General features: G+C 43.8%; 4 protein-coding genes across 12 annotated transcripts; 2 read left to right on the top strand and 2 right to left on the bottom strand.

The window, feature by feature from the left end:
- Positions 1-3,504: 3,504 nt before the first annotated feature.
- CEP20 (centrosomal protein 20) lies at positions 3,505-7,906 on the bottom strand. Of its 5 annotated transcripts, none has more exons than XM_066198383.1 (5): positions 7,826-7,906; positions 7,154-7,351; positions 6,478-6,562; positions 5,467-5,606; positions 3,505-3,941 (listed from the first exon to the last, which is right to left on the bottom strand). In XM_066198383.1, exons 1-5 carry the CDS (start codon positions 7,851-7,853, stop codon positions 3,865-3,867), a joined length of 528 nt encoding a protein of 175 aa, XP_066054480.1. In that variant the 5' UTR covers positions 7,854-7,906; the 3' UTR covers positions 3,505-3,864. The 5 variants fall into 5 exon arrangements, 3 of the variants coding, with proteins under 3 accessions (XP_066054480.1, XP_066054479.1, XP_066054481.1); XM_066198382.1 differs by having other exon boundaries at positions 5,467-5,609; XR_010723256.1 differs by having other exon boundaries at positions 3,854-3,941; positions 5,467-5,556.
- Positions 7,907-11,573: 3,667 nt separating this feature from the next.
- ABCC1 (ATP binding cassette subfamily C member 1 (ABCC1 blood group)) lies at positions 11,574-57,703 on the top strand. Of its 4 annotated transcripts, none has more exons than XM_066198217.1 (31): positions 11,574-11,670; positions 22,127-22,303; positions 23,083-23,208; positions 24,468-24,605; positions 25,738-25,863; positions 26,940-27,001; positions 27,834-27,965; positions 28,991-29,218; positions 29,881-30,058; positions 30,783-30,944; positions 31,570-31,662; positions 32,933-33,136; positions 35,595-35,741; positions 36,094-36,181; positions 36,659-36,728; positions 37,623-37,749; positions 38,839-39,015; positions 39,712-39,879; positions 40,235-40,412; positions 44,526-44,610; positions 45,731-45,869; positions 46,778-46,985; positions 47,791-48,101; positions 48,953-49,152; positions 49,652-49,778; positions 50,150-50,251; positions 51,253-51,399; positions 52,324-52,482; positions 53,689-53,855; positions 54,450-54,644; positions 56,573-57,703. In XM_066198217.1, the coding sequence occupies exons 1-31, from the start codon at positions 11,623-11,625 to the stop codon at positions 56,679-56,681; spliced, it is 4,578 nt and encodes a 1,525-aa protein (XP_066054314.1). In that variant the 5' UTR covers positions 11,574-11,622; the 3' UTR covers positions 56,682-57,703. The 4 variants fall into 4 exon arrangements, with proteins under 4 accessions (XP_066054314.1, XP_066054313.1, XP_066054315.1 ...); XM_066198216.1 differs by lacking the exon at positions 11,574-11,670 and adding an exon at positions 20,738-20,996; XM_066198218.1 differs by lacking the exons at positions 11,574-11,670; positions 38,839-39,015 and adding an exon at positions 20,738-20,996.
- ABCC6 (ATP binding cassette subfamily C member 6) lies at positions 57,030-81,833 on the bottom strand. The gene is made up of 31 exons (XM_066198472.1): positions 81,642-81,833; positions 81,257-81,433; positions 80,784-80,909; positions 80,031-80,168; positions 79,661-79,786; positions 79,044-79,105; positions 78,115-78,246; positions 77,668-77,880; positions 76,659-76,836; positions 76,056-76,217; positions 74,467-74,559; positions 73,866-74,069; positions 73,363-73,509; positions 72,623-72,710; positions 72,256-72,325; positions 71,498-71,624; positions 70,866-71,042; positions 70,197-70,364; positions 69,020-69,203; positions 68,579-68,642; positions 67,977-68,094; positions 67,159-67,366; positions 66,160-66,470; positions 65,282-65,481; positions 65,049-65,175; positions 64,464-64,565; positions 63,595-63,741; positions 62,999-63,157; positions 62,600-62,766; positions 61,938-62,132; positions 57,030-61,416 (listed from the first exon to the last, which is right to left on the bottom strand). The coding sequence occupies exons 1-31, from the start codon at positions 81,831-81,833 to the stop codon at positions 61,308-61,310; spliced, it is 4,671 nt and encodes a 1,556-aa protein (XP_066054569.1). The 3' UTR covers positions 57,030-61,307.
- Positions 81,834-82,145: 312 nt separating this feature from the next.
- Positions 82,146-106,665, top strand: NOMO2 (NODAL modulator 2). 2 transcript variants are annotated; one of them, XM_066198220.1, is made up of 31 exons: positions 82,146-82,420; positions 83,129-83,218; positions 84,495-84,540; positions 84,966-85,066; positions 85,190-85,296; positions 85,490-85,562; positions 86,076-86,228; positions 86,902-87,039; positions 87,565-87,654; positions 88,231-88,336; positions 88,753-88,903; positions 89,347-89,524; positions 89,748-89,889; positions 90,751-90,882; positions 91,592-91,728; positions 92,001-92,088; positions 92,525-92,588; positions 93,327-93,422; positions 95,496-95,705; positions 95,991-96,073; positions 97,053-97,212; positions 97,339-97,465; positions 98,108-98,221; positions 98,864-98,991; positions 99,607-99,748; positions 100,537-100,620; positions 101,510-101,620; positions 102,966-103,067; positions 103,287-103,406; positions 103,983-104,075; positions 104,847-106,665. In XM_066198220.1, the coding sequence occupies exons 1-31, from the start codon at positions 82,265-82,267 to the stop codon at positions 104,976-104,978; spliced, it is 3,654 nt and encodes a 1,217-aa protein (XP_066054317.1). In that variant the 5' UTR covers positions 82,146-82,264; the 3' UTR covers positions 104,979-106,665. The 2 variants fall into 2 exon arrangements, with proteins under 2 accessions (XP_066054317.1, XP_066054318.1); XM_066198221.1 differs by lacking the exon at positions 82,146-82,420 and adding an exon at positions 82,704-82,871.
- Positions 106,666-140,755: the final 34,090 nt, after the last annotated feature.

Raw genomic sequence — 140,755 nt, forward strand, 5'->3', positions numbered from 1 at the left:
GCTGTTTCACAAAACCAGACCCATTATAATAGTAGCTTAAAAAGGAGTGGAAATTATTCTGGCTGGTCTGCAAACCACTGCACACGCAGGCTTGCTGCCCGAGGAGGGAGTTTAACAGCAGCAGTGCTGGAGGGTGATATATGATGTGACATTAAATGGAGCTGGGAAGTCCAAAAAAATGTTACTGCTGGGACCGAAAGAGTTGCACTCTCAAGCCATGTGGGGTAGGAGCTGATAAATGTAAGCATGGCTCCCAAGCTTCACTTAAAAGCTAATGTAAGAATGTATTACTCTGATAGCCTGGTTGGAGTTCTTGAAAGTCGTTTGTTTTAAACCGAAGTTGCCTCAGAATGAAAGCTGTGGATTCCCAGTGGATGATGAGTTTGTGACAAGAAAATAAGCTTTGTTTAAAACCCCCTTGATTTGTTTATTTATTTGCTTTAATTACTTTTCTAGAAAAAAAAAAAAAGTATTGAGCAGCCTACCCTTAAAAATCTCCTCACTGAATTTGCACTGTAAACATTGTACTTGGGGAAAAAAGAAAGAGCACCCAAGAAGGAGAGAAGTGAACTCTTAGCTGCCTTACCATGGTGCAACCTGAACACAAGAGAGGGGAAAAAAGAACAGCAGAGATGGTGATGTTGGTTTGTTAAATAAAGCATCAGGTGAGCAATTTTTGTTTGGTTGAAAAACGCTTTTACTTAAGTTTTACCAACCATGTTTCTCTGTAATGTAATTAGAACAGGTAATCGTACTGGTCAAACTGTGCCCTCGTAACAGGAGGGACAGTCTGTGTGCAATCAATCTTGAGAACACTCCGATGAGGGGAAATACTCCCCAACCGCTTGATGTGTGTGCTTAACGCTGACTGCCGGTGGTCAGGTGGAGCCTGGGAAGTGCACAGAGCAGCTCTGAATCAGCCGCTGCTGAAAGGGTGTCCTTGCAAGTGTGAACAAACCTCTTGGCGTTTCTTTTCCTAAAGGTGATTACCCAAGGATAATCACTCCTCCGGAAAACCGAGCCAGTGACACCGAGATTGGCTGCCTGATGCGAGGGCGCTCAGGAAGGAAAACGTAACCGACTCCTCAGAGGGAGCTGATAAAGCTTTAAAAAATCTCCCCGGTCCAGCACAGAAACGGAAACCTCTGAAACAGCTCGGCTGCCCTGCAGTCTAGAGACGCAGTTCGCTCTCCTTCAAGGGGAGAGCAAAAATTCTGTCTTAAAGAATTTTTCAAACTTGTGGGTTAAGTTCTTCCAAAGGGCTTTCCAGATCTGATATCCACACCAGACTTCTCTGGCTCCTTGTCACCTTCACTTGTGATAACGTGCTTAGACAACAAACAGGCTCTTTTATGGAATTCCCTCCATAATGCTCTTGGTTAATGTTCTGTCTCCAACAAAATTCCCAAATGCATTTTGCTATTTAAAGACCTCAAACTTCTATAGGCTTCCATCTTTTTTAATGTTGTTTTTTTTTTTTCATTTTCTATTGTCAGGAGAAAGAATAAGGGCAGTTAATACAAGACATCCCAGACTGTAATTATGCAACTTCTGAAGTTAAGAAAATAATTTTTGTGTATGCTCACCTAGGTGACAATTTCTTCTAAAACCTGAACCTGTGACTCTAGGACTGTGAAATATTTTGATCTAAATATCGATCTCACCTTAAAATTTTAAGGAATGCTACGTGCTTCCATGTGGCAAAGATTTTGCAATTCCTCTTCACCCAGTAACAAGGCAGGCAGTCTGACAGAGGACATATTACGTATTTCATGTACTGTCAAGATAAATGCTAGATGATTAATAATATTATTAGACCAGTATGTTTTCATAAACATATCTTCATGCTTTGTTGTAAATAAACATCACTGGAGATACGCTTTAATTTGCCTTTAGTTTGCTTGTACAATGACTGTACTTTGAAACAAGAGATTGTTTCTAAGCCCCAGATTTGGGTTGTGAGGGTATTGGGAATTAGATGAAATGCAAGTTGCACCCAGAGCAAACAGGCCAAATTCCACCCACTGTCCCAAGGCAGTGTCTGTACAATGGGTGAGTCCCCAGAGAAAATAGTCCAAAGATTCCCTTCGTTTTAAATGCATTTTGTCTCTGATTTCAGACATACACCTTCACCTCAAAGCTCAGTGAAGTAGCCTCTGCTTTCCTGACTCTGTGCTTGTGAAAGAACAGGTACCAAATCTCCCTTTGCCTTCTTCAGGCTGGGCAAATATTTTTCAAATTTCCACACTAAAAATCCATTTCCCAGGGAGCTCCACGGCACCTGGGCAGCATCTGAAAGATTTGTGGTGAGAAGACAGAAGGCAGAAGCAATGGCTTTGATTACACTGGAACATTTGCATAGCAGAGAAGGTTTGAGCTTCTGTGTTTTCAGAGCCTTTTTCTTTGCCTTTGAAAAGACAATTCAGAATCCAAATACACATAACAAATTGATCCACTGCTCCATGGAAAAACATGGGTCTAGCATTGAACTTCTTGAAAATCAAATTAAAAATTCAGGGATGGCTCTTCAGCTCAGCAGCTGAGGGTGATGGAGGTGTGAGCAGAGAGCACGCAGAGATTCCCTTGCCTGATCCAGTGGTCAGCTGCCACTGCTGCAGAGGACTTACAGACGGACTTGATTGAGGTTTATTTGCAAACACATGTCCTCCCCTCCTGGCAGCAGTCCTGAGACACAAATCAGCCAGCGGGGAGCTGCCAGCACTGCCAGTCACAGAGATGAGCTCACTGCTGAGCCTTCAAATGGATAAAGGCAGCCTCTCTGCAATTCCACATTACACTACAGGCTGCTTGGAGAAATAAAAGTATCCCTGCAATGCTGACTCCAATCAAGATAAAGGCAAAATTTCACAGTGTGCACAACTTGGGGTCCTTTCAACTTCACAAACTGCAGGTTCTCTTCCTCTCTTTCCCCCTCCAATGTACCATTTATCTGACAATAAAGGTTTTTAAAGACCTGACTCTAGAGATTTATTTACACAAAACTGCTCTCAGAACCACTAGATATTTTTAACATTTATGCATTTTGTTAAAATGAGAAGAGAAAAAATAGATGTTATTTTTTATGTACCCCAGTAAGTTTGGCTTTTAAAATAAATTACCATTTAAAAACATGTAAATACCTCAGCTAAAAAAGAGTTCTGGGAATCAGTAATCTACTATCAACTTTATTTTTGGCTTTGCCTGACTTTGAGTTTCATGTTGTTTGGGAAAAAAACCCCAGAAGTTCCTTCCCCTCCCATTTACCCACTGTTACACTGTACAATTTATAGCGACTCCCAATGGAAAAAACTTACTCCCATTTGTTTGCTGGCATGAAGATAAATATAGTCCCCATTTCCAGAGAATTAAAAACCACTATCCCTCTAAATCACTTCCATTTTCTATCAGAATTGCTTTTCCCTTACTTATCTGAAAGGTGCAGGTTCTTTTTAAGAAGAATGATTAAAATGTTTTGTTTGAACACTCTCAAAATACCACACAGAATAAAAGTGAAAAATTTTATTCAGAAACACAGGTAAAACACACAAAGATGTAAGTGCAGAAATTATAAGTTGTTATATAAAAATTTATTGGATAAACCCAGTATATTCAGGTGCAATTCTAGACACAGGATTCACTAATGCGAGTCCCTGTACAGTTTTCCTTCTATCAGCACTGGGGAAAGAGAGCTTTGCTAACACTTTTTAAATTGACAATAACTATGACCTTGCCATCCTGTCTCATGAGTAGATGTTACAAGCTAAAATGGTCCCACTGGATTTATTGGAGAAATTTATGCAATGAAGGAATGTCCTAAATTAAATCTGACAGACTTTGAAATGAGAAACTAGAAAATGAAAGATATCATCTCTTTATACTTTGTAAAATAAGAGGCTCTTCGATGTTCATGCCAGCCATCCTTCCTGGTTCTGGAATTCTGTCTGAAAATGAAACACAGACAAAAATATTCTCATGCATCTGGAGGTCCAAGGTGTTCTTCTACTTGTCAAAGGTTATCTTCTACTATTATCAACTCTGATGCACAATATCATCATAGAGAACCCAAGCAATTTTACAGATAAATGTTTCCAAGCAGCTGTAGAGGATAAAAGCTTTGCATCACTAAGATTAGACTTCAGAGAACTTCCAACTCAGCTGTAGTGAATGAGGCAAAGAAACACCACATTCCACACCTTTTATCAGGATCCCCAGTCTGCTGGAATACTCCCACATCTAAATAAAAAAGATAATTTCTAAAGTGAAAAGCAAGTTAGATGTTAAATAGGAGACTTGGCAGGTTGAGTTTATGAATGGACTTATTACCTGAATATGCAGCCTAAGGAAAAGAGCTGGATAATCAGTATTTTAAACCCCAACACAAGCAGAAAGTGATTTCAGGATATATTTATTTAAAGGTTCAAAGCCTTAAAATTTGTATGCTTTTGTTTACTTCTAAAAGCAATGTGTTGTTGTGTTTTATGATTAATCCTGAGTTCTGTAACTAACTGTAACCAATTAAATCTCCATGTGAAGTTATATTGGAGTCAACAGGGCAGGGTGACCCTGCAGTCAGTAGAAACAAGTGTACTTAAAAAAAAATTCTCCTATACACTCAGTTTGTTTTAAAAATGGAGAAATTTCTGACACAAACAATTGTGGTCTAACAAAGATGTAACTTATAGAAGTTCTGGTATGGAAATTTTGTTTCTTCAGCCCCCTCTTCTGGCAGAAGAAAGCCAGCATTGTCTCAATGAATTAACTATTAAAAAACTGTTAGTATTTCTCGCACTTCTTGGATGTCAGTAAGACGTCAGGCTTCATACTTTTGAAACTTTTGGCTACGAACCAAATAGTTTGTAGTATTAACAGGAGAGTAATGAATTTTCACAGTAAAAAATGAAGCAATATGCCAAGCAGGCTCTTGGACGGCAAAAACTGAACCAATGATCCTTTTCATTCTCTAGCTTAGGTGGTATTAATTGTAACCAGTCCAAAAGCAGAAAAGGCAAATAAGATTTAGCAGTGTTTACTATAGAGCAATGAACTTTGGGCTCAAGCTTTTGTGGCAAATAGGATATGAATTATGTTCTCAGTCAGAAAAGGTTTATGCCCATGTAAAGAACTGACAGGTAAGGAGTTAAGAACTTTCTACAGAATTTAGGTTAGACCAGATAAGAAACAGAGACATGCCCACTATTAAATATATTTTATTGAGAATTTAGGTTAAAATGTTGTATTAAATTCCCAATATAGTGAGACTGTCTCTAGTTGACCCTTTTCAGATTTCTAATAATGTCAGAGAGTACAATTTGGCCAGCTGAACTTTTAGGGAAATGGTGAAGCCAACTGGTGCCAGATGAAAGCATTCCTTGCACAGAGCAGGAGGTATACAGTGTCCAGCTGCATGGTACAAGAAATCTATAAAAGTCACAGATTAAAGTTCTGCAAAAACAACATTGCACCCACCTTTCTGATTTCTCTCTGCAGCTGGTTTGCCAAGGTTCTGCTTTGGATGAGTCAGCAGAGACACTTTAGGAAGGACATTCTGGGCACTTTCTTCTTTACCACCATGTAAGAAATGAGAGAGAATTCCATACAGGAGAGGTCTGCTTAAGGGGGAAATTACAAAAGTAGTCTATAAAGTCTATGAAAAATTGAGCATTAAAAATACACCCTTCCCCCAGGACTTCTCAGATCTTAATATTTACTTCTACAATATGTACAGGCGTCTTTAATGACTTAAAACACATCCAAGTACCAATACATAAATAAGCACAGACCTAAGCTCCCCCTGAACACCAACACTGCCCTGAAAAGCTCAGACTAAGAGACACCCTCCACTGAACTCCAGCTCCCCTGGCAGGTGAAGAACTGGAGTGTGTTTAGCACAGGAGCACAGATCCACATGCTCACCCGTGGATCAGATCTCACAACAGGTCAGACTTTGGTGGGCTACAGGCCACTCCACCACAGCACATCTCAAACTTGGCTCTTCCTGAGCACCTGACAGGCTCAGGCAGCACAAGCTACAGAGAATGCTCAACGTGTCTGAACCTGCCTCAGCCCTCAGGTCATTAACGCAGTTTTATTGGAGCACTCTGATTTTATATCTAATCTCACAGTAATATTTTATTGCTCCACACAGCAACTCACAGATATGAAAAGGGCAGATCTACTTTTTGTAGAAAGCAGACTGTGTTGGTAAGAGAGTTGTGTTTTGGTGCACAAGGGTGCTCTCTGGAGAATGCCACCGTGTTGGCAGAATTCGGGGTTAGTTTGGAGTATGTCTGAAAGTGGTGCCGTGTTTGGCATCGTAAAACAGAATCCAGCATATTAGAACAGGCATGGGATCAGCCACATTTCAATTGGTCAGAACACTTACATGGGATTTATAATGACACTAAAGAGAAAAATATACTGGTTATACAGAATATGGAATATACAGAATATACTGAGCATTCCAAAATTCCTCCTTACACTGATTTTGCACTTGTATCTTCGACTACGTTCAGCTCTTTGGCAAGAAATTGTCTATCCAAGGGCACTTCAGGCTGGCCAGATTCTGAAAAACAAAATCCCTGAATGGTAAGAAAACTGTCAAGGATGAGCAGAAGACTTCAAAAGACCATGAGCGCACACACCTCCCTTCTAGACTATTAATAACTAACAGTGTATTGTAATTCCAAGAGACTCACTTGAGCATTAGTGATTCATACTGATATAATTTACAATAGCACATTACATTTTTTATCTTCACTCTTAAAGAATCTAAGAAAAATATTAAAGAAGTCTTACAGTACAAAGATAAACTCATCAGGCAAACAACTCTTCCTCTAACTACTCTCAGGCATTTCAAGAAATTTGAGCTTGCAGGCTGTTACCAGGTTTTCTTGCTCTTGCATCAACTACTGTGTCAAAAAATTTATCTCAAGGGCAAAGGAGCGAGAGAAAGTTTTCTTGAAAACTAATGGAGTGATTTGGCTTAATGCTGTAAGCAGAGCTGCGGAGAGGTTGTTTGTACCCTGTTCATTCCCAAGGGAAGACAAGATTATGCAGCTTGTCACACTTACTAATTCCACAGTATCAATGGAATTATTCAACCAAACAATCACAGATTACTGTTACAGCGATGACACAAACTCATGGCCAGTACCTGCCGTCAGAACAGACGCTGTGTATTTATACTTGTTGTACTCCAGGTACTCCCGAATGAGCTCATTGATCAGGAGGTTCTCCCGGGACAGCGCCGGCCGCGGCTCGCTCTGGTCGTCCAGGGCATTGAACACTTCAGCTCTGATCCTCGCTTTGATCTGGGCAAGAGCTCCTCTTTTTTCCAGTGTGTCCTTTAAAACTATCACCATAAAAAAAGGCGCGTTAATTTAAAGGCAAACGCGTTTGCAGCAGCACTAATGAGCCCCGATACAGAATGCTGGCCTGTGCCCAGTGCAATAGCGATAAGGTATCTGCACCCGCGCACGTGCCAGTTCCCACCACTCCGGGCAAGTCACAGATAAAAGTTAAGCCTTCAGAGAAGTCACAAATACAAATTTCTTTTTTTAGTCGCAAGCATACGTTCTGGCAATTTAAGAAGCAGACGCTACTGCACCGAGATGCGTTTAATACTGAAGTATACTGAAATACAGCCCACGGTGTACGACGGGGGCAGCTCCGACAGACGGGGGAGCGCCGAGGGACGGCATTAGCGCCCGCGGCAGCTCTGAGACCCATCTGGATGGCCGCGGAAGGCCGGCGGGCCCTCCCGGCGGCCCGACACGACCCCGATCCCGGCTCCGGCCCCGATCCCGGCCCCGATCCCGGGCCCGACCTGCTTTGAGCTCCGCCACCGTCGCCATGGCCGCGCCGGGACCCGGATGGCGCCGCGCGAACTGCGCAGGCGCGGGGCTGGGCGGGAGCGCCCTGAGGGGACAGCGCGGGGCAGGGCGATCCCTGAGGGAACAGCGCGGGGCCGGGAGATCCCTGAGGGAACAGTGCGGGGCAGGGCGGTCCCTGAGGGGACAGTGCAGGGCTGGGCGGGAGCGCCCTGAGGGGACAGCGCGGGGCAGGGCGATCCCTGAGGGGACAGCGCGGGGCAGGGCCATCCCTGAGGGGACAGCGCGGGGCAGGGCGATCCCTGAGGGGACAGCGCGGGGCAGGGCGATCCCTGAGGGAACAGCGCGGGGCAGGGCGGGAGCGCCCTGAGGGGACAGCGCGGGGCAGGGCGATCCCTGAGGGGACAGTGCAGGGCTGGGCGGGAGCGCCCTGAGGGGACAGCGCGGGGCAGGGCGATCCCTGAGGGGACAGTGCAGGGCTGGGCGGGAGCGCCCTGAGGGGACAGCGCGGGGCCGGGAGATCCCTGAGGGGACAGCGCGGGGCAGGGCGATCCCTGAGGGGACAGCGCGGGGCAGGGCGGGAGCGCCCTGAGGGGACAGCGCGGGGCAGGGCGATCCCTGAGGGGACAGTGCAGGGCTGGGCGGGAGCGCCCTGAGGGGACAGCGTGGCTCCCGCCCGGCTGCTGAGGGAGCGGCAGCTCCAGGGGATCCCTCTGCTGGCAGACAGCCCGCGGGCAGGGTCGTGCCGGGCTGCAATAACCAGCATCAGCAGCGGCAGCGTGCTGCCCGTGGAGCTAGCGCTCGGTGTCCCGCTCTGGCCGCCCGCAGTCCGGCCCCGTCAGCTGGGCGGAGTGTCAGGGTTGCCGTGCTTTCTCCCTCCGTGTTTTTAGAGGTTGGCAAAGATCGGGGAAGGAAACGGGGAAAATGAGCGAGAATTTGTCCCATGCGTGTGGCGGAGGAGTTTTGCACCGAGTCCCTGACACATGTATTGTTGATTAAAAGGACTCGCCGAAGCTGAGCTTCTAATGAAAAGGACTTGCCAAAATGTAACTGGATACGGGGTGTTTTGCAAGCCTGAAGATCCCTGGCGTGTCTGGAGACGTGTGTGTGTGCTTCGTGTTGCTCGGATGAGTCAAGAGTGTTTATTTTGTCAATGCATTAAGTATTTCCCAAAGGAAATACAGCCGGTGTGGGTGAACAAACTGGATTTGCTGTTGTCTAGATGGAGCAGCCTGCTGGGGCTTGAAGGAAAATGTGAGGCGTCTTAGGCAATAAAGACGAGACCAAGTGTTGGGGTTGGGGAGGTCGTTAGGATTGTTTAGTTCTGTTTGTTTTTACATTTCCTCTCAAAGCAAATGTTTATATGACAGTCTTCCAAAGCATCTCTGGTAGACGTCAATAAATAAAATTTAGGAAAATCAGAAGTGATGGCGAAGGCAATGTGTTTCCTTAGGCCAGCAGTGGCTGTCAGTGAGTCAGAGCAGTGCTCGCCCCTGGCCACCCTGAGCCCGCTGCTGGATCCCCAGGGCGACTCCGGGGACAAACAGCTGCTTGCGTTCAATGCTGCGGCATTTTCACAGTCTAAACATTTTTCTCTGCATTCTTACAAACTTCTCCGTGACGTTGTGAGCCGCTCTTCTATCACATCTGATTTCCCGTTGATAAGTTGTTGTGGTTTTCCAGGGTGCTTCAATTTCCTGTCCTGCTTGTGTTTGTATCCCACAAAAAAAGGTCATATGGAATTTCGTGCAGTTCTTTTTTCTGCTTGCAAGGGAATCTCCTTTCTAAACAAGATTTCAGTTTCTAGTTCTTGTATTAATCTGTGTTTTAATAGATGCTGTTAAAACAATGGTTTGTGAAATCCACATTCAGTGACTTTCTGGTACTCTGAGGCCTTGGTTCTGTATTTGTGCAAGTTTGGCCTTGTGTGAGCTCTGGTTTTTCTCCTCCACAATAAATAGTTTGAATCTGTTACTTTTTTTTTTTTTTCTGAATTCTCTTGCTTCCTCTCACATTAATTATTTACACTGTGTTTTGACTGTGCTTTGGTTTACAAGGGAATAGAATTAACTGGAAGAGCACTAGTTTGAGGTGGAAATCCGAGAATCATTATTTGAGGACAAACATCATTGACATGGAGCATGACAGTTAGTGACATTGGGACAATCTGGGGCTGAAAGAAAAGTATTTGGAATGTGAAACTTAAATTTTGTTAGTCTTTTAGCTTACAGTAGTATCTTGAGAAAACTGTGGGTAAAAATGTATCTTTCTAGACACTCCTCAATTCATGCTTATTTACTCTCTTCTGCATATAAAAATAAAGGGAATCGAACATTTAGCTGTTCTCTAGCAATACTATAAAGATTTTAACATGATACGGATTAAGGTTTGGGTTAAACTGACAAACTCGTAGAACTCCTGACACCCAATGTGTGTGGTTTGATCTTTCAGGGATGATTCTGCTCCATCCATCAATGCAGATGAGGGCTGGGTTGGGCTGGACTCAGCTGCTGCTGCTCTTCGACCTGACACCCTGAGAATGTGGGATCCAGGGGGACAGGCCAGAAATATTGCAGTCAGATGGACAATCTGGCCACCACGAGCACAGCTCTGAAAGTGCAGCTCTGAAAGTGCAGGTGAATAAAGCAGTCTGGGATATATTTTTTGTATGTGTGATGCCTGCCTTTAAGTGATATGTTAAATAACAAGACCTGTCTCTTTTTAACAACTTTGTCTGTTACCATAATTGCCCTGGATGGACAAGAGCATTTTAAATTGAGGTTTGTGTGATTAAAGATTTCAGATGTTGCTGTAGAGTACCATGTAACCATCCTGCTATTTCCTGCAGCATGTGATGCCATTCCTACATATGTACCACCATACTCCAGCTGCTCTGTTCTGGTGCAGTAGTCAGGCAAGCTGTGGATTTAACTGGTGCATTTTAAATAGGATGTGAAGAGTGCACTGTGAGACACAACCCGCTGCAACCACAGGGCTGTGCAGTTAGCTCACCTACTACATATTTTGATGCAGATCTGGTTGTGGATGAAGTTGTTTTGTTTCTGTTCGTGCTAGTTAACTTGAACTAGTTTCGGGCACTGAAACCAGTACAACTGGTTCATGCTGAGAAGTGAGAAGTGAGCTGTTTGAAGGTGAGCTTAGGCTTTCCCTGGGGCCTTCCCCTAGGACCCTGCCTCGGCTCAGTCCCGCGGGGCCCGGGTGCCAGCGGGGCGCTGCGGTACCTCTCCTCGGATTCCCTGTTCCCAGGGGCCGGAGCAGTGCCACGGAGAGGGAGATGCCCTCATGCCCACCGCTGGCTCGGGTCCAGCCCGGCTGGCAGGTGCGGGTGCGAGGTGCAGGAGCCTGGAGGGGTCCCTGCCGGGTGGGGCAGCTGAGCCGAGCAGGCGAGCGCGCCTGCGGCGCTCCGGGGGCAGCGATTCCGCCCCGGCTTCGCTGCCAGGAGCGCGGGGCATTCCTGCGCTGAACAAAGCCACGCGTCGGGCTCCGGCCGAAGCTCCCGGGCCCGTCGCGGGCCCCGATGCGAGGCGCTGGTGCTCCCGCGGGACAGCCCCGGAGCCCGCCCGCGGCGCGGACCCGCCGCCCCCGCCGAGCCGAGGCCGGGCTGCGCAGCGCGGGCGGCGGCGGCGCCGGGCTCGGCATCCCCGTGACGCGGAGCCAATCAGGGCCCCGGGCTGGCGCTGCCGGCCCGGCCCCGCCCGCCGCCGCTCGGCCGGGAGAGCTGTGCACGGGGGACGCGCTGCCGCGGGGGTCCGCGGTCGCCTCGCCGCGCTCCATGGGGATCGAGAGCTTCTGCAGCGCGGACGCTTCCGAGCCCTTCTGGGTGAGCGGCGGGAAGGGGGCTCGGCGGCCGCCGCCGGTGTCGGCACCGGCGCGGAGGGATGGCGGGGAGCCGGGTGGGGCCGGGGTGGTGACGGAGCCCGAGGGGGCTGGCCCGGCAGCGGGGGAGCGGGAGCCCGCGGGGCAGGCGCTGCCCCGGGCGCAGCGCGGGGGCTGCGGTGCCCCGGCCGTGCGAGGCGTGAGCACCGGCGGAGGGGCCGGGCCGTGCCGTGCCGGCGGCTCGTGGTGTCCGCCCGGGCACGATGCCCCACGGCCGGGTCGCGGAGCGGGCGCCGGCGCGCCTCGTGTGCCGGGCTTCCGGCGGGGAGATGCTTGGAGGGGGGAACTGGCGAGGGGCTGCCTGCCCGGGAGACTGGGAACGAGCTCCCGAGTGGCCGGAGCAGGTCTCTGCCCACGCGTTCGGCCGCTCGGCTGCGTTACTCGGGGCCGTGCGGGAACAACAATAACGGTGTGTGGCGGCTGCCGCCACTCGAGAGCGGTGCCCGCCCTGAAGGAGGCCAAGACGCGCTTTCTGCAGCTTTATCGTGTGTTTGTACGGCAATATTTTCGCTCTTCCTTATCGGAGAGTGGTGAGCGCAGGTGCTGTGCGGGAGCTGAAAGGCAGCTGTGCGCAGGTGAGCGATGTGAGGACGCTGCGGTGGGGTTCGCTCGGCTGAGACACGGGGTCCTGTGCGGGGGCACGCAGGTCCTGGCAGCAGCGAGGCACCTGGGAGAGCAGGACCGCAGTGAAGATTCATCTCGGGAGCAAGCTGGTTGTATGTAGAAGGAGGTTGTGGGGATGAAGGGAAGAGCTGGAAGTTAGGAAAATAAATGTGGAGTGAGAGCTACTGAAGTCAGTGTAAGGAAAAGAACTACTTGTGTATTCATCGGATGTTTGCCAAATAGTTTCGAGCTAATGATCTTCCTTACTAGTGAAAAAATAAGATAGAATCAGATGTCTCAATAAATACCATTGTACTATTTATCTCAAGAACTATTGGGATATTACTTAGTAGATATTTTTAAAATCATCAAGACTAAGACAATTAGTTTTTTCCAGCTGATCGAAAGTGACTCTGCTAACTTGCTTTTATATTGCTTGCACTAATATTTCTTTTCTGCTGTTTGCCAGGTTTTTCAGAACTGGCTAAATTACGAGTTGCCATTATACATATTTTTTTCTCTTCCCTAGACTTTTCATTTGGGAGGCTTAAGAGAATGCGTGTTTCAGAATGAGTTTATGGAAAACCTGACTTGAGAGAGCAGTAGGATTGTGAAAAAGAGCTGCCAGCTCATTCTTTGAGCTGTGGAAGTGTAACATCAGGTAGACACAAGAACTGCATGTAGGATGTTGGAAGCAACTAGTTTATATAGGATTTCTGGCAGCAGATTCTTGTAGTGGGAGAACTGTTCTCATGTATATTACAGCCATTTCTGGTATTTTTGTAAAAACTACTCCATACATTTTTCCACTAGTTGCATTGATTTCCAGCGTTTTGGGATTTGTCATCCTTCTCCAAATCACATGGACTCTGCCTTTCATTTCTTCCAGCTAAAGATCCTATGGGTGTGGTTGTCTGGTTTCTGGGTTCTTCTGATCCTGCAGAAGAATAATTGTGCATTTCAGTGTGGGTTAGATGTGCCTGGAAAAGTCTTCCTTCATGCTGAACTTGTCTTCATAAATAACACTCTGTTTCCACTTTGTTGTTGCATCATTCTCAGTAGGGGAGAGTAGAAATGCCAGTTCGGCTGCTTATGGGTACTCTGGCTGCTGCTTTTTCTGACATTTCCGTTATTGCTGCTATTTAAAGCTGAAGTTGTAGTGGATTTTCAGAAATTGTCTATGTATATGCAGTGTTTACTGGGATTTTAGATTTGTCCTGTGCTAGGGCTGCTGTTCTTCCTGGCTTCTGGACTGCACTCTTGTGCTCCTCAGAGCTGGGTGATAGCTGGATACACCGTGGCACGTGTTCTTGCATTCTTGTGGTGGCTGCATCAGCTATTTTGGTTGGTCCTGAAGCCTTGCTAGTGGAGCAGAGGGATTTCTGGCCACCTCAGCTTCAAGGAGATGATGTGTTTTCTGTCAAAGCTGAGATGTGGTCAGCTCAGTTTTAAATTCTGGGGGAGACTGTGGCTGAAAGGACCTAATGGACCCTTAAAACTGTATGCTAATCTTCTTAGGCTTTGCTGGCCAGGATTTTTCTTGTTTGCACACCCAAGGAATGTTATTGTTGAAAGCTCTTGTCTGAGTCTTAAACAAATTGGTTTTATTTAATACTTACTCTGAAAGGTCAGGAACCCAAGGAAGATTGCCATCTTCTTCACTCTGTTTTTTACTTTTTTCTTTCTCACTGTCTAACCTATCTCTGTGCCCCTCCTCAGTGTGTTAACTTCACTGCAATCAGATTTTACTGCGCATAGTTCTTTTGTAGAACTTCACTGCATCTTGCTTCCTTTGAACTAGACAAGTGCCGTTAACCCTCGCTTGCTTTAGCATCACTGCATGTCTTGAAATGAATATTCCATCCATAATATAAAAAAAGGTACAGCTGTGCAAGATGATGTTTACTGATAGCTGTTGATGACAGTAAAAGCTTGAAAAACCATAGTGGACTTGGGATAATGTTTTGCATTACTTGCATTCAAGTTCAGTGAATTTAAGGGCCTGGTCAAGCTGTAAAACTTTGTTGTGCCCCGACACACACTGAGATAGCTTTGGCCAGTGTCACTGCTGTCTGGGCACAGTCTGTCATGTTTCAGCAGCAGCACACAAAAACGCAGTGGTGAAGCAGGATGAGGAACACTGTGCTGCCAGGTAAGCAGGATAAGTGTCAGAGCAGATGTAGAACTCACTGCGCACTTTGGCCTCCTGACCTGCCTGCCTGGAGATATCTGCACATGCACAGTTGGTGGTCTCAGTCCATGTGCCTTTTGAAATAATCTGCTGGGTTTTCTTTGAATGAAATCTTGGTTTCGTTTTTTTTCAGAGCTTGTAAACTCTGCAGTATCATGTTTAGCGAAGTCTTTTCATGTTTGAAATTGCTAGCGGAAGAGGTTGACAGTTTCTGTGACACTTTGAGATTTCAAAGCTGTCAGTAGGGTTTTATTGAAAAGAAGTGGGAAATATGCATCTGGAACTTTTGAGGTTCTTACTTATACATAAGGGCATGTGAGATAAATGGTTTATATTATATAAGTTCTTATCATGTTGCTCACAGGCAGACACTGTGTTTTTTAAAGTTAATTTAGATAAAAGTTCTTTATTTCAGTGGAAATTTAGCAGAACTTTTCCGTAGTTTTCATTGTTGAGAAATGATTGAAAGCAAGTAATTGCAGTCAGTTCTAGGGGAAAAGCGGGTTTTCAGCTTCTCTGTTTTGTTTTGAAAACTGAAATCCTGTAATGATTCAAGCTGTATCTCTGGCTGTGTAAACCCTGGCCTGTTTCTTCCCTGTTTGTTCAGAAAGCTTTTGTGAAGCCTCTTCACTGTTAGTAAAGAAGGGGTATCCACACACTGTTGCTAGGTTTAGCACTTTGTGTGAAAACAAGCAACAGAAGAAAAACAGACTGGTTGAGTGAAGGTAAGGCAGAACCTCACACAAAATCTTGGGGCTAACTTGGAGGGATTGGGCTTTGCTTCCTTTGCCACTGTGTGGAGTTCTGTTTGAGGCTTTTGGGCATGTTTGTCTGCCTAAATAAATGTATTTTCTTAGTGTTTGTCCAAAGACCTTATGTTTTGTGGTTTGGTTGCCATTGTTGTAGTGGGAGAGATCCATAATGTAGCTTAATAGAATTTTATTAAGGAAGTATTAATATTCTTTAATGCATTGCAGTTATTAACTGACATTTGTGAAGCAATACTGTGTGACACAAACAGCTGCTGTGCTTACGTTGCTTATGAGGACACCGGTAGTTTTACCGAAATAGACTTCTGAACTTCTGAAGGAAAAAACCCCAGTTTTCTTATGTAAGGAGCGGTTTCGTGTTCTGAAGATCTGTGCCGTCACACGTCAGATGGGCAGTGAATTGGCACGTCTCTCGGAGCCCTGCAGCTCTTTGCACTGTGAGATATGTCTTCGGTGCCTTTTCGGTGTGTTTGTGGCAAAGCCAGGGAGGGACTTGGAGGTGCTGTGGGAGGGCACTGGGTGAGCTTGATAAAAGCTGTGGGTTTAGTCTCTGCCCAAGAGTGTGCAGGTCACGAAAGTGCTTCTGTTCACTGACACAGGAAGGTCGTGTGTGCACAGCATTGGGAACAGAGGAGAAGCAGAGTGATAAACAAGGAAACCTTTACACGAAATGGTGTTTTACTGTAATTAACAGCAGATTGCGTGACTCTCGTGCCTTGGCTGTTGTGTATTTTAGTGATAAAAGCCAGCCTTTTGTCAGCTTTGCTTCCATTTATGAACACTTATGAACACGTTTATGAACATTTATGGTCTAAATGTGCGTCGAAAAATTAAACTTAGATTAGAAATCAAACGAGTATCCCTTGATCCAGAGTCGATCAATTTAAGGGAAATACAGGGAAATTAAGCCTGATAATCTGTTGTTGATGGGGATTTTCTGAACAGACGACCTGTCATTCTACAGCTGGCAATTCAGAACTGCTCAGAAAACTTCAGTGAGGGGGAAAAAACTCGGCAAAATGCCTGAATAACTTATGCTGTTTCATGCAATTACAATGCAGTTTACATCGAGACACTGTGCTATACTGGGACCCAGCGAAGGTCAGCCCGGGTCGGCCGGAGTCACTCTGGGTCACATCTCTAAAAAGCCTACTGCCGGGTACTGACCTTTTGCTTACTTTTAATAGAGTCAGAATTCCTTGCATTACTGTTTTCTCACCCTTTGCATCTGTGGTGGCTTCAGATACAGTTTATCCCAACTTAAGCTGTTACCTTGCTCTCTTGGTAAGATTATTACCCAGGTGTGTTCAAACTTCTCAGTGATTTGAACTCAAGGTACAGGCTATTGCATTATTAAGCAGAAACCCTGTGTTTGATGCAAGAAAGAGATGAGATCAGGAACTCTGTTCTTTTATCCTTTTAGGTAATAGTGATTTCAGTGAAAAACACTGCAGAAGAGTAAAAACAATCCTTAGGTTCTGAAACTAGATGTAGTAAATATTTTGTTGTCAAGTGGCCAAATGTTTTGTCATGGTACTTGCAGACACGACAGGGTTTGGAAATACAGGGTCTATAGAGAGAGGCTAAATTTTAGATTTGCAAGTGCTAATATAATCTGTTATATGTTTCTCTGACACAAAAAATAGCCATAGTTTGGTGACTTTTAGCTTCTTAGATTACTAAGCTCAGCTCTTGTAAATGCCACAGCTGCAGGTAATTTGTTAGCGCCTGCTTCTTATTTCAGGCTAAAGGGAAAAAACCACAAAATATGTTTTTTTTTTTTTTTTTTTTTTTTTTTTTTTTTTCTTGGAATTTTACACACAGTTCCAGCTGATGCAGTGCTTTCTATAATAAAGGATCTCAGCTTTTTGTAAACATTAGGAAATACTCACTTGTGGGTTTGGGACAAGGAGGTACAGACACCTGATTTAAGTTCAGGACCAGTTAGTGGAAGGTGGAAGGTGGAGGCTTTTCCTTGTCTGGGTTAACAAGTCAAATCTGTGTTATGTAAGTAATTACTGTTGAGAACGTAAACCATTAAAACCATTTATAACTTGCTAAAACCATTTCTAATGGAAAACATGAGAAATTAAGGGTGTTTTCTTGTCGCTTAGAAACAGTGGTGATTCCCCCCTAAGTCTTCTTTATATCAATGATAAAAATTTTTAGGAGTCGTGTTTATTATGTGATTATTATTTTTTGTATTTTCCACCTCTCGCTCTAACAATCTGCCCTTTGACAATATTAAGATGCTTAGATTTCAGAATTTCAAATGCAGGTAAGGCATGGTGTCTTCCCTTTTCTGAGGTCTCAATCTGCACGTGGTATTTTGGGAAGCTGGAAAACTTCTGTAGGGATTCTGGAGTACTTTTCTTGTACAAATATCTGTTGCTTGTCTTATCAACTTGTCAATCCCTGTGATGCAGCATGAACAGTAAGCACAACAGGGCAATCTGATGCTGGTGAGGACTGTGCCATGATCATGCTTGTTTAGGCTCCATTCTCAATATGCTCTTAGACAAATGGGGAGCCTCAGCGCAGGTTGCATGGTCTGACCCCAAAACCTGAATGGCAGAACGAAGATGGCATATCAGGTATCAGGGACTTCTTCAAAGCAAGGTCAGAGTTCCTTTAAAGCAGCCTTAAAGAGAAGAGGTCCTGTTCTGCACTTCTTTTACCTTGTAGGCTGAGCCAGATCTGCCAAATCTCCTGTCTGGGGAGAGGCAGGAAATTTGCTGTCCTAGATAGATGCCATGAGGCCATTGGCTTTTAGCCTACATTGAGAGTGGTTCAGTCAGCTCGTGGTTTTGTAGGTGCTACACTGAGAAGTTTTTCAATCCTGTATCTAGAGGCGGCAGATGGTAAGACTTCCCATTTCAGTGAGAAAGTGATGGTGCTATTATAATGAAAGTTGTCAGCTGCAATTACACTGTTAGTGCCTGAGAGAGCTAATTACTTTCAGTCAACTAAATGTAAACATTGCATTAAACAGAAAGTCTTTTACTGTTGGGGAGATAAGATTGAGAAACTTTATCTTGGTATTGCAAGGGAGGTAGTTCTTCTGTGGATGAATAGTGGGTACTCAATGTCAGTGTCAAACTCCATTTGAGGGAGGAAGTGTTGACCATGATGTTAAGATTCCAGTGTGATTTTTGTAATTTCATTCTTTCCATAGCTGTGTGGTAGTGTTTTAAGTCATTTTCAGTCACAGTTTGGTTCGTGCAGGTGGATTTAACAGTGTGGCTGGCAGCCTGCATGCATCTCTAGCACACTCGCACACAGCAGGCATGAAACCCAGCAATTTGGGCCTCTCCATTTCTGCCAGTGAGAACTTTAAAATGTGCTGTGGGTCGAGTGGGATTATTGATGTGAGAACAGGCAACCCCTGGCTGCTCACTTGACAGCCTTTCCTGACTGCCAGGAGAGGCAGCCAGCATCAAACACTGTTATTCCTCAGATTAGCCATGCTGGAGGCATGCAACTGTCCTTGGTCTGTCTTCCCTTGGCAAAGGCAGAATAACTGGCCTTTTGTGCTGCAACTCTGTCTTACAGTTCTGCTGCCAATGCTTTTATCTTGCCTGTTCCTGAAATTTTAGACAGGAATTAGTGTAGTTCTTAATTTTCCTAGGTTTTATGCACTGTTAAGTAAGTAAGTGGTTTACCTGTGAATGGATCCACTTGATTCTGAGGAATGCCAAGCATTTTTTGTGCCCTTCTTGTAGACAGAGGGTTTCATTTCAGGTGTGATAGGAAGCTTTTTTGTGCCATGAGAGGGCACATGCTACAGGCCACTCAAACTGTGGACTGGTATTTTTGAACCGTAGTGCTGATGATAGAAATGAAAACTGAGAAACAGGTCAGGGAAAGTTAAAAATACCCATCCGCTATTCTGGGAAACTTTAAAATTGTTAAGAAATTTTTGAAAAGAAAAACCAACCTGAAACTGTTTAACATCTGAGATACGGTTCTTCTGCGCTACTAGAACTAAGCCAACAGTGTATCTCTCCCAGGATCTACCAAGAAAGGAACAAGGATCAGACTGTTTCTTCTCCAGTGGGTTCCTGCAGTCACAGCTTCAAATAAAGGCTGCTTCCAGATTATACAGTCTAATAGCTACAGACTTTACCCCCTTTTTCCTCTTCTTCCTTTATGGCAGGAGGCTGCTAGTTTGTTTAGGCTTTCAGTAGTTGTATGTCTGTCATTTGATGTGACTTTGCAAAGTAGAAGAGTTAGCTGATTGGTCAGAGAGAAAACCATTAGTCTTTGAGCTGAGAAAAAAAAAGGAATAACTTCATATTTTAATAGAACTTGCTAAAACAGGCTGTCTAAAACTTGAGTCAGAAAAAATGTGATTAATTTGCTAATTAATGTCTGTTAAATATAAATTTAAAGGTCTGCTTCAGTGTGTGTTTCTGCATTTTGTTTGTGATGGAAAAAACCAAATCTGAAACTGGGTTTATATAAAGCAAAGGAGAAGCATGTACTTTCCACCAGCAGAACTAGTCTAGACTTGTGTAACTGAACCTGTAATTTAGATGTGAATGCATGCTGGTTTCATGATGAGAGCGACACGTTTTCCAGCTGCAGTGGAATCTCCTAAAGCGGTGGTGTCCTTCATGCAGAACTTAGGGTTTGTCTGCCTTTTGTAATGGATTGAGCTCCTCTTTGTCCACTGAGGGCAATCACAGCTGGGTTCAGACTGAGAGCCTGCTGCTGGATGTGTCCTACAGTCAGGCCCTGCCTGCTTGGTGTGCCGCCCCAGTGGCCCCAGTGCCCTTTGGGCTGGTGTTAACTGGGAGCCTGCCTTTTGCCACCTGATAGAATGTGAAATGGAAGTGGCTTCTGCATCTCACCTGTGTGTTGCCATTGCTGTTGTACAGAGCAGTGTTTTTAAAGCTCAGCATGCTCCTACTTGATAGCAACAGCCTTTGGATGAAATCCTGGAAAAATGAAAGAACTGATGTTGCTGTTACATTCTAGCAGTAGTATTGCCCACTTGTCCCGTTCTTGTGTCCTGAACCCTGAAGCATCATTGTGTATCACTCTTGCCTTTCATGCAGAAACAATCACCTCCAGATACCGTGTAAATATGGAAGTCAAGTGGAAGGTTGCACGTTTTCAGAATATCCTCCAGCCAGCATGCATAGCAATCATGCATCCAGCACTTCTTGCTTTTATTTTGCCACGTGGCAGTGACACGCACTGCCTGCTCTGACCTTGCTGGTGTTTGCCAGATTCATTTTAAAGCAGGCATTTCTAAACAGGGAAAAACAAGTCACCTTCCTAAACAGTGTGTCGATCTCCTAAAGTTTACTCAATAAGTAGCACTGACATGCATTTGTTTGTTTCTTGTAAAGCTGATTTACATCCTGTTGATTTTCTTGTATAATCTTATAACTATCTTAATTTGTGAATTGTAAACTGTTCTGCAGAGTCATGAGACTTTTTCTTGGCTGTTGTGCTGGAGTAGAGCAGCTGGGACTTGGAAAGCCAAAAACATTTGTGTGGTGGCTAAATGTAAGGATGACTCAGCTGAAATTTCTGATGAGTTACGCAGTCAGGAAACTTAATAAGCGTGTGGCTTGCCCACAGCGTCTCACAGCCGCTGCCTTGTCACGAGCAACTTGTGACCCCTCTGCAGACACAGTCAAACATAACTGGGCGTTCTTATCTTCTACCAGTGTTAATTCCCTTGAATTTGCTGTGGTAAGCTCAGAGGTTTTTTAAAAATAATAAAAAATAAAAGGGTACGAAGTGAGAAGAATTTTTAGAATGCTGTGAAATTAGAGGAGAAAAATGACAGCTGAGTGTCCTGTGTATGCTGTCTGTTGTGTCAAGTCCTAGATTCTGATAGAAATTGAGGGAAATGAGGAAGGAAAATGTATCTTCCTCTTTAGATCTATGTTCTCTTTGTAACTGTGTTTGAAGCTGTTTATTCAGTGGAACAAGGGGACAAACAAGGATCAAAGTGCGGTGATTCTGGGCAGTGGGATCTGCTTTTGGCTTTGATGTTAGAATAGAGGAAACAGGCGCTACAGCTCCTTTTGGTTCTGTTTCCTCATCTATAAAATGTGGATAATGGCACCTGTTTCAGTGACCACCTCAGGCTTTTACAAAGGAGTGGGATTACTGACATTATGTCCCAGTAGTGGTACTGGTGTTTTGTGTAAGTGTAAGCTGTGCAACTGCCTGAAAAAAATGCTTTGCCAGTGAAAAGTTAACACTATAATCAACAAGCCTTTGGGCATGGGACTGCTGCTCTTGGCTCAGTGACTTTTAAATAGAAGCCTGGGAGCAATGCTTTGCCTGTTGAATAGTTGCAGTCCATCTACAGCTGCAGTATTGTGCGTTGCATTATTCTGTTGGAGGGTCAAAAATTTACCGCGCTTGAGAGAAAGTGTTGCGTGTGATAATTTTTCATCAAGGTCAATGACTTAAAGGTAAAATTTGCTGCAAGAGATTTTCCTAACTCAGAGCAATCGTAAATATGGTATGAAAGCTCATCTTACTACTAAATAGTCTGTCCTTGTGAATAGGCCTTGTGCCTGTAAATTAAAATGGTCATGTTTTTATTACTGTGAGCATCAGTTTTGGTTTGATTGTACGGTGATTTACCTTGGGTTTGAAAATTGTGTTGAGAGAAGTAGGAAAACATTGTATTATGTCAATTTACATTCTTGTTGGTGAGTAGGAAATGAGCTGCAAGGGTGAGCCTTTTACTTGGTTCTGTGCCTTGCTGTGGTGGATTTTGTATTCTGACTCCCTATTTCTGATTTTCAAATACTGAAGTTCAGTGTTGGCTTTTTCTGTAACTTAGCCTGTTTTCTTTGCCCCAGGATTGGAACCTGACATGGCACACAGAAGATCCAGACTTCACCCTGTGCTTTCAGAACACAGTCCTGGTCTGGATTCCCTGCATTTACCTGTGGCTCTGCTTCCCAGTGTACTCCCTGTACCTTCGCCATCATGACAGGGGCTACATCCAAGTGTCAAACCTTAACAAAGCCAAAACGGTATGTGGCTCTTTGAGATCAGAACTCACCAGCCTTGTTTGGAAATTGGAATCTCTGTTCAGCTGTGTTTTTTAGCACTGTATTGTTTTGAGCATCAGTCTTGACCTGTGTGCACACTTTGGGTACAACTTATTTGTTCTGCTTGTGTGTGATTTCCTAGCCCTTCCTGTTTCCATTGCCCTGTTATCAGGCTTTCTGAAATTTGCCCTGGCATAGCAACAAACAGGCAAATCCTTTTCAAGATCAGTTGGAGAAGACTATTTTAAGGCAACTCAATCTCAAGGCCCTTATTTCTATCATAAAAAAATTGTTATCCTGTCAGCTTCTTAAGTTACACATAACTGTAATTAGAAATGTAAGCATACATTTCTCGAGCTGCTGCAGGTGTTCTATTCCACTTCTGCTGTGAAATAGGTACTCAATGGTTTTAGTTTTTTTCTTCCCTGTAGAAAAAGTGCAAAGTTTTAAGAAGGGCTGTAATAACATGGTGTATTGGAGAGGGTTTTTTCTTCTGCAATCTGTTATTCAAGAGACCAGATTTCTGCTTCATATTAGACTGAATTACATGGTATTAAAAATCAGTAAACTCTTTTTTTCTAGTAGGAATTCAGTAATTAAAACCAAATTGCTTTTGTATTGTGCATGTGGTAGAATTGCCCAAGTGATATGATCTGATTATGACTCCTGCTAACACCTAATATCCAGTGTTCATCTATACATTGTGCTGCATTATCTTTGTGAATTGATGTATTAAAGACACTTTTTTTTTTTTATTGCAGGCTTTGGGCTTAATACTGTGGATAGTCTGCTGGGCAGACCTTTTCTACTCTTTCTGGGAAAGAAGTCAAAATATTTTTCGAGCTCCATTTTTTCTTGTTAGCCCTACAGTACTGGGTATAACAATGGTAAGTTCTTCTGCATGGCCATTGTCCATGCAAAGCTGTAAGCAATAACAACATCTTGGCATTATTCACAGTGCTGTAATCCTTTAAGCTGCAGCCTTTATTTACAGACTGATTCTGTAGCTGAGCTGTGAAATACTGACTCTGAAATACCTGCGTTTTTTTAACTGAAACATGAGAGCAAACAGTCTCTCACCTGTCTGTGCTCAGTGTGTTGTACATGAGCACACAAATGCAGTTTCAGTTGTCTTGTCTTACTTTGGTAGGCCTGAGCTAAGCATCCATTTAATGGTTTGGCTCAGGCATGGGGTAGAGAAATCAACTGAAGAGGGCTGATTCAACCTAGATAGTACAAACCACTGAAGTTGGGGCGAGACTGTTGAAGTATCTCACTACAAACTCTCATGTAACGTTCTTGAGTGTGTGTGATCTTTGTTACACTTGATAGCACAGTGGAAAGTCTTGAAAGCCACAAGTCACAGAGGTGTCCCCAGCGCCTCCTTTCACCTGGATGTGCTAGGGTTTTCTGCTTTCACACCAATATCTCTGCAACCTGCATTTCAAGAAGGATGCCTTGCTAGTCATTTGCTGTCAGTTGCCTTAGGTTTATCTCAGAGTGACTAAACATGATGCTCACGGGGGCACCACAACTCCAACAACAACCAAACAAAAACCCCAAACAGCCCTCAAACATACTGACAAATGCAAGAGCTGTTAAGTAGTTTGTGTTCATTTAATAATGCACCTGTCAAGCTTTTGTCAGGCTGTTTGAAAATGCACGTTGCGGTAGATAAGTGAGATGTACCAGCTTACTAAAGGACTCTGAAAACACACAAAATGCAGAAATAGACTATGACTTGGTCAGTGTTGTTTGGTGTTGTGGCTTGTAGGGAAAGAAATCTATTTATTTTAGAAAGAACTAGTCAGGAAATGGCATAATTCCATATTGATTTGTGATATAGAACCAGAAAAGCAAAGAAGGTTGGCAGCTTTTGACAGTACTTTTGTGTATGTGATTGTTAATTTCTGTGTCACACGCATTCCTTTTTCCTTTTTTGTCCGTTCCTTATCTCCACTGATACAGAGAATTTCCTATTTAAATGTATTTTTGAATTACTCTTAAAATTTCAGGGCTTGAAAGGTCTGGGAGATACTGGGTTAGAAATGTTAAATAAGCAGACTTTAGCACAGTACCTTTTACATGTGCATAACATACTGTAAAACTTAATTTTTGAATATGTTTTCATCTTATTTATCTACAGTTGCTGGCCACATTTTTAATACAATATGAAAGAATAAAAGGAGTCCAGTCTTCAGGTGTAATGACAATCTTCTGGTTCATCTCATTGTTATGTGCCACAGTGATTTTTATATCCAAAATAAAACATGCCTTAAATATGGTAAGTGATTTTTAGCCTGATTCAGTTGAAAATAATCCCAAATGCTGCAGTGGTAGAGTAGTTGCTTGGTAATTGTGCCAGTCAAATCAGTTAATGATTCATTTAGTGTGCCTTCATTCCTTGGATTGTAACAGCAAAGGAGGCAAGAATTAATATCTTCTGTTTTGAAATGCTCATGAAATTCTCGGTGACTTTAAGTGTAGCAGCAGTTGCCAAGAAAATTGGGTTGGCTGTTGGAGAAAGCGGATGTGTTTGCTCGAGTACACTCAAATTCTTTGTAATCTTTGATATCAAACTGCTCTGGCTGGGAGTTCACGTCATCTTCCTGTTGACTCTGCAGTGGATTTCCTGAAACACTTTGTTCAGTGCTGCTGTGGTCTCACCTGCTTGGACAAAATCTTAAGTGAAATATTTTTATGCCAATGTGCTCTGTGGTAAGACCACCTCAACTATCAGACTAATTGTGGAGCTGCCTGAAAATGGCACTTCCGTTTCTTGAAACCTTTAAGCTGCATTGAGAACTTTTTTGAGAGGCAGTTTTGAGAACTTTCAGTCAGCTTTTGTCTTCAGCTGTTGGGAATGAGATTTTACTGGGATTGTGTGTCCATCTATCCCTGTGCTTTGATTTCTGTGGTTTATGTATTATGCATCAGTCCCAGTCTAAAAAAGTGAAAGAACCTCTGAATTTTGCACACAGTGGAACAAAGCGTAATGGAAATTCTGCTCCTCTAAATCTTAATCTTCTGTGTGCATCCTAATTAAAAAATTTGCTTTCAATACTCTTTGCTGCCTAGTGCATAAATGTCTTACTCCTGTAAGGAATACACTTGACTCCAAATCTGGGCTGTGTTGGCACAGACCATGTGTTAAAGAGAACTTTTTACATAAGAAATTCATGCTTGTATTTTAATGGTAGTGACCGAATAAAAATAAATGTGTCTTTCGCATTCTCTCCCCTCTCATTACCTTCCCTTTACCAAGATAGACATTGACTTTAATTTGCATGGGGTTGAGTGGTGTAGCATTTAGTTTGCAGAATTTACAGTAAGGAGCTGTTTTGTGTTTAATCATAACGTGTTATTTCAAATAAATTCCTCAAGCCTTCTAATTGGAGTATTACCTTCCTTTGCAGGGTGCTGATGAGGATGCATTTCGTTATAGCACCTTTTGCATCTACTTCGTCCTGGTATTAGTAGAACTCATCCTGTGTTGTTTTCCAGAGCAACCACCTTTGTTTTCTGAAACAGTAAATGATCCTGTGAGTGAGTTTGTACACAGTGCCAAGTATCATATGTGCAGCATTCTGTGTAATAAGCTACAGGGCCATAGTCTACCAGATGACAAATAATTAAAATCCATCTTTTTATTTGGTGATGCAAAAGAATCCCATAACATGTAAAACTGGGGGAAGGGAGGTAAGAAAAAGCACAAAAGTACTGTTGCACTTGTTGCTGAATAGCATTCCTGAAGGATAAGTTGTATGTATTTATATTCAGTAGTGCCACTGGCAGTCAGTGGGAAATAGTGATCTGAAATGCTGTGCTCCTGGTTATCTGATATGTTCAGTAGGCAGTAGCATGTGGATTCACTTTCATTTGAACATGGGGAAGCATTTAGACCTGGAAAGCTTTTGAGGCTGGGCAGATGTGTTTGATTTCTGTTTTTATCTCTCGTGTCAGGTGAAGATTTAATCAGCTCAGGTGCAAGAGCAGCTAATGTTAGAGGGTGGTTTGGATGTAGACACTTAATTTTACCTAGACAGGATCTTTCTTGCAAGTGTTCTTAATTATATGTAGCAGCTCTATGGCATGGATCTAAAGTGATCCCAGGGATGCTGGATCATCCTTGCACCACCTCTGGGTTAGATGTTCACAGTCACAGGGGGATGATGCTGGTCACTGCCTGGAGCTTGGATGTGCCAAGTTTAGGAGTTCCAGCTTTATACGAGGTCTAATTCTGGGAGTTTTTACCTTCGTGATTAACTACCCAATTAACATATTTGTGCCCTCATATGGTAGCATACCTTGCATTGACATGGGCACTGGAGACACTGTCTGGCCTCCACTGGCCTCTAAAATTCCTTCAGCTGTTTGTTGTGTTGTTGATATGGAGCACTGCTATTCCTGTGTCCCAGTGGTGGAGCCTGCTGACAGCCCTGAAGCTGTGCTTGTGTTTTCTGAACAAGCCCTCAGCAGCATAAATGGCAAGTTTTAGTAATGTGAAAAAAAATATTGTAAACAAAAGAAATTTGAAACGCGTCTTTTCTGCTTTGCTGGTTTCTTTTGGCCCTGCAGTCGTTCTGTGTGTGGATTGATTTCTTCTTCTCTCCTTTAGAATCCATGTCCAGAGTTCAGTGCTTCTTTCCTCTCCAGAATCACATTCTGGTGGATCTCTGGGTAAGATCAAGCTGTTGCATAAAGCACCTGTTCAAGTTAGATGACACTTTAGCTTCCTGCTTTAAGAGTTAAATTAGGAATAATAATGCAACAATAATTTTGGTTGTTTTGGTTGTTTGTTTTGTAGATAGCTTAAATTATTTTTTAAAAAAATTTAATATATTTTTTACTTCCTTTTGTAGGATCTTGGAAATTTTGTCAGCCTGTATTTAATATGTTTGATGAAGGAATAAAATAATAAAAAAAAATCTTTGGGAAATATAAGAAAGTTTCTAAATATAGCAGACAATTTCTCCTAAGACATTAAAAACTATACCCTCTCTTTGTCCAAGAGACTCTTTTTTTTTCCCCCTTAATTTTACTTATGCCAGATGATTTGTGAGCTAAAACAGAAGCATGTAAAATAATATTGGTGTACAGTTGTGGCTGGTACTTGGCCAGAGTTCCAACAGAAAGCTAGATGAAAGGATTTGCTTTGTGAAATTAAAGGCTAATAAAGATTTTGAAACTTGCTAGGCATGGGAATATTAATTGCCTGGCTGATTTTCAAATGAGATCACTTTATCCTTTCTTTTATTTTCCCTGGAATTTGAATTCAGTGGCATATCCTGGATCCTTAGATGTTTTGGTGTCTAGTTCTCCCAGTAAAGACAGGAGGATGTATGTTTTAGCATTTGGACCTGTGGTGCTGCAGGCAGTAATGCTTGCTTGCATCTTTGAGAGCTGGCTCTGTTCTGGGACTGGATACAGCTGTATCTGTATATCTATCTCTATATATACACAAACATTTCTAGTGCTCTTAACTTTATCTTGCTGATTCCTTCTGATACAGGTTGATGATTCGGGGTTATCGGAGCCCTTTGGAAGCCAAGGATTTGTGGTCATTAAATAAAGAGGACAAATCAGAGGAAGTAGTGCCAGGTTTGGCTAGAAACTGGGCAAAAGAGTGGTCAAAGACCAAGAGGTAAGTTCAGTTATCCTGGCAATTCTGCCAGGATATAGAGGTTTAAAAGCTCAAGTGACTCAGCCTCTACTTAGAGGTGTTTGTCGTTTGTTACCAAACCTGCTTTTGTAAGGCCCCTGTGTTTGTCCCTGAGTGCACAGAGAGCAGGAACCAAGTAGGGCATTGTGTTTCTCCTTTGTGAAGAGCTGCATTGACTTTCCCTTAGTCTTTCACGATCCAAAACTTGTTACTGTGACTTTTGTTGTGTGGTCTCTTCTTTTCCTTGGGGAGGGAACGTTTGGACACAAACTTCTGTTGTGTAATTTAGGAGCTTGGGCTCCCTCTGTAGTTGGAGAAGCCTCGGGAGGGTAATTCAGGGTGTAAAAGTGAACTGCTTATTCCTTTCTTTTGACTATATAGGGAGTCTGAGCATCTAAGCCAGATGACTAAAATTAGAAAGATTGCATGCCTGCAGTCTCCATCCTACTTTCATCATCGTTGGCTGCAGCACATAGGAGCACCTTTTCATTGAAGGAAAATTGTGTGCTTGCTTACACAGTTCATTTTACATACAGCTTGTCCTCAGAAAGTTCACAGCGTGGACGTTAACATAAGCCAGATGTAAGAGAAGAATGCGTTCAGTCCATTGGGGATGTCTTGGCATTAATCTGACTTCAGTTGTTTAACTCCTGTGGTACAGTGAGGCATTGATTTCGATTAAAGTTCAGCATACTTGGTTCTTGAATAGTAATAATAATATCCTCTGCTCATTAAGCTTATGGGTTGCAGCTCTAGTCCTCATTCCCCAGGGCAGGCTTAAGGGAGAGATTTACAGGAATGTTACCTATTGAAGCAAAAAAAGCCATTTCTGAATAGACAGTTCATTCAGTTATGTTGTATGATTAATAATGTTTGACAGTAAAACTCAGTTAAACTGTTAAGAATCACAGTAAGCAGCTCATTTGCATCTCATTTGTATAGTGAACATTTTTCGAGTTGGCTTTATGCTTGAATAAAGGCTACATTCTCTACTAATCTTTTTTCAGGCAACCAGTAAACATGTTATATGCACCCAAAAAGCAGCAAAAGTCAGGTGACTCAAATGGTGATGTGACAGAAGAGGTCGAAGCTTTGATTATAAAACCATCTCAGAAGAGCTCTGAAGCATCTTTATTCAAGGTGTTATACAAAACCTTTGGACCATATTTTCTCATGAGCTTCCTTTTTAAAGCTGCACATGATCTCTTGATGTTTACAGGCCCAGAAATTCTGAGGTAAGACCTATATACTTTATGATTGTATTAAAAGTATGTGAGCAGGATTTAAAACATGCTGATATTTCCCTCCCCAAGCTGCTTTGCCTTCAGCTGATACCATGAGGAAGAAATGTCATGCAAGGGAGAGACCATGGACAAACATGATTTTGGCCCATTGGTTTTCAAATTACAATGTCATGCAATAAATGTTTGACTTCTTTTCCTTTTCAGCAGCCAGGAAGGCAGGGCAGGAACATGATCAGCAATAGCAGGAGAGTTTACTCAATTCTAGTCCGTAATTATTCTGTGCCTACACTTCAGAGTATGTGATGCCACAGACAGCTGAGGGGCTGGGAGGGGTTGTATTGCTTTGAGCTCAGAAGTAAAGGAACTGCAAGGGGTTGTATTTCAGCAGGAGGGGGTATGAGACTTTTCAGTGTAGCTCCAAGAGAATGCTGTGCACGTGAGCTATGTGTTACTTCATGTTTCACACTGGTACGTTGAGGAGGGAGTGATGTGTGCTCATACAAAACGATCTCCAGTTTCTAAGAGGTTTTTGTTTTATCTAAGTTTGGTACTTCAGGTGCTTGCACGACCCGTACAATGTTTGAAATAACCTAAGGCTGCGACCGTGACATTTGTTTTCCACCTATCAAGAGAACTCACTTCTCTCTCCACAGATTGCTGCTCGACTTCGTAGGTAACAAAGCTGCCCCAAAATGGCAAGGCTACTTTTATACAGTACTGCTGTTTGTTTGCTCCTGTCTTCAGACACTGATTCTTCACCAGTATTTTCATATTTGCTTTGTAACTGGAATGAGGCTCAAAACAGCCGTTGTTGGTGTAATTTATCGAAAGGTAGGTGTTTCTTTAAATGTATAACAGTACTGTGACTACAAACATGCAGTATTTGTGACTGTGAGAATGCATCACTGAAGTCTGAATAATAAGGTAGGAGACTCTGGTATGCTGATTCTTAACTCTTAATAGCAATAAGAACATGTCTAATTTAGAAACAAAAGCCTTTAAGCCTGGGCAGTTCTCTAATTTCCTATTTAACATGCTTCTTCTCACTGTCAATTAAGAAAACTTTCCTCATTTAGACTTGGGGTGTGCAGTGCTTCAGTTGGTGCAGAAATCAAAGATGCATCTACATCTTCATTTGGTATTTACCAGCAGTGCCATCTCACCTTAGAATAAGCTGGAACATTTTAGAAAGCTGTGGACTGATAGCTCTGTGTAAGAGAAATGTGTCGCACCAAATGAAGATTCCACTTCTTACACTAAAACAAGAATGTGTAACAAACCAAGTAAATGATACCTCCAAGCAATAAAACACCAGCCCATACCCCAAAGTTTGCCTATTGACTTTAATTCTGTATTAGCTTAAATCCAGCTAATTGATTCAAACTGTACTACTTGCCTTTTGCAAAGGGTACAGGACAAACAGAATATGAAGGAGGAAAATGATTGCTTGAAATTCTAAAGAAGTTCTGTAAAGCACTTGAGTTCTGGGGAGAAAATGCAAATGACTAAATGTGTCCTCATGTTTTAATTGTTTTTTATTTTTATCTACACACAGGCACTTGTTATCACAAATTCTGCTAGGAGGACTTCTACTGTGGGTGAGATTGTGAATCTGATGTCTGTGGATGCTCAGAGATTCATGGACTTGGCTACTTACATAAACATGATTTGGTCTGCCCCTCTCCAGGTGGTGCTGGCACTGTACCTTCTGTGGCGGGTGAGCGCTGTGTGTTTCCTGTTTTGGCTTTGACAATGTGCTGCTTCCACGATTCTGTGACTGCACACACCTGTTGTTCAGGCCACTGGAGGGTTTGCAGCAGTGAGGGGGAAGTTCTGTTTATTAAAAAGCCATTCAGAGCTGCTTTTGTCACTGCTGTCAGCAAGGGAGGCAGGAGGTTCTGAACTTGCACATCTGAGTTCCTATGGGGAGGATGCAGAGGGGGGACTGCAGCACCTAGAGTATCTCATTTGTCCCTCGATCTGAATAAAAGCAGTCTTGGCTCTGTGCTCAGAGTAACCAGGTGAGATTTGCTGTGTCTAGTTTTGCTGACTCTTCTTCAGAAGAACAGTCAAATCAGCAAAAAGTGGAAAGTGTTAAAACATATTTGTGTGTGTATAGAGATGTGTTTGGAGATTGATCTATATGTACTTCTGCATGGGAGCTATATCTTTTTGTTTCAAGAGTCAAAGCATATAGATATCAACCTAAGCCCCTACTTGATTCTTCTCCTCCTAAGCTGAAAACCTATTTCAGAATGATTTTCTGTAATGTAAGCAGTGGTTTGAGCCAAGATTTAAAAAAAACTAGTTTGAATAGATACTTACAATTGCATCCTTTTCAGAACTTAGGTCCTTCCGTGCTGGCAGGCGTGGCTGTCATGGTCCTTCTGGTTCCAATAAACGCTGTGATGGCAATGAAGACAAAAACCTATCAGGTTAGCACCTCTATATAGTGCTTTTAAGAAACATCTATTCTTTGACTTGTTCTCGGAGGTTTTTCCTTTTATTTTTTTTTTCCTCTTTCTATCCCTTAAAAAAAGGGAAGGGAAAGAAAGGTCAGAGGTGTTGCGTATTCAGAATAAACAAACTCGTGTGTTTTTCAGCCTTACAGCTTATCTGTACATAATGGTCTAAAAACCTGCAGTAGTGAAGACCAAGGTAGCACTTTAGGCAGCTTCATGAGATGTCCAGTGATTGAATTATTATGAATTAGTTCAGTTTTTAACTTGCCTAAGAACTGAAGTGCGAAGGTAGACTACTGTCTGCCTAATGAACCTAATGGCCATGAGTATTTCCTGCATATGTGGCTTGTTCCTTTTTGTTTGTTTGTTTGTTTCCTAGAGAGGTGAAGAAGTCTTAGCTGTTGGCTGTTTTTGCCCCTTGTCGATTTTATTTAGTGAGGATCAGTTTGTTACAGAGTGAGCATAAGTGAGTGTAGACTCAAACTCGAGTTTTCTACTGCACTGAAACGACTTCCAACAGCCCCACCATGTGTGTTGTGGTACAGACTTCACTACTAGCTGCATTTAATGAATGTCAGAGGAGATTGATATATCAGAGTGAAACCTTTTAGCTCTAGAAGTTCATTAAAACATTCCCCAGCATTTGGTTCCTGTAGGGGAGAAGTAGGGATAGCTGCCACAGCCCTGCTGTTACTGCTCTGGGCTGGCTGTACCAGTGCCTTCTTTCTCCCGGCTGCCTGTGCTGACTCAACAGCAGTTCAGCTTTGCACTGCCCTCGTTACAATATTGTAGGAAGATGGAGACTTAAGAATGGCTGAATGGAAAGCTTTTTGCCTTAGTACACCAGCAAAAAGAATTGATGAAGATGAAGCAAAATCAGGTTTGGTCTAAGGTTAGATGCAAGCTGCACATCTTAACGCTGGCTTGTTTTTTAACAGCATATTGTACCTGAGTCCCAGGGCTCCCTGTTGCAGGGTTAATCGCACTTAAACCAGTGCCACGCTTGTTTTGATCTTGGATTGGATTTGTAGTTACATGAAGCATTCTTTTAATTGGTTGAAAACGTCTTGTTAATTCTGCATATTTGTTTGTTCAGATAGTATCTCAGATTTCCTGCTTGGGAAGCTAGTAAGCTTTTGATGATAATGAGGTAAATTTGCCATTGCAAAATACAAAGCTAAGAACTTTGAGGTTCTGCCAAGTATTGTGCTCCGTTAATTATTTTTTGCAATGTTGTTTTTAGGTGGCTCAGATGAAGAGCAAAGACAACAGAATTAAGCTGATGAATGAAATTCTCAATGGGATTAAAGTTCTGAAACTTTATGCTTGGGAATTAGCCTTCAGAGAGAAGGTATTAGAGATCAGACAGAAAGAACTCAAAGTCCTAAAAAAATCTGCTTACCTTGCTGCAGTGGCAACCTTCACTTGGGTTTGTGCTCCGTTTTTGGTAAGTGAAACAAATCTAGAAGTCTTTTCTCCTTTTTGGCGTTGTGCTTTCCAAGGCAGCACTTGAGCATGTCTTTTGGTTTTGTGTTTTAATGAGTTGGGCCAAAATGCCCTCTAGAATGGTGGGTCCTTGAACACTTAAGGGGTCCACTTCTCTGTGGAAAGGGACTACTGTTTTCTTTGAAACTCAGTAACATCCAAGTTGGATGTGTTCTAGAAGTTAATGGCCAAAGTATTGGAAAATAAAAACCTCCTCTGCATCCCCTCCTGTTTTTAGTAGAGTACTTGAGGAATCTAAGATGAAATGTATGGTCAGATTTAGGAGACTAAAAAAAAAAAAAATCCCTTATTTCTGCATGTTTCTGGGAGCAGCATGTCCTTACATAAGAGTTCCTGACTGAATGGGATGGTTGTGCTCTAGGAGTGTCTCTGGCTGGGATTCTCCCAGCATCTGTGTATGAACAGTATGGAAGAGGCAAAACCATTGTGTAGCCTGAGATGGCTTCAGATTCTTACTTAAAAAAATAAAAATCCATGGAATGTGAAACATCCCTGCTGTGTTTGTGCTTAGCTTACATTTCAACTAATACAAGGGAGAGAAGAGTGAGATCACATCAAAATTGCTTCAGACCCTATTAGAACAAGGGGCCATTGCTCTTGTCTGCAGAAACAATTAAAAGCCATGACTACATTAGGATAAAATATGTGCTGTTCCAGTTGAAGGTGTTTAAGTGTACTTTCCAGTCTCAGATTCCTTCCCTGCAAACATTTTTAGTGTTTACATTTTGCTCGGGGCATGATGAAAGGCAGAGGAGCAGTGCCCTGGGAAGGAGGCACCAGCTGCATTCTAAAGTGAATGCTTTTCTAAAAGAAGTCTGAGATTGTCCTAATATAAATACGTTATTAAATGAAATTTCTAAATAAAACTCTGCAGGTGGACTCCCTAATGCTGTTGTGTGGAGCCTGAGCAGACAGTGGTGTAATGTGCAGCTCTGTTCCAGCACACACGGGGGATGGATGGCACTGGCTCCACAGGGGCTTTGCCACGGGGGCACAACCAGAAGTGCAAGGCTGCTCTTCAGCATCTTGTTTCTTGGATTTCTGGGTTTTTGGGGTTTTGTTTTTTTTGTATGTTTCGATGAAAAAATTACTGCAAGTGCCTACTTGCAAGCGCTTTTGACATTCAAAACTTTTATTTCCTCTACTCCTTCCCCATTCCAAGGCCAGGGTTTTTAAAAACATTGTCTAGTAGAAGTGTCAGGGCAGCACTGGTTTTGCTGTACCTCCCCTGCTGCTCTGTGTGCTGATAAGGGCGTATGTCAGACTAATTGCTGGTAACACAGGAGTGCAGACATGCTGCTTGTGGGGTTATTCTTCGGGCCCTGTCTTGTTTTTGGTCTCCGTGGGAGGGCTTTCTCCCTGGGATATGGTTGTCCAAACTAAAAGCTGTACAAACAAGCTACTGTACAAGGCACAGCTGAGTCAGCTGCCGCACCAAGAACAACTCGTGTCTTCACAGCAGTCAGATTTTTTAACAGAAATACTGATGTCTTCAATTGATGCTGTGCTTAGATGACACTGTTCCTTAGGTGGACAGCTCATTATTTCAACTCTTTTAGGAGGGGGGGGCATGCCAGAGGTTTATCTACCTTGATTTCTTGTTTTAAGTAGCAGTCTGTGGGAAAAAGCTGCTGGATCTTGTGATATACTGAGGTGTGAGGGTATTATCACAGAAGAAAACACTATGAGGGGGATAGTTGTGAAAGCAAACATCTGCTTTTACTTGATCTGCTTTAATTTTACTGTAATTTATTCAACACTCGTAAAAAAATGAGTGTATGGATTTTTGGAATTGTTTTTATCGCTTATGATTCATGATAACAACAGGTCAGTGTAGTTTTCTTCTTCAGTGTGAAACCGAAACAACAGGAAAGGCTTCATCTTTGCAATGCAATAACGTTTCAAGTTTCTTGTCCTTGATAGAGTGGGCTGTGTTTGGAAATCCAGGGTTGTGGTAGTCTCTACAAAGTATAAAATAGGATAGTATTGGGGTGCTTCTAACGTTTCTGTCAATATATGTTACTGATCCAGCGTCTGATACTTTGAGGAGTGTCTTAAAACTGAAAGAGATCAGGAAAAAATACCAGTGATCATTTCTCTACTTCCCTTCTCCTGCCACGTGACCACAAATAGCCGGGGACGTTTGTGCTTTCACCTTTGCTGTGTGAGGAAAGTGAGCACTTGCCTCTTTTTAAAGAGGAGCCATCGACTTCTTTTTACAACAGCAGATTTTAATCGTATGTTTGTTTTGCAAAAAAATGTTGTCAGGAACAGAAAGTAATCCAAACATTCCTCTTCGTTTGATTTGTAGTCTTCTGATTCCAGCAGTCAGACTGTGTGCTCCTGACTTGGTGGCTTTAAGACATGACCCTCACTGTAGCCTTTTCTCTTGGTTTCAGGTTGCCCTGTCCACGTTTTCTGTGTACGTGTTGGTAGACAAGACGCACGTCTTGGATGCTCAGAAGGCCTTTGTTTCTCTGGCATTATTCAACATCCTCAGGTTTCCACTGAACATGCTTCCTATGGTCATCAGCAACATAGTGGAAGTAAGACTTCAGTCGTAAACAGGTGGTTTTTGTGCAGAAGGAGGCCCTGGGTGGAAAGATTACATTCCCCTGCTTAGAGAATGACCACTGGGGACATGTGGCCACCTCTGGAAGGGACCTTGCAGTTCCTGGTGTGGAATAGTCCCAGTGATGGTGGATAGGTGTTCCTTACATCGCCCCTATTTCCTGTGGGTCGGGAAGTGAAAGTTTGGCTAGCCAAGCAACTATGCAGTGGATTTAAGGAGGGATTAGAGGTGCATAATAATGATATAACGTGTATGTGGCACAAAACAGTGAGCACCAAAATGTAATGAGCAGAGTGTAAATGGTTTTGCATCCTTTTTCCATGCAGGCCAGTGTCTCCTTGAAGCGCCTCAGGGTGTTCCTGTCTCACGAGGAGTTAGATCCAGACAGCATAGTCAGGGGTCCCATCAAACAGGGTGAGTCTCTTTGCCTGTTGCAAATCAGCGTGTGCAGGTTTTGGGTGGTTTCTTTTGCTTTCTTAAACAAATTTACTGCATTTTTGGTGGGTTTTGCTGATAAATTTGAGCCAGACAACAGAGAAGGCAGTTCGTAAAATGAAAAATAGGTAAAGGTTTTTCTTTCTTCTCAGATAGTTTCTTTCCTCTCCACAACTGATTTTGCAGTGCTGGAGATGCAGCTGAATTAGTTGGTATCTCTGTGTAGCTGACGTTCATGTGCCTCCTGGTTCCTCAGTAAGGGTAACCTTGGAACCTTTGCTGTCTTGCTAAATTCAGTAAAAGCCGAACACAAATTTTTGGTAAGCAGTGGGTGGTTGTTCTGAAAAAGTAGCTTTGTACCTCTGCCCGTGTGTGTTCGGATTGACTTGGGATTGTGAGCGCACGATTTAGCTGCTTGCAGTGGTACTTCTATAAATACGAGTTTTCTCTTTGCAGCTGAAGGATGCATTGTTGTGAAGAATGCAACATTTAGCTGGGCCAAGACTGATCCTCCTTTGCTGAACAGGTAAAGATTGGTGCCCTTTGTTCCTCTGCATAATCTTGCTGCATCATAAATGATCTATATTGGGATTATAAAGTACATATGGAGAAGAGCTTGTTGCCATAAAGAGAGACAAAAAACCCCATCAGTTCTATATATATTTTTTTATTATTTTTTATTTGGGGCTTTATGAACTAGAGGGATTTGCAGTTTATTGTATTTAGGGACTGCATAGAGGGAGGTAGCAAGAGATGTAGGGATCAGGGAAGAGAGGGCTGCCCGGGATTCCAGGCCGTGTCTCTCTGCTGCAGATGGGATGAGCTCCATCTAGGGGATGCAGCCAGGGCAGCCCCTCACAGTCAGCTCTGCTCTGCTCCACAGCCTGATTCTCACTGTTCTCTGCTGTCCTTGATCCTGGGCTGCAGAAAGCAAACAGTGATGCAGCTACAACCTGTGTCTTCCCCGTGCCCTGTTCCCTTCCTTAACTTTGGTGGCTTTTTCGTGGGCCTTAAATGGCAAATTCTGTGGGACAAAAATGCTGTATTTACGTTTGTGCTCATAGAACACCTGAGAAAAATCTCGGCGAGATTGAGTCACAGTGCTTTTTTAAATTTCTATTTTCTCTTAATCACATTAATAATGTAAATTTATTTTATACAATACATACAGTATATAAAATATATAAAATACATTGCTAATTACATATTAAGATTTATGTTCTGTGCTCTGAGTATGAGGAGAACTAGGTGCTTTCTGCATGAGAGGTTTCGATTTTCAAACAGTTAGACTCTCAGTGCTGAGTCAGTATTTGCAGTGGGTGTTCACATTGCACCTGGTTTTAGATGGGCAGTTTAATTGACTGTTTAACTACTGGGGTGTGCCAGCAAGCAAGGCTGAATTATGTGCACTTTATTTCAGCATTAATTTCGCTGTTCCTGAAGGCTCCTTGGTGGCTGTTGTTGGTCAGGTTGGCTGTGGAAAGTCTTCACTGCTGTCTGCATTACTGGGGGAGATGGACAAAAAGGAAGGCTACGTGGTTGTCAAGGTGTGACATGTCTGGAGAATTGTTCAGTTTTTTGTGGGTATTGCCAGAAGGATTCTAGGTTTCCGAGTGGTGTGAAGAGGGAAGAGGCAGCCTTTCAAATGGATGCACTTTTTAGGCTGCTTTCCTGGCAAACCATGTGTATGCCTTAGCCTGCATAGCCACGCCTGTTAAGCCTTGACCCAACAGCATCTGAATTGTTGGCGTCAGATTTAGCCAAATGAAACAGTGGAGCACTCAAGGATGAGTGTTCTGGTGAGTCTTGTCAGCAGCTGGCTGTGAGCTGGGGAGACCCTGTTACATATTCTCTGTGGAAGAGCAGTGTTGGGTTCTACCTTCTCAGACATCAGAGAATTACCAGGAGAGAGGGTGCACCCAGATACCAGAGCACGGGAAAAGCTGCTGTTCCAGTTTGTTCTTTCTTTTTAGACATCAGAGCTGCACGGAGCTAACAGAGAAAAAATGACCTGGAAAGAAAATTACTTCAAGAGCAAAACAAATCTGTCACATTTGAAAGTCTGTAGGTTTGGCCAAAATTGTTGTGGAAAAATAAACTAGTTGAGATCTGAATCACTAATTATTAGTGCAGAAAGAGAAGGCAGAACTGATACTCAAAGCAAAATACTCTGCCATTATCTCAGTCTCTTCCTTTGAAGAGACTTTTATATGAAAACCACTTCCTCTGCTTTCTGCAGAAATCTCTTGGCAGGGGTGCATTTGTTAAACACTTGCATTCCAGATGAAACTCTTTGTGTAGAGCATAATTTATAATCATATGAAAGAAGTAATGACTTTTGACATGCAGTAATTGTGCAAACGTTCTCTAAACAAATGTTTCCTCCAGGTTTATGTTAATCGTATTTTGTTTGAAGCCCTTTATTTTCCACCAATGCACTTTGTTACATTCACTTGTAGAGAGGATTATAAAAATAACATTTTGGAGGAGGTGGGGGCCCAAGAACTACTTTGTTTGGAAATGACCGTAGGTAATTTGTGAGGTGATTAACACTGCCTGCCTCACAAAGCCCTGCTGTGCCTTGACACTCTGTGCAGACTTTTAGTCTCAAGTACTGAACTTTATTTTTCTTGCAGGGCTCTGTAGCCTACGTTCCTCAGCAAGCCTGGGTCCAAAATGCAACCCTGGAAGATAACATTATCTTTGGAAGGGAGATGAGTGAGGGTCGGTACAAGCGTGTGATTGAGGCTTGTGCCCTGCTGCCTGATATAGAGATTCTTCCTTCAGGAGACAAAACAGAAATAGGAGAAAAGGTATTTCAGTACCCACTCCACCGTAACAGTGCTATTGCTTGTAGTTAAGGCCGTGTGACTCTTACTTTATCTTTGATTTGTATTGAATTTAAAACATTCGGAGCAGAGGTCCTCTGGAGTAAGAGGCAGATTTGAACAGTGTGTTTTCCTTCTCTTTAAGCCTCATAGGGGTGGAAACTTGTCCTCAGTTACAAATATAAAACCATCTTGTAGTGACACTTTGTTTCTAAGTTGCCACGGTTATAGAGCAGAAAAATATATAGAAACAGGAAGAGAAAAAAAAAATCTTCTGAACATTTCCGTTTCTTTAAAAACAAGAAAACACCCTTCCAACCCTGTCAAAAAATCTGAATGACGGTCCACAAGAACAACCATGACCCCAAACCTGGCCCTTGGTTACCAAAGCAAGTGCGGGGTGGGATTTGGAAACGTGCATGGATGATGCTGTGCTGTGCAAGCAGGACCTGCTGTCCCTGTACCAGAGGCTGGATGGTGTGTGTGTGGCTGCTGGGGGCTGCTCTGTGTGTGTGTGTGTCTGAAATTGTGGTACTGAAATTATTTGTGGAGATCTGTTCCGTGCAATGTTGAAATTCCCCTAATTTAAACAAACCATCTGTGATTTGTGTCTTTCATAAACTGTAGCAAGACATCTTCTTTCAGGTGGAAATAAAGGATCTTGTTTTCTTATTTCCCCAGGGTGTGAATTTGTCTGGAGGACAGAAGCAGCGAGTCAGTCTTGCTCGGGCAGTTTACTGCAATGCAGATGTCTATTTACTTGATGATCCTTTATCAGCTGTTGATGCACATGTTGGGAAACATATTTTTGAAAGAGTTATTGGACCAAAAGGAATCCTGAAAAATAAAGTATGTTGTAATGTCTCTAGAGAATTCTTCTTGGCTGAGTACAAATGATTCCAAGTTTGTCAAGTGGCATATTTAGATTTCTGTTTCTAACATCTGAAAAATGAAAGGATCCTTCTCCAATTTTTAGAGGACTTTTATAAAGCGCTGGCATTTGAAGCGCATGAAAGGTGCTTTGGTTTTTGTAATTCAAAATTATTTGATGGAAAAATCAAGAAAATGTTCTCTTAAAAATGCTGCATGCCTGTCCCTCATTACTATTCTCTTACAGAATTCAAGCAGTAAAGAACAGTAGTTCAACCATGGTATTCACTAATCTGAGATGACAGAAACCCTTTATTATTCTTTTGCCTTTTAGACTCGGGTTTTGGTAACCCATGCAATCAACTATCTGCCTCAGATGGATACAATTCTGGTGATGACTGACGGAGAAATCTCTGAGATGGGCTCTTACCAGGAGTTGCTGGAGCAAGATGGGGCTTTTGCTGAGTTTCTTCGTACATATGCTAATACTGAACAGACCATGGAGAACAGTGGTGAGCTCACAAATAAACTCTCTTGATGTCTGTCTTGTTAATTAGGGAGTCCTGTTACAGGAGAAACACAGTACAGGTAGGAAAGGTAAAAGAAATTCCTTTTTCTTGTGATTGCCTATATAGGTAATGGTGCTTATTTCTTGAGAGTGTTGATGGTTGTGAGGTTAAAAATTCTTTCTTAAAATTAGGAAAACATGTAACAGACATGCAGTAAAATTTCTTCTCAGTGCAAAATTCAGATGGTGTCCAGACTGCATAAAGGCCAGCTGGGGTTTATACACCCTTCCTGTCTCTGTGAAGATGTGTCTTCTTTATGCAACTAATTCCTTTGGGGATGGGGAGGAGGAGGAAGCAGCTCAATGTTCTAGCTGCTGTCCTTGACTCCTGCTTCTGCTTTACAAAACAGCTGTAGAGCCTCACTGGTACAGGAATACACTTCAGATTTATTTTTATTTTATCTACAGACAGTTGCAGTGCTGGATTTTAACAGGGGAACTTAGTCTTTGCCTCCAGCCTGGGTTGGCTGTGTTGATTTCCTGATGCTCCTTTTGAGAAGTGCAAGGGTTGCCTGCACTGGGCTGGCTGGGGTTAAGTCGGTGACGTGAGTCTGGGAGCAAATGCTGAGTGCTGCAGAGAAGGCTTTGGGAACAAAGAGAGGCCTGAGCCTGCTTTTTGCTTTGTCTTCATTTGGAAAACCATTGGTTCCTTCCCGTTCCCTGGAGGGAACACAGAGGTGGTTTTTGGTGTACTCCTCATGCGTCCATCACAGGCAAAGTGGACATGGTGCCACAGTTACCTGCGCTGATGCAACTGGGAAGGGTTAAAGATGTATGGAAGAGCTTCCTTTGGCAAGGATCTGCTCATGGTGATCACGTCAGGGTTGCCTGTGGGAGGTCTGTGATGGTCTGCCTTGCTCTCTGAAGCTCTGTGATCCACGCTGGCACCAGACTGCCCCTGGAGTCTGAGAGTGGGCAGAGTTTGTTCCTGCCTGTGCAAGGTGGCATCTTCTCCTGGCTCCCTCTTCCAAGGAGCTGGATTTGAGGGTGATCTGTCATCTCAGGCTTGGGCTGGCATTCCTCTTGGAAAGGTCTCGTGGTAGTCCCAGTTGTTGCTCTGCAGACTGGGATGCTGGTTGGGGTGGATGCTCTAAGCAGCAAGTACTGCATGGGTGGGTGTCTCACTGTAGAAGGCTCTGTGGGAGGAGAATCAGGTTAACTCCTCTGTGTTTTCTGCAGGTGCTCTGTAGCTGCTTGGGGCACAGTCAGACTTGTTGCAGTCTTCAGCATATGTGAAATTCGTAGGCAAATTAACTTCCTCTGTGCTTCCCTAGGCAGTTAATAAGTTAACTTGAATATGAAGATTTGCCTCATTTAATAGCCTTGTTCTTTTAGTCTTTGTCTCATCCCATTTTCAAATGTGGAAGAGTAGGTTTTGAAATCCTTTTCATTAAACTAAATTACTTTATTTTTCCATTTAATTACTGAATTTTCTTTTGGAAAGTGAGCCAGTGCTTTTGCCGGGGTTCTCTGCAGTTTCCTAATAAGAGGCACTTCTAAGTTCAGTACCACCCTGGTGATCTGGAAGGGATTGCTGTGTCACAGGCTTGGCCTATTGGCAGCAAAATTGTCCATCAGTTCCAGCCAAGTGATCTTCTGCCAGTGGTAAAAAGTGAAAATTAGAGGCGTTGTTTGTCTGATTCATAGAGATAACGTTCATGTTTATTGAGTGTGTAAAAGGTCACTGTTCATGGCAGTCACAGGCTCTTGGATGAGCACAGTAGTCTGTGCTGGGAGTCAGACTGAGTTGGCTGCAGGGTATCTGCACACCCTCTTTCCAAGGGAGGCTCCCTTGTGTCTGAAGCTCCGTGTTGGCAGCCTGGGAATCCAGTGGATTGCTGCTTTCTGGCCGGAATACATCTGCTGCTGCAGGGGTGGGAAAGCCTCTCCTCCTACCCAGCCCCTGAGGTTTGGCTGCAGCTCTGGCCCCTGTTGCCTCCCAGCCTTCCTCTCCCTTTGGAATTCCTGAGGGCTGCCTGCGTGCTGTAGTGCTGCCCTTCCCATCCTCAGCTTCATGGGCTTTCTCTGTCTGGGAACACTGTGTGTGTGCCTTGGGATTAAAAATAGGTCCTTTTCAGCAGATTTGATTCTGCCTTGGGTTTTGTGGTTTAGGTTATTCTACTCGGATGGGAGGTGGTAAAGACTGAAAATGGTAGAGTGTGTTCTGGAAAAAAGTTAATTATATATGCTTTTAGAGTCAGATCCTTCATTAGAAGGAACGATTCAACCTCTGGAAACAGGTAACTGTTTGCCATGTGGCTTTGTATTAGTGCTTGCCTTGGAGTAATATGAGTAGCTGCAGTTTATTTACAAGAGACTGAGTCATTATTAGAAGAATTTATCTGCGCAGTAGAAGGTATTTGCATGATTTGCATGTCCTTAATTGTGTGAGCTGCAGCAGTTGGTGTGTGGCAGCTTGTAGGTAACTCAGCAGCAGCAATTCTGTATCTCAGAGGCTGCCATGAGGAAACTTTCTATTAACTTCATAAGAGACACCCTGGACCTAGAAATGCAGCGAGTGTACGAAGTGTCATTCAGCATTGAGCCCTGAGGGTCCCTTTTGTTCTCAAATGTGTATTCAGTACTCACAGCTGTTCTCTTTTATAATTTCTGGGTACTTTTTTCAGCAGAACCCTCATTAGCGGGTTTTTACCCTAAGTGCAAATGTCAGATTTACTATGGCGGGTCTTGAGCGTTTTTTTGTTCTCAATGCTAAATGCAGTATAAGCAAGAAATCTTTGTAGCCTACAACATGAAATCGAATTTGAGCTTTTAGGGGAGGGTGGTTTATTTGTGGTTTTGTTTTCTTCAGCAATGTTCTAAAGCAGTATCTTGCTGGAATGCTTGCTGGTTTTCATTATGGGAGCTTTTCAAAACAAATGCTGTCAAGTCTTAAAATAACCAGCAGTCCCATCTTGGTTTGGTCTTATTCACATAAATAACAACTAAATTATTGAACTTTTCACATTTTCTGTTTTTTGTCTTTTTAAGACCACACTGAACTTTTTATTTTTGGGTTTTTATTGTAATGAACCAATATTCAGTTTGCAGACACAGAAGGGAAAGTAGCCCACACTTAATGTGTTCCTGATCTGTTCTATGCATATATTTTGGTTTCGTATAAAAACATGAAAATGTCAGACTCTAGATTTACACAAATTTTCCTGAGTATCTTTTGAGTATATTCAGGTCGATACCTTTGCATTCACTATGCATAGGTCCTTCAAAAATTCCAAACTCTGTTGCAAGTTCTGAATTCACTTCCATACATGAAAATAGAGTTCCACGTACTGACAGTTAACTTTTTAGGAGTCAGACATTCGGTTTTTATAAGGGAAATTGACATACCTGAACCTAGAAGTTTTACTCGTGGCGCTGTATTACACTGAATTAAATTGCCCAGAAAAGGTTAGTATTTCAGGCTGACAGGTTTTCTGGAATGTTTTAGACACTTGTCCCGTGTGTGCTGCATCTTGGTACAAGCAGGATGTTGTGGGATAATTAATGGAAAGATCTCTTGCTTAAAATTATCTGATTCCTGCAGTTGCCTAAAAACCCAGGATTTTGCACGTTTCTTCTTGCTTAACTTTGCAGGAAGACACAGAGTTACTAGCACATGCCTGCTGTTCTTACAGCTTCACTCCATCATTTATAGAATGTCTTGTCATTGCATTTTAAAATAAAAAGAATCTATAACTAACTGTGTGTAAACTGTGGTTTGAAAAGGAGTGGCTGGAGTGTTGGGTTTGTTTCCGTGGAGTGGGTCACATGTGACTTGGTATTGCATGCTTGAACATAAAATATGTCCTCATAATTATATTGCATTATTAGTGACCTACCTTTGCTAGAAAAAGAAATGTTCCCTGTCTTGGCAATTTGCCCTGTTGGGAGTTGAACTGAACTGATTGCTTCACCTGGTCAGTTTTCTGTTATCTCTAAACACTTGTGTTCCCTGCTTTGTTTGCATGATAAGACTGCAGCTGGCAGTTAGGATTGAAATGAAATGCTTGCGTCTCTTTGCCTAACCATTTTCATGTTTACTTTTTCACCCTCTCAGATATAAATAGTCCATCTGCAAAGGAAGGCAAGCCTATAGAAAATGGAGTCCTTGCAAATGAAGCCCCTGGGAAGTTGATGCATAGGTGTGTGTTCTCTCTCTTTTTTTTTCTTTTTCTGCTCTTGCCCTCCATCCTTTCAATCCTGTCACTCGGATGTGAATAAACCGTAATTTGATGGTTATGGTATTTGGTAGAGGAAAATATATCATGCTGGATCCAGCAGGCTGAGAAAGGCCAGGCTGCCGCTGCTGCTCTGTGGTCCCAGGTCCAGCAGGCCCCTACCATGCACACACAAACAGCCTCCCCCAGGCCCCTCTGGCTGGGCAGGGGGAGGTTTGCTGCTGGCGGTACACTGCGTGTGTCTGTGCAAGGTGGATCTCTGCAGTGCCTGGGCTCAGTCCCTCACAGGGCCTGGGAGCTGCCCCTGGCTCCAGTTGCTGGCACGTGGCACTGGAACCTCAGCGGCTGCAGCGCCGCTCCAGGCTGGCACAGACTGTTGCACATTCATGTCTGCGCTCACACAACTCTCATGATATTCTTTCCGTGTAGTAGCAAGATATTGTGGGTTTGGCTTGCACAAAAGGGAGAGTGTTTTATTGGCTCATCCAGCTTTTGTGTGTGTTCCTAAGGCTTCAGCATTTTACTGCTGTCAGATGGGATGAAGAGCCAAGTGGACCTTTAGTCTGACCTAATGCAGCTGCTATTCTGCTTGCAATCACTCTGATCACACCTTTCCGAAACCATTTCCTAGTCTGTGCCTTATTCTTGTGGTGCTCTAGAGACACTGTATTTCTGGGAGGGGATGAGTGCCTGGGAGTTAAAGGGCCTGTTTTGAGGGGAGCGTGGGTACCCTTTCTGCACTCCAGCAGCTGCTGTGCTGACCGTGGGCTTTGGAAAGGCTGGTCTGGATGGTCACAGAGCATTTTGTTTCTGGAGTGTGATTGTGCAACCAGGATTCTTTATGTGGTGATTCAGTTGCTTGCACCTGAACATGGGTGCCTGGGACCTGAATGCTGTCAGGGAGGGTTAGGAGAGTGCACTGAGGGGAGGAGGGAGGCTCGAGGAACCTCTGGCCCTGTGATGGCAGATTAGGACATCTCCATAGGAGTGTAGACCACTGACTTGGAGCTGTGGGCTGTCGAAGCCTAGTTGTGAGGTAGCGCTTCTCCTGTGTCGAGATTAAAAAATTAATGTCTTCAAACAGGCAACTCAGTAACTCTTCAACGTACAGCAGAGACACTGGGAAGCCACAGCACCAGAGCAGCACAGCAGAGCTGCAGAAGCCGCTTGCTGAGAAGAATTCCTGGAAAATGATGGAGGCCGACACAGCAAAGACTGGGAGGGTAAGGTCTCCAGTTCCCACTTCCTGTGCCCTCTTTCAATTTTGGAAAAACCCGTTTCAGAAGAAAATAACTTCTGAAGACCCTGTAACTGGTGTGAGAATGGGCTGAGTGAATTCTTGAACTGCTGCTTGTCGTGTAATTCCTGATGGAAGTGTTGTTGTGCCCTCTGCTCCCAAACCTGGGCCCGGTGTTTGCCTGCGGGGAGAATGTCGACACCAAACTCGTGTGTGAGGTGATGGGCCTGACCACATCAAAGTGTTCAAGGAGAAATGAAAACCTTGCAGCTCTTTCTTGGAGAGAGGTTATGACAAATGAAAACTGCCCTTCAGTGTAAGGAGTTGACTCAGATGAATTCAAGCCAAGTTTCCACTGTAGACATAAGTATCTAATCCCAGAATACCCAGGGCTTTTTGAGAAACCTGAGACTGAGGTTCCTGGGAAAGTGGCAGTCACAGCTCCTAGCAGTGTTGCTTGAATCCAAGCTTGGATTGCTTGTTGTTGGTTAAAGATAGGTCATAGGATACGAGCCATGTGGAGCAAGGGTTGGTTTAAAGGCTTTATAGTCTTGTGGTACAGAGAGCCAGAAACTGGAACTCCTCAGTGAAGTGCTTGGCTCTGCTGCTGATGTTCTGTGTTACTTCAGGCAGCTCCCTCCCTACTCCTCCCTTCCCCTGGATGACAAGGGAAGGATGATGTGTGCCCGCCCTGGGGGAATGTTGCATTTGGCATGTCTCCATAGAATGCTTTGCAGCATGTGTTCCCAAGCAGTGGCTCTCTGGAGTGCGGCTGCTGTGTTTTCATGGCCTGATGGGAGGACGCTGACTTTAAATAGGTGTTGGACAAGGGGAAGTTGCTGGTTTTGAAACTCAGCTGCAAAATGAGGATTTCTTTTTGTCTTCTGTCTTCAGGTAAAGGCGTCAGTGTACTGGGACTACATGAAAGCAATTGGACTCTTTATGTCTTTCTTGGCCATTTTCCTCTTTATATGTAATCATGTAGCCTCCTTGTCTTCCAACTACTGGCTGAGTTTATGGACAGATGATCCTGTTATCAATGGGACACAGCAGAACACAACTCTCAGACTGGGAGTATATGGAGCACTGGGAATTTCTCAAGGTTTGCTTGGTCTTGTGTATTTTAAGATTTGCTGATTCAGCGTTTGTAACGCTCCTGGTGCCTGCAGCAGCATTTTGCTAAGGATTTGAGTGTGGGTTTTCACAGAAAAATGAAAAACTTGAATTAGAAAAAAAAAAAAAAAGGCAAGCAAACCAACCTATACAATTATTCAGTTACAAAATGTGTTTTTCCTTTCATTTGTGAATGACATTTCTCAAAGTGAGACGTGTTTTGCTGGCTGGTGAGCCAGAATTGGGACAAAATGTCTGATCTCAGAAGTGTCTCCTTGGCCTGTCAGCAGACTGTGCTGGCCTGGTCTGCAGGGGCAGTTTGTCCCTCCCTGCAGCCCCAGCCTGCCTCAGCTGCCCTGGCTGGGGTTTGCTCTCCATCCAGGGCACTGTGGGGAGGCTGCTTCAGTGATGTTTTGTTTTGTGTCCTCTTTGTGGTTTCGAGTTTATTTGCCATGAAACCCAACACTCCAAGTACCCCGCTTCAGAACTGCCATGAAAATCCCACATTAAGAAACAAACGCCAAGTGCAAATTCAGTGATTTTTGCTCAGGGAAAGTGTTCAAATATTACACAAATTTTTGTAATGGAGAAGCAATGAAAGGAATGTGATGTTTTCACTGGTTTTATTATTTTTTTTTTTTAACTACTTGACATATTTGCTGAGTCTACCTGAAGTGAACCCTAGTTCTCAGGATTATTGTGCTAGAGACATGCTAATGCTAAATGATGACAAAATGAGGAGAATGTTTTTGTGTGAGAGGTGGCAGCACCTAATAATGAGTCTCCTTTTCTAGGTATTGCTGTGTTTGGCTACTCAATGGTTGTGTCAATAGGAGGAATCCTGGCGTCACGACACCTGCACCTCAACCTGCTGCACAACGTGCTCAGGTCTCCCATGAGTTTCTTTGAGCGTACTCCCAGCGGGAACCTGGTGAACCGTTTCTCCAAGGAGATAGACACCATTGACTCTGCCATTCCCCCCATCATCAAGATGTTCATGGGCTCCACGTTTAATGTGATCGGGGCTTGTATCATCATCCTGCTGGCCACACCCATAGGTGCTGTCGTCATTCCACCCCTGGGACTTCTCTACTTCTTCGTGCAGGTAAAGGGTGTTGCCTGGGGGAGCCAGGAGCAGCAGTCACATCCTCTGTTATTTAAGACAGTTCTTACCTTGCACAAGGAAGGATTTTCGTGTGCTGGATTTGAGTCATGCTTGACTGACTGTGCTTTGCACGGTTTACTGATAATCTGACGGTAGCACAGCATTTCCTTCCTTTGTCAAGTGTAAAATGACTTCTGTGCAGAAGCTAATCCTTTAATACCTACTTTATAAAAATGCCATTAGATTTTTGTGGCAAATTTTGCACAGCTCGTTGCTCAGAGCCCAAATTCAGGAAACATGGGCTTCTCCAAGACTTCTTTCCAAACATGAGAGTAGCCTTTAGAGGGGTGTTTGTGTATTGCTCATGTTCCTGTTTCATCAGAATATTGTCTACAGAGCAAGAGAGTGGATGGCAGCCTTTCATTCGTGTCCTGTGTGGGCAGGGTGTGCTTGCCTCACTCTGGCGTTACTCCTACAAACTAGTAGAGCCAGCACAGATTGAAGAGAAGCAGCTGGGGTTTGACTTTGGCTCTTGAATCTGTAAATCCTTTTGGCTCCATTAGTAAACCTTAAAGTGGTGATATGTGTGTTTTATACTGTTGAACTGAACTTGGTGATAGAAAGGAGAAAATGGCTCTGACATGAGATGGGCTGATTGGCAGTTGTTTAAAGGCAGCAGAGTGTACATAATGATCCTTTAGGCCTGCAAGTGTTGGAGAAGGTGTGTATTCCCATGTGTAAGTTGACTATCTGTCACTAACAGCCCAGATGGCAGGGGACTGTTTATGATTCCCCTTGTCCTTCCAGACACAGTGTGGGTGTAACCATAGCTCTCATACTCTGATCTGCAGAGATTTTACGTGGCCACTTCGCGGCAGCTCAAGCGCCTGGAGTCTGTCAGTCGTTCCCCCGTGTATTCCCACTTCAACGAGACTCTGCTGGGAGTCAGTGTCATCCGAGCCTTTGAGGAGCAGAAACGTTTCATCAAGCAGAATGACATGAAGGTGGATGAGAATCAGAAAGCTTATTATCCAAGCATTGTTGCAAACAGGTACCAGTGGGGCTGCAGTATGGAGCAGCAGTTTCCTGGGGATGATGTGGATCTGCTGGCTGTGCTCCGTGTCAGTCACAGCTCTTGGCATGCTTGTCCAGGGCAGGGAAGCCTGTGTGGATAAATCCGTTTCAGAATGTTCTGTTCAAACTTCTGTGATGGAATGAAAATTACTTCTGAATCTCTCACCTTTCTGAGAGTTCCTGCCTTGCTTCTGGGTTATATTCTTTCTAAAGTTTTGATTTATTGATCCCTATGTTCAGAAAGCAGTTGTAGTTAAGACAGGAATTTATGCACCTGAGAGACTTATTAATTTTTGGTGCCTCTAGGTTCACATGCTGCTGAAGCAGAACCTCACAGATCTTGCAGTGCCTGTGTCACTAGCAGGACACACCAGCCATATTATCTTACAAAAAAAAAATGTGTAACAGACCATTTGTTGTCCACATCCCTGGTCTCCGTGGGTGAAGTACTGGAAAGATGTTTTTGTGCCTTGCAGGTGGCTGGCTGTCCGTCTGGAGTTCGTGGGGAACTGCATTGTGCTGTTTGCAGCATTGTTTGCAGTGATTGCACGCACCAAACTCAGCGCGGGGCTGGTTGGCCTCTCGGTGTCCTACTCACTGCAGGTAATTTTGCCTTTGCTGAAAAGAGCCAAACCTCTGAATCATTAGATTGCATCAGAAAGTCAGAACCTCGATATGCCTTTGGATGGAAAACTAATATAAGGAACATAGAAAATAATTGCAAATAGCATCTGAGAAGATGCTGGGAAGTTTCTTCTGTGCTTTCCCTGTGTGAGAGGATGTGGCCAAGGCATCTCGTCCCGTGCATCTTTAAGGCATTTAGGCTTTCCTCTGGTCCAGCACTGATTAGCCAAGATCTTGCCTGTGTTTATGCATTCCATGAAATTGCAATGTTTTGGTTGTTCCATGTTTTTCATTTATTGCAGGTAACCTGTTCAGTGTAAACTGCTCTCTGACTGCTTTCCTCCTTGCAGATTACAGCGTACTTGAACTGGCTGGTTCGCATGTCATCCGACCTGGAAACCAACATTGTTGCTGTTGAAAGAGTCAAAGAGTATGCTGAAATGGAGAAGGAGGTACATGGAGTTGTCCACCACTCTTGGGAAAGCCAGTGCCCGGTTCTGAGGTCTCAGCTGCCCACTGAATGGGTTGGAGGGTGGGCCTGTGCTCTGAGCGGAGGGCTGGGACAGAGCTCAGGGCTTTGAGTGCCTGCCACAGACTGGCTGGGTCTCAGGGGGAAGTTCCTGTTGGTGCTTTTGTGGTGTATCCACTGGTATTTACACAGTGCTATTTAGGAAATGGGTTCTTATGTTCAAGGCTGAGCAGTAGGGCAGCACAAATGTTTTGGTTTCCTAAGACTTTAAACGTGGTGTTTTTATTTGTTTCTCTTTTTGCACTCAGTAGGGGGATTAAAAAGGTTTTTCTTTTCTTTTGTTTTGATTCAAATCACATAACTCATTTAATGCGCAGTTGTTCCCTTTATGGTTACAGAGTTTCCCGGGTCTTCCCTTTGCCTTGCCTGTCACTTCAACCCGACCTGGGTCATTTTTGTAAACAGACATTAGGAAGGTCCTTCCTCGAATTTTTTCTTAAGTTCTGGTTGCAGAGCAGTGTTTATACATGTAAAAACCGTTTTATTTGGCAGTGGCAGCGAATGCAGTGGAGTGTGTTCTTTGCTTTCTCACCTCTGTGGGAGGCTGAGGCAGCAGCTTTTTACCAGCTTGTTAATATTTTAGTGCACAGTCTCAGCTATACTGCTTCTAGTTGCAGTGTGGCTACCCCAGAAGTTTCCTCGCCGTGGTGGGGTGTACAGACAGGTTGTCTGAATGTGTGCTGCCTGCGTGATTCTGCCATTGGCAAGAGGAAAGTCTGTCCAGCAAGTGGGACTTGAGATAGCCAAGCCCTTGGCTACTCACCGTTTCATCTGTCTTGAAACAACTCTCTCCTCCTCTTCTCATCACAGTTCCTTTTGCAAATTATCCCCTTAGAAGGATTTTTCTTAGCTGCAACCCGAGTCCTCTGAGCCCATGTTGGTTGGGGCAGGAGCTGATCAGGGGTGTTTGTGTGGCTCTTTCAGGCTGAGTGGAACATTGAGCTAACAGCCCCAGCCAGCAGCTGGCCCGAGGAAGGGAAGGTGGAGTTCCGAGGGTACGGTTTGCGCTACCGCGAGGACTTGGACCTGGTTCTGAAGAACATCAATGTCACCATCAATGGGGGTGAAAAGGTAAGGGCTGAGTTCATAGTAGAGCGTTGAGCTGGCAGGTCCGCACGCATAAGCAAAAGAGAGATTTAACCCTGTACTGTTACGTGTCTGGGGTTGGTAAGAACTAGAAAAACTTGTGTGGAATCAGCCCAGGTGTAACTGCAGATGTTGTGGGCTCTCAGCCTTTGCAAGGTGTGTTCTGCTTCATGGATAAAGAGACGCTGTTGTGTGAGGCTGCCAAGTATCATTTGGCCTGGTTTCATTGGGAGGTGAGGTTTATCCTGTCTTGTCTCCCCTTCCCAGGGAATTTTGCTACTTTGTTTGCCACAAGCAAAGAGTAGGTTGCAGAGAGATTAAGTTAATTATAATCTCAGGAAAACAGCCTACAGTAGAGGGGGGAAGCCTCATCTAGTGAGCAGAAGCTGCAAGACGAAACTGCAGGAAAAAATGGGAATTCAGAGCAGATTCTCTGGATCTGGCCAAGCCGATCTCTGTGTTTCTCCTCCTGCTTCCTTGCCCATGCACTCACACACGGCCCACCCCAGTCCTGTGGGGATTCTCTGATGTCTCTTAATAGTGTGATCTTGCACAGCAGCTTAAAAGGTAGCTATGACAGATTCCTTATTTGTGGTAGCCGACTGGGCATTTGTTTTTTCCTGAGTGCACACTTTCTACCTACAGATATGGGCAGAATGCTACCTCAGATGGTTAGAACGGGCAGATGGCAAGAGGTGTATCAGCCAACCAAAGTATCAGTCTTTTATATTTGAAAAGTATTGATTGAGACTTCAGTCTAACTGGGAAGTAAAACGTAGTGTGGAACTGAATGCTTTTTGTGTGTGGATAACCACAGAAGTGTGACAATGTGTCCGTTTCAGGCAGAAATGCTTGGAAATGCTTTAGCTCTTTCCCAGCGTAAGTTGTTCTTGTATTTCTTCCCAACAGATTGGAATAGTTGGAAGAACAGGAGCTGGAAAATCCTCACTCACTTTGGGTTTGTTTCGGATTAATGAAGCAGCTGAAGGTGAAATTATTATTGATGGGATTAATATCGCGAAGATTGGACTCCACGATTTGCGGTTCAAGATCACCATCATCCCTCAGGTAGGTGCAAAATCCTGCCACTCCCACAACTCCTTTGCTCTTTGCACTACAGTGCTCTTTCCATAAAGTTCTGAGGAGAAAATTGTTATTCCTCCTCTGATCTGCGCTGTGAAGCTCAGTCACTTCAGCTTGCTCTTTCATGAATTGAAGCCAAGCTTTTTTTTTCCCAGGCTGGTTTCAATTTGCCTGTGCCAGGTAACAAGTAGGAACTTGGCTGTGGCTGAGCCGTGTTGTGGAAGCAAAACCTTGGCCTCTGGATTCAGGAGCTGATCACTTACATACTACAGAAAGCTCAGCCACAGTGGGAAGGGGTGATCCCAGCTGAACACCTGCTTGGGATCCCTTTGTGAACTGGGCACAGTGTGTGCTCTCAGTGCTGTTCTTGCATAGAAACCTGCACATAACCATCCCAGTCTAGCCCAGCAGCTGTGGGTTTGATAGTCCCAAATATTCGGAAATACAGCTTTACAAGCATTGGATTTAGTTTCAAGTGTTTTTGTTCTTACTGTGTCCCCTTTATTGCCTGTTCCGATTCAAAGCAAGACTATAAAATGTGATGTTTTGAATTAACATTGCAGCACGCTGGCAAAAACAAGTGAGCTCACTGTAAAAGGTTTTCTGCAACACCTCTTTAGGAAATCTGGGGGGGGGCACTTTGCTTTCTCCTTTTGATTGTTTTGCATCAGTATTTCCAAAGTAGTATTTCTTCCTGTCTGAGAAAAAAAAAATGGAGTAATTTCATTCATACTGCAGCTGAAGAGTTTGGAAATATTCACAGATGGTTAATTCCCTAAGGAGTGAAAAGTTGACCTGGTAGTCCCTGCTGACAGAAAAAAGGTTGAACAGGGAGCGCCTCTTTTTTAGCCTAGAGGTCCAGTAAAAAGAAAGTTGGCTGGGGTGTGGGTGTTTTGGTTTGTTTGTTTTGTTGGGGTTTTTTTCTGAATTCACGAGTTACTGACTAATGGAAAGGTCTGGACTGCAAGAATCTGCACAGGGAAGACGTCAGGCCCTCACGAAGAATAAGGAATAAGAGTGAGGGAGAATAACTTTTCATTGGGAAAAAACAAGCCCTCACTCGTAAATTCAGTATATTAGCTTGCTTGCAACTGCATCTGTACATGTTGTTTCCCTTTGTTATCTAAGAAGTACTTTTGGAGCACGTGCCATATTCTGTGTACATTGTGAATGACCTCTCTCCATGACCAGGATCCAGTGTTGTTTTCTGGCTCTCTTCGTATGAATCTGGATCCTTTCGACCAACACTCTGATGAAGACATTTGGAGGTCTTTGGAATTGGCTCACCTGAAGAACTTTGTGTCATCCCTTCCTGATAAACTGAATCACGAGTGTGCTGAGGGTGGTGAGAACCTCAGGTAGGTCAAAGAAAGTGTGTGCTGAACTGAATCGTGAGTGTGCTTGTGGAAGTTCTAATGCCCCAGCCCCGTGTGAGAATCTGGGGAGGCAGCTGGAGAATTCTTAATGCACGACCAGGCAATCAACCACTAGGTTTTATTCAACATGTTTTCAGCTCTTGAGTTTGGGAATTTCAAATAATTTAAGAAATACTTTGAATGCTGGGAGGTTTGCCAGCTTGGGCAGCCTTGGAAAGCATTTAAGCAGCAGCAGTTGTTTATTCTAAGGAAGTAGTTCACTTGTTATTTGCACCTTATCAGGGGTTTATATGTTCAGTTTGTAGAAACCATTTAAAATCCAGTCCTCAACACTAAGTCAGTGAATTCACTAAGTCAGTGAATCAGTTATGCTGAAACCACTTGTATTCTCTTACTACACAGGCAGGATTCATTGGAGGGGGATGTAGTTTCAGGTGCTGTTAGATATTCTGCAGGGAAATAGTAAGACCCACCTTATCTTTAGAACAAGGAATTGCCAGGTTTCAAAATGAATACTAATAAATGCTCTGAACTCGTTCTGACTTTCCTTCCCACCCTCCCATCCCATCTGTGCAGTGTGGGACAGCGCCAGCTGGTGTGCCTGGCACGAGCTCTGCTCAGAAAGTCCAAAATCCTGGTTCTGGATGAAGCCACAGCTGCTGTTGATCTTGAGACAGATAAGCTCATACAGTCAACTATAAAGTCTCAATTTGAAGAAAGTACTGTATTAACTATAGCACATCGTCTGAACACGATCATGGACTACACGAGGTAAAGTGATGCTGCTTTTGTCTTGCTGACTGTGTGGCCAGCACTGTGCCCCACTCAAATGGGAATCCTTTTGTTAGTTGGATGTTTCCTGGTTTGTTTTTAGCTGCCTCTGCACAGAGCTGCTGGAATCCCTGTTTGGAGGGGTAGGCTGTATGTGTTGTGGCTTGTGGTGGCTGGTCTTGGCCTGGGGAGCTCCTCTTGTCCCTCTGTCACACTGCTGGTGTGCTGCTCCTGTCTGGGCAAACTGGGAATGGGAGAGAGGCAAGGACAGGAATCTGTTCCTGGGTCTTGCCCTAATTTAGGCACAGACAGCGTAGGGAGTCCAAAGGGGCACATCCCACCCTCTGAAGCTGACTTGGACTTCCCTGTGCCAGTTGCAGAAGCTGTGTAACAACAGTTGGTGTGGAGAGGTGTTAAGGGAAGGCTGTCCCAGCTCTTGCAGGGTCTTACAGGCCCTCACACACCTTGACAAGAAGTGCTGCCAGCTTGCTTCTGCCTGGCTCAGAGAGCAGCCCAGAGTCTCCTCTGCAGGAGGAGATGGATGTGCCGTGTGTGCAGATGGCTGGGTGACCGTGTGCCGTGTGTGCAGATGGCTGGGTGACCGTGTGCCGTGTGTGCACAGGGCTGGGTGACTGTGTGCCGTGTGTGCACGTGGCTGGGTGACCGTGTGCCGTGTGTGCACAGGGCTGGGTGACCGTGTGCTGTGTGTGCACAGGGCTGGGTGACCGTGTGCTGTGTGTGCCCATGGCCGGGTGACCGTGTGCCGTGTGTGCCCATGGCTGGGTGACCGTGTGCCGTGTGTGCCCATGGCTGGGTGACTGTGTGCCGTGTGTGCACAGGGCTGGGTGACCGTGTGCCGTGTGTGCAGATGGCTGGGTGACCGTGTGCCGTGTGTGCACAGGGCTGGGTGACCGTGTGCCGTGTGTGCACAGGGCTGGGTGACCGTGTGCCGTGTGTGCACACGGCTGGGTGACCGTGTGCCGGGTGTGCAGATGGCTGGGTGACCGTGTGCCGTGTGTGCCCATGGCTGGGTGACCGTGTGCCGTGTGTGCACACGGCTGGGTGACCGTGTGCCGTGTGTGCAGATGGCCGGGTGACCGTGTGCCGGGTGTGCACACGGCTGGGTGACCGTGTGCCGTGTGTGCCCATGGCTGGGTGACCGTGTGCCGTGTGTGCAGATGGCTGGGTGACCGTGTGCCGTGTGTGCCCATGGCTGGGTGACCGTGTGCCGTGTGTGCCCATGGCTGGGTGACCGTGTGCCGTGTGTGCAGATGGCTGGGTGACCGTGTGCCGTGTGTGCCCATGGCTGGGTGACCGTGTGCCGTGTGTCCGCACGGCTGGGTGACCGTGTGCCGTGTGTGCACAGGGCTGGGTGACCGTGTGCCGTGTGTGCCCATGGCCGGGTGACCGTGTGCCGTGTGTGCACACGGCTGGGTGACCGTGTGCCGTGTGTGCACAGGGCTGGGTGACCGTGTGCCGTGTGTGCCCATGGCCGGGTGACCGTGTGCCGTGTGTGCCCATGGCTGGGTGACCGTGTGCCGTGTGTGCACAGGGCTGGGTGACCGTGTGCCGTGTGTGCCCATGGCCGGGTGACCGTGTGCCGTGTGTGCCCATGGCTGGGTGACCGTGTGCCGGGTGTGCACACATGGGTGACCGTGTGCCGTGTGTCCGCACGGCTGGGTGACCGTGTGCCGTGTGTGCGCACGGCTGGGTGACCGTGTGCTGTATAAGCAATGCACCACACGGACCATCTGCACAGAGGTGGGCAAGGACAGTGAGAACCTCAGCCTGTTCACACAGTCAGCACTGTCTTCCCTTGCAGAGAATAACTGGATTGCAGTCTCTGTCTGTACACATATATCCATGTTCCCTGACTTTCTGGATCTCATTGTGACCATTTTTTCTTTTTTCATCTCCTTTTTTTACAGAGTTTTAGTCCTGGAGAGAGGAGAAGTGGTGGAGTGTGGCACCCCAGACCAACTACTTCAGGAAAAAGGCATTTTCTATAGCATGGCCAAAGATTCAGGCTTGGTGTAGCATCTGAACTTGGCTGTTTACTGTGGGGAAGAGAGAGGTGGTACGTTTGGAGAACTGTAACTTCCCCTGAGCTGGACTGAACCACACAGCTGAGTTTCAGACACAGTGAAGTTAGCCAGAGCATGGCAATGGAAGTAACAGAAAGATGCAATTTTTTCTTATTTTTTTATTTCTCCTTAGTACTGATTTTAGCCACCTTTAGGAGAAGCTCATACATTGTGCAAGACACTTCAGAGACTCCTATTTTTCACCTGAAATCTGTCATTTTACACTCAAATGTATGGCAGAGTGATTAATCAGAGAAGTTCAGAAAAGCTTTTTCTTCTCATCTGCTCTTATGTTCTGAAGTTCTCTCCCCCCCCCCCCCTTTTCTTTTTTTTTTTTGTTTAAAACATTTCTGCAAAAATTATTTGCTTGTTTGCGGATTCCTCATTTCATGAGCCATCTATTGTGGGATGCACTTGGGACATTTTGTGGCATATAGTACTATAGTCCAAAGATTTTTCTTCTTGTGAAATAAAACGCGTGCCAGACTTTCTCATTACGGCATTTACTGTACGTGGTTAATGCTTTATGCATTGTCCTAAAGGTTTCACGTGTTTACAGCGTAGATCTGCAAGTTCACTGTCACGTCGGTAGCGCTGATGTGAGAAAGCACAGTCAACTTCCAAGCAGTATTTCAGCACGTCTAGAATGACAATCACTCCAGAAGCAAATCGTGCAGCGGCTGGAGCGTTGCTGTGTGCAGTCCCTGATGTTACACCCAGCTCGCTCAGGGGCTGGTGACACCTGTGGGGACGAGGCTGAGCAGTGAGGATTCGCCTGAGCAGAGGCTGCGGGCTCAGGGTGACGTTGATTGTAGCACCCTTGGCTTTGGCAGTTCTGTGCTTTCATAGCAGCTCTGCCACATCAAGGACCATTAGCCTTATATCAAAGAAACACGCCCTCCGTGCTGCTGCTGTTGACTCTTAAATTTTGTGGGAAAATGTTCTGTTACAGTTGCTTTAAAAAAAAAAAGAAAATTAGTGTTTTTAAAGTTGTGTGTTGGAAGGATCTAACACTTAAAATGGCAACAGAGTCTGGTTTTCAAGATCCATGTTGAATTTTCATCTTTTTTGTGGTAAGAAGAAAGTTACTTTTCTAATGTTCTGATTAGTCTTATTTTAAAGGAAAGTGCTGGAAGAAAGCAAACTAAGTCAGATGGATCCAAATACTCAGCACTGAGAGTGTGGACTTCTGTGATTGATATTGCTGACCTTAATACTAGACAATTGTTGTCCTTAGAGTAAAGCTATTTATTTTTTTGTAAATTATGACTCTCTGAAATTGAATAGACTGAAAATTTCTTTGGTATTTTTTGTAATGACAATGCAAATATTTGCAAAGAACTTGCAGTAAAAAAATCGTTTGAAAGGAAACCTGTTATTTCTTGCCTTGTGTTTGACAAAGGGTTTGCTTTGTCAGTTCAGCTTTTTGCCTTGGAAATAGAAATTGTTGTTCCTGCTTAGAGGAATCCTTCTGCTTGGCCTGATGTCTGGGGTTGTTAGGGTGGTGGGTAAGAAGCCATGAGTGTAGGTAACTGTGCTGTGGTAGGGCTGGATTGATTTGTGGTTTGCTGAGAGACCAGCTCACAGTGACGGAGCAGCAGAGCAGGAGTCACAGTGCTGTGGACCTTTGTCACCCCAGTGGTGTCCATGGCCTGGCTGTGCCACATCTCCTGAGCCTGGTGTGAATTATCTCTGTGGAGATGGAATGAGCAGGAGCTGGTTGGGGAGTTTGGGGATGAGCTGTGAGTTTTAGTTTTTCAAATCCCCAAACACTTGTGCAGCACTGTGATGGACAGAAGGGTGGAGAATGGTTGGTGCACATGGTTCATAGGAACAGAGCACAGGGCAGGGCAGGGGGTCTGTGGGTAAGGGCTGTGGCTGGTGATGTCCATGGAGGTGGAGATGGAGCTCCCTGCAGAGACCCAGGGGAGGAACACTGCTGAGACACCTTTCCTGCCTGGGACCCTCCAGGAACACTTCCTGATCCTCCCCTTCCAGCCCATCCTAGCAGAGCCCTGGCAAGCAATGGGGAGAGGAGCTGCTCTACAGCTGAATTCACTGTATCTGATTCCAGTGCAAGTTGGTGCATCTTGGCTGATGTTATTTACTGCAGCAGGGAAGATTTCTCACATCTGGAAAAACCGATTCTGCCAAAAAAACAGCTCAGAATTTTTAGGAGACCTGCAACAACCGCCCTATTTCACGTGTGCGAAGAGAGCTACTTCTGTAAGTGTTCCCAGTCCTGACCCACACGAAGATCCTTTTGTGGTGTGACAACAGGAACATCGTGGCACAGGAAAAACTGTGCTTTGGGTCACTGACACCTTTAACATTTTGGCATTCCTGTGCATCTTGTGACCATCTGGGGAGTGCCACTTGCACAGTACGTGTTTGGCATGAACTTGGTGTAAATCAATGCATGACACCTTTGATTTATTTTTCCGGCTTTGGCAGTTTCAGTATTGCCTTAAACTTGGAATCATGGGACAAGGGTTTTTTTTAAGGTAGCATTTCTCTCCTACACGGTATCTCCAGGTAACTCCTTTATGTATTTTGCTTCAACCAACTTCCAGATAACTTCTGTGAGACTTGAGCTCCAGATTCATCACAGTACTTGGACATTTCCCTGAGGACTCCAGCACACCTGAAACATGGCAGGTTTTTCACATGTAATTTTGGGAATTGCTTTTCTTTTGCCTTTTCAGCACAACTTGATGTGTGAAAGCTGATGGTATTTTTGCTTGATCTTAGTTTGGCTTAGCTGACAGCAAAAATGTGCTCTTTCAAAGGTCACCAGAGCGAAACTGTGTTTTCATTATTGTCTCCTGTTGCCTTCCCTCTTCGTTACCAACTTAGGAAAAGGAGCATTTGAAGATGTTTATATTGGAGATTGCTAAAAGATGTCTGTTTCAGAATTACCCAGCAACATGGGCAATTCTGTTCCTCTTTGGCCTCAGTTAAAAAGGAAAAATACCTTTTATCTCAGTATCTCTAAATGCCCGTTTTTGAGATCCATTGATAAACCTTTGTGGACCACTCATAACTTGTATCTGGTTTTGGAATTGTTTTGTCTGTGCCCTCAAGTATGAGATTTGAAGAAAGGAGAGAGAAAAAAAATTCTTTCCTGGTACCTGAGCACCAGTGTGGCAGCAGGCACTGGACCTCGATATCCTGGGCACTTGTCCAGCAGAAACTGTTCGTGACTTTGGTGCAGAAGCCACTGAGCAGCTGTTGGAGAATGAACTGCTGGGTTTTGCCAGTCTGGGTCGATTTTTGCAGCTGGAACTCCCCCTTGCCCCTTTCTGTGTTGTATTCGCTTTAGTTTACTGAAGAGACCCATTTCAACAGTTGATTCTATTTTTATTTCAGCTCTCTAGAAAAATGGGGTGGTTTAACAAAAGTCACGGTGAAGAGCAGTATCTCACAGTGTGTATTTGTCTGTCACCCTGTGGTTCCTGAGGAGAGACTTGGGGACAGCTCTGGCTGCAGACACTGTGGGAAGCCCAGGAAGCTTTTGCTTCTGTTTTGGTTTGTCAGAGCAACATCTGACAGGTGACCATGCCAGAGGCTCTGCAGCACCAGGGTGGCACATGCAAGAGTCAACTTGCACTCAAGAACAAAAACCAGGAATGAACCATCAGGTCAACAGGTGAGATCCTGCTGCTTTCCTCACGTGCTGCAGGGGCCAGGGAGGAGGGCACTTCCAACCATGCCAATTCCTCGTGGCCAAATTCCATTTGGAAAATGTTGGTGTCAACGACTGGACATGCCCTGCTGTGAGCACCTGGCAGCTGGCAGTGGGAAGGCTCCAAGCCCTGGGCAGAAGGAGTGATGGATGCTCTGCTGCCACTCCCAGCCACGTTCCTGCCCTGCACTGCTGAGCCCCTGCTGGAGCTGGCCCTGCTCCTGCAGAGGGAGGGAGTGGATCTGACCCCCAGCTGTGGCAACAGCAGCCTGTGCTCTCCCTGCTAAGTGGCAGCCTGCCTCCTCTTCCCTCCTCCCCCAGTGTTTGTGCACTTGGGATGAGCTCCAGCTGCTGCCTTGGAGTCCACAGCTGTGTAAGAACAGTGCCTGGGTGAGCAGTCCTTAAGATGTTGACAAAATGCAACATTTGTTCTGCCTGCAGCTTAGGATCAACTGCAAACAGCTAAGTTTCCTTGCTACCATTAAATTCTTCCTTTTTCTCCATAAAATCTTCTTGGCTTTTAAAAATCATCTGTGTAATCTTGAAGTATGATGGATATTTGGGCTCTATTTACAGTATAAATTGGGAATGCTGTGGTCTTTCTCTTTTGGCTTGTTTGCTTTTATAACCAGAAAAGTATTTAAGTCCTGACTGGCTCATTTTCAGCTGTCAAGTGAGGTTTTGGTATCTGGAAACATAATGGAAGTGGAATTGCTGAGTTTCCTATGGAAATAATGTGTATCCCAAGTTACCCCTTTCCATCTACTCACTGCAATTCTGGCTCAAACAAGCTTTGGTTGAGCGTCAGGCATTTTAGAGAGAAACCAAAATAACTCAATTATGAGGTCAATTACTCCTGATGGTGACGGTGCTGTGGGATACTCCATGAGTGAGTCATGCAAGGCCCGATTCTTCCATCAGTCTGTAGAATAGTCCCTTCTGAGCTATTAAATGTTCTGGAGTATCACATTCTGCTATCCGGCCATTTTCCAAGACTAAAATCCTATGAACATTAAAAGAAGGATAAGTTTGGGGATACACCAGCACCTATAATAAACTTAGTAATTTCTACTTAGTTTTAAAATAAGTTTCAGTACTTGGTTATTCAGCGAGGCTTTCCAGCAGCATTTCAGCTGGGAGACAGTGCTGGGATAGAAAGGGTTTCTGATTAGGGACTGTTGAAGTGCCGGGTTTGGGAGGAGGGGTTTTTGGCAGCTGAGACTGGAGTGAGATCTGTGATGGGGTACTGGGTGTCTTAGTTTCCCAGCTCTGAGGTGATGCAAGGAGCTGTAGTCATGGTTTTGCTGTCAGTGGGAGAGGCCTGTGACACAGCATGAAAGGCATCGTGTGGGAGTCGGGGATCTCTGATTAACCTGTTGGTGCCCTGCTGCTTTAAGAGAGATCCTCCAAACCCTACAGCAAAGCTGGGAGGTTTCAACACGACAAGGACAGAGATGAAATTGCTGTTCACCACCACAGTGTGTGCCAGTCACATCAGCTGCCCCTGCTCAGAAATGTCTTTACCTGTCACAGTCCAGGACGGTGTTTACCCGGTGGGCGATTGTTAACACGGTGCTGTCTCTGAACTGAGTCCTCAGCATGGACTGAATGTGGGCATCAGTTTCTAAATCCACTGCTGCTGTGGCCTCATCCAGAATGAGGATTTTGGCTTTCTGCAGGAGTGCTCTGGCCAGGCAAAGCAGCTGTTTCTGACCAGTGCTGTAAAAGAAGGAAGAGGGATGGTAAAGTGAGGCCAGTAGTCACTTTTCCCTGGGGTCACAACAGATGATTCATTTGAAATCAGTAATGAAAAGGTGATTGTTCCCTTTCTCTGAAGGGGTGATTGAGGCTGGTGGCATTGCAGGTAGGTAACAGCATGAAACAGCCTAAGGAAGGGAGGGGAAGGCATTGCTATGGCACCCCAGAAGAGCTGCATTTGGAACAGATTGCAGGGTTTTAAGTACTGCACAAACGCAAACCACCACTGATTAAGTCTGAAAGGTCTTCATTAGTGTCTTATGATTTGATGTCATGCTGCTGAACAGGACAGTAATGCAGCAATTTGCAGTCATTAAAGAATTTTTTTTTTTTTAAAAAAGGAATTAGTCTCCTTATCCAACCAGGTCTGTTCTCCTAGCCCAGGGGCTGACGCTGCCCTGGCACTGTCTTTCTGCAGATAAAGGTACCTTAGGTTTTCCCCTTGGTCAGTGCACTTATATTCCAGCTGCTCTGGCAAATCTGCAACAAAGTTCTTGAGCTGAGTCAGTTCCAAAGCTGTCCAGATGTCTTCATCAGTGTATTGGTTTAAGGGGTCGAGGTTCATTCTTAGGGAGCCAGAAAACAAAACTGGATCCTGAGCACAGAGACAATACAAACAACTCCTGAAATTAATTATAAAAATGAGCTACTGGGTCCTGCCTGCTGGGTGGCAATCTGTGACTAATGTTATACTGAATGGTAGATGAACATGGGAGAGAAGTTATTTCCAACTTGGAAACTGCTAAATGTCCCTCCCCTCACAGCATCTTTATAAACCCTTCCCAGGTGCTCACGACACCCAAGGGTTTTGGAAATGAGTTTCATACCTGGGGAATGACAGTGATCTTGTTTCTGAGGTCGTGGAGACCTAGTTGGGCAATGTCCTGTCCATCAATTAGGATGGCCCCTTCTGCAGCCTCCACCAGTCGCAGCAGCCCCACTGCAAGGCTGGATTTCCCAGCTCCTGTTCTGCCAGTTATGCCAATCTGTAAAGTGCAATGGAAGGGCTTTGGTTTTGATGTTGATTGTTTTTTCACTGTTGGACAAACGTGTCATGTAGTTCCTCTTGGCCTTTCGATGAGAGACACATCTTTAGGGCTGTTTGTGATTCACAGAGTCTGGCAATACTTTCTTAAATGGAAGCATTTATAGTTTGCAATTGTTTTGTATGAAAAGGAATCACAAAAGCCTTTGATGGGAACAATAATTACAAGATTTAGCAGTTCAAACAGGGCCTTGATGTGGAACTAGACTGAGAAAGTGGAATTCCTTTGCTGTAATAAGCTGGACAAGGTGTGCACTGTGGGAGATGGGCTCGTGCTTTCTCACAGCTGCCAGGTTGCCGTTGCTGTGTGCAGGCAGGGGCTGTATCCCCTGGCCAGTGCCCAGCCCTGCTCACACTGCCAAAGGAGTGGGTTTTCACCTTCTCGTGCCCGTTGATGGTCACACTGACACGCCTCAGTGCTAACTCCACACCTGGCCTGTAGCATAGGCTGTAGTTTCTAAATTCAATCCTTCCCTCAGTGGGCCAAACCTGCCCTTGAAGTTTGCCATGCAGAGTCCAGGGTGCCTGAAGAGATGGAAGCAAACAGCAGTGTGAAAGGCTGATTTAAATTACCCAATCAAATGGCAATACTGGAATGGGAAATTCCTGAAGACACCTGTACCAACTGCCCCCCAATCTATTTGCTGTTCCCAAACCAGAAAAAGGCCTCTAACTTTCATACTGCAGATGTTGGCTTTCTACTTCATCCAAAGATGCTGGTCAGATTTTCTTTACTGAAAATGGGGATGAACGTTGCTTGCATGTCAGAGTTCTGACATTGAGTGGTTCAATAAAAAAAAAAATTTATATGCCCCTATAAACAGGACTGTGAAAGCCTCCTCTCTCAGGGCGGCATATGGAGAGATAATTTTAATGATTACAGGACAAAAATTACTGCACTGGAGACTTTAGCAGCTAAAAGGCTATCTAGGAGCCATTAGTTACCAGAGAGTTGCTTCAGAAGCCACATAATAAATACTCCAAATATGGGCAGGAAATGTCTCATTCCATGAGTGTTAACAAGTGAAGCTATTTTAATGGCAATCCAAAGCATAACTGTCTTAAGGAAATAATGATCAGAGGTTATAAAACAAGTCTAGTCAGTTGGATAAAACCCTTTAAAGGAAACATGACCAGCCTTTTAGAAGGGGAAAACTAGAGGTTGTTCAGGTGCAACAGAAAAGTTACTCATCGAGTTTGCAGAGATGTTCAGCCCCTTCTAGTAAGGTCAACAGTGGATTAGTTACCTCCTTAGGAGTCCTCAGGTATTCTCTCACTCTCTCCACAGAAACAATGTTGTTCTCTACGTCTGTCCAGGAGCGAACCATCCAGTTCAGAACACCAGTTATCTGCCACATTGGAAAAAAGAAGCTTTAGGGCAGAGAAAATGAGCTCAAGAGTTACCTGGTACTTTGTCTTAGTGTTTATTTCTAAAGATCTCCTCATCAGTTAATTATATGAGAAATGAGATTACATCAGAAAACCTTAAAATGCTACTGACTTGGATGCTAAAGGATGGTGTAGCTCTTTCTTAGGCTCTGGTGCTACTACTCTACAAGCAGGTAAGACAGGTGCTGAAGACTTTACTTCAGCTGCCCAGGGCTTGCTTTGACTATTATTTTCAGGTGCAGGAGGAAGATGGCCCATACATTTGTTTATGAGGTTCCTTCCCTAAGGGGCCATGTGCTCCAGATGCTCTGGATTTCACCAATGACAGCAGGATTTGGTAGGAAAAGGCATCTAGAAAGGCACAGAAATAGTTCATAATGGAAATTAAAATGAAGTTGCTTTTGATAAAGGCAAGCATGGTTATTATTTCCACACTGGGTTACCTGGAGGGCGTAGGAAAGGGAGAAGCCAGCAGTTCCTGGACTGAGCTGTGTCCTGCCCAGGGCTGCAAACAGGGCTGCAAACAGCACGATGCCATTGCCCAGGAACTCCAGGTTTGCAGCAAGCCACCTGCAGGAGGAGGGGAGCACAGAGCTGTGGCTGGGTGCCCTCTCCCCTTCTCCCAACACACGATTACTTCACAGAACACTCGTGGAGCTGCTGGGCAGATTTGTACCTGTCAGCAACAGCTCCAGGGAAGCAAATTCGCTGGTTCTCATCCACTAGGAAATTGCTCTTTGAGATAAACCTCTGCTGGTCTTTGTGAGCGCGGATCACACTGCTGCCTTGGAAGGTTTCTGAGATGTGGGAGTAGATGGGTGACCTGCTGGCAGCCTCCATGCGCCTCAGCTGGCAGGAGGTGGTGACATAGAAGTGCTGGTACAAGGGGAATGGAAGGGACAGTCATTAGAAGGCTCGTGCCTCTGTGGAGGTACCCCACAGGAAATCTGGGGAGGCCTCAACAAGTGCAATAGTATTATCCTTGTGTTACAAAACCTTACGTGCTGTGGAGATGCCCCTAAAAGATGAGGCAATGTTCCCACCTCTGTTGTGTCCTGTCTTTATCAGGAATAGCCCTGTGGATGGGGCAAGGAAGCCAGGGTTCGGTGAACCCACAAAACCTCTACACACAGTTTCTCCTGCAGCTGAGCCCTTTACTCAGTGGAGAACAGAGATGTATTTGCCCTTTCCCAATGCTCAGTTTTGGCTGGCAAACATGGGTATATTAAAATGTAGTGTAGGAATTCTGCAGGAAAGGAAAAATGCTTTTGGTCTTCATGTGATTTACACTAATGGAGATGAGGGATATAGCCCTAGGTAGGATTTGTTTCAGACATCAGAAAAGCACAAGCCTCTTTGTGAGGGCCCTGGGCTGCTTTGGGAGGCTGAGGTGATGTGGGAAAGGGACTGACATCACTCTTGTTCAGATGCAACTTGAGATGATGAAACTGATTTCTGCATGCCTTCACTCCTAAGAAATGGAAGGAGGCTTTTCTGCAGGGACATGGCTGTGCTGCTTCAGCCTCTCCTGTGTGTGCATCTGTGAGCTCCCACCTGGAATGCTGCATAAAGAACAGTCAGGGGCACTATGGCCATCGCTGCCCATGGTGTAGCCACCACAATCACCAGGTAGATCTCCAGTAAGTTGAACAAGAATCCCAGCACAGACTTCAGCTTGTCAGGGATGACAGAATCAACAGCATCCATGTCCCTGGAGAAGCGGTTCAGCAGGTGTCCAATGGGTGTCTGCTCAAAGAAGAGCATTGGGGATCTCATGACATTGCTCAGCAGCTGCAGGAAGAGCTGGTGTGAGGCCAGGACACCCCCCAGCAGCACTGCTGCTGTGCAGGCAAACCTGCCAAGGGCTGTAAGAGAAAAGAAATCGTTATTACTAGGTCTGAACAAACCCACCTTGGAGTTCTCCTTTGGGAGATGGTGATTTCCACTTGGTCTGTGAATGCTGCACCAGCGTGCATTCAGGAAGGTGCAACAGGAGTTCAGCTGTCTTTGGCAGGAATTAAACCAAGCCTCAGAACTGCAGGGTAAGCTGCCCTTGCTGTAGGCTAGTTACAGAGTGGCCAAAGGCCTTCTAAGCCAGCTTGATGGGGGGGCATGGATTCAGGAACTTAAACATGCAGGACAAATTATTCATTCATCACAAAATAAGCTTGACTGGGATTACTTTAAATTGCTCAGTGTTATTTTTTTCTTTTTAGATCGAGTAACTAAAAGAATTGTGGCTATTTTAAAAGAAAAAAAATAAAGAAATGTAAAAGTCCACAAGTTTCTCTTCTTTTCTCTCTCTTTTATGTTACCCAAGGCAAGATTTCATTCAGCATGGAAAAGAGCCCCCACTTGCACTTTGATATGATTAATTTATGCTGTGAAGATGGAAAGAGATAAAAAAGAAAAACATTTAGGGTTGGGGCCAAAGGCCCAGGAAGCTGAAAGCCCAAGGGTATATACACTTGTTTAAATTCTGAGAAACCATCCTGGATATGGGAAAGGGAGGTGGGAATACAGAGAAAATTCAGGTGAGCGTCTTAAACGAACCTTGAACCACTCCTAAAGCACCAAAGACTCCAACTCTGAGCCCTGTGTGCTGCTGTGTCCCGTTGTGCACAGGGTCATCTGTCCAGAGGCTGAGCCAGTAGCCCCGGGAGAAGGCCACGGCCTGCTGGCACGTGAAGGACAGGACAGTGTACACACACAGCGCCAGGCCTGCTGCCTTCAGGTAGGCTCCATACACCCCAGCACTGACCTGCAGAGAGGCAAGTGGGGAAAAAGAGCAGGAGAGGTTGGGAGGATGGGGGTGGTGAGCAAAAAAAAAAAAAAAAAGCAGCTCTGAAGCAAGGGATGATTTATTCTGGCATTTCTCGGTTATGTGTCAGAGCCATAGCAACCATGTTGATGCTTGTTTTGTTTGCCTCATGGATGAATAATGAAGGCATACTTAAAGAAATCATTAATGAATGATCATTATCAACTGATGGATGTTATGCAATAGGCTCATGTGACTTTTGGAGTGCATGTAAGGCTTTCTTTATGTCAGGCAGTGGTTTTCCTGTGGTGTTGGTGTGAGAGAGAACTGTCACATTCACACTGGGTGCTTGTGCTGATCAGGAGAGGTGAGGAGATCCCAGTCTGGTGAGTGCTGGGGTTCCCTAAAGAAAAAGCTGCCTCTTTCAGGGTTTCTGTCTTCTTGCTCTCATTTATTCTTAGTATATGTCCTTGTCTCAGTTATAGGGCAAACTTGTACAGCTCAGCTGACTCCCCTGGCTCTGGTTTAGCTGAGGCAGGGAGCTGACCTGCCTGCCATCAGTGTGTTATCCCCATGGAACGTGTCCCTGCCTCTGCAGGAAGGTGCTTACCCTGCCATGCTGAGTTGTCTCTGCCTTGGTTAATGCTCCCCTGGTGGTTTCAGCACTGGTACAGTCTTGGCTCACAGGAATGGTTTCCCTTCCCACAGCAGGTTTTAGTGAATCACCACTTCATGAAGAAAACAAAAATCCTTTCAATTTTCAGCCACCCATCCACCCCTAAATCCACGCCTGTTTTGAGGGCTGCAGTGTTCAGGGTCCTCCAGAGTGACCCCAGCCATTGTCCTTGTCTGTCACAGGGACTGGGCTCTGTCAAACCACTGAGGAGCAGAGGCTTCAAGCATTCACTCTCTGGAACTGGTTTGGGATGAGCCTGACCTTACAGCTCCACAAGGAAGTGATCAGCAACCAAATGCAGCAAGGAGCCTCTACCTGAGCTCTGTTCTGCCTCCTTGTGAAATGCAGAAGAAATGTCAGTCACCTTCCACATTCAGGAGCAGCTTTCTACCTATTCTTCCGTTTTGCTGGTTTACTCTTGTTATTAATTTACAGCTCAATCCCAAACCTGTATCGTCCTCAGTAAGAGCCTCCATGTAGGCTTGTGTGGGCTTCTGGAGTAAATTCTTCAGTGTCTGAGACTGCTTTAGGCTTACCTGAGGGGTTTCTCCTGAGCTGGACCATTTCCAGTGGTGACAGTGCCTTTGGTGTCTCCCATAGCTGTGAAATAAATGGAGTTTTTTTCTAAATGCTTTAGAATTCTGCTTTGTCCTATACAGCCTTTGAAAGACAGGTAATATGGAGGAAAGATTAATTTTAAAAATTTCTAAAGGTAGAAATATGACGGTGAGGCTGGAAGAATAGCACATATAGTAGGTAATAGTTTACTGCATGATTATTGTCTACTGATACGGATTCAAGAACCAGTTTTGAGGTGATGAGTCAGCTGATTTGACAGGTATATTTTTCCCCACACAAAGCGACACCTTACTGTGGTTGGATCTCTGCTTTAAATGTCTGTAATAAAACAGATGTGATATGAAGGGAACAACTGACTGAGAGACCGAGGAAGAATGAACCCAGCCCATCTGGGTTACCTGGAAAACCAGCACGTGGCTTCTCCTCTGCAGTAACGTGTGAACGAAGAAATTCTGCAAAGGCCCCATTTCTCTGAAGAAGTTCTTGGTAGGAACCAGTTTCTGAGATCATTCCATCCACCAGAAAAACAATGTTGTCCACTTGAGGCAAAATGTTAATTGTGTGAGTCACCAGCACACGAGTCTGCTTGAATAAAGAAGGAACAGTTACAATTGTTCTGCTGTCAGTGCTGGTATCGGTATTTCAGGATCAAATTTAGGCCTCAAAAATTCATCAGCCTGAATGGAATTAAAGGGCATTTCCATTTATTTACATTTCTGAGCATATTTGCACAGATAATTGGAGGTAAGGACATAAGAAAAGTAATTTTTCCCTAGATAAGTTGGCATATTCTGCATTTCTAACAACAATCAAGCCCTTTGAGTACACCTTAAGTCTGATATATTCTTCTTGGCCAGTCATGGTGTTTCACAACAATAGTTACATTCTGATACTTGCAACCACTCCTCATGGAGAGAAAGGTATTTATAATCAGATATCTTGGTTTTATTGGACTTTCTAATGCAAGAAACTGCCTTTTCCCTGTTTTCCTTCTGTCATGCGAAACTTAATCAAGTGTTTCTAGGCAATTTATAGTATGAATCCAATAAAGCTGCCCTAGCAACCCTTCTGATATAACCATGTTTATCCAGACTGCCTGACAGCAGAGGAATACCAAGGAAAAACAAAACACAACCAATGCAAAAAGAATGGAGGAGAACTGCTTAAGTGATGAAAACTGTAACGGTGCCACTGAACTATTCAAAAGTAATGGGATTAGACATCATGGTGATAGAATTTGGAAAAGAGCAGGCAGCTCTTCTGAATTGTGCTGGAAGTCAACAGAAGAACTGTAAAAAGAACAAAAGAACTGTAAACTCGCTGTGGAAGTAAGCCTGGCACTAGGCACGTGGTTTGCATGAGGATAAAGACAGCCTTCCTCCTCCTGGGTGAGATTTCCTGCAGGACTTGCAGGTGCTGTGTGGCCTGCAGAGGTTCCCCATCCCCTGCTGCCACTGTAAAAAAGCATCTGTGAGCCTTTGACAAACTGAGCAACCCACCCTACTGGAAACATTTCGGGCGCTCTGGCAACTGGAGACATTGTGCAGTTGTTTACTGTTCAGGTTCATGGCACACCTTGTCCTTCAGTAAACCCTTGGGTCCAAGGACACGTTCAAAAATGTGCTGCCCAACGTGGGCATCCACAGCTGACAGGGGATCGTCCAGCAGGTAAATCGAGGCTGCCTGGTACACGGCCCGGGCGAGGCTCACCCTCTGCTTCTGCCCTCCAGACAGATTGATTCCCTGGAAAACAGATGGACTCTGTTTATTCCAAAGCTACAGCATATCTCCCTTTTACACTGAACCTTTATGACTTCCTTGTTTCTAAATCAATGCACTTCCTTCCTTCCCTCCCTCCCTCCCTCCCTCCCTCCCTCCCTCCCTCCCTCCCTCCCTCCCTCCCTCCCTCCCTCCCTTTCAGGCTTTTGCAGAGGCAGAGTCTCTTGAAACAACTCCTCTCTCCTGCAAAAGAGCACCCAAGAATGACCTGCATGTGTTGATTTTTGCCTTAAACATCTCTCATGTCTCTGGTTAATCCGTCAAAAGGGGGGCTTAAATTAAATTACATCATGCCCCAACTTTCCACAAATTCTTGAGCACCTGTCCCTTGGGAGTTTGGTTTTTTTGTGTTTTCATCACAGCTCCCAAAGTTGTAATTACTCAGGGGCAGATGTTTTAAGCAGGTCACCTGAAGTTGTAGCTACTGAGGGAAAAGTTGGCCAAAACATAAACCCAAGGCAGTACCTTTTCTCCTATTTCACTCTTCTGCCCCCCAGGAAAGGTCTCCAAATCAGGGTGCAGTGCACAAGCCTCTGTCACTCTACTGAACCACGTTTCATCCATCTCTTTCCCAAACAGAATATTTTCTTCCACCGAAGCATTTAGAACCCAAGCTTGCTGGGGGACATAAGCTGCAGAGTCCTATAAAAGTGGAAGGATGTTAGCAAACTTTTCCATAAGCTCAACTTGACACTCTGAGAACCCATCTTAGAAGAAAAGCTCCCTCAGTTATGGAAATCTGACAGTTCTTAGAAGGCTTTGCAAAATATGAGTCTGCACTGTTTATTACCTTACAGGGGAGTAAAGAGAGGTGCAAGTACAGGATGCAATTTACCAGGATGACAGTTCAGCTCACCATCAGAGGGGGAAATAGAACTGGATCTTTGCAGTACTATTCCAGCTCCTATTCCCAAAGTTCAGGCTCATCTGAGAGGTCAGCAGCACCTTCGGGTAACTAAACGTGGGCTGATACATACAGCCTGTGCTAAAATTCAGCAGCAAATGGCTTTTTCTCAAGCACCTGAAGCAGTGCTTAACACCTTACAGTTCCTGGAAGCAGCCAAGTGATAGAAGCAAGTGCTGAGGGGAAAATTCACCTTGACAGTCACCGAGCCATCCATGGCCTGCAGCTCGCCCAGCAGAGCCGCCAGCAGGGAGGACTTGCCTGCCCCCACCTGCCCCACCACGGCCAGCAGAGAGCCCCGGGGCACGCTCAGCTCTATGCTGTGGGGAAAAGAGCAGCCTCTTACCACATTTTACATGCACTTCCTGAAAAGAAAATAGTTGTAATAAATGTAATTGTTATCAAAATCCGCGCTATTGTTGGGTATGGATCGAGTAAATCCCCTGATTTCATCCCTTCAGACGTCTCCAGCCACATCCCCATCTGACTTTCATACCCAGATCCCCACTCTGGAGACAGGCTAGCCCAAAGCTCTGGATACAGAACATTCCTGAACACCAGAACTTTTCAAAGCTTTTCTTTTCTAAAAATGTCAATGCCCTTTGAAATAAGCATGAAGTGATGTCATATATAATAGCTGCATTCCATCCCTTCTGCTTTTCTTTTGCCTTAAATCACTGTAATTTCATATTTAGGCATGAAAACTGTATAAATAAAACAGTCTCCATATAATAAAGCAACATCCAGATAGAGGCACCTTCCCATTTATGTGCTCCTCAACATAAAAGCAAGATTATGCCTTATCTGATTTTATAATTTTCAGAATTCAACACTGAATATGAAGCAAACTCAGTCGCCTCTGGATATTCCACCCTGGTTTCACTAAGGCCCTGAGGAATCAGTTCATCCAGCATCCAGCCTGACCTACAGTATTGAGAGATGAGTCTGTACCTTCTAAGACAAGGAGAAGTTTCTTTGCTCCAGCAAAAAGTCCCGTTTCTTATGGTGATACTTGCCTGTACTAAAACATGAAGAGAGGCAGACCACTTGTAAATGCAAAGGTAGCTACAGAAATGTCCCAATTTATGTTATTTTATGTTTCAGTGTGTATTTATATTACAGAAAATCAACCTTTATTATGAAAAGAAGGGGTAAATCACCAGATTTGATTTCACTGTCAGAAAAAATGAGACCAGAGAGATAAAGTGACAGTAAGGGGCAAATATTTTTTTCTTGACTATGGTAGACACCCTGAGTAGAAGCTAAGCAATAGAAATTACTCCTCTTATAAGACAAAAGTGCTAAGATAAAAGCTCACCACAGCCAGAAGTGTTTCTGCTTGAGCTCTCAGGATTCAGTTCTTCCAGACTCAGAAAAGCTGCTAACCTGTTTAAGGAAACTTTGGCCTGAAATGAAGCAGCACACAGAAGAAAATAAGATTTAGAGCAGAAAGAGAGCAAAAACCCAAAGTGAAGACTCAGCTTGAAGACCCACTTAGAATATTGGCTAGTGCTCTGTTGCAGATGCTGTAGGCTTAGATGGCCAAAGGCAGCTCCTCCTTGTTACCTGTCTTTATTTCCACTTAGCTAAGGAAAACCCTGATATCCTTCTCTGTGCTTTTGGTTCAGTGAAACTGGTACTTTTTCTTCCAATTCTTCCTGCAATCTTTCCAGTGATTGCTTCTGTACATGAAAACCTGTGACAGTCTTGGAGTGTAAGAGGGAAATTAATTTCCTAATTTCTTACTGAACAGTGAATTGCTTTTCCCTCTGGCCTGGACTAGCAGGGTCTCCCCTATGGAGATTTTGCTCCACCTATTCTGATTTCTCTCATTAATAACACAGAACTGGAAGCCCCTCTGAGATCTATGGTGCTTGTGCTGAGCTACAAAAGACTTAGGAGTAATTCTTGTTGACTATTTTGTCAATATAAAGGTTTCACAGCGGCAATTAAACAGCTGATGTGCAGAGCCCTGAGAAATCCCTGCCTTTACCTGTTAATGGGGATATGTAAAAACCCCTTATGGCCAAAGGAAGAGACACAGGGCCTGCAGTTCACCTGGACAGCAGCATTGATGGAGAAGGGCAGGAAGGAGTGGGCAGTGTTGAGGATGTTGATCAGAGTTAAGGACACAAAGGCCTTCTCAGCATCCAGCACGTGTGTGTTGTCCACCAGGGTGTACACAGCAAACATGACAAATGTGATCTGAAAGGGAGCAAAGGACAAGCAAACCACTTGCTTCAGAATGGCTCAGGGGTGACAGGCCCTTCAAGACTGTGGGACCCATTTGGTTAAATCCAGGCTATCACCCCTAGGTGCCCCGCCTGTAGGTACCACAGGCAAAGCTCTGGTGTGTTGGTGACACAAGTAAGTTGGATCATTGGATGTTTGTCCTGCTTTAAGGAGGTTTTGGTGCAGCAGCCACAGCAACTCCTGTGACCTCCAGCTCCTCCGGGCAGATATAATCTTTACCTTTCCATAGGAAAAATCTGACCAGGCAGGACTACAATGAAAAATGGAAGTAACAGCAAACGTTTTATGTAGGACGGTGATCCACTCACCAGGAAAGTTGATGAATGGAAAGAAACTAGGGATGCTGAGAAGAGAATCTGAGATCTTTTTAAGGCCTGAAGTTCTTGCTTTCGGATTCCAAGCAGTTTCTCCATGAAGGTTTTCTCCCAGCCATACAGTTTGATTACTTTAATGTTACTGAGAATGGCATTGGTGAGTTTGGCCCTCTCATCCTTATGTTTCATCTGGGTTTCCTGTAATAAATGTTTGAGTTTTATCATTTAATAGGTTGAATGTTTAATGGTGCAATTATTCTGAGGAAAAATACCTTATTCCTGCCTCCAAGTCCTGAATAAATTTCCCTGCAGTTGAGCAGTGTATACTGTTTTGCTTATGAATCTTCCAGGCTGGGAAATATTTTACTTTTCATCTTCAGAGCTTTATTTTTACTGGCAGTACATAAAAACAACAGAAAAGTAGGGCAAACACAGTAAAAGGCTGAACATGGAAGAGCTTACTCTAAATTTCAAGAAACTTTGCAGGCTTGAAATCCTCCTATGTTACTTCAGACAGTCATGGTAAGCATGAATAATAAATATAAGTAATCACATAACTCAGTAAACCACTTCATTTTTATGAAGCAAAATGTACCTGAAACTGACTCCTCTTCTTGGTGATCACAAAATTCAGAGGCAAAAGAAAAAGAAATACAGCAACTGCAGTCAAGGCAGATGGCCCTAGAAGCTGCCAGGAGACAAAAGGAAAGAGATAGAACTTCTGGTGATGACTAGAAAGATTGTTTTTTGTTCCCTTGCTTTTCCTCCCTCTTATTTGAACTTGTGCATAACATCCCTCTGGCTAAGCCTTTATTCTAATCTTGCCTTTGCCTTTCCTGGGAGTTGAGCGCCTAAGCACTGTGAATTGTTAACTCTGCAAGCAGGATAACTCCTGTCATCGGGCTGTGCTGAATTTATTCGCTCCCTTGTTAGGACCTAGACCGGCGCTGAGGGCGATCCAGAGGCACGCCGGCAATCCAAGCCATGCCCGGCTCTTCCCGACTGTCCCTGGACGCGTTCACAAGGACATCTTGTGGCTGCACGGAGTAAGTGACTCCAGACAGCACCAGGTTTTCCTTAACCAACAAACCCAAACCCTCAACAAAGTATTCTTGCAGCATAAATGACCCAGCTCGTCTGCACGAGATGAAATGGTGGCATTATCCTGTGCCATTATCTTGGGACAGCTCTTGGATCCCAGTGTTCATGAGAATTATGTATCAACACTTGTTTCTCCTGGGTTAGTTACCTCTCCCTAGGGACGGCTGGAGAGGGGAGTGCTGGTGGACACAGAGAGTTACAGGTATTGTCTGCACAAATGTCTGGGAACACCAGCAAAGAAAGTGGAATTATGCTCCAACCACATTCAACTTGGCAACGTCATTAGAAAAGGGATGATGACTTCTCACCAGCCTGGACCACGGCTACTGATTTGCACAGTCACAGCATCTTGCCAGGCACGAGGCACAATCCATCCTGGGTAGTAAAGGAAGACCTCAAAGGCCTCTGGAAAGCTCCTGTGAATCACCTGTGTCTATACTGCTCACGATTCCATTTGCAAAAAACAGGGACTAAACAACAGGGCTCTGTACTGCTGAGAAAGTACCATACATTGATTAAAAATGGATCTTTTAGATTATCATCCATTATTTCTAATATAGGTTTTTCTCTTTCCTTGCTAAACTCCTTGATACCTATAAAATTCAAAGCATCCAACACTCTTTCTGAATGACATCTAACTTTGCTTCAAACTCTTTCACTGGTAGTCAGGCTTCAGGATGAAGTATGTCAAGCTGCTTTTTCAGACCATTCCCCATTATGTTCTGGGACTATGCCAAGGAGCTAGAACTGGACTTTGAGCCTACGCTGGGCCACCACCTTTTGGCTGTAAAGAGAGGTGACAGGAAAATCTGAAGCAGAAGTTTATCAGCCAGCTCACAATAACCATACTCAGTCTCCTAAAAGGGACTGAATGCTGAATACACAGGTGAGAAGACGGACTGAAGGATCAGACAAGGATTCTGTATCAATAAAAATGTCTTTCAGAGAGAAAAGTGAGTACACCATGCTACAGAGCTAAGAAAAATACGGCAATTTCATGTAATTCAGACCAGTAAGTAGAATTTTGGAACCACCTTTGATATTTAGAATAGAAAGGGATTGATCAATAGTGTTGTATTTTACCTGCCACAAGAAGACAAAGCAGATGATAATCCGAATGGGAGCCAGCCAGGTCCCATTAAAATAGATAATCAGATCCATTAGCTTCTGCACATCAACAGATACCAGATTAACAATTTCACCTGTGGTTGCTGCTTTCCTCGAGGCATTTGACATAACCAGGATCTAGACAGGGCAGAGAAGAAAGAAAAGACATCATCAAACAACAGCTTTGGTCCAAAAGTCAAACAACGTTCTCTTCCTAATAGAGAACAAAGAGAGAGAAAAATGTCAAGCCCCAGGTGTTGAAACCATGCTGCTACCTGGGCCATGTGACTTCACTTTGAGATGAAGCATTTACTCCTTTTCCCTTTTTCCTTTCCTTTTTCCCATCATCTACAGCATTAGAAAGTTCATGTTGATTTTTGCTCTTTCCTTCTCTTAGCTTTTCCTTCTTAGGAAAACTCTGAAAAATGTACCTGCCACGTACTGCTCAGAGATGAACACAGGACAGCCACATCCTGAAACTAACAACATCTCCCCTGACATTGCTACGAAAAATGTACATTATTTCTGCTGAGGTAGGGCTAGAAAAAAGCAAAGCTAAAAAAAGAGCTGCAGCCTCACCTTCCTGTACACGAGCCCTGTCACTGCAGTTCTCAGCCTCAGCCCCAGAACAAGGCACATGTACATGTAGCGTTGCTCAAACAGAGTCTGCAGACAGCCCAGCAGGAACATGCTGAAGGCATAGAAATAGCCAAGCCAGCTTGGGGCTGCCTCATCTTCAATGAACTTCAGGAAAAGGCTGCAAGACAGGAGCAAAATGTTGCTGAGTCCACACAGAACCAATGAAACACCAGACACGCAAAAATAAACTGGCAGAAATATTGGTGATTTTTCTGTATTCTCTCTGGGTTTGTCACTAAATAGCAGAAGAATTGGAAGATATAACATCCTGATTTTTGAAATCTAGCCACTCGTGGCTTTGAAGCAATCTCTGATCTCATCATCCTCTCTGGGTAGACCTAGTTTTCAGTGTTAAGAATGGCTCCTGATTTTCATGAATTTGTCAGAAATATGCAGAATGGTAGCTGTAATCTAAGGGAGTCATTGATATTTCCAGAACTTCTCCTAGTCTTGATGACTAAGAAAGGATTCTGCCCACGAAAATATAATGTAATGCAGGTTGGTGTTGTACCAACAGAACCCACAAAGCATTTTATCAACTAACAAAGCCATTTAAGATGTGTAGGATGCACAGCCGTGCTCTGTATTAGCCAGAGAACATGGAGCCTTAAAATTACAGCACGTGGCAAATGATGTGATATATAGAACCATCAAGTAACTCCTGTTCTAGTGAAGCTGTCAAATGGCTTGGTGCATCCTGTCCTTCCCACTGCTGGAGCCCAGCAGTGCAGACAGTGTGAACAGCTTCACTCTGTGGCTTTGTTTCTGTTCCTCCTGACTTGACAGTGGGTTTAGCACAAATGACACCTGAGCTCCTTTCATCAGCAAGGGCAAATTTCAGAAGGTCGTTGTTTGTGTGCGTGTGTGGGTGCTGACAGACACATCTCCGAGCTCATGCACACGGCAATCTTGTACATGTGACAGAAATACATCATAAATGTGCACATACCTCAGTACCTTCGGGGTGGAGAACAAGAAGACATCACAGATAACTAAGCAGACAGTGCTGAGAAGGAAGTAAGTTCCAAACATGCTCCAAAACATTCTCAGTAAGGGCCCGCTCTGACTGGGCTTGGATTGCAGTAGAGCCTCTGTCTCTTCAGCTCCTGCTTTGCCACTTTCATTTTTCTGACCCTTTTTAAATGTAGCAGACTCCATTTTTCTGAAGGAAGAAACAACGAGAAAGTTAGCTACAACTGAAGAAAGCTTGGGAATTTTGTACCTTCAAAAAATTCAGTAAATATCTCACACTGGGTCTCATCCCATGTCCAGTGTAAAAGCTCATTAAAAACTGATCCCCTTCACAGAAAGTTAGTTCTGTGCTTCCAAGAGTGGAATAGATCATCTAGAACTGCCCAGCTGAGCCCATGATGTGCTCTCCAGATCAAATACTCACTGCTGGGTTCTGCTCTGACACTTCTTCCACTCTCTTTCTGCCCAGGCAACAATTTCTTCAGAGGAGTCCTGTTTCCTCACTGGCCACAAGTCATCCAGCCCCAAGGCCTGCTGAGAGCCTTTCCAGAGGAGCCTGGAGGACACAGACTGCAGTCAGGGGAGCACAGCAGCATCTGTGGTGTGTGTGACACTGCCAGAACACAGGGGCATCAAGGCAGTGCACCACAGAGAGCACACAGGCACTGACATCACAGCCCTGCTCAAGACTCTCCTGCCCCACAGTAAATATGAATATCCAGGAACAGCAGTTTTGCTTCGAATCCCTGGGTTATCTTCTGTCAGCACAATGGGGGGGTTGCAAGACAGCCTTAATTTCTAGTCCATTCTGACAGTCTTGGGTAGTGGAGAAGAAAGTTCAGTTTAACTTTCTCTGGGCTCCATGAAAAGCAGATGAGACCTGATCACAGTGGAATTATTTTAAGGAACGTAATTGTTTCATTTCTGAATGCTCAGCAGCACACTGGGCCTGTGCCCTCTTCACTGTTTTCCCCTTTCCCAGCATTTGTTACAGCAAGGTCTGGCAGGCAGAGAGGGCTCTGGTTGGTGTACAGTGATTTTTTGAGATTGATGAGATCTATTTCAAGATTGGGAGCGCACTGGAGGGGTATCTGGGAGGCAGAAGAGAATTATCTAGAATCACAAATTTGCATTTAAACTATTTTGAGAAAAGTAAATTAATTTCTTATAATTTGATCTTGTGAGAATACCTCACAAGAGAAATAATTTAAAGAAGTAATTTAAATCCTCACTCCATAAGCTAACTCAGGGGCTGAGATATTTCCTACTGGCTGCCATCTACACCCTCTCTGATCCCTGATGCTGCTGCTTTCTTCTGATATTGTAGCAAAACCACATCTTCTGTTTTCTTACCCAGAGAACCACCAGTATGTGATTTTGGAAAGAAAAGAGCTGCTGGCTTCTGGGCACTGATTCTGATGGGAGAGAAAACACGTGTGATATTTCTACATAGAAAAGGGCATGTGTCAGATGAATATAGCTCCCTTCTGTACTTCCCCAGGAAAAGCAACCAGAGTTATCCCCCCTCCCCATTCAATGAAATAGTGTTGTGGAGGCTCATTGGAATTGGGAGATTTTGGAGATTTTGACTTTGCATAACGTCTCAGATGGAAGAACAGAGAATAAAATTCTTCATATCCAGAGATTTATTTTGTTAAGCACAGAGTTTTCCATACTCATACCACCAACAGAGTACTGCAGCACAGGAGAGCAGCACTAGGGGAGGCAACAGAAGCCCTATCCACTGGTTTCAGTGACAAGAAACATGAGTATGGATAGGTTTTTAGTTTTGAAAAACTTAGAGAGACAGAGCACTGCTATCCCAAATTCTGCTGGTTACCTTTTAAAACTGTCAGCTTTTTTACAGAATGATGCATCTTACATCACTCGTGTGCCTGTGTATACCCATGTATTTAAAATCCTGTTTTAGCAATGAAGCAAAGCATTATGTAAAGCTACCTCATACTTACAGGATTGTTGTCAGCTTTAGAGAAGAAGGGAGGGTGATCAACAAAGCAGAATAACACAAGTTCTCCTAGCACCAGGCCAGCATAAAGGAAAGTTGTAACATGGTGGAAATGGTCTTCCAGGAAGCCCTGAGGAACAGAATACTGGTGAAAATGAGGTTAACAAACTTCATGTTTAACCAGCCAGATAAAGAGCTTCTCATACTCTACCTCTGCAAATAAACATCCACCACAAAGTGTCATGAATCATTTTTCTCAGCACATATTCTAAAAGAGGAATTTGATTCTCCCCCTTGCAGGCAATGAGACAAAACCAGCCCTGTTGTTTAGAGACTTTGTAGTCTGCACATTAAAGGTATGTGATCTCACTTACTCTTTCCAGGGCATGCTGAATTTTGGAATTAAACATCACAAGTGCAGCCACAAATGAGAGCAGCCAGTAAATCAATAGGACCCCTGAAGACTGGATGCCCATCATTCTTTCTGCTTGGGTAAGGAACAAGGCAAGGACCTGTGAGGAAGTACAAATTTGTCCAAATAAATACCTGGTAATGGAATGCCAAACATTGTTACCAAATTAATGATACAACAGAGAAAAATCAGTTAGCTTCTTGCCCAAACATTTCAAGATGTTAAGAATTGCGGTATTGTTCCTAAGAGACTAACACTGAAAAGCTGTATGTGCAATTTTGCACTCAAGAATGTCTACAGAGAAGGCAAGTAATAAAATTACAATTGGGCCAGCAGGCTGGAAGGATTTAGGCTATGAAGATGCAATGACAGAAGGAGAGAATAGGCACTTATTTATTGAACAGAAATCACATTTCATTCTAAACCATACTAAATCACATACTGTGGTTATGAGAAATGAAATCCTGTCTCGTTGTTGTGAGACCTCTTTCTAATCCCTACTGAAACCTCAGCTCCTGCCAGGGGTGCTCTGCCCACCGTGGCCTGCCCCAACCCCCTGGTGTGTCATACAGCCGAGAGGCACAAAGTGCATCCCCAGCCTTCTACTCCCCATCAGCCAAATTTGTGCTTAGAGACAGCAAGAACCACAGGAATACAAGCTCTGTCCCAGGAGGGCTAAGCTTGGCCATGTGCAGACAAGCAAGGGAGGAATTACCATCGTGATTCCCACCACGGCAGGGCTAGTGAAGGATGCTGGGGTCTGTGGGATTCCTTGGCTTCTCTCCCACACCATGAAGAAGACATTAGAAAAACACAGTATTACCAGGATGAATCCAAGGGCCTGGGGCAGAGACAAAAAAACACACACTGGAATGAACTGAAATGCTGGGACAACCTACCAAACTGAATGATCCAAGCTGCCTGGGCAGTTAAGACTGGAGAGGTGGAAGATCAGGTTTGGGACAGAGAATGTTATGGGAAGTGTAAGGGAATCAAATGGAAGTACAGGAGAGAAGATCTTACGACATATCTTCCTAAAACTTTATTTGATTTATCCTGACCTGAGTCAGTAAATGTAAAAAAACCCACAGAGATGGATCATCACGAAAGAATTAATAATTTAGGAAAGTTAAGCTCTGCGTCAAAGTTGAGCTAATTTTTGGACCAAACCCTATGCTTTGCCCTTACCATTTTGGCTTTGAAGATGCGGGACATCCTGATGTAGCCTTTGTTTCTGTGTCGGAGGTACCAGTAGTAGAAAGGAAAACAGATCCAAAGATAGGCACAAGGGATCCAGGCAATGATGGAGCTCTGGAAGCACCAGGTCAGTCCTGGGATGTCTGCATGCCATGTCTGGTTCCAGTCCTGAAACAGAAACAATCGGGAAGTGAAGGATGCAGAGCAGGGCTGGGGACAGGAATGCCATGACGGAAAGAGGAAGCAGAAAATGACTCGCAAACTATGGCGGGAGTTTATCAACCTCGGGGATGCAAATCTACGTGAGTCCGGACTGACCGACTCACTCGAGCCCTTTTAAAGGTATTTCTGTAGTGGGTCCGGCCTGCGTCCTCACTCTCGGCTCATCCCATTTACTGCAGCTGAACGGTCTGTTCGGCCTCCAGGCGAACGCTGGTCCCGGCGAGGCAAAGTCCTCGCCACAGCAGCCCGTGACGGAAACACGACTTCGCGCAGGGCCGAGTGCCGGCCGCGTCCCCTCAGAGCCGCGCTCCGGCCCGCGGGGCTCCGCTCGGCGCCGCGGCCGCATCGCTCACCCACTCACCCGGGGCCCGCACGGCGCACTGCCCGCACCCATGGGCGCTGCGCCCCAACCCTCGGCCCGCTGCCCGCCGGCGTTTCCTCGCTGAGCAGAGCTCCGATCCCGCCGCGGCTGGGAGCGACGGCGGAGAGCCCCGTCCGCCCCGTCCCTTCCCGCTGCGGCCAAAGTCCGGCCACGGCGGCGGCGGCGGCGGCGCGGTCCGAGGCGGAGCCCCCGCGATCGCCGCTGATAGGAGCTCTCTAAGCACACACACCGAGTGTATTTTACACAGGAGACATTGTTTACTCTTTCCACAAACTCAGCACGCCAAGGGAGTAGCGCAAATATCTTTTAATACCGTAAAATTTACATGAACGCGCCCACCTAAAACACAGTCTCCACCTACCTGATGCATATTTATATTGACACAACTTCGCGCAATGCTTGAAACACAAAATTCTTTATTGAGCAACTTCTGTTGTAGGAATCACCTGACCTTAGTTAAGTTCACAAAAAGTGAGAACACAGACGTTGAAGACGACAGCTTCTTTTGTCAAAGTGACCCGGCACCAGCTACGTCTACAAAGGGTCCGAAGGTGCAGTTTGGGGACGGATAATCCCGCTTGGAGGCATCACCGGGATGGGGCCGGACTGGGATCGGGGCAGGGCCGGGATATGGGCCGGGCCGGGATATGGGGCCGGGATATGGGCCGGGATATGGGGCCGGGCCGGGATATGGGTCGGGATATGGGGCCGGGATATGGGCCGGGATCGGGGCCGGGCCGGGATCGGGGCGTGTCCAGCGGGGCGTCCCCGGGCAGCGGGCGGCGGCCTCCGGGCCGGCAGGCGGCGCTGTGGCGGCCCGGCGCGGCCTTTCCGGCAGCGCTGGCTGCGGGCGGTGGCGGCCGTGAGGGGATGCGGCCCCGGGCGGCGGTCGCGCTGCTCTGCGCGCTGTGCTGCGCCCTGGCGCGGGGCTCCGAGGACATCGTCGTGGGCTGCGGCGGCTTCGTCAAGTCCGACGTGGAGATCAACTACTCCCTGATCGAGGTGGGCGCCGCCGCCGGCCCCGGCTGCCTGCCGGGCGTGCCGAGCGCTGCCGCCCGGGCCGCGGTCACGGGTGGCGGTGGAGCTGCGGCTCTTCTTCACCCTGGCACTCTGCAGCCTGCTTCCCATAAACCGTGTCCTGCTGCCCCTGGCACGGCTGCTGCTGTTGTGTGACAGCACTGGGTTAGAGAGTGCCTGGTTCCTGCGCTCCTCGCCTTTTTAAAAAGGATCTTTGTGTCTGTTTTGTTTGCTTCTTTTAGATTAAGTTATATACAAAACACGGTACTCTGAAATACCAGACAGACTGTGCTCCGAACAATGGGTATTTCATGATTCCCCTTTATGACAAGGTAAGACACAAATACCTGCGCTGTCCCCTCTCTGCTGGAGGCGGCAGCTGCCTCCGCCGCGATCTGCCGGCAGATCAAATCTCAGAGCAACACCCACCCATGAAACATTTGAATCGGGGCATCATTGGGTTTGGTTTGGATCAGAGTTTCAACTTTTTCTTTTTGTAATGCAACGACTTCGTTTCCCAGTGGTAATTATTAAGAGAAAAGCCAGCAAACTGTAGCTGCAGTGTTGCATTAGTGCTGTTTCTTGGAGTGACTGCAGCGTTCCCGCCAGCAACTGTGTGCTGTAGCTCTACAAATACTGCACAAAAAGTACAGGCTCCTACAGAGGACAGATAAAGCTTTCAGATATTTTACCTAAAGAAATGGAAAGAAATGTATATGAGAAGGTGTTTTGGTGTGACTGGTTTGAAAATAACCTGAATGGTTAATTGCAGACCCTAAAAATATTTAAAGGAAATAACGATCCAGAAAGCTCAGAATGTCGGAGTAATTTGATGTCTCCTTAGACTGGAAAGGTGTTTGCATTCAAATTAAATCAAATACAAGATACTCTTTGATGGTCAATGTGTTTTGCCCTTTTGGAGAGCTAGTTAACTTAGGGTTCAGAAGTAGAAACACAAAATGGATTGGAAGGCACCTTTAAACGTCATCTAGTCCATCCACCAAATAATTCCTTCCCTTCCCAATCTAAGAATGTAACGTGCTTTCTGATCCTGGTGATTTCATCCGTAGCCCTTTGAGCCTCTCCAGGGATGCACTTCAGAATACATGTGGCAGAACATGTTTGGTGCTCTCTGATACAAGAGGATCCCTGTATTGATTGATCCCTTTCAGATCAGAGCTTTTAAAAGGATTGGGATTTTGTTATCCCGTGTTGGGGCAGAATGGTTGAGTACAACCCAGCGGAAATATCAATGGCTGATTTAGAGCCCATCTCTTGGGGCAGGTGGAGGTAGATTTGAACACTTTCTAGCACTGAGCTACTTGACTGTGAGCCAGGTTTGTGCTGGAAGCAGGGTAAAAGCATGGTGATGCTTAATTTCTTCTCTTGGCTGGATGTGAGCCCAGCATCCCAGCCTGTCTGGGTAGATATGGCTGCTTCTTTGAGCAGAGTAGCATAAGCAGAAGGAAAGGAGAAGGGTGGAGAATGGTACCCTTGAGTCTTGTGTTCCTCTCTGCAGCATGATGCTTGTGTTCTAAGTTACTTTTTCATCCTTTAGCAGAATTGAATTTAGATCGATGAAGGCAGCTCTTGCTTTTTATTTTTTAGGGGGATTTCATTCTTAAAATTGAGCCTCCCCTAGGGTGGAGTTTTGGTAAGTGCTTGTATGTTTTCTTACAACAGAACACTATATCTGCAGTGTGGGACTTATCTCTAACTTGCAGCTGGCAGGGAAAAGGGAGCACTTTTCCAAACCTAAAAACCATGCTGCATGGTTTAATAACGGAAATGTACTTACTGTACCAGGGGAAAGTAAAGCTGGGTGGTAGACACTGACAGAGTAACCCTTGAACTGATTTGAAGGAAGGTGGGGTTTTGACAAAAATGGCTGCAGCAGGAGGTGGGAAAAAGGAGTTTCAGCATCAGTATTTGGGGGTGCTTTAACTTTGCTGAAGAAAGTCGTTCAGAGCCCTTGCCATGCTTGAATGAATACATTTCTGTGACAGTTGTGTAAAACTGAAGCAGAGTTTCTTTGTGGTTGCTCTCTCACTAACTATCATGCTGTTTCTTCTCTTCCAGAACCGACCAGTGTAGACATCCATGTGGATGGCATTAATGACATTTGCACAAAGGGTGGTGATATTAACTTTGTGTTCACAGGATTTTCTGTGAATGGAAAGGTTAGACTCCTTTGGCTTTGTTTATTCCACCTTATGCTAATTCAACCTCCATAAAAACATTCAGATTCAGCTCTACATGTTAGTTTCATTCATTTATACTTCTGTTTCTTTTTATTTTGACAGGTTCTCAGCAAAGGTCAGACATTAGGTCCTGCTGGAGTTCAGGTTGTACTGAGAAATGCTGGCAGTGACATAAATATACAAGCAACTATTACACAACCTGGAGGAAAGTGAGTGTGGGTGGTGCATACTTAATTCATCTGTTCATTTGCCCAAGATCCTTTCAATACAGCCATACTGACTGGGACTGTAAGAGTTCTGAAATATTTTTTATAACATGTGAATAGAGTCTGAATGGTTTTTTCTGTGAACAAATGTTTGTGGCTGTTTCTGAAGAGACATAATCCCTTTCTTGCCTTGCAGGTTTGCTTTCTTTAAAGTGCTTCCTGGTGAATATGAAATCTTTGCATCACATCCTACCTGGATGTTGAAAGAGGTTAGCACCTACAGAACTTCTGGTTTGCCTGTTTAGGGAGGATGTATCTAGACCTTGTCTGGATCAGTTAGTGTGGGGAAGGGCCTTTGTGGGTGGTCAGGGTGACTGGAGCTTTTCTACAGCTAATCAGGAAGTCAAGAAACTGCCTCGTACAGACCCAGTTTGGAGATAGTGAAGCCTGCCAGGGAAGGACTGGCAAATGAGCTTTCATTTTCCATCTTCTGATGCTGTACATTTTGCAAGAATATTGTAGCTCAAATCCTTCCCTTCCAGACTGCTTGTCTTTTGAGAAGCTCTGCTGTCCTGACCATTTCCTAAATCAGTGAAGCAGGAAAAATACTGTTTTAGAAAGTATCTTTCCTTTAGTGCCTTGAGTAGCCTGGGGACAGTCTGAGTTGTCCTGCTGTGGCTTCTGTTCCTGTTGTTGAATGTGCAGTCTGTGATTATTCTTTAGGTGCTGTAAATGAGGCTTGATGGCTGCTTTTGATGAAGATGTTTGTTTCTGTATTTCAGTCGAGGACAGTGGTGCGGGTGACGAGTTCCAACGCTCATGCTGCCAGCCCCCTGATTGTTGCAGGCTACAACGTCTCTGGGTCTGTGAGGAGTGATGGGGAGCCCATGAAAGGGGTCATGTTTCTCCTTTTCTCCTCTTCAGTCTCCAAAGAGGTAATGCTTGATCAGTACCTTTTCAATATGAGTATGGCTATAAATAAGAACCAAATAGCTTCTAGGTTCGTGTTGCTCTGATACTCATCTGTCCTTCACTGGCTTGTACAACCTCTCAAACTGTATTTCTGCTTTTTCTTCTTTTATGTGATTTTTTTTTTCCCCAGCAAGGCCCTTGTAATCTAATGTGGCCTCCATGGAATTATTTCATAATTTATTGTACAGTAGCTGTAATTTGTCTTCAGTGTGATATCTTAATTACTCTTTGCCCTTTTGGTGGGAAGACAAAGTTCAACAGCTTCTATTGCCACCTTTCAAGTGTGTTAAGAACTCAGTGTGGAACATTTGGTTATGTAGAGCTGAACCGTGTTCTGCAATGTTAACCCTGTCCACAGAACTGAAGTCAGTTAAGACACATGGTAGAGTTTTGGGGATGTTGAATTTCCCAGTTCTGTCCTTACTATCGTACAGTTGATTATTTGCTGTTTTTTCCTCTTTTGCCTGTACATGAATTTTAAGCCATGTCATCAAACTTTGCCTCTAAAATGGTTTTATACTTCCCATCACTCATTCACAGTTGAGTATTTTGAGCTCTATTGTATCCCCTCTCACCCCCCAATTAGTTTCTGTGTTCTTTTTGAGACAAAAACTTGTATTGCATTTATTACTACAGGATGTTGTGGGCTGCAATATTTCTCCTGTGGATGGGTTCCAGTCAAGGGATGAGTCTTTATCCTATTTGTGCAATGTTGTATCAAAAGAAGATGGATCTTTCAGCTTTCTTTCTCTGCCAAGTGGGAAATACACTGTGGTAAGTGACTAGAAATTTATTGCTTGTCTATTCAGTGGACTGTTAACTTTCATTTTCTAAACTAGAGTGTGTTCCTGCCACCTCCCCTCCTTTAAGTTGTTTCCTTCCCATTCTCTTTCTTACTTCTGGATGGTGTGGGAGCATGTTCTCTGCATTGCCTGGAGTGATAGTCCTGCATTCTCAGTCTGTGTGCTCTACAAATGGGATTCAGGCTTCTCTCATTCCTTTAATCCTTCTAGCAATCGTACAGTCTCCTGTCTGTAAGCTCTTGCACATCCAAATATGCTGTATTCTGACTAGGGGGTTACTTTTCCATCTTTTTTGATAATTCCATGGTTTCCATCAGTCTTGAAATATTGCCCATATTTGTGTCTCCGTGCCTCTGAGTAATTTTTTCCAGGAGGTTTTTGCAGCTCATTTGACCCTTGGTAGAGGTGTCTGATGGCAATAAGAACATGAAAAATGGTAGAGGAAAACCATTCTGTCATCACAGCTTAGGAGTCAAACCCATGTGTCTTCTTTCAGATACCATTCTACAGGGGAGAGAGAATCACCTTTGATGTGGCTCCATCTAGACTGGACTTTGTTGTAGAGCATGACAGTTTACAGATCGAGGTGAGCCCTGCAGAGGGAATAATCTTTTTATGCCGCTCATTCCCGTGAAAGCCTAACTGATTTTAGCAGAAAGAAGCTGTATTGTGAAAAACCTTCTTTGTAAGAAGTTGAAGACACCCGTTCGTGCACAGCAGTTTCTAGTCGTGTGCTGTGTTGCTATACCTTGGTCCCTTTTACTGGGAAGAAACAAAATAGGACAAAGCTGTCTGCTGTGTTCGCTTTCATGTCCATGTTGCAAACAGGCAGTAATCTTCCAGGTTGCTTGTATTTCTTTGTTGAGATTGTCACATCTCTGGAGAAGGGCCTGTAGGTTTTTCTGGTTTGCAGATCTGTGACTGCAGCCCTCTGAGCTGTACCAGTGCAGATAAATTGAGAATGTGTGTTTTGTACTTAGGGGAACAGTATGCCTGGAGATCAGTTTGTACTTTCACTGTGATGATCCTGGTACATTTTTTTCCTAGAGCTGTAAATAAATTTCCTTTATATGTGTGTGGAGAGAAAACAGTTGGTGTTGATTGCTGTAGGTGTGTTTGCATTTCCTGAGTAAAGACTGATGTTAATTTTTTCCCATTTCAGCCTGTTTTCCATGTGATGGGTTTCTCTGTCACAGGCAGGGTGTTGAATGGTCCTGAAGGAGAAGGAGTTGCTGATGCCACTGTGACTCTGAACAATCAGATTAAAGGTAGGCAGTGCTCTAGATCTTTGTTGCTACAAGGAAGCCTTTATTAAACTCAAGAACACGACTAGTCTGCGGTGTGGAATTAACCCTTCAGGATAATGCACTGCTTTTGTTGCAATTTATTAGAAAAATTAAAGTGGATTACATGCAGTTGATAAATTTTGCATTTTCTGGTTTAGATGAGAGCATTAAATGTTCATTTGTTTGGCAGTTGAAAATCTCCTAATTGCTTTCAACCATACGCCAGACTGTACTTTGAAATACAGAAATGAAGGTTCATCTAGTAAAAAAAGCATAAGACCATTTGTTGTGTCACATGAGTTAAAAATAGCCTAAAGCAGGGCGTACATGCCCTCTGGATCTCTTGATACATAAGATTAACGTATGCTCTGATTTTTAACTCCTGTTATTTGTTACAGTGAAGACAAAAGCTGATGGCTCTTTCCGCCTTGAGAACATAACAACGGGTACATACACAATTCACGCCAGGAAAGAACACCTCTTTTTTGACACTATTACTGTGAAGATTGCACCTAATACACCTCAGCTGGCAAACATCATTGCAACAGGGTAAGGGCTGGTGTCAGAATGAAAATGCAATTTGGTGTGTGGATGAGGCTGTGAAAATGGGTGGTCCTTTCCCGTGCCATGCCCTGACTTGTTTAGTGTTGTCAGGAGCTAAATGTTTCTGAAGAAATTCCGATGGATTACCTATCATATTTGAGGTTTTTGACACAAAACATTTAAAACCATTTAAAACCTGAGGGGAAAAAGTCCTAAATCCATTGCCTGCTTACCAGAAAAAAAAAAAAAATGGGAAAAGGCTTCAAGTGATTGGGTTGGTGGCAGGGAAGAGTGAAGCAGGTTGCTTGCGAATCTCGCTTTCAGGGGAAACCCTGTGCAGTCCTCAACATAGTGAGGTTTACTTTTTAAGGAAGTTCTAAAACAAGTAGTTTTTTATGGTCTTTGTCAAATCAAGGTGTTTGTTCTGATGACTGGCTTTTGTTTAACAGTTTCAGTGTGTGTGGCCACATCTCAGTTACTCGATTCCCTGACACAGTCAAACAGATCAGTAAATACAAGGTAACCATGATACCTGAAGACAAAGACAAAGCATCACTGGTTACAACAGAAACTGACCCTCATGGAGCTTTTTGTTTCAAGGCAAAATCGGGTACATACAATGTTCAGGTAAGAATGAGCTTTCATTTCTTCATTGTAGGACTGTCATGGTGCTTTAGAAGATTTTGGAATTTTGGAAAGCATGTTGGAGAGGCTGGTTTTGCTTTGCCTGGGATTTAGAGTAGATTTCCATTTTCTAATTTCTGATAAATGCATTGAAGACAGCAGAGTGGGTGTTTTTGGACTGATGTCTGAAAGGTGGTGATGCCTTGATGTGTCATGTACTCTACAGGTAATTATTCCAGAGGCTGAGACCAGAGCAGGGTTGGCTTTGAAACCCAAAATGTTCCCTGTCACTGTTACTGACAGACCAGTGATGGATGTGACCTTCTCTCAGTTTTTGGCATCTGTCTCAGGGAAGATCTCTTGTTTAGGTAAGTCCATCGTGAAAGTGAAATGGCAGTGGGATGGAGAACTTCAGCACTGCATGTGTGAGTGAGTGTTGTTGACATCAAGACACTCGCTGTGGTTAGTCCTATCAGCAGATCAGTAAATGTAACTTGCAGCACATGGAAAAAGCAGCTCTTGGGAAATGTTGTGGCCTAGTAAGGAGCCTTTGGAAAGTTTAGAGTAAAGTTATGTACCTACTTTTAATACTTGCTAGGGATAAGCAAGTCTTCCTTCCTCAGAAGATGGCTGGATTCTGAAAGGAAGTTGTCCTGACTGCTACTTGGGATACTGTACATCAATCAGAGAAGTACTGGAGGTGAAAAAGAAGTGCACCAAAAAAGGGGAGAAAAGCAGTGCATGTAAAAACTGTAGGACAGATGTTCGAGCTGTTGACAGAAACTTTCAATGTCTGTTCTCTTTCATAAGGTTTTTGTCTTTATTTTAATCTAAGGTTCCTTTCTCCTGTTATTTTCTTTGATTACCCACCGATTTCAGCAGATGATGGAGCCTGATTTTTATCCTTTTTACCCTTCCTTTTTCCTCTCTGAATCCTTCCTCCACTTTGTGTCCTGTCTCGCAGGTGTTTACTGGGCTCTTAATTCTCTGCAGAGTGAGGTGAACCAGGGGATTTAATGTTGATCTCAGGTTTTTTCTTGCCATTAGATAAAATAAGAGGATTAACAATCTCAAAATCCTGCAGAATGCAAAACACCACCGGTAAACATGTGCCTAGTAAGCAAGTTTTAATTGGAAACATGTTCTGCTGGGAGGGAGTAAGCATTTCAGCGTTAGTAGCCCTGCGGTGTGGCCGGTGGGGTTTTGGGACGAGCTGTGTTCCCTCGCAGACGCGTGTGGGGACCTGACGGTGACACTGCAGTCCGTGAGCCGCCAGGGGGAGAAGCGCAGCCTGCAGCTGGCCGGCAGCCGCGACTCGGTGCCCTTCACCTTCGAGGGCGTGCTCCCGGGAAAGTACAAAGGTACGAGCGGGGGAACTGCCTGGGGGGCACTTGGTAGCTCAGTTTGTGACCTCATCTGAGCACTTCTGTCATCATGGATACCTTTTGCACTTGTGAAACTTTTCTTAATGCTGGATGTTTAACCCTGTGTCAGCCCGAAGGTTAACGCTCCCCTGAGTTTTAGGGTCTGTGTGGCTGGTGTGGGGGAAGTGGGCTTTATCAAGAACTAGCTTGTCCCAAGCCTAAGAACAGGGACACACTCTGGTTCTGCTTCCAGAGTGTTGCTGCTAAGAGCAATACGTATTTTGGCCAGCCTGCCTTGGCCTGTGAAAATAAATGGTTTTCCAGGGAAGGGTGTAGAAGGAGGATATAGATTGAACTCCTTATACAGAAGTGGGGACATCTTTCCACCAGGTTAAATTGTGGTTAGCTCGTGATGTCCTCTAGGCTGCTTTGCCTGTCACAGTGGCAGTGCCCACTGAGGAGCCTTCCAGGGTGGCCAGGCTTCATTATTCCTTTTCATAGCACAGCTTTCCTGATGGATGTGTTTGGTTCCTGGTGAAGCTGCAGTGCTGTGAGCCAGGTCTGTTATTACAGGCATTGTGGTGTATTTATATTTGAAGGTTATTGTCAGGGATGCTAGAGAGACATAAACTTTTTATATCACGACACCTGCCTTTATTTACTCAGTTTCACATTACTAAAATGCTTTGTGTGGTGTATGTTCCAGTAAGCATTGTACATGAAGACTGGTGCTGGAAGAATAAGTCTTTGGAATTGGAAGTCTTGGAGGAAGACGTGTCAGGAGTAGAATTTAGGCAGACTGGATATATGCTGAGGTGTTCGCTTTCTCATGCAATCACACTGGTACGTAGGAAACAAATGTTCTTGTATGTTTGTAATGACCTTGTGAAGGTGGATAGGATTGTACTTGGAATCAAGGATTTCTGCTGTCTCTGGAGGGTCACAGAGCATGGGAACATGGATGTTTAGAGTGCTTCAAGATTTGTCTTTTAAGTTTTTTAAATGGTCTTGTGGTATATTAAAAAAGAGATGGCATTGATGTATCTTTAGGCAAATGCTGTTTTCATTTTGTTGTGTGGTAGTTACTAATAGTGGATTGTGCTGTGGCTTCACAGGAATTCTATCAGGATGGAAATGGACCAGAGAATGTTGGTGTTTATAACCTGTCCAAAGGAGTTAATAGATTCTGTCTTTCAAAGCCAGGTAACAGCTTTAACATACTAGTTTAAAAAAAGAAAAAGAACCCGTTAGCAAATACTGCAGGGAACCTAAAAAAAATTGTTGTGGTTTCTGAAAGGCATTGTTTTAATTGCATCTGTATATCTGTATGATGTGTTCCAAGTTTTTAGAATTCTCCATTTCTTTTGCTATTTAGTCCTTCACCAAGTCTACATTCCAGAAATAAAATATTATTTTTTTTTCTTGGTGGTGGAGGCATTTCATCTTTGATGAAGATCATGTTAAAATAATCTCATTCCTATTGGTTCTTTTTGTCAGACACATTAGAGGGTGCTGTGTGAAAGGCAGCAGATACACAGTCAAATTTTGTAGTTGTTTCTGTAGCTCTGCTCTCATGTGATCTGGGGAATTCGGGCAACCTGAGTTTTTCAGTGGCTCACTCTTTCCCTTGCTGTTGTAGGTGTGTACGAGGTGACCCCGCGCTCTTGCCACCAGTTTGAACACGAGTATTACACCTACGACACGTAAGAGTGTGACTGTTCCTCACCTTACTCCTGCCAGTGGGATTTTCCATAAAGCTCCCTTCTCCTGCTTGCTTTCAGCAGGACAGCATGTGTAGAGGGAGGCTCTAGCAAGGTGTATCACAAATGTTCTTTTGTTCTTTCTATCTTAAAAGTAATAAAAATCAACTGATCATAGAGTTTAAAGATGCTTTAGTTACTTCAGATGCGTATTTTTGTCAGCTTTCTGTCTAGTGTAGCAGAGAAGAGTTATTTCAGTGAAAACTGTTGGTCTCTTCTGAGAGCTGAAAGGCAAAAGACAGGATAGTAAGATTACTAGGAGGCACTTACCACTATGGTGCCATGACCTTCTGGTGATTTGATTCTGCTTACCCCATTTTTTGCAAGCTGAGTAAATGTTCACTCTTATCACAAGTAAGCAGTGCAGATCTTCCTCAGTCAGGCGAGTTTAATTAGTTATTTATAGATTGTGGTCTGGTGATGTGTTTAATGACACTTTGACATATGGAATCAATCAAATCAGCTTTAGCTTGAGAAGAAGCAGAAGGCACAAAGGAAGCAATTGCTTTGGGGCTCGAGTTGCAATAGATGACCATCCCATCACAGGCTTGCTGTGTAATTTCTGTATCATCTTTTGTAAAGCATTTCAATCTCAGGGGTGAGAACGCAGACTCTGCTAAATAAGATTTGCTTATTTGGGAAGGGGACCTTGGATTCATGTCTTTGTTCTTTGGTTTGCAGGTCCTCTCCCAGTATCCTGACGCTCACTGCAGTTCGCCACCATGTCCTTGGCACGATTGTAACTGATAAACTGATGGATGTGACTGTTACCATTAAGTAAGGGCAAGGAAATCGTGGGGCTGTAAAAAGTGGAAAAAAAAGGACATTTCTCTCATAAAGATTTACTCCAGTTTTAGTGCTGCAGTGGCTGCTTTCTAAGGGGATGGCATCCTAGCCTGGGCTGCAAGGGGTTTTTAGTGCTGAGATGTGCTTTGAGTACTTTGCAGTGAGATAAATCCAGCCCTCATTTTGAGTGTTTTCTCATAATTTCAACATTGGCCCTCCTTGCTTTTGTGTCTTGGTAAAAAGGAATAATTTTCTGAGTTTTTATATACATTAATGAACTGATGTTTCAGAATTCAGAGGGTATTATTTTAGCTTAGGTCTGAGCTCTTTAGGGCACTGGCATCTATTTTTTCCCTTTTTTTCTTTCCTCAGAATGAGAATCTGCTGCTTTAGAGCATTGTACCTAGTGTGAGGAGAGTTATAAAAGGAAAAGCATGCAGAGTGATTACACACTAATGCACCAGTTTATGTTTAGCTGAACAGACAGCTCACTAGGGAGCACTGATTTGTGAACAGCTTTAATTGTATGAGGTGGCAAATCTGCCTGAAAGTGTCTGATAATGATGAGTGTTTTATTGATGCTCTGCTGGTATCTACTTGTTCTAGACTATAGGTTCTCAAACTTCTTTGAATGCAGAAAACATCTTTTCAGAGAACATCACCTGCAGAGCATTGCCTCAAGTTCTCCAAGATTGATGACCCTATCACTGCAACTGCTGGGCAACTCCAGCAGCTGGAAAGGAGACACTGAGACAGCAGAGAGCCATTAGGATTTTATAAACAACTTAGTGAGGAGGTGAATATTGTACCCAGCATCTCAGCTTGTTGGGTTTTTGGAGACTATTGGCTAGGGCTCTGAAGGCAGCTTAGTTGCCACAGATATCTCTGATCAATCCTGCCTCAAGCTTTTCAGCTGAAGTCCAATTTGTGGAGTGCCATCAACATAAAGGGAGTAGCTCTGGGTTTAAAAGCAAGTCAGTTATTTTTACAGGTCTGTGTACCAGATCCGTGGCTGTGACCCATTGATTTTTAGTTAACAAAAAACCCCAAACAACCTCAACCAAAGCAAAGCTGATTCTCACCAGTTCTTGATAATGGCTTGGTATGTTTTAAAAATAAGACACTAGTAATTTATTATGAGTATCTTGAGATTGTGTGCCTATATAAATTTTTAACAGGCTTTCAGACAAAAAAAAATTACATGTTTCTGTATTGTGTCTGGACTGCGGAGAAAGAATTTAAAGCCTTGATGAAACTTAGTGTGATAGAGCAATAGTAACAGTGTCTCATAAAAAGCCAAACTAGAATATAGGTGAAGACTGGAGCAGGAGACTGAACTATCCTGGTAATCTAAAGTGGCTGTAGGAAAAGTGATTGTGATCATTTTGGTTCAGTCCTCACTGAGAATTCAGACTGTTGGAGAAGAGACAGATGATAAGATACAAAGGATGATTGGAGTCTAGAAGAAAATGCTAGAAAAGAGAGGATGCAATATCAGGGAGAGTGAAACAAAATGCATTGTTCTGAGCTGATTCTAAGAACTTGGTTGAATTTATCTAGCAATCTGTTCAGTGGACAGTGACAAAATAGCTGGGTAGTTCAAATATATAGGGTAGATAGGTGAGAATTCAGAACTTTTCCTGGGAAATGCTGGTTCTTGGAAGTACTTATGTGTGATGAAAGTTTTTTTCTCCTTGTATTCTCTGCTTCTGAGAGATAGGTTCTGAGTCAAAAGTTTCTAGTTCTGAAAAATAAGTTTAGCAGTCTTTCTATTTATTTTGTACAGCTCGTCCTTTCTGTATTAAACTTGTTCTCAGGTTTGACATTCCAGCCTTTCTCTTTTAGTTCAGGTCCTTGTTAAAGGTACTCTGGCAAACTGGTCCTTTTGCCTAAAAATTTACCATTCCTGTGCTCTTACCAGAATAAACAGGGCAGTTAAAGAGGGATGGGTTTAAAAAATACCCTGGGACTTACCTGCGGTGGTGTAAAGGTGATAACAGATACAACAAGCTCTTATCTCTCCATATAGAAGGAGGTGATTTTGTTTTTTGTCCGTATTTTCAGGTCATCCATTGACAGTGAACCTGCCTTAGTTTTAGGGCCCCTGAAATCTGTTCAGGAGCTCCGTCGGGAGCAGCAGCTGGCAGAAATCGAGAGCCGCCGGCAGGAGAGGGAAAAGAAGGGTCAGGAGGAGGAGGGAACAAAGCCACCAGTGCAAGAAATGGTGGAGGAGCTCCAAGGACCATTCTTATATGAATTTTCATACTGGGCAAGGTAATAAATACCAAGCTTCAATGGGCAAGGTGTGTTCTTTGTACTGTTGCGTGGAGTTTGTGCCGAACAGAACAGTGATACAGTTCCAGGTAGGACAGAGCTGCCGGCTGGGTGCCGTTGGTGACTCTGAGCTACAAGGAATCTTAGTGCCACATAGTAAGATTTTTGCTTAGATTGTTGTTGATACTTTTTTCTTGGAGCATTTAGATGCATTCTTGCACTCTGCTCTACATGAGAGCTGCTAATTCAATTTTCTTCTAATTATATCTTATTTGTGTTTTACAGGTCTGGAGAGAAAATTACTGTAACGCCATCATCAAAAGAGCTTCTCTTCTACCCTCCTTATGTGGAAGCAGTTGTTAGTGGGGGTAAATATAAATAGATTATTGTTTGAAAGGATTAGATTGTTATGGTTGAAATGTATCTGTGTAGATAAACATATGAATAACTTGAAAATAATGTTAGGGAAGTTTCAGTTGCAGGTATTTCTTTGGGCCAGTTTAATTCTGGAATTTGGAAGTTCCTTGATAGAGGATGTAGGTACAATTTTTACCAGCAGAATATTCTTCAAAGTGCTGAAAAACCACCTGGCACAAGAGGAAGGCCAGGTTTCTGGGTATTACACCAGATTCTCAGAATTGTTCGCAGTACTGTGACCTAGAAAAAGAGTTGTGCGAAAACAAGGTTTCTATTTTGAATTTGTTACCAAATTCAAGTTTCTGTTAAAGGTTTTTTTTTTCCCCACTAGATTGCACTAATAAAAATATTCACAAAAAAAAGATAAACTTCAGAATTGTCAGGTTTACCATCAGTTATTGATGCTGCTTGTTAGGTCAGTGTCCATCTTGTCCTCAGGTTCTTAACTGAACATATTTTGTTTGAAATCACTAGGAAATGTTAAGTACCTCTTTTCATGTGACTCTGTTTACATGTTCTAAATGCATTTGAGGGAGGGAAATAAAACTTTGCTTAGTGTCATTAAACATGACATATGCTCACCTGAATCTGAACTCAAAAAATGTGGTCAAAGCTCATCTGGCTAGAAGGAAGTGCCATTGCCTCCATGTGGCTGCGGTGTATGTAACTCACTGAGACCTCCAACCACCTCAGAAATCTGTAAGGTTTTTCTGGGGATGTGCTTATAGCTTTGAAATGCAGTTACTCATTTTGGTACTGGTAAGATGATGTGTTAAGAGGCCATGAAATTGTGTGGATTGATATCTTGTTTTAAGATAAAAGGCCACCAGCTGAGCACTTTGGAAGTAGTTAAGCTCTAGCTGTAAGCCAGAGTGTCAAGTGTATTTTTGACCTTTTTCTTTGTCTTAAATCCCCTTCACAATGACCAAGAGAGTTGTCCTGGGAAGCTGATAGAGATTCATGGAAAAGCAGGCTTATTTCTGGAAGGGCAAATTCATCCTGAATTGGAAGGTGTTGAGATTGTCATTAGTGAGAAGGGAGCAACTTCTGCACTCATCACAGTTTTCACTGATGACAAAGGCACTTACAGGTAATGAACAGATTTGTCTTGAACCTTTGGAGTCTTTAGTTAAAAACACAGTGGTTACTTGACAAATGTGTGTGTTGTATTCAAGTGTTTTTTCTGAAACAAGTTCTGTTCTCATTCTATTTGAAGCGTTGGGCCACTCCACAGTGACTTGGAATACACAATCACTGCTCAGAAAGAAGGTTTTGTTCTGACTGCAGTAGAAGGAACAGTTGGAGACTTCAAAGCTTTTGCTCTTGCTGGGGTGACATTTGAGGTAATGTCCTGAACATTTTGGGTTCTGAATTAATAGTGTGTGCAGTTGGAGCTGGACAGGCAAAAAGTTAATCCATGTCTTCCAAAGACAAATGGATGTGGGATTTGGGATAATTTATTATTATTTGGATAATAATTTTTGTCATGAGGAGACAAATTTCAGTGGATGAGCTCAGTTGTAGACCATGATTTGCCATGCAGAAGATACTTTGCAAGGTTTATAGAGTGAAAGTTAGAGCCTGCAGTCCAAAAGAATGGCTTTATTTGCTTTTGTAGAGTTGGGCAACCCTGTTTTAATGAGTTTTATCCCTCAAGGTGTAGGTGTAATCTGGTCCAGCTAATGCCTGGTTCCAGCCCTTGGGGTGCTTTGTTCTGGCGCCCTGTGTGTTCTCTGGAGAGGCAGAGGATGGCTGCTGTGGTGGCACATGGTGTGGCCTGGGCTGTGAGTGCCCAGGGTTTGGAGCAGAGGGTTCTGCAGTCCTGGGCTCTGGCAGGAGGGGCAGCACAGATGTGCTTAGTTCTGCTCACAGCTGGGTGCTCAGAGCCAGCCTGCCTGTGCACTCTGCAAGGGGCTTTTTGACTGAGCCCTTCTCCATAAAGAAACCTTTACTTACACTTAAAATGACTGCTTTTTCCAAAACAGATCAAATCAGAGGATGACCAGGCTCTTGCTGGAGTTCTCTTGTCCCTCAGTGGAGGGGTGTTTCGGTCCAACCTCCTCACACAGGACAATGGCATGCTGACGTTTTCCAACTTGGTGAGTTGAAATGATTCTTCTGAGCGTGGCTGTGTGTGGGGCTGTGCTCCTTTGCTCAAACAGGGCTCTCCTGAGTGGCAGGTGTCCTTTGAAACCCTAACCCACGATGAGAGATGCAGATCCCTGAGAACAAACAGCACTGAAAATCTTAGCAAGGGAAAGCTGTGAAATCTAACATGGCAAGAGGTTTCTCCCCAGCCGGTCGTAGATGATGTTGATTGATCTCAGTTACTAATTTGCAGTCTGTAAACTTGAAACAAGCCAATTTGTTGATGATCATTGGAGAGTCTTTAGGGGGAAGGAAATCTAATTACATTATTGATCTATGTATGTGTAGACATACGTGAATAGTTTCTTTGCAGATACCCTTCTTTTGTGGTCACTTTCCTGTCCTTGAGGTCTTGTAAGATTTTAGGGATGTAGATGCTTTCTCTCTTAAAACTTCGCCATCAGGTGGAATTCCATCAGTTTATTGTCCAATGTGCTCCCTGTTTTTCTCTGCTCACATTTTGTGACAGGTTTAACCTGTGGTTGGAACAGAGGACATCAGCTCTTTAGAGAGCTCTTGCAAAGCGTATTTGTTTGGAGTCGGTGAGTTTTGCATCTCTATGAGTAAACAACTTGCTTTGTGCCTCTTTGCAGAGCCCAGGGCAATACTACTTTAAACCCATGATGAAAGAATTTCGGTTCGAACCATCATCACAAATGATCGAAGTGCAGGAAGGACAAAATCTCAAAATCCAGATAACTGGTTACAGGACAGCTTACAGGTCAGTGGAGCTGGAATCCGTGGAAAATGCTATGGGCTGCATCAGGATGTGTTGTGCCAAATGTGTCTCCTCCCAGCACACCTCTGTTCTTGCAGGTTTGGAGGAGACTTTCCGAGTCTCGATTTGACTTAAATGTGCTGTGTATAAGTACTTTTTTTGGCCTTTTTTCATGGATGTGGGTATATAGCTAAGCCCAGAGGGCAGAGCTGTAGGAAGAAACATGGCTATGAAAGCACTGTCTCAGTGGCACTGGAAGTGGTTTGTGCTGTGGCCAGTGGGAGAGGAGGGGACTATTCTAGGTATGGGAGACCAATTCAGATACCTGACTTCAAGGTCCTTCCTTTCCTTCTCCTCGGGGGTAAGAAAGAACTGCTAAGAACTGCTGTTCACGCAGTATAGGGAACTTGGATTCTTAAAGTTGTGCTCTGAACTGCATCAAATGTTAATGATTTAAACTGTTTTACACACACACACACACATAAATACCCCTTTTATTCTCGATGCTGTGGTAAATACATTAAGTCCTTTTCCCATCAGTTGTAACAATAAAATGTCTTTAAAATATGCATTAAACCAGCATAGCAACTGTACAACTGGTTCTCTTTATACCTTTAGCTGTTATGGCACAGTTTCTTCTTTAAATGGTGAGCCTGAGCAGGGAGTCTCAGTGGAAGCTGTGGGACAGGAGGATTGCAGCATCTATGGAGAAGACACAATAACTGATGAAGAAGGCAAATTCAGGCTCCGTGGCCTTCGGGTAAGAAGTAGGAGGCTCTCATTTGCTTTTCTGTCAGCGTGACAGTGGAATGGTTCTGTTCAGTAGCCACTGGTTTCTGTTTTCACATCATGTTTGCTAACTCAGACTCCCCTGAGTCTCTCTGGGTGAAGAAACACAGGCATGTAGTGAACATTGATCCTGATAAAGGGGAAAAGGAAAGCTTGTGGTGTAAGTCTGTTAACTTGCTGGCAGCGTACTGTGCTGGCCTCCACAAACACTGAGCAGTTGGAGTGACATGACACAATCCCCTGGTCAGTGCTTGGGTGGCCAGCAGGGAAGTTTCATGGGAAAGTATTCAGAGAAGTGTTTAGTTTCTCTTGTGAAGATACCTACAGCCTATTTTTAGCAGCATACTGGGTTTCTGTGTGATGTTGGTGGCACAGAATGTATGTGAAGTATGGGGATGCTGAATTTATGGCACCATTATGTCAGGAGTCAACAATTTCCTGAAGTAAAAGGCAGTGTTTGGTCAGGTTTTAATCCTGTGTTTTCCTTCATCACAGCAGATGATTTCTTTTAATACTGTGATGTCGCAAACTAATGAAAGTTCTATATTGCCTTTTCTTATTTTCTGACAGTAAACACTCCTAATAGTGTTATTGAGTTAAGTTTTCTATTTGAGATAAGGAAAACTTTAACTGCATGGAGTTAAATCTGTTTGGATGGCGTATCTTAAATGGAATGCTAGAAAATCCCCTTTACTGCTCTCTAAAATTAAAGTATGTATTACTCAGTGTTGGGATTTATCATCTGAATGTTGCTTTCAGCCTGGCTGTGTGTATCATGTCCAACTCAAAGCTGAAGGCAATGATCACATTGAAAGAGCTTTGCCACAGCATCGGGCAATTGAGGTAATTTTTTCTCTTTTCTTCTAGCATCACTTAAATATGGAATGGGTCTTTCCAGGCATCTTGTCTGTTTTGTCAGCAGCAATGTAATGAAGGCATTCTGTTTAGACAAGTGCATTTCAGCAAGTTAGCTCCCTAAAAACAGGCTCCACATTGTGTGTTAGCACCATAGCTCAAAACTGAAGCGAGATAAAGCCCAAACAGTAAACAAGTGGAAAGGATTCTTTCACAGTCATGAAAACTATGCACCCAGGAATAAGGGAATAAATGTATGGAATACCTTTCAACATTTCTTTGTGATGTGGAACAAAGCAGTGGTAGCTTGAGGACATCATAAATTGTCATATTGTCCTACAGTTGTATTTAGTTATGGACTGACGGATATTGTTGTTTCATTGGGTCCAAATCATGCAGTCTTGATGTAGGTGCAATTGTAATTTGGGCTAGCAAGTCTTTATAAAATGCAGTAGTAACTTTGACTTGAAAAGTGGTGGAATCTTGTTAAATATTCCACATTATTCAACTGTATAAACATCTCTGTTCATCTCAGATATAAAGTACTGAGACCAGTGTTCTGAGAAAAGGCAGTCTTGTGGATGTACCTCAGCCTTTTCCAGAATAGTTTGTTCTTTTGAGACTTCCATTTTTAGTTTAGCTTAATGTCGTGAGCCTCATGCTGATAATGCCCAAGTCTGCAATTGCAAGCTGTGCACTCTGGAGAACAGGGACTTGCGATGGGAAAGCTTTCAAGCTTCCATGTGGTTAGTATAGGACAAAAATCACATTTTATTTCAAATGATCAGCAATATTTGTGTTGTGTTAACAGTTGTGTTGCTGTCCTTTGTTAACTGTTCCTCTGTTGGTAAAACCCTGAGTCTATTTTCCATTGCAGGTTGGGAACAGTGACATTGATGATGTTAATATTATAGCGTTCCGGCAAATTAATCAATTTGATTTAAGTGGAAATGTGATTACAGCTTCTGAATATCTCTCCACATTATGTGTAAGTTCAAGCCTTTCATCTTTGTCAAGTGTATTTGTTACTGCTTTCACAGTGATTTTTTTTTTGCAGGGTCACTGGAAATGGTTCAGTAGCCAGAGTACACATTTAATTCAGATTAGAACTAATAGTTTAATGAAGGTGAATTTGAATTCCAGATAGACTGAAGATCGCAGTGTTCCTGATGCTTTGCTTTAATGTTTCCATTTTTCATGGGAATATGTTTAAGAAATGCCTTCTCTGGTTGGCCTGTACATTTTGGGATCTGTATCCCTGATTAGGGATGCTGTGTCTGTAGAGATCAAGACAGCAAGGGTGAAATGAGTCATTTGTATCAGAGAACTGCATTAATTCCTGAAACATCTGACATTTTTGACCTGTATGTCAGATCCTGAAGATACCATCTGAATGCAGTGATACCACAGGACATGTCAATTTAGAAGTGCATAATAACAGACAGTATGTGACAAATAGGAAAGCTGAAGTTTTCAAAATTCAAGACTGTATTGTGGTCTGAAAAAACTTGCTAAACACCTCTGATCCTTTTGGCTTAGGGAGCAAATGCTGGAAGTGTCTGCAAGAGGTGTTAGTGAGGTAGGAAATTACAGTATCATTTCTCAGCTTTAAAAGCTCCATGAAGTGTTACCTACAAATCTAAATGCAGTGCTTGGATTTCTTTCACACTAGTTTGTTATGCATCTCACCTGCCAAGATCTCATTGCTAAGCTGTTGGGTTTTTTGGGAGGCATCCAAAGGATCCAACACTCAGAGAAGGTGTGAAGGAAAATGTGTCACCTTTCTGAAGAGCCCCTGAGCTTGTGTCCCATCTTTCTGCGGAAATTTAAACCCTTGCAGTTCAGCCTAAGCAAATAGGAATTGATACCAAAATTTGATTATATAGAAGTTATCCAAACTTCCTGGGCCTACTTCATATGAGGTGCGGTCTTGTGTTGCATGTACTGCACGTGAGCTGTTGATGGGTGCATGTTATCACCCTGGCCTCCAATGCAGACGTTCTTGTCTCTGAAAGATGTGCTAAGACTAGATCCAGACACAAGTGAGAGCAGTTTTGTGATCAGCAGCACAAACTGCTTTTCATACACTGGGTATGTGAAAATGTCAGACAGCAGTTGTTCCGAAGTTATTTCAAGTTCTGTGAAAAGACTCTTTTTGTGACTTTTCACATTCCAGATTAGAACGTTTCCAGGTGTTCTTGACAACCCTCTGTTTATATAAACACATGATGAATTTTGAAGTGCTTTTATCCCTGAAGATGTGGTATGTCTGAAATATCTAGTGTGGTGCAGGCTTGGAAATACCTGGTTTGTGTTTTCTTCTTCACTTACAGGTGAAGCTCTACAAGAGTGAAAATCTTGACAACCCAATTCATACAGTCAACTTAGGCCTATCCCTGTTTTTTCATTTCCCACCGCTACTCCGAGATGGAGAGGTAAGAATATTGCTGGAAAGTTAGCTTAGATCACTTTATTTTTTTTTCCCTCTAAGGACACTGAAGTGTAATTTGTGGTGTGTCTGCAGAGCTGTATTCACGCTGGACTAACCGGTGTCTTGAGAGATTTGAAGCCTGTTTAACTGACCCTTGCCTTTAATGTGATTTTGTCTGGGACTGCTCCTGATGCTGTAGCCTGAGTGTATTTTTTACCCCCAGAATTACGTGGTGCTCCTGGATTCTACACTGTCTAAATCACAGTATGACTACACCCTGCCTCAAGTTTCTTTCACTGCCATTGGATATCATAAACACATTACACTGGTCTTCAGTCCCACTGTAAGTAATAAATATTTCCATGTTCCAATGTTCACCTTGGGAGCAGTATTTGGTGTTACAGCCTGCATGTATTTTGTGCTCTTGGCCGAGCTTTCTATTAGTGTAACTATAAAGAGGTTTATGAGTGGCATTAGGAAGACAATCAGTTTAGATTGGCTGTGTGTTCAGTTGCCAGTGGAACAGGAGGGAGACGTGGAGCTGCAGTAGGAAGTGAAGGGTGCAGATGTGCCTGAAAGGCTCTGTGCTGGCACAGCTGCTCTGGTGGGGTCACACAGGTGTGGGCAGCATGGGACAGGTAAATCAGAGCACACCAGGCTGACTGGCAGTGGAGGCTGACCATCAATGAATTGACTTTACAAAGCAGCACACCTCAGGAAGGGGTAATACGTGAGTGACTGATCCAGAGGGTGCTGTTGAAGTGGAAAGTAAAGTAAATCCTAGAACAGCGCTTGGAAAGAAGTCAGATGAGGAGGCTGGATATGCCTCATGATCCTATTGCTGTCGTTTCTTAGAGCTGAGGGATTTCACAGTCAACTGTCAATAAAAACAATAAAATCCCTGATGACCTGTTTGCAGAGGAAGCTGCCTGAACAGGATATTGCCCAAGGCTCGTACATCGCCTTACCGCTGACGCTGCTCCTGCTCCTGGCTGGTTACAACCACGACAAGGTGGGTCAGGGCTGCTTCTGCTCTCACCCAAATATTGTCCTATCAATGGATATGGTACACTGTGCTAAGTGAGGGTTTCTTGGGTTGTTGTCCAGAGAGAGGTGCAGTCACAGTCCCCTTAGGTGATATATTATAAGAGAAGCCACAATTACAGCCATGTTTTTGGACAATTACCTTCCTTTAAAAAAGCTTAGCGTAAAGGTGAGTTCCTGTGCTGTGGCTGAATTTTCTTCTCATTTGATTGCTCTGAGAAAAAAACAAGAAGCAGCATTAAAATTCGGATAACCAGACTCAGTGATAATAGGAATGAGCACAATTATTTTATTGGCCTCAGACTGGAAAACGCCTTGCAAATTTTCAAGTCTGGTCTCTTTAGCTATATTATACCCTACCCTTTATACCCTCCCTAGTTCAAAAGCTCCCAAGAGGAATACAAATACTTGCTATACAGTCCCCTCTGTCTTTGTTATCAAGCTGTGCTCTTCTAGTCTTTTCTAATATGACTGGATTTCTCTCTTACCAAGAAGAGAAATCAAATTTGTCTGTGCAGTTTGATTTCCTCTCAGACAGTCACTTTAGGGTTTGATTATCAGAAATTCCCAGAAGTTTGGTTTGATTCCTCCCCAAGATTTGCAGCCATATTCTGATGTCTTTGTAGATGTGCCGTCGATGCAATAGATTCTGTTACGGGCTACATGTCTAAAGAACCATCCCATCCACACCTTACACACCATTGTGACCACAACTTGCTTCCCTTTTTTTTGTCCCCAGCTTATTCCCCTGCTGCTGCAGCTGACAACTCGGCTGCAGGGCGTCCGTGCTCTTGGGCAGACGGGCTCTGACACTGGGGGCTCAGAGGACGCAAAGAGACAAACAAAGAAACAGAAGACGAGGCGGACGTGAGCTCCAAGGAGGGGTGGGGTGAAGTGGTGCTCTGTCAAACTGGAGCCCGGGGAGGCAAAGCCACTAAAACACACTTTTGTTGAATTTGCAGACTTGACATTTTCTGGTTTTGCTACATGAGCACCATTTGTCACATTAGCTCCGTTTTGGTTGTAAATTTTCTATGGAGTCTATAGATTTCCCTGTTGTAAAGTGATTAAATGAATGCCTCTGCTGTCACTGTGAGTGCATCTCTCATACTTGAAGACAATTAATGTTTTGTTTTTTGTTTGTTTTTTTTTTTCATTGGAACAGGTCATGCTGTCCTTATTAATGATTTATAAAAGCAGTGGTAATAGATAATACTTGATTTCAATCTCTAGATTCTGGAATGATTTTTCCTTACCTTTTGAAATACCCACTTTACAAAAGCAGCACACAGGCATTCTACTAAATTGGTGTTACTTGAAACAGAACTTTAGGGGACATAGCTGGACTGGTGAATTATGTCATTGTCAGTTCCAGTTCAGCAGCTTGATTGGGGAGTCTGCCTGATTTCAGTTCTTGTTCAGTGATCATGTTATCTTTGATTAAGTTTTTTTGCCCAATGAAGACAAATTCTCGATGTCAGGTAAGGTTAGTTGTTAAAATCAGTAAATTCTAATGTTCCTATTGCAAAAGCAGTCTTTCAGTTTTAGTTTCCTGTCCAGTGTGATCTCTTTAGACCTCCAGTATTCCTGAGGTGGCTCCAGCTCTCTGCGCTACTCCTTCCAGAGCTGTCCTGTGTTCTTGGTGTTACATTCACCCATGATGGTCACATCTCCTGCTCAGGCCATGCTCAGCCTTTTTCCCAATTAATGGTTGATTTTTTTTTTTTAACCTTTTTTTACCTTTTGGGTTTTTTTAACTATAAGGAATGTGAGGTTTTTGAAATCTCCAATATGTACAATCCCAAATAATGTAGTCTGTAATAAATAACTGTTTTATACAGGTTCTCTTTTGATTCCTGCTTGAAGTAGGTAGTTGGACATACACAGTTTAAATGTTAATGGGGCTTTTTATTGACAAATAGTATAAAGGTTAACAGAGCATTTGAAGATGCACATAAATACCTACAAATATTGCAAAGACATTGGTACTGCCAGTAAGTGGCAATGTTTCTCTTTTACAGTGCTTGAAATAAAAGTCCCCTTACATTTAAATGTTTAAGCTCACAAGCCCCACCATTCTCAGAAATTTGGATGCTGAAGGTTTTACACTGTTTTTGTTGCACTTTGCAGGATTTTGGGCCTAAATAATATAACTTCATTTGGTGGTGATTCTAATCTCTCAGAGAGAAATTTTGTCAGGACCATAACAAGAATGTAGAATGTTGAAAAAGCATTGTGTATAGAGCTCGAGATGAAGCTCTAATAAATTATCATGCTCTACTTAATGACTTTGAATTTCATATTGCTGTGACGAAATATGTGGGGAAAAGACAAGGTGTTCTAGGACTTATAATAAATTGTACGTTTTCAGTACATTTTTATTTTAAGCTGGTGAATGTTCAGAAAGTTATTGCTACTTTGGGGAATGTATGAGGAAGAAATGCGCGTATCCATGTGCCTCAGAGGAGTTCCAGATATTCTGATCTCTGAACTGTGAGACTGACTGATGGTTGAACTTAAACATTGGAACTGCTATTAATAAAAAGAAAAAAAGAAAAGTGACAATTCTTGCTAATTTAATGTTTGCTTCTAAATCTGGAATTTGCCCAGTGTCTCAAAATTGTCTTGTCTTTGCCTTCTGCATCACACTTGTGACTATGAGTCCCACGTTTTGAGGTTTATTCTGCTGTTGAAGTATTAATTCCTAGCAAAAACTATAGCTTGAAGTTCCTCAGTTGGCAGAGAATTGTACTCTTGGAGAAAACAGGGAAAACTAAAGCATGAGAGAACTTTCTAAAGCAGACCTAAACGCCAAGGAATCAGTATCTTCAATTATTTATAGAAACCAATAATCAGATACACAGGCCCAAGCAGAAAGATGAGTGTGGTCTGTGCAGTGCCTAGAGCCAGGAGCATGAGGCAGGACAGACAGACAGCCAGAGGGTCTGTACCTGGCCCCTCTGCCGTGCTCCCAGCCCCTCCCCACAGCCCTGGGAACATCGCTCAGAGCCCTGAGCATGGACAGGAGCTCCTTTGCGCAGCAGCACTCAGGGCAGAAATGGATTTGGGTCAGCACTGACCCCTGTTCTCTGCTGGGTGCAATGCTCAGGTTGCACCTACCCTGCATATCTGAGGTTTGAGTTTGTGCTCTTAAGGCTTCAGTGCTGGTTGGACTGGCCCTGTCCAAATGATTGAAAATGTCAGTTAAAGCTGCTTGTTGCATCTTTCATTAATTTATGTTAATGGAAAGAATAGATGCAGGATGGGACTAACAAAGTATGTTGACTTACTGGAAATCTTTCAAGACTCAGTGTTTATTATTCTTTTATGCAGGCACAATAGTGAAAAAATGATTAATTCATTTGCTTGGTGAACTAAATATGGGCAAATGTCTGAATTCTGTGGGAAATGAGAGAAAGGCCCTCTGGATAAAGATTGCATTGCATGTTACTTATTTTTTTCTGTCAAAACTAACGATGAATGTTACATATATTTGTCTGATTCATCAGTGATGCACAAAACTCTATTGTTTAAGATTGAAATGGATCATTAATATTGAGTTTTACAATTTCTTTATAGATGGTTCAGCTTAATTTCTAAATTTCTTTATTAGATGTCTGTCACACTCCAAGAACAAGTGTTTTTGATTAGCATGAACACCAGTGTTAAAGATACAGCAATTAAAAAAAGTGCTTTAAAAGCAAGAAAACAAATACTTAAAATAGAGAGCTCAGTGCTTCCCTTCCCACTGAAGGCAGAATTTCAGGAGGAAACCTCTCAAATCTCTGTTGCTTCTTTATGTGCTGATAAAGGGACCAAGGCTCCCCACCTCCTACCAGGTTACTTTTTACTCAGCAGAACATGAACCTTGCCAGCTTCTCTAACCCACCAAGGGGAGAAAGACATGAAATTTAAGCAAACAGGCCATCCTCTGACAGGGCACTTCAGTGCTGTGGGGTTATCCTTACATATTTTCCTTTGTAGCAGAAAATGTCCATACCGGGAAACCAGCTGGGCAAATCTGTGGGCCTTCAGCACTGCCCATCTGAGACAGCAATGTGATTCCTGCTGCTCATCTTCATGGGAATTTTGTTCCTCAGACACTGGAAGTGCAATTGTAGGAGCAGCAATTCTAATAACTAATGAGTACCCCTGTGCTGAGGAAACGTGGACTAAGCAAGTGAGGCTTTTGAAGGTGAGGTGGCTTTAGAAATCCTGCCAGAAATCTGAGTAACTGCCTTGTCCAGGAAAGCTGAGGCTGAATGTGGAATTGAACCCTGAGATGACTGGTGTCTAATTTTCCTGCTATTCAGTATTCCTTGCTTTGTACAGCATCTGTATTTCTATTTTCGTCCACTCTGAAAGTAATTTAAATTGGGCTTCTTGCAAAGGTAAATGCAGTAAAATGAGTGATGTAGAAGAGGCCTGAAAGGCAGCAAATTTCCTGAGCTGAGCACAACAGCATTGGCCCTCATCATACCCAGTGGTGGGTTCACTTTATGTGTGGTAAGTCATGTTTTCCTTGCAGATAGATTAGTGGCTTTAGAAAATCTCCATAACTCCAGTAAATCTATTTCTGGTGCATTATTGACTGATGCCAGAATTCTTAGTATTTTTTTATTTATTTTTTTTTCTTTGAAAAGAACATCAATGAGTTTAATCTCTGTCATTCAGTAATTTATTTAAACCTGGAATGGGCCCATATGTCCTTGTACAAATGAAGAACAGCTCAAGGCTGATTAGTATTCCCTGAGCCTTCATGGATTATTATTAGCAACTTTTCCCCCTTGAATGTTTACAGAGCTTTTGTGAGCTTTTTACATCAGTTAGCTTGTCCTTTCAATTTTCTATTATACCTTTTGTAATTGCTTTCTGTCTATATTTGATATGTTGTTGCTTTACTCCAGTAACTTCCATTATCACTTTTAGCTTGGCTGTTGCTGGGATCAACCTGATTGCATTATTTACTCTGTTTGCTTTAAAAATCACTTCTTCCTTGTTCTCCCCCCTCCTCTCCCACCATCTTTCTGGGAATATTTGAGCTTAGCAACATAATGCTGTCTGAAGTCTTATTTGTTAGCTTCATAGCCCAAGACCATGATTGCTTGAAGCCAAATGATATGTTATCATAAAGCACTAAACACCCACAGACCATTATTGAATTTATCATCGCTACGAGCTCAATACACAGTGAAAGATAAACTTGTTTTTTACTGCCTGTGGAAGTCGGCAGGTTGATTCCTCCTTTAATTCTCATTTTTGTCAATACAGAATAATTAAATCCCCATCACTAAGACCAATTTATTCACAGCTCTGTCTCACAACAGCCAGTCCAACTACTTTTTTTGAGCGTAGGGTTGTGGTAAAACACAGCAAATTCCCACTCCAAGCCTTCCTGCTTGTTCATGTGCTCCACTGCCTGCCAGAGGTTCCACTCCCTGCAAAAGGAGGAGGTGGGAAGCTGCCCAGGCCCTGCTCTCCCCTTTTCTGTGTGATGTGGGACAGATGTGGACGGTTCCTCTTTACAGACAAGCTCCAGAGTTCATGTAGTGTACAGGGGGTCTTGGTTCCTGCTCCGCACACAGGCCTGACAAAATTCAACCAGGACCTGCCATTCCCAGCCCATCCAAACCAGCCCTTCCTGTCACTGGAGGAGTGAAGCCCCTTATTTGCAGAGAGAAAAAAAATTACTCTGTTATAATACACATGGAAAGTGGAGGCACGTTTTCCTATGCATTTAAAACCAGAAATGGAGTTTCCCTTCTGTTCCACACTCCAGCTGAATGTGCCGTTGTCCTTGGGGAGATTTGGTGGGATTGCACAAACACAAGCAACTCTCTCTGTCTGGCATTAAGGAAGGCAAGACCCACTTTAACTACTGAGTGCCAGCTCTAAGGAATCTGATTTGCATGTACATCATAAAACTAAATAAAAAACTCCAGGTAAAAACAGAAGAGATTTATCCTGCTCTTCATTAAACATGAATATTCAGTAAATTTAACTACTTAATCTACTACTAAAGAATTCTGAAGAATCAGCTTTGTTTATCGTTTTAGGGAATGGGACATTTCTGGTTGAAAGTTAATTACCAGAACATAGGAGATTTGTGAAATGTTACAATAATATAAAACATTATAGAACAAAAATCTCTGCTTCTGTTCCTTGTAACCCGGCACCAATTCTTCTTGCTGTGTCTTAAATTTATGGAATAAATGACTTTTTTCACAAATGAGCTGTTGCTTTTTCTCCATCCATCGCCACAGGGGCACTGGGCACTCAAACGCCCATTCTCTCCAGAAGGCAAACTATGCCTCACAAAATGTTTGTTGTGTAGGTGCAGGCTCAGATTTGGACTTGGGTACAAATATATTTTTAGTCTTTAGGTATGTTTCTGTCACTCTTTAGAGATGCAGACTGATCCTCTACTGCAAAAGGTGCAAAATACTGAAAAAGCTCAGCTTTTCAAGAAAGAAAAGATGGCCTACACAATTACGAGGCTTCTTTGCTACAGTCTTCAGTAATTTAAATAAAAGCAGAAAGGAAGTTGTATAAATACGATAAAAGATGGGGGCACAGCCATTTTGGCTATTTAGCTTTTATTCCTCGTTTTCCTATGCAAGGTTTCCTTTCTCCATCAAAATAATTAGCAAAAAAACCTCCATCCATAAAGCCCTGCCTTGAGCTTAATGTTAGGTCAATGAGCCTGTGTTCTTTCTGGTAGTGAATGTTATCTGTGATTATTGCATTCATTAATTTTTATGTAGGAAATAATACCTCAGCCTGGATCTATAGCAACCTACAGATTCCTGTTCCAAATCCAACCTCCTCTGTACCGTGGATGGGAGGGAAGCAGAGCTGGTTCAGCATCAAATCAAGTTAAAGAATTCAATTCCATGGAAATAACCAGCAGCAGTGCTTATCATATTATGCAATTAAATATTAAATCCTGCAGAACCTTTCTGATCTCCCTTGGTTTGTGTACTTTTTTTAAAAAATAGTTTAAGCCACTGTCTCTTAGGTAACCAAACTCTACCTCTGGTTCTGGGGGATGTAACCCAGATCTGCTTTTAGAATGATTCTTTACCCAACAAAACCAAGTAAAATCTAATTCCTTGTGTCTTATTGATCTTATTTACTATAATATTTTCTTCAGTCGTTAGAATAAATGTCAGTGCATGGCTGACATCCAGAATGTGGTTTCACACATGTCTGGCCTTAAAAATCTCTCATATCCATTTGCTCCACAGCTTTAAGGCACGAAAATCTCAGCTTCAAACTTGCATCGCCACTTTTCAGAAAAAGATCTTGACAAGAGCAAGGAACTTTTTGATCTGTTTATCAAGGATGTACTAGAAATTCGGGATATTTAAAAAGTGCTAAATAGCATGGACATCATCCCAAATCGTGATTTTTTTTACCAGCTGAATGTGGAGGCTTTCTCAAAGCCAAGCTGAGGATCAAATGCCCCATTCTAGATGCCTAGGTTAATTTACGTAACAGAATGTCCCTGCTCTAAGCCCAAAGGCCTCACCTTCTAAATGGATCAGGCACAGAAAAGGTGACGGAGAATTGCAGTGTGCCCAACGTGTGTGATGACAGCCAAGAGCCAGAGGGGTCAAGGCCCAAATCAGCTCCCCGAGTGTTGCAATGCCCAGCCCCAAGCCACAGCTCCCTGCACAGGATCTTCTCTCCCCACACCACTTCTGGACAAAGGAGACAGCGTGGCGCTTCTGGCATCTTGGAAAAGGGACTGGCAGAAAGCATTTATAGCACTGAAATCCTTACTTTTGCATCTTCTAAAGCCAGGAGCATGAGCTTTGTTGACTGAAGATCAGAGAAATTCGGTTCCAAGGCACTATGGCAATTCAGCTCCCGAGCACCTGATGACTTTCTCAGTTTCCTCTCTCCTCTCATCACTCCTTTTTAAGTGTATTGGATCAGTTTTGTTCCCTGAAGTGCAAGGGATGAGGAGCAACAGATGTGCTTCTCCATTTTCTTCAGGGTCTTGCAAACCTTGCCTGTGGATATTTGTTAGTTTCTGGATCCTTTTAATTTCCTTCTGCTTGAAAGAATGAGACATAATAGACCATCTGCATGTTTGTACTTCTCAGATGAGGATTATTTCATTTGCAAGGAGCTTAATAGAATTCTGAAGAATCAGCTTTGCTTATAATTTTAGGGAACGGGGCAACATTTCTGCTTAAAAATTAATTACTAGAACATAACACAGTTGTGAGACCTTGTCGGGATTGAGAAAAATCCCACATTCTCAGGAGAGCTATTGGTCCTTTCGTCATTTGTAAAACTGACTTTAAAATGATAGCATGAGTGATTAAAGACTGAAAGAAAGAAGCCTCAGAATAACCAATGGATTCTCTGGCATGTGTTAATATATTCCGTTTGGAAAGGTTACTTCCATTTATATTCCAGATGAAAATACTTGGTGACTTTATTGCATGTAATCACATTTTTTTCCTGCAGAAGCTGAGTACTCTGGTTAGCACTGGGAATAATAATAAAATAATAATAATAATAATAATAATAATAATAATAATAATAATAATAGCAATGGTGCTGAATTAAATTAATAAAGAAGTGTTGATCTCATTAAAGACACATTTTAAAAGATTAGAAATAAACACACTGATAGAGTAACTTTTTCTTATACATATTTTTCTTTTGATTATATATTCTACAGTAAATTTCTTACTATACTGTAAAAAAAAGGAATGAGAACTTTCAATTTAATAAAAAAAATTTCGGTAAATTGCTGATCTAAATTATTTAGTTGATTTTATGGTTATTTCATTTCATTTGGTAACATTAAAAAAAAATCTAAAATAAACAAGAAAGACAGGGCTCTGTTGAAACGAGTCCCGAGGAGGCCACTGGGCTGCTGGCAGGGCTGGAGCACGTCCCTTTTGAGGACAGGCTGACAGAGCTGGGGGGTTCAGCCTGGAGAAGAGAAAGCTCTGGCCTGATCTTGTAGCATCTTCCAGCGCCTAAAGGGGCTACAAGAATCCTGGAGAGGGACTTTTGGCAAGGGCATGTAGTGATAGGTCAAGTGGGAATGACTTGAAACTGACACAGGGTAAATTTAAATTAAATATTCTGAAAAGAATTCTTCCCTGGCACAGATTGCTCAGAGAAGCTGTGGCCACCCCATCCCTGGAATTTTCCAGACCTCTAAAGTGGTTTGAAGCTCAGAAGTCTTTTTTCTTCCTTTTCTAGGTTAAGGCATAAATGAGACCTTTCTCAGTTTTTCCCAGAAATCTTTTCCACTCCTTTACATTCAGTCTCACCTTTGTCACCTGAAGCAGTCATTTGAAGACCGGGACATCATTCAGATTCCAGTCACTCCTCCCTGCTAGGTTGGGTGAAGGGGATCTCAACCTCTCAGGAAAGTGTTTTAAACATAAAGACAGGAGATGTGGGCTGTGAATCAGCTGCTGCAGCGTTTAAATCAGCACAGGAAAACCTGAATAAATAAACTGGGGATGGCAACTTCAAAGCACCCTGTTAAAAAGCTACCAGCACTGAAGGGACGTAGTTTTAGGGAGCTCAGGCACACTGCAGTCAGGTGGCTGTGAGCATCCCCTCAGCTGACAACATCTTCTGCAGGTAACAATAATCTCAGGCAGAATTTGCAGGATTATTTCATTTTTTTTTTTCTGGGGGTAGGACCAGAAAAACCCGAATCTCAGCCCAACCAGCTGGGGCCACAAGGATGTCTTAACCAGGGAAAAAAATAAATGGCCAGGTGGATTTATTGCAGCTCAGAACACGTCAGTACCTGACAGGCAGTTCCTGAGTGCGCTCGTGGCTCCGGAGGCATCGTGCCAGGGTGTGTGCAGTGCAGGGGGATCAGGCTGCCAGTGTCAGCATTGCAAGGACGATGCGTCTTCCCTGCTTCAGAAAAGTTTCCCTGATTATTGATTAATGTCTCAGAGAACCATCACCTGTGCCCTCCTCTTCCTCACTTTTGAAATTACCTGTCTTACCTGGCTCTCCAGCTTGAAGTGATGCTGGCAGCAGCAGCTTTGCTGGACAGTCCAGGCTGGAGCAGCCCCGGGGGTGGCCCAGGGCAGGAGCTCCCAGGCCTGGCTCACTGGTGGGATGAAGTGCTGGGGCTGGGATAAAGGACCCAGCCCGCTGAGGTGAAGACCAGGATGAGGATCAGCCTGTGAGAGAAGCCTGCAGGGGAAGAAGGGCTGATGAGAAGCACGGCTGGGGTCCGCAGCACTGGAGGGACCCAGCTGTGAGCAAAATCCCTGCAGAAAATGACCAAAGTCCCTGCAGAAAGTGGTGCTGAGGAGTTCCCCTGTTATGGCAGGAGACTGTGCTTAAACCCCCAGAAACATAAAGCTATTAACAAACAAAACCCTTACAGCCAAGGTGCTAAATCTTGTGGACGAGATGTTTTCCACTTGCGTCTCCTGGAGAAAGGCTTTCCCCTGGAAGCTGCAACGCAAACTGAGTTTGCAGAGGGGGAGGCAGAGAGGAGACAAACCTACAAACCTTTCTCCTGCCCCACAAGCTACGTTCTCCCACGAGGAGCTTGGTCATTTCTGGGGACAGCTGTGCCTCGGCGCTCCCGTGTGGCTCCCAGTTGCTGTGATGGTGTTCACTGGCACTGGGTTCTGCCTTCTGTGGCCAGTGAATTTCAGACTTGCAGTCTTGCCTGTCTGACTTGCCCTGTTCCAGGAGTCTGCTGTGTCTGTCTGGAGATTCCTTGGAAAGCAAGGAAGAGCCTGTAACAAACTCCTGGGCTTTGTAAGCCTAGGACAGCTTGCTCGTTGCAAATGTGTTCCGAGGGCTGCTCTGCTCAGCTCTGAGCTCACTGCTCAGTCTGGGCTCTTCAGGTGCTGCTTTGCACTGTGCTGCACTTGCTGTAAATGAGCGCTGCTCTCACTGCTGCTTCTTCTGACTGGGGATCTAATTATTGCTAAACTGAAAATGCACTTGCAATGGAAGTGTTTGAGCTTGTAGACCGCTTTTGGAGTTTGAAAAATCACTTTTCTCCCCTGGTATTTTTTTTGTTTTAATATTCTTGTTCCTCTCCAAGTCTCTCTGTTCCTGGGAGGACTGAGGAATAGATTGTTTTCATTATCATTATTTCAGAATGGGGGGCAGGAGTGGGTAATGATCCTATTTCACACTTCCTTGAGTTGCCATGTGGTGATGACATATGCCCTCCAGCAGGGAGTACTAACTAGTGGCTCACAATTTGCGTTGAGCCATGCTGCCATTCCCAAAACTCTGTATGTTTGCTGCAGTATGTATAACCTGGTACTCCCTACACCTTTGTAAATATTGCTATTCAAAATTGCTATGCAGCGACTTGAGGATTTTTAGTGACATCTCTCAGACATTCTACCTCCTCCTTCTTCTTCTGGCCTCAAAGCAGAAGAGGTTTTAATAGGCACCCCAATAATACATGTCCCAAACCAGAGAACAGAACCAGGTCTACTTGGTAGTTTAGAGGACTCTTAGTGGGATGTAATTATGGATTAATTCGGAGGCAAAACCAAAGCTGCACCACTGAATCCCTGTTTAATGTATCCATTGCAGCAGTAGTGTGAAATCTCTGCAGAGAGCACTGGAAGTGTGATGTACAAACGTGTGATTCCTGGTGTGTCACACAGAACAGACCCAGTGTGCGTCCTGGGCACGGGCAAAGATTTTTCTCTTCCCTTTGTAGTAAGGAGAAAAGATGTCATGAATAAATCAAACCTGAGAGGAGTAATTCCTACCCCTCAGGTGGCTCATCGGATCTGAATATGATAAACATTAAGTGACAGCAATTTCAGTATAAAGTCAATTATCTATGCATAGCAAATTAAAATTAGACACATCCTTTAGTCTGGAAATTCATCCTGACGGAGATAACAATTCTCTTTCTGTTGAAGAGGAGAGTCCCTTGAGTATAACAGTGATCAGTGTGCATCAGCTCAGGAGGAGAATTGGCTTGGCAGGCATGGGAGGCCACTGGCTCTCCCCTCCCTGGCTCTGCTGCAGAACTTTTAAAGGAGCGAGATACCAAGATCTCATTACTCTGAATGTTGACTGAAAGCTCAGAACCTTTAGAGGATGATAAATGTGGCTTTTAATATTTTTCAGAGCTGTTAGAATTTCCCCTACTCATGCACTTTTCGACAGAGGCAAATAGTGCAACCAGAAATAATGCGGAGTTACTGGGATGCATCCTTTAAATAATGGAAACAAACCGGGGAAGAGTTCAGAACTGCCAGCTGGTGCTGTGTTCCTCCTCTTCTGGAAGTAGAGGAAGGAGTTGGCTTGAAAAAAGGGAGGCAGGTTCATAAAGATTTTAGGATAGGGACACAGGTTTTTGAAAAGATCTTTGCTTTTATTTCTGCTTTCCCATATAACCTGAATTGGCACCTTCACTTTGTCTGCCGTTTTCCCTTCCTACGCTTTACCTTCTCTGAGTTTTGTCTCACTATGTTGGATAACATTCCTTTTGCTTTATATTTTTTTTTTTTACTGCTCTGAGGCGCTTGATTATTGTAGTCTTACATCAAAAGCATAAACAAAAATGTCTTGGGTTTATTAAAAATGAATTATTAATTGTATGGAAAAATTATGAGAAACCTGGAAATTTGGATGTCCAGTCTTCTCCCCCCCCCCCCCTTATCATGATCTTAATGCTCAGCTGGAAATAATGTTTGAACCTTTTTGAGGATGGGGTGGAACTCCCACCTGCTGTGTGGATCAGGTTTTTCTGACATTCTCCTCTGGCTCAGAGAGTGAGAAAACTCCTCCCGAGGTCCCTGCTTTTGGCTCTAGGTCATTTTTATTTCCAGCTAGCTGGGGAGGCACATTCTGGTGTGGTGCAGGATCTGCTCTCATAAACCACTCTGCTTTCCATGGCAGTGCCTGGGCAGCAGAACCTCTGCAGGGCTGAGCAGCCCCTCTGTGTGAAAACTGGGGGAAAAAAAAAATCTGTCCTGCAGGAGTGGAGTTAATGAGCAAAATTACTGTATTAGTTCACTGACGGATTTGCTTCTGCAGAATGAATAACTGGGAACTAACATCCAATTTGTTTGATGGGGACATGGGAAGAGGACAAATCTTGAAGTGGGACCTTAATGACTGGTAATAATGAATGGTTTAATCTAGAGCACCTGGAGGGTGGTCTGTGAATGTCCCTGTGTGCCACACAGAGCCAGTGCTGGAGGGTGGCAGCAGGGGGGGTCTGGCTGCGACCCACAGGTCAGAATGATCAGCCTGGTTTGGTTTGAGGTTTGCAGGGAGAGGTGATGGCTCTTACTGCACCAGCAGGTGAAGCTGGAAGAAGGAGCAAGCTCCAGGGTGGGCGAGCTTTTCCCTCTCACGAACGCGCGGAATTGCAGAATATTCTGAGTTGGAGGGCACCCACAGGGAACACAGAGTCCAGCTCTTAGCCCTTCACAGGACATCCCCAAGGAGGTTTTCCCCAGGTTTCTGCCTTCCCTGTGGTGTGGGGGCTGCCACTTCCCACGAGATGCCAGGGATGTGTCTCCTGCTCTCCCTGGGGAGACGTGGCTGCCAACCCTCTGTGCAGCGTACACTCCTGTTAAGGCATTTGGTGACCCTTCAGGCTTTGCAAACAGGGCTATTGTGTGATATTTTCCTACCCCTAAAACTGTGCTTCTTTATTGCTGAGAATATTTAAATAGGCTGGGGAATTCCTGTTTTATCCTGACATTTATTCCACAGCATCCAGCGCATCCTGCCAGACTGCAAACACTTACCTCATGTGTTGCTTTGCCTGCTGAGTGTTGGTGTTGGTGAGTAAACCACATCCTTGCAAGCGTTTCCATCCCACGGATTTTTGCTTAGCATGGGCTGTCCTGCCTGCAGCAAGTTTGTGGTGGTTTTCCTTCCTTTCTTTCCTTGTGGGCTGTACCAGTGCAATCTGATCCCAGCCAGGTTTTCTGTGCTTGCTCACCAAACCTCTTCATTATTGAGCAAAACCCTGTAACAAAATGTTTGATATTTCCTCCCTGCTGCAGGGAGAAAGCTCCTTCAGTGAGCTGATTCTGGAAAATTGTACCTGAAAGGTTTCCTGTGCTGTTAGTTCAGAGGGTGCTTGAACAAGGTCATGTCTCCTTGGTGGTGGAGCTATCCTAGAGGAAAGTGCTGCTTAAAATCAAGGGGCTTTCTCTATGTAAATCTATTTTACTATTGCACATTAAGGAAGCAGTTAACCTCAAGTCGTCCTTCTGCTTGGAGAGAGCTGCTGCTAAGCTTTTTTTGACCTGTGGGCTTTTAGAAGTTTTAAGCACATATTAACCAAATGAGTTCCCAAGAGGAATGCAAGCAACCTGCCAGCCATTCCTGGCTGACAGGGACCTGTCACTAAGCGCCACTTCCTCTTGGGGAGGGCTGAAGCAGACATTAACAAAGCCTTTCTCCTCCCTGAAGGAATCCTGCCAGTTGGCAGTGGCTGTTCCAGCGATGGGAGGCTTTGGCAGGCAGCAGGGTGAGCTGTGGTTATTGAAAAATGGGCTGAAGTAGCAGCAGCTGGCAGCTTGAAGCATCTCTGACAGTGTGATGATAACCTGTCTAGTGCTGTCATCATTTGAGCTCAGCAGGACCAGAAAAAAAAAAAAATCCTGATGATCTAGGGAGGATTATGGAAAAACGGAGGTTTTTCTACTTTATCAAGGAAGGGTTGTTTTCTTGCAGCATGAAGGATTGTTTTAGCATTTGCAAAAATAAAGCTGGAGCATCTTGCCTGGCTCGAAGGCCAACCTGACCTAAGTTTTACAGTTACATTTTTTGTGGGAAAATAAAAATGAGTTTGAGCATCAAGTTTCTTTCAGAAATCTTCTTGCTGCACCAACCCCCCTATCCCTTTAAAGGGAAGGAGTGGGTGCTGCCCCTCTCCCGTTTGTTGTGTGACTTCTGCAGCTTGTTTCAGCTTGGTGAAGTGAGTCGTGTGATCTGCGGTGTGTCTGGGAAGGGAGCAGATGAAATTCTCAATGGCAGCGGCTGATTTCCATGTACCGGAGCAGGCAGTGTTCCCATGACAGGGACATCTGGGGATCAGGGTCGGCAGGGCCAGCCTTTCCCCCCTGACAGGTCAGCTCATCCCGCAGCCGCCACAAGCCCGCTGCAGGGAGCCCAATTGCTGTTTAAAGGAGCACCTGAAGTTCACAGCAGTGAAGAAGTGCTTTAGTCTGGGCTGGAGGCCTTTTCTCCTGTCTCTAGGAGTGTTTGGCTGGCATTTCAGAGAGCAGCATTATTGACTGTCCAAATGAATTATTCCACACAGCCAGACTGGACCTAAATAGGCCCCAGTTGTCCCTTCTGGAAAGGATTTGTGCTGAAATGAGGACTGCTGTGGTGGTCGTTGAGAGATAAGGATGCCGGACAAATTCATTTCAGCATTTGATCTGGAGAGAAGGCACAAATTTGTATTTACATCTTCAAAAATGAATGAAGCCTGCCTCTTTCTGCTGAGTGGAAAAGGTGCACCAGAGAGATTGATATATTCATACACACAGCACTGATAAGTTTCTGGGCTAATCCCAGGACAGGATTATGTCCTAAAAAAAAAAAAAAAGCATCTGTATGGCACAGCTGTTGTACCTTGAGCAGCTTGGCAATCTGCACTAAGTATGGGTTGGACTCAAAAGCTTTGGAGTCAAAGACACCCTTGGGAATCGTGGGCACCTCTTGAATTCTGGAACAAGGCTTTGTATTTCGGTTCAGTCCAATGCTTTGCTCAGACAACCATTATTTCTCATTAGCAGGTACCTAAAATTGCTCTGGAGTCTGTCTTGTACAAATGTAATAAAGTATGTTCTGAGTATTTATACAGTGCCAAGTATTAATTAACATGAAAGATACCAGCAATTGACTGAACCCTCTGCGAGAAATTTTATTAATGTTTAATCCTTATTAATGACGTATTATAATTATTTGGGTACATGTTTTCCTAGGGCATTTAGCACACTCGGGCTCCATCATTTCCTTCACAACAGAGATAAGCTAAACCTCAGGCATGGAGCTGAGCTGCAGTTTTCCAGCCTCCAGCTCAGCCTGCAAGCACTCCACTTAGAAGGAGCTGCTGTAAAGGGATGGAGCACGAAACCATCCCTGGGGAACTTTTGAGTGCAGGTGTGGATTTGGAGCTGGGGAGGGAGGCCAGTGCTTTTCTAATAAAACCAAATCCTGTTTGAAGGTGTGTGCCTGACTCCTTGGAGCCCTTGAAAATCCCGTCTGGGAAATCTGCCTCGGGTTGTTTCTGGCCAGATTTGATGTTCCAGCAGCACACTTGATTAAATTTTGCATGATGGAATGAAAGGATTCTTAGCACCTGATGAAAACTGTGCTTGTCTCCGGGGCTGCAGTTGTGGTACAGTGAGCACCTGAGCTACAAGTCTGAGATGCTGCGGCATACAAGCCAGGTGGCCCCTGAAAATGATATTTTCAAATGGCACAATTCCTTTTCTGTTCTCACAATTTCCTCTTCCCCCCCAGTCCTGAGATGGAGAGATGGAAGCCTGCACTGTGCGCGTTATCAGCAGCCTGGCGTTGTCTGGATGATGGGTGATAATAATGCGATGACCTTCCAGTGATAAGAGCTGCAAAGAAAGAAAAAAAACCAACAAAGGGGCAAAGAAGGCAATTTACACCTGCAAGGACAAAATGTTCAAATCATATCAGAGATGAAGAAATGCTCGGGTTTATGATGACGCTGTTTGTTACATGTGATGTTATCATGAGATGCTGTAGCTACTTTATCTTGCATCTAATATACAGACTAGATGTGACAATTAAAAAAAAACCAATCCAAATCGAAAAAGCTTGTGGGAATTAATTTTGCTGTGGGTTTTCTTCTTTCCTTGAATGAAAACAGCGAGGGCTGAATCAGAGTGGTGAACACTCTGTCGCCTATTGGCAGTTGGTGCCTTCCTGGTGGCTTTTTGGTCCTTCTTGGTTGTTGCTGCAGGAGCATCAAATTTCAAGCGGTTATTAGCCATAAATGCCTCGGAAAGGGTGCAGCTCTACACATGCCTGTGCACCATTGCAATAAGTGTTAAGAGTTGCACACTGATGGAATAATATTTTGGTTCTAGAATAATGGCTTGTTAATCTAAGGAGTGAATAGGAGTGGAGAAAATAAATGAGCAATGAGTTTGGTTCCTGAAGCAATGTTTCATTAACCGGGGAAAAACCTAACCCTGCATAGCTGCAAAGTTTGCCAGTGCAAGCAAATAATTACTTCGCTTTCTACCAACTGTATTTTGATTTTCAATAATTACAGGAAACATAGAAAGGTTTCTTCCAGGAATTGGGTTTTTTTCCCCCATTACTGTATTAGTTGAAAATATTTACTAATGGCTAAATATAATGAGTATTACTTTTGACTATCTCAATTTTCTTTAAATGGAGCTTGCTGAAGGCAATTCTAATTCATCCCAATTACTGCATCACACAGTTCCTGTGAAATTCATAATTAGACATGATGCTTTTTTTGAGTGCAGAGCAGGAAGCTTGCTTTGCTAATAAGGTGTGATTTCCCCAGTCACCTTTTCGGCGACAAAGGTTTATCACCACAAATTCTGTTGAGCATGCAGTAAGAGTTAAAGGAGTTGGTTTCTGTAGTGCAGGGGGCTCCTGGCAAAACACTGGTGGGAGGAACTCCTTGGCTGATGCAGAGTGCTGGCCTATCAATGAGGAATATTAAGGGTGTCAAGCAGAGGAGAGTGATCGAAACGAAATTAGCCTAACAACCTAAAATACTTAGAAGAACAAATATCTCTAGCCGCAAGAGGCTCCTTTCACTTAATTCAGAAATATTAAGCAGTTGGTATAACTGTACTTGGAATGCATATGGAGATGGAGAGTAACACCCTTGATAATCTACTGAATGACAGAGTTAGGAGTGTACACCAATACCCAATACCTGCTTGGTTTTTTGTTAAACACTGCAGCCTTTTGCTGTCTCCAGCTGGAAATTATATTGACCACAAAATGGAGCGAGGCAGCTCAGTCTGTCTATAAAAGCAGAAGATGTGATATGATAAGATATAATGAGATATAATGGTGAGGAGTATAACACAGCCTTTCCTCACTGTGCAGCCATAAATCCAGTGCCTGCTGCTGCCCGTGGGATGGTGTAAAAGGGAGCTGAACAAAATGTCTTGTGTCTCTGGCCAGAGGATTACGTGAGAAGAGAGCTTTGCTGATGGTTTGCAATTCTGCTTAGTTACCCTTTTGGCTGGTGGCACGATGGGGAGGATTTTTCACCTGGGTAGTTTCCTGGAGGTAGTAGGCCAATTTTGCAAAAGGAAAAAACCCATTGGTAAGTACGTGGTGATGACAAAGTTGTTTCTGTGCACAAGTTTGATACAGAAAGGATGTTCTTCTTATTAAATAGACCAGGTTGGCTCAGTCTTCAGATCTAGCAATTTTTTCTTTGTACTAAAAGCGAGAAAAATAGCTTGACACTTGTAAAATAAGCATTAATATCCTCTTTTCTCATCTTTAGTGCATTTAGATGTCAAACTCTTCTCTTAGCATATAAAGAGTCCCTATGGATTGCATTGTGGTTTTTATGGGGGCCTTTAAAAGGTATGGATTAACTATTCACTGTTCCCATTTAAATCTGTTATGAGGATTAAAAAAGTCATTAATAGCGACTCAGTGTGTAAAGCCAGGGAGAGATAAGATCTTCCTAATTGATTGATCACTGTGTGATCAGTTATTGCAAGTCTCAACACATGGGATTATCAAGTATAAAAGGGGCGTGATTTCTTTTTAGGGTACTCATTGGTAGAGCTGAGAATAAAAACCCCTCCTGGCTCCTCCAAAGGCACGTGGCGTTTACTGGATAATGTGGGCAGGGTTGATCTTGCCCCTTTCTGACCACTCAGTCACCATTGTGGGGGGAGGATTTAGTAGTTCTGTATCCTGAAATTCCTGATGGCACTGGATTTGTGTGACATTGGAATGAAGGAAAAGAACGATTTGGAGATTTCAGTGGGGAAAAATAGGTAAGATTCTTAGATCATGGCTTTTATGTTATTTTTTTTTTTTTTTTGTCTACTCATTCAGTTTTTCCTCTGTTTGGCAGCCCAGAGCATTGTGGCAGTCAGGGACAGACCTGAACTGAAACCTGGCTACTCCCCCAAACCCTGGGTTCCTGTCACAGCAGACTCAATATTGCACCTGTCTTCTGAAGAGCAGGGTTGGAGCTCTGAAAACAGCTCCATTCCAAAATTCACGTTCAGGTTTCCCCTAATAACAGAGGCTACACAAACCCCAGGCTGCCTTGGAATCAGCAGCAGTCACTGGTGCCAGGGTGGGATGTGTGTCTGCTGTATGAGGCAGGAGGTGAAACGCAAAGCAAAAACACCCCCACAAAAACCCAGAGGATTTGCTGAGGAAAGAGTCCCAAACTACTGTGTGAACATGGACTGTTCAGAGTTTTAACTGGAAACATACCAAAGAACTAGATTTCCTCCTGAATAGCAGGCACTTGCTGACTGCCAGCAATGCTCTGATCCTTCATGAATCATCAACCGATCCATTTAAAATTCTTTCAGTGTGTTAATCAGCCTCAAACAGAGGTTACCCTGGCAGAAGTTTATACAATGGCTTAAAATGGGAGCTGTGAATGCAGAAGAGGAGGGCTGTTAAGAGAAGTAATTAATGTTATTGAAAATAGGATTTGTTCCTGTGAGGTGGGAGTGCTGATTGAACACATGAGCTCTGCTTAGGTTTTGTTGTGTGATAGACGATGGGTTTTTTTTTTTAATAACACTGCAGGCAAATTGTGATGGAAAAGAGAATCAGTGGAGTAGAGATTTTTTTTTTCTTTTGGAGTATTTTATTTATAGTGTACTAAGGAGGATGCAGGGTGGGTTCTCTGTGAAAGAGCTGTTCTGCTATTATGGAAGAGAAAACCTCCAAAGTGATGTTGAAATTAAACAGTATCTGTTTGATGTTGGTCATTTCCGGAATGTCACATTTAAAATTTAGAAAAACAGATTAGCTTTGACATCTGAACTTTATTATTGAATTTGCTTTCCCCCCCTCTCCCCTCATCTGACAATACAATTTTCTTTACACAAAATAAAGACATTTTAAAGAAAAAAAGTATTTCTACGCCTTAGGTCTCTTCAGGAGCCCTGAAATTATGGATGTACTTTGTCCTCAACGTGTATCCACAGGTGCAGTAAATTGTTTGTGAGATGCTTGTGTTCCTACACAAACTCCTGCACCCGTGGGACAGCAACAGGCACCTGTGAATGTGCAGTGGGGTCTTCATTTTAAGAAGGGTAAAATATCCCTCTGCTGTTAGTGAAAGCTGGGGGTTTTGTTCCACCAGTGAACCAAAAGGATCAGTTCTCTTGCACAGCTTTGCTGTGGAGTAGTGTGCCATTTTTTGAGCTCTTGCGTTCTTGACTGGAATGCATTTTAATTCTCTTTTATTTTAACATTCTTCCGTCTTCCAGGGTTCTTCCTCACTGCTTTTAATGCACAATGGTCGAATTATGTGGGCAAGATAAGGATGCTGCTCATTGAAAAGCGTGACAGGCTGGCATTAACCTGTCCAGAACTGCGGCTGATGGAGCAGATACGGTTTAGATGAATTGTATATTTGGTCTCTAAAAGCTTTTCAACACCAAACCTTCCTTTTTTCTAACGACGATGCAGCACGAGACCAAAATCCTTGTATTTTTTCTGTAAACCGCGGTCGACAGGAAGGCAGCAGGCCAGTGTTACACAAGGGTTTGTGTCTTTTGCAGGGATGGAACAAGCTGTTCTTGCTCCTTGAGCTCTGCTTGCTGGGCTGGTCCCTCTCCTTGCTGCCTGGCTGGGCAGGAGCTGCTGTCCCTGGTGCTCCAGCCCTGCTCTGCTGGCTGGGGACAGACTGCACGGAGGGGTTATTCCCTCTGCCCACCCCAGGAACCTGCTCTGGGGACACCTAGGTGAAGCTTTTGCCCTGTCCCCTGGCAGAAGGTGTTCTCTGACCCTCAGCTCAGCTCTGTCTGTACCTCAGGTGATTTATCCTCTAAGGCAGGGCTCATGGGTTTGGGTGTGTGGGAAGGAGAATGCCAAGGGAAGGCCAGGTCCACTTGGAGATGGAAAGCAGAGCAGGGATGATTTGCAGCAAGTGCTGCTGCTAGGGGATGCGTGCTGCTTTTGTGGTTTGATTTCCTCGTGAGCTGCTCTCTGGGGCACTGGAAGTGAAAAGGACTGCTGGGGTCCCTGCCAGCTCCTGGCCCTGAACATGATGGTGGCTGCAGACAGAAGGTCCAGGGCTGGCTGGGGGAGAGCTGCCTGCTCCCTTTGGGCTTTTGGACCCAAGGAAGCCCAGCTGCTGAAGTGTCCTGGGCAGGAGGGAGCTGCCAGCTGGCCTGAGCTCAGCCTGGCCACAGCTTGGGGACCAGCTGGGAGCAGGCACCCTCTGAGGGCTGAGACGTGGGGACAGGACACGCTCCATGAGAGGCGCAGAAAGGAGATCTAAAAGGCTTTTATGGGTGTTGGTCACCTGTGTTCTTTATCGTGTTTTTATTGAAAAATCCTTAGCAGAGCCCTGCAAGTGATCGCTGGCTTGTTGCTGCATCCTTTGAGCCTTTTGAAGGATAATAATTTTTGCATCTGACATAGTGTCGTTGCTGTTCCTCTTGGAAACCCGCAGATCTTCTGAGCTGAGGTTCAAAGCCCACGGGCAGAAGGCCAGGGCTCTGAAGCTGTACGTTCCTCCTGAAGATCTGAGACCTCTGGGTTTGTGATAACGCCATTCTCTCAATTGTTTGCATTCACCAAATCAGAGGTCCTTTTTCTGCTCTCAGATCCCATCAGTGGATGGGACTCCTGGAAACCCCTGAGGGGTGGCTGAGGCTTTTGTCCAGGACGGAATTTTCAGCATGGAAATTGAATGGGATTTACAGCCCAAGTGTGTGAAACTCCCACTAGGGACTGAGAGTTGCAGTGCAAGGAGAGGATGGTGGGGAGTGAATCACAGGAGACAATTTTGTGTCACTTACTCAGGGCCTGAGAGCGACTGACTGAGGCCGAGATGGCAAATCTAAAGTGGAGCTGTCAGAGCTTCCTTGCTGTGAGCTGCGCGTCTCCAAGGGTGGAATCTCCCTTGTTGCAAGTGGTGGGGGAGCAGAGAAACAGATTGGGCTCTTGTTTTGAATCAAAAATCCAGGAAGCCAGTTGTTGCTTGGAGAATTGATTTGGCCTGGCGAATGTCGTATTAGCGCATTCAGAGCACAAAAATGCCCTTTCTGGAACTTTCGATTGATTTTTGTGACAAACAAAATATTGCAGAGTACGAACACAAATGTTATTCCTCTTCAGCAGATCTATTACAAAATTCTGCATAGTTCTAGGGAGACAACTGCTGCAAGGGGGCTGGAGGAGTCTTTCAAATGTGGAGGGGCCTGATGGTAAATCTCATATATGAGAGTTTCGGAGTGAAGATATTTCTGTTTGAGCAATCCAAGCCCAGGTGAATCATACTGAATGCACACCAAATAGCTCTTCTCCCTTTCTGGGATTTTTATGACCGAGGCACGGGTGACATGCAGTGATTTCAGTGTGCGTAATTCAAGCTTCAGTTGCGTGGCGTTTGTGTCCTTAATGTTGATTAAGAGCTGTGCCTGGCCTAATTTCATGAAGCCCTTCTGGGAATAGGTTATCAGAGGTGCTGTTATCTGAGAGGGTCAGGTTTGATAACCTATCCATGATGCACACTCTGCACACACCATTCTACTTGGGCTCTTGTCCCTCTTCCCCACCCTGTGCCTTTTTTGTGCAGTCCCTGGGGATATGAGGTCTGATTAAAGTTCTTGGTGTTGCTGTATCAGCAGCTGAACCTGCCTGGCTGAAGCTTGTCGCTGTTATAGGGAAAGGTAACCCAGCAGAACGTGGCTGTCCTCCTTACCCTTCTTCCTCTTAAAGAAACTCACCTTCTCTCATCTCCTGCATTTCAGCCTCCCCGTGTCTGGGTCTGCCAGTGACTCCAGGGACCTGGCAGATGTCAGAGGCTCAGAGGGTTGAGTGGGAGGAAGAGAATTGGGCTTGAAATGTCAGGCAGCTGAGGGATTCTAGAAAGATCTGGGTTGGAAGGTGATGCTCAGAGAACATCTTGTTCCAAAGCCCTGTCGTGGGCAGGGACGGCAGAGGTTTTGCGAGGGTTTTACTCAAATGGAAATTCTGTGCATCTGAATTGCAGCCACTGATGCAGACTCTCTCAAAGTGTCAAACTCTGGGGACTGTACATGATCGGATTAATCTTTGCCTACAGTAAACTTATGAAAATATATGAAATGTCTGCATCTATCTTGCTGCCACCTCGTGACTCTCCGGAGATTGACATAAGTGCCCAGAAAAGATGGTGAGATCAGATGGAGCATATTGCTGGGATGGTTTCCCAGGAAAACTTGATTGTTTTACATAATCCTGTCAAAATGCTTCCTAAGGTGAAGCAGGAATGTCGTTAAAGTGATTTTTTTGATGTCAGTCTCTCCCTGTTTAAGCTATCCTTGCCTTTTTGTAAAGCTCTTGAGCTAACATCTCCCCCATCTGTTCTTTGGCTCTGAGATGTTGTTTACACTTACACAACTGCATTTTAATTTTGATGTCAGATCTTACTGGCAAGTGCTTATGTGTATAGAATAACTCCAGCCCTTCAAGAGGTGGATTGTAAGATAGCAGAGATACTGCCAGGATAAATGCACCTGCAGTGAAGTTTCCCAGCCTCCAGACTGTGATAAACGATGCCTCTCTCTAAATTTTTGATTCTAGGATAAATCTTGAGGTTATATTAAATTGTGCCTTTTTTTTTTTTTTTTGTTTAATAACACTTCAAAGGCTGTGAGTTTCTCTTGCCAGGAGATGTTTAGAATGAATAATGCTTAGTCCTGTAGCACTACCTCATGTCTGTCCTGGATGGAGATTAAAGAACTTGTAATCTGAATTCTCCCCTTGCACCACCCCCTGCTGCCCCTCCCCAGGTGTAAACTGCCAGACTTGCTCTGGATGCAGGCTGGATTGAGACGGGCAGTCGGGAAATGGCAGAGGCTCAGGATTCCTGTGGCACCTCGCAGCTGGCTTAGAGGGGCAGGATGTGCAGTGTAGCCAGGGGACAGCTGTGCTGTCTGTGCAGTGTCACCTCGGGAGGTAATCAGCCATCAAATGACAGAACGCCGTGGCGCTTAAATGCATCAAGCAATTACCTTGTTTTCCCATTTATTTATGATTTTTTTTTTCCTTTTGTGGAAAACCAGTTTAATACTCTTTTCTCTAAATGAAAGCATGTGAGATCTTGGTGTGATGTTTGGGTTACCCAATAAATGTTCTCTACCCACAGCAGTCAATATGTTTTGCTTCTCTACCTGTAGCCAAGTAGGACAGAGGTGGTCGCACAGGGAGCTCCTTGAGAGCAGCATAAACCGTTTAATAAATTTAATTTGTCTGCAGAATTTGTGATTTATGGTTGTGTTGTCAGGAAAGCTGAAGGAGTACGATTCTGTGTTTGACTGACTTTGACAGAGATGGCTGGATACTGTAAGGGAGGGATAAACTGTACTTGCAGGAAATATGGATGTGTAAATACTGGGGAATTCGTGTTGGGAAACATTCTTGGATGACCAAGAAAACTCCCTATACTATTTAAATTTCAGGTTTGAAGTTATATTTTTTAGCTTTTGGCTGCAGCATTGTAAACCAAACAAGGTGGCAGTTGACTTGCAGGACAGCATTGTGAATTACGTTTCTGCTGGCAAAATGCAATTTCCTTGCAAGACTGAGGTGCTTAAAAATGAATGAGGGCTGCTAATGGTACAAGCTTTGCAGTCCCCCTTTGTTCATAAATAACCAAAAGTAGTATTGTGATTTGTATTGGCAAGACATCAATTCAACAGACCAGCATGCTGGAATCTGGGTGTTTAGAGGTGGATGGCATAGATCATATTCCAACAGCTTTGTGACTTTTTTTTTTAAGAATAAATTTTGGTCACTTTAAACATACTATGTTAAATCTCTGGCCTAAATACGGGAAGTAAGGGGAGAATGTTGCTGTGTTTGCTTTTAAAATTCCTTACATAATATCCAAAAATGATGTTCTGTAATTCGTCCCAGTGTAAGCTTAATTAAGAATCCTCTGCATTACAACAAAGTTGGTCAAGAGCTAAGCTGGAAGATTTCTATGCTGTTGTTTTATACCAGGGACAAAGCATTAGAAATGTAGTCTGATCTGGCTGTTATTAGACAGAAATATCTTTAAGCAGGGAGGGTACGTTGATATTGTTTCCAATATTATGCCCATGAAGGCAAACCAGCCAGACCCTTTTTTGAAAAGAAGCCAAACAATAACCCCATAACACCACACCCCCAATGATTTACCCGCTGAAATCACGGTAAACTTTAAATAAAAGGTGAGAGTAGAAAAGCCCCTAATTGTATGGATGAGATTAACTGGTAATTAAAAAGCTAACAAATTTGAGTTAAGAGTGGATTAATTAGATAAAACACCAGGAAATCTAATTTGCTCAGCCATTTATTTTACCTTATTTATTTTTAATTCCAAGAAGATTTTATTGTGGCTTCTAGGAAGCTCACAGAAGCCCAGTCAGATGTAGCGATGCTCCTGCGTAATGAACCACATCTCTTAAATTTTATATGTGTTATAATTTATTTTATTTATGAATAAAAGCACACTGAAGGTCTAAAGAGAGTATCAAGACCATTTCATTGGGAGTTTTGGTGCATTAATGCTGAAACTGCAGGAGGAGGCAAAGGCTCAGGTCTCATCCCTGAAATGCAGCTGGTGACCTGAAGCAGTGCATTTTCAGAGTTCCCTCCCATTTGTAAAAAATGCATTTCTCTGTTCATGATGTTCGAACTGTCCTCTTACCCCTGGGTCCTCAACTCTTTACAGAGCATGGGCAGGATGTAAATGCAGCTGCCGTGTCTGGTAAAATACGCTTTGCAGGCTAATTGCTGTCTTAAGCACTTTTCTTCACAGACACCTTTGGAAAACCCAAATATCCAAAATTAAAATTGCATGGACTGAAGCACGGCCCCAGTGAAGATCCTGCTGATAACCAGATCTGTGTGGGATTAGATGAAGTTGTGCAATAGTGAGGAGCTTTGTAACGTGGCTGCACGGGCAGAGCTTTATCGAGCGTCCCTGGATGACTGGAGAGGATTTTAATGCCCTGTGTAAACAGTCTGAGCTGGCACTGGTTCAGCTTTATCTTATTTTACGAAAGTGCATGGAGACTGAGAACTTCCAGGCCTGTAGTATGGCTGCAGGGTTTTTCCAGGCTGCTGCTGGAGAAGGGTTGGTCACTTCTTCCCCTCTATCCCCTGGGCAAGGTCAGAGCCCCAGCACAGCTGCTGCAGCCCGGGAGCCCACCCTGCTGCTGCACCTTGGAGCTCTGCAGGGGCATCTAAAAGCAGGGACTCGAGCAGATCTATGTGCAGTTAGGACTGGGGGATCTTTTTCTGGGGAAGGAATCAGCTGGATTTTTTGAGGAGACAGATCTTTTAAACTTGGGTTGCATCTTTTTCAGACACAATCCAGTATTCCATACGTGGAGGAAACGTTTCGGGAATGTTGGTTGTTAAACCTTTTAAATGGGTGTTTGCAATTAGGCTGTTCCTAAACTTCTGGTCTTCCAAAACCCTTCAGAAGCTGATCTGAAAAGGGAATTTACATTTGTATTCCTTCAAAAAAACCTTAACGTTCTGCTTCTTGCATGAGTCAAATGAACTTCTAAAACATATTTTGGTTCTGTTACCAGCCCAATATATGCATTATTCATGCAGATCTGCATCTCCAGATAATTATAAGGAACATCCTGAGTAACATCAGAGATTTTTTATGCTGGTGTAGGGAAGTGATTCACGCAGCAAGAAAAGCTCCTCATGTTTCAGCCTGTGGAGAATGATACTCTAGGAAGGGCTTGCATGACCAAACTGTTGGAAGCGAACTTTGTTGAAAAAGGAAATTTCTCTTCCTCTTCCAGAAAAATCTGCTTTTGTAGGTCCACTCTCAGATTTTGTTATTGAAACTAAGATCTCAATGTTCTTAGGTACACCAGTTAGATTCAAGCTGGTAAATGTAAACTACAGGTTAAAAAAACCCCAACAAATAAACCCAAACCTGTTAAAAATATTTAAGGAAGGATGTGGAAGGGGAAATAGAAGCAAAACGGGAGAGTCCTTGAATGGTGGGTGGTACAAGCAATGATTTTTGTTTCTAGGAAAGGAACAGTTGTAAGCAGAATTTTTGAAATGGGTGTAAATTTTAATAAGGATGCATTAAACCCCCAAAGCTCTTGGGAAATATAAATTCTATAAGTAGAAGGATTTAATTGAAGTCCATCTACATGGTTTTGTTGGGAAAAAAAAAAAAACCCCTAGGCAAGCATTGAGCTTTCTCCTGAGATTATCAGTTTGGATATAATTGCATTAATTTAACTTCCCTAATCTGTTTAAAGATACTTCATTTAGAAATCCACATTTTGTTTTGATTCTGAAGCACATGGACAAGAATGGGCAAACTGAGAAATCTCAAAGGCAGATGCCAATAGGGCATCATTTGCTTGGTCCAGAGTTCTGTGGGACGAGTTCCAGGACCTGATGATTGATGTTTATTCGGTGATCACAAAATTAACTTCAAACCTCAATATTGTCTGGGAGTGACAGGTGAGTTGTGCTAAATAAAGCCTGATTTTTGTCACGTGCGGTCTAAGACATGGGCTGTGAGAGATGTTGAATGAAATGTGTATCCCGGGGGAAAAAAAATAATCCAGTAGGGACTCTTGGAAGGGGAATATCCTGGACAATCACAAGTGTGGTGCCCCAGAGCAACACGTGGCACTGTGGGCAATAATGAGCAGGGATTTGGGGAACAAGAGGCAAACGTCTGTTGCAAGATAGTCCTGGAGACTTTTAAAATGGAAGTTGCAAAATTCTAGGGTTTGGAAAAAAAAATCAAAAAGTGCTTCAGAGGTTTCAGAATGTATCTTCAAGTGAAAAACATATGAATTCAATCCACTTAGTGTATTAAAAGCAGATTGAAAAGTTGCTTGACTAAGAGGCATACATGGGGATAAAAACCAGGGCACTACTATATATTTTTTTCACTTGTACTGCTAAAAAAGGACTAAAAGTTTTTTAGAGAGATTTGAATAAAGCATAAGTTCTTCCAGTGGTAACAAAAATCAGTTGGCAGCTCTTTTTTTAATGGAATGGGAGCTGCCCCACACCAGATTCAGGTATGAAGTAATGGCCACATGCTCTCAAGGTCAGTAGTACCTGTTGAGTGAATAAAACTGTCTTGAACATTCTCATGATGTTCTGGTCTTGTCCTGAAGGAGGAAATAGCAATCAATCTAATTGATCTAATAAAAATATTTACCCAGGGTTAGCCAAGTCTATTGGTGCAGAGTGTCTACAGTACCTGCCGGTCTCCTCTATTTATCCTGTTTGCACCAGAATTCTCCTTTTTCAGCAGCTTAGGTCCTCTGCAGCATTCAGAGATTAATTTTCATTCCCTCTCAGCCTCTGACCAGGTGTTACCTTGCTCCTCTTGACTGAAATCCTGCCTGGGTTGACCTTAATGCATCTCCCACCCTCTGCGGAGTTACCTGCTGTTTCTACACTTGAAGCCGTGTAACTTTGCCGGTCAATATTTCTATTCCTGTCTGCAGACTTTTAATTGCACTTTTAATCCCTCAGCCTTCCCAGCTGGGTGTCTGGTGTCTGTGGCTCAGACCTGAACTGTTTTGCCTTTTTGCTCTTCCAGCTGCTCAGTTTTTGCTCAGTTCAGCGGCCTCTGGGTGGCTTTGCTCAGGATCTACAGCAGAGTCCTTTGTTGTGATACCCAGGCCTCCCCCTCCTGCCAGCAAGGAAGTGTTTGGGTTAGAAGGTATTTTATAATTATGTCTTGGGTTTTCTTTTCTCCTAAGAACCCTTTGATCTACCTACTAGCGTTTCTGTCTTGCTGCTCCTGGCCTGTAGATGCTCTGTGAATCAATTCTTCTCCGCATCATCAGAATTACAAAGCCTCTTGTCCACACCAAGCCTTTTGGGAGCTGCTGGTACCAACATAAACAAAAATCCCAGCTACTCCTTTGTGCCACAAAGGCCACTGAGATCCCTTTTGCCCTTTACCGAGAGCGCATGTTTCAATCCATCCTCTCCTGCAAACATTTTAGGCACTAAATTCACTGAGCACCAAGCCATGATTGTACTGGGAGATATTTGGAGTAAGATTTGAGGCTGCCACTGCAGTTTAATTTCCTACAGCCACTGTCCTGCACCTCTCACACAGCAGATAAAGAGCTGCTGAGGGCACAGTCTCTTGCTGGCTCTGTGCAGAGCTGGATGTAAACCAAGCTGGCTTTATTGCCATAAGGCACATCACCACTGAGGTTTCTACATAATGAATAGCCCCCAAGGGTGAGAATCAGATTCTTCGTCCTACAGCTTTAAGTCTGTACACTTAAAGAAAAGCAGAAGTTTCACTCTGAAGTGAGGACACTTACTCCTGAGTGTCTACCTACAAGAAGATCTTTTCTGTGCATTTGTGTCCAAGAGTCAATGTTAGGATTTTAGAGTAATGGGTGTTATAAATATTTTTAAGTAATCTCATTGCTGAAGTAGGTAGGGTAAAATCTGTGAAGGGTAAGAGGGAGAACTTAAGCAAAAGCATTTGCCAGGCTGCTGAGCTCATTTTCTGTTAGCGTGCTTCCGTTCATTTGGTATGGAAGTGGTGTAAAGTGGAAAAGAATCAGATCCATCTAGGGAAACCAAATACATGCTCCATGTTGGTCTGTGGGACAAGGGAACGATTTTCTTCGAGCAGAGAGAAAGATCAAAATTTATCTATCAAGTCCAACACTAAGAATTTAGAGAATGCTTGTTCATCTATCCTGCTTTTGCTTGAGAGCTGATTTTGGCTTCATGTGCCTGTAATTGAAATTTGATGTTGTTCATATTATAATATCGTTGGTATGCAAAATGGCACACACTGACTGTTGGATTTGTAAATGGCTGCTTTAAAATGGATGATCTTGAATATTAATGAAGCAGGCTTTCAAACAAATTGCCATTCTCTTCTCCTTCTCCTGTCCCTTTTTTTTTTTTAATGTAGGTGCAAAGGGTTTGACAGTATGGAAATTATGAAAATAAGCAAATTCATTTCATCAACTGCACCATTAATTATTCATTAACTATTTGAAAAGCAGCATCTCAGCTCTCTGTGTGTGTATATATAGTGTCATTCACCATCTACTCTATATAATGTTCTCTGTCTTGGCTTCAGTAGGTATTCATTATTGATTTTTATCATAACTTAGTCAAAAGACTGGGGTTTCCTTCGTGAGATGCTTTTGAACCGATAAGACCATTGGTGCTCCTGTTCTAACTTACATGGGCATTTCGAGTGACGGATTGTGCGCAGCGCAAGCCTTTCATCAAAGCAGGACACAACAAAGCTTTACAGCTAAACTAAAGTTGCCTTCACACTAAAAATGAGCATTCAGTCCATCTTGTGCGCCCTGCCCTGTAGAGCAGGTTTGTTTCATTCCACGTTGATTTATATTCGCAAAAATCTGTATTCTGACCCTGAAGAGGAGATGAGAAATTGCAGTGCAACGAACTTCTGCAAAAAGGCCAAGTTCTGTCATGTGATGAAGTAAAAGAAAAATACGAAGTAGAACTTGTTTAAAAGCAAATTATGAAATACTCATGAAGGTTATCCTGTCATTACTAAAAATAAGGCATAAAAATGAAAAGAAAAATCAGCACAGCAAATGGCTTTCAACTGCTGGATGGACTTCAGGAGACTGTCCTAGGCAGAACCAGTGTTGCTTTGACTGTAAATCCAGGTGTGAGATCTAATGCTGGGGTGTCACTCTGAGAACCTTTGAGAGCTGGTTGGCTTTGCTTGGGGCACTAAAAGTATTATGCACTTACAAGTGCCTATAAGACTTATGGAAGTGGGTTTTCTGACTCTTGCTGGACTTCCAACATCTCTATTTTGACCTGATCTCACAGCATATAAAGTTTCTTACCCGCAGGTTCCGAGCGCCATACAATTAGATGCAATTGAAAATCGATGATGTCTGAATAAGTGAGGTTGAAAAATTATTATCAAATGCCCAATCAAGTTAGGCAATGGAATCATACACTGTGCTAAGCAGGAGGAGGGGAGGCCATCATCAGCAAAAGTTGTGCGGCTTTCAAAGAGAACAGATGCCCAAAGACAAAGTTGATAATAAAATCAGAAGCATCCCAATCTATGTAATTTATTCACTTTACTAAGCTCTTGATCCAATTTGCCATATGCTATGGGATATAAATTTTGAGTATATGCTCTGTTTTCTCTTATGTGCCTATCATTGCGCAAAAATAGGAAAAACTTCCCCAGGAGAATGTTAAAGATCTGGTGAGAGCGAGGACATTCCAGAGGTTCCTCCTTTGATTCTGACACAGGCCGCTGAGTCTGGGTTTGGCAGTTTGGGTTGGTAGGGTGTTGTATGGACTGTGAGGGGTTCATAATTGCCAGCAGACTGCACTCTCTCACCCTGAGAGCAGCCAAGGGAAGAGGAGGCTGGCATCTGAAATGGCAATTTGCTTTTCCTGGTCGAAGCTCTACGGGGAAGCCAGAGAAACAGGGTGAAATATTGGCTTCCACTGCTTTCCCCTGGGCTTGCCTGTATGTGAAGGTGAGCAGTGGTTCTGTGGGTTTGGCGGGGAGGTGGCAGAGATGATGCACCCCCTGAGCTCTAGAGGGAAATCTGGGGCCATAAATAAACGTTCTTGACAGAGGAACTCTGGAATCATAGAAGTAGCAGGAGTTTTGGGTGGTATCCTGTTCTGTCAGCTGAGTTAGCCTGCACTTGCTAGACCTCTGCAAACCTGTGCTCCATCCAGGTGTGCCCTGTGTCACTGCCAGAGGTGTGTCTCATCTGCAAACAAACATTTCTAGATTGTAATTCTCCAGATAACTGGCGATAGCAGAATTGCTTTGTGTTTTGTGTCGTGGGGTTTTTGGAATATGGGAAAATCATGTAGGAATGGCAGGGAGCTAGAAGCTAATAGTGAAACCTGTTTATTCTCAAAGAATAACAGAACACTCACTAAGTCAGACAATCTAGAGATGTGTTCAGAATGCATAATTCAGCAAACACTAAGGAATAAGACTTGAAATACGAAGAAACAAAGCCTGCAGTTAAGTTAAATATCCAATTAAGCTATCTGCTTGGCTGCAAAACATCATCCTGACAGACAATTTGTTCTGGGCAAGTCAAACATTTCAGCTATGAATTTATACGGGGCAATTAAAGAAACAAATCTATATTTGATGTGAAGAAGTGGTAAATTGGAAAGCTTCAGAATTAATATGGAAGTTTAGACTGTGTGGACTTCCCTGCAGTCTTGCCACAGCGCGGGGAAGGAAGTAGCGATTTTCTAGACGACCCTGTAGTGCCATTCTTCTCTGTAGAACGTCTCCAGCAGGACAGTGCTACTGATTTCTGATTAGTACTGGGGGTGCCGAGTGCCAACTCAGTTTTAATAGCCAGACACAAAAGAAGCATGCACATGGTTCAAGAAAAGATGTGGAATAGACCTGCAAATTGTTTTGCTAGATCGGAATCATGGAGACTCTTCTTGCCTGGAAGATTTTCTTTGTTGCTGGAATCCCTGGCTGTAGGATTGCTTCTGGCTCTCAGATGTGCAGTTTGTTTGGTGGCTGGACCCTGTCTGGCACTGCTGAAATCACCAGCAGCCCCTTCCCCCTGCAGCAGGGCCAGCCTGGAGCTTCCCAGCGTGTGGGGCAGTTTGGAATTTGCCATCCCCAGGCTGATTGTCTGTCCCTGGCCCGGGGCTGGGCTGCTTCTGCCCAAACGAGAAGAGCAAAGGGAAAGGTTGTGCTGAGAGAGGAATCCCAGAGCTAACTCGGAACCTCCAGCTGCTTCTAAAGGAAGCAGGAGCAAGGAACAATTGGAGGAATGAGAAATGACAGTATCTGTTTTCTGTAGGACTCATTTCAAGAACTTGGAACTTATCAAATGTTCAGCCTGAATGCATGTGTTACTACTGTCTCATTTGCATGCTAAGTGTTACAGAATGCTCCGAACTTTCTCTTGAAAAAATCTGTTATTAATTTTTATGAGATTGCTGTTTATATGAGGATTCTGATAGAGAGCTGAGAGCCTATTGGTGCTTTTAGGTATTTTTTTTTCTGCTTCATTTGTCTCCTCTTTCACTTAAGAAAGCGCTCTTGATTCCTCGACTCCTAGTGAATAAAAATTTTGCATGTATGAGAAATTCAGGGCATGGCCTCCCTGTCTAAGCTGTAAAATACGTGGTACAATTTTATTCCTAGTACATAAATAACTGTCCTTCCTCTTTCTCCCACACTGCCCTTACTTTTGGCTCCATGGGCTTTACTTTAACCAGCCTAAGGATCTGTCCCATTCCTTATCCCTGCAATGCCAGAAACACTGAGAACCTTGAAAAGGCTGTGGTATTTCTATAGCTAATATTATCTTATTGTTCACTCGTGTTCCTGGAAGCAAACCTTCTACACCAGGCTCCCTCTCCCCAAATATACCCTGATCCTAAAAATGGATTTTAGCCATTTGAGGTGTGGAGAAAAGCGTTTGTGCTGATAACTTGTCGATATGGCAAATTTTAGTTTAATACAAGCTGGAATTGCTGTGCTCTATGGAGGTTTTGAAGAGCAGAATTTAATAATGGAAGTGGCAACTGACCAATAGGTATCGAGGTTATTGAGGTACTGCTATAATAAATTGTTTTGACTTTAGGAAACGGTGACATAAAGAAAGCCCATTTGGTTTTAGAGCATAATTATCCCATTATTCTACTCTCTAAATTTTGTTTTACTGCTTTCTCCTAAAATAAATTTTATTACAACCATAAGCATATTAAGCCATAAAGCAGTCTGTCCCACGGGCAAGTGTTTGCAGTTATGGTGTGTGCTCTGTGTGTGTAAGACAAGCCGTATATTATGTGACATGTGCAGGGACCATAAACTCCACCAGTGACTGAACACCTTAATGTACCACCATAATCACAGTTCAAAAGTTTGTACAGGTTTCCCCATTAAACCATTGCTGAACAAGCATATTCAGTGCACAGAGCACAGCTGGGAGACCTATTTCCTTAAAGTTTGGAAAAGGAAACAAATAACTCTTGGGGTTGGGTTTTTTGGGGTTTTTTTTTGTTACTTGAATTAATATTAGTTCTGTGAAGTTGCATCCACCGTTCCTCAAAATAGCATGCTTGATGTTTCATTTTGGATTGGCAGTGAACTGAAGAGCTGAACTCCTTTGGAGTTACTCATGGCAATCAAGTTGTGGTGCTTTTCCTCCCTACACATCCCACAGGTTGGGTCCATCAGCTGCTGCTTCCACTTTCTCCCGTTCAGGTGGAGCTGTTCCACGGCTTGGGGTTAGAGGGGGTCAAACTGCTAAATCAAAGCAGATACCCGACAGACAGGCTGTCAGTGGGTGAACCTGGGGATGTAAAGATGTGTATCTGCATTCTGTTTCGTTATAACTTCAAAATGGCATGTTGGTTGAGGAAATGTTTTCCATTCCTGTGCATGTTGTAGCAGAAGTATTACCCATTCTTGAGAAAATTTATAGGTAGCGTAACTTGTTTAGTCAATAGGAATCTTCACCTTGTTGCCTGATTTTTAGTTGTGTTTTCCTTTAATAGTTATGTTTTAACAGCTGAAGGTGCCAGCAAGGGTTGAATCCCTATAGTGGCTGGACATGTACCATTATCAAACACGGCTTGTCGCTTTTGTTTATTAATTTCTGACTCATTGAAATAATCTCTCTGTGGGTAAGGATTATTTTAAAACAATGAAGATGGGCAATAATTTGCTTGGAAGACATAGCCTAGTTATGTTCATCCAAGCAGGGAATGCCGGATAAAGAATAATAAGGCTCTGCTGTAACACAGTGCTGAAGTTCATGATTAGCTTGGCCACATAAGAGCTCTCAGGTGAGATCCCAGCCCAGCTCTGCCCTGGACAGCCTCTCTTTGCCATCAGAGCCCTGTGCCCTTCAGTTCTTTTGTGCATAGGATGATACTAATTATTGCTTTCCCCACAAAGCTCTGCCTCGGGAAAATACTAGTGTTGAATGTCATTTTGCAGCAGGCACCTTCATTGCCTGCCTGATTTTCTTTATAAGGGGACAAGAGTGACCTCAATCTCTGGCTCCTGCAGCGCTCCAGACCCCCAGAACTCCTCCCTTAGACCTCCTTTTCCATGCCACACTGGCTACATCTCTACACGTGGATGCTCCACCATAAGCACCCCTCCCATGTGCTGCACACCCTAAATTGTGACTGCAGGCTGGTTCTGTCTCTGCGGTGACTCCTCTGTGTCAGGGTGAGTGAAACGCCTCAGACCTACAGTGCTGCCAGTGTGTGACCATTCATATTGATTGGACGAAACGATGAAGCGGGTAGAAAAAAAGGAAAGAGGTATCAGTGATGCCAGCTGTCCCCTGGGTGTGATGGAACACACTTCAGAGCTCTTCAACTCTCCCTGGTCTCCAAAGTTATCAATTAAGAGACAAATCACTGGCAACTCCTGTACTGCACCATCTACAGAAATAGCTTATGCTCGTGAAAGATTTTGATTCACTCTTCTGGTGATTATGAATTCATGTTGTGATGGATTCTATGCATCGGAGAAGGAGTAGAAATACACTGATGTTAATTGTATGTTTAAAGGCACTATTAATAACAAGCAATAAAATCTTTGTAACTTACAAAAAAAAAAAAAAAAAGGAGAGGATTGAGGTGTTCTGGAACATCTACCACCTAAAGAAGATAAACCCTCTTCCTTCTGTATTTCATATAAACAGATCCTACCTAAAGCTTGTTTGCTTAAGTTAATTCCTGTGAGGTGGGAGAGAACTAACAGGCTGCACGTGGGCCACCTCACAAGGTAAATACATTATTCGTGGGGAGGTATTGACTTGTGTACTGCACTGCACGTGCTCTGCCTGAAATCTGGAGAGCCAGCATTTCTCGGTGTGACATTTCCTAAATCTCACCAAGCCCTCTCATCACTGGTTGCCTGCTCTCGTTGGGGTTTAGCTGGGTATTTGACCTTGCCAGAATTCCTGACTCTCTTCATCAGGAAGATTGTGTTTGAAAGGGGTAATGTGTAGCAGGTATCCTTTAATGATTAATGTAATGGAAAAAGAAATAGTGGAAGGTTCTAGGGAATACGTTCAACATTTTTCAATTAGAGGACTGGTAAGATTTTAATTAATTATCAGAAAGTTAGTCGATTAGGTGTTATGCCTTTCAAAGATGTTAGCTTTCCCCTCCCTCCACTCCCTGCTTTCCCAGGTTAAGCTACGGAAATTGGTCTTTCCTGGGAATTAATGTGAATGCACCACTGACAGCATTTTCACAAATTTGGTAATGGTGGAAACAGTGAATTCCCAGCTTGGATCTGCCTTGTGCAGTTCATGCAGGTGATGCAGCCTGCTCACCTGAGGACAGCTTTGGGAAACTGGAACGTGGGGGAGAGAGGCCAGAGGGAACATCATCATGCTGAAAATCCAACCCCTCCAAGTTATGCAGGCTTCCTCCTGCAGT

This window comes from Chamaea fasciata, unplaced genomic scaffold (genome assembly GCF_029207755.1).
Source record: "Chamaea fasciata isolate MVZ Bird 193981 ecotype frontalis unplaced genomic scaffold, bChaFas1.0.hap1 SCAF_16, whole genome shotgun sequence".
In the NCBI taxonomy this organism is placed as follows: domain Eukaryota; kingdom Metazoa; phylum Chordata; class Aves; order Passeriformes; family Sylviidae; genus Chamaea; species Chamaea fasciata.

Bases quoted from the DNA above. Each gene is read 5' to 3' on its own strand.
- CEP20 (XM_066198382.1), bottom strand. From the start codon at position 7,853: ATGGCGACGGTGGCGGAGCTCAAAGCAG. The intron at 6,563-7,153 runs GTACTGGCCATG...TTTGTTTTTCAG, and splicing joins AGCGTCTGTTCTGACGGCAG to AATCTGGCCAGCCTGAAGTG. The intron at 3,942-5,466 runs GTGGGTGCAATG...TTTCATTTTCAG, and splicing joins TGCAGAGAGAAATCAGAAAG to ACAGAATTCCAGAACCAGGA.
- ABCC1 (XM_066198216.1), top strand. From the start codon at position 20,814: ATGACTCAGCTGAAATTTCTGATGAGTTACGCAGTCAGGAAACTTAAT. The intron at 27,966-28,990 runs GTAAGTTCAGTT...ATCTTTTTTCAG, and splicing joins GAGTGGTCAAAGACCAAGAG to GCAACCAGTAAACATGTTAT. The intron at 53,856-54,449 runs GTAGGTCAAAGA...CCATCTGTGCAG, and splicing joins GAGGGTGGTGAGAACCTCAG to TGTGGGACAGCGCCAGCTGG.
- ABCC6 (XM_066198472.1), bottom strand. From the start codon at position 81,833: ATGCGGCCGCGGCGCCGAGCGGAGCCCCGCGGGCCGGAGCGCGGCTCT. The intron at 69,204-70,196 runs GTGTGCCATGAA...TTATTCAAGCAG, and splicing joins AGGGTTTACTGAAGGACAAG to ACTCGTGTGCTGGTGACTCA. The intron at 61,417-61,937 runs GTAAAGACATTT...TAATGTTCATAG, and splicing joins ACCGTCCTGGACTGTGACAG to GATTTTAGTCTTGGAAAATG.
- NOMO2 (XM_066198220.1), top strand. From the start codon at position 82,265: ATGCTTGAAACACAAAATTCTTTATTGAGCAACTTCTGTTGTAGGAAT. The intron at 83,219-84,494 runs GTAAGACACAAA...TTTATTTTTTAG, and splicing joins TGATTCCCCTTTATGACAAG to GGGGATTTCATTCTTAAAAT. The intron at 84,541-84,965 runs GTAAGTGCTTGT...CTTCTCTTCCAG, and splicing joins TCCCCTAGGGTGGAGTTTTG to AACCGACCAGTGTAGACATC.